Below are 112757 nucleotides of genomic sequence, written 5' to 3' on the forward strand. Positions count from 1 at the left end.
CAAATAAATGGAGGAGAAGTATGTTTTATGCAGTAACAGGGGTCATGAAGAAATGCACGAGAAACACAAATATCAGACAAGAAACAGTGTTTTATTATTATTATTTTGGGGTAAGAGTGTTCAAAAACAATTTATCAATCCTGGGATTGGGGTATGGCTTCATATGTATATTATGAAGTTTCAAAGGAATAGAATAGATACACAGTTTCTCTTCAAAGTTGAAAGTAAGAAACCGAAGAGAATAAATTTGAGGTAAGAGTAGAACCATAATAAACCGAGTTAAGTCCAGCATCACCAGAAGAGGAAGAATGGGTTGAAGGAACAAGTGCCATAGACAAATTATTCCTTTCCTTTTTGAATCGATTGTTCTTCTATAACAGTTTTTGGCAACAAAGGAACCCGTAGTTGTCATCACCACTGAAGGTTCAATTCAATTGTGTCATTCCTCATCCTATGTGCAGGGATTGATGTCCACCCATGACCCACCCAAAAAGAAGAAACACTTGAATCCTCTTTTTTTTTTTTTTTTTTTAAAACAGCCAAATCAATTCATTCAATTAAGTCATTCCTCATCCTCCTTTATATGTTGGAGGATGTAATATGTTTATTTCAAGCAAGCAATAAAATAAATTAATTAAATTCTGTAGGAAGATACCCCTTGAAGTGGATCAAACTTTTCCATAGGATCTAAACATTTGGTATCAAAGCCATGGTTACAGCCAAGGAGGTCAGTGATTGTGTTGATTCCGTCATTCCTCAACTAGAACGAATTAACAAGTTGGGCGAGGAAATGCATGAACTTCGAGGGCAATCCGATCATTGCAAGCATCAATGGATGGATGCGCTTCTTCCTCTCAGTCAATTGCACCACCACCTCAAGATCAACCAACAGAGATGTTTCCAGAGGTGGCAGTTCGGTCAGTTATTCAAAGATGCCCTCTTCGTATGGACATTCTGAAGTTCGAGGGCGAGGATCCTGAAGGATGGATTTTTCGGGCTGAACAATATCAACAATTGAATGGCATGGTTTCCTTGGCTTCAGTTCATGTCACAGGTGATGCCATCTCTTGGTATTGTTGGACAAACTGATCCGTGGGACTCATTAATTGGCCTCAATTTACACGCGCTATTGTAACGCATTTTGGTTCACGTGAATATGTTGATCCAGGAGGGGCTCTTTCCAAGCTTCGACAAATTGGCACAGTTCGTGAATTTCAAACACAGTTTGAACGCTTGGCAAATCGTGCAACAAGCCTTCTTGAAGATCATCTGATTAGTTGTTTTATTTCGGGTCTTAGGGATGAGATGCGATGATGGCCCAAGCCAAACAGAGTAGATTAGCACGAGTTAATTAGTTCAAGCAGCATATGCTATGCAATACACAGGTGTACATCAGATTCAATAATATATTTTTAAGAGCATGGTTCCCTCCACTTATGGTCATATATGAAGGTATTAATGTGCAAAAAGTAATTCTGGGTTTTAGAAGAGGTATCAATCTACCCACGCAAGAATGTCATTTAGAATTACATACCTGATCTATAGCCTGGTACGTCATTGAGATGTACCTCTCTAAATAAGTTTATGTCAATCATAAAAGATGGAAAGCAAAAAAGGTTGAAAATTTCAGGAACCTAATTAACGGATGCAGCAGAGCATGAGTTCTGAAAATAGCAGACTTTTTTTCTTGATAAGTAAATAGCAAACTTTAATTTAGGAAGTTTGTGAGAGAAAACAATTCCACAAAAATAATGAAATACTTGTTAAACGACCAAATAAAACATAGATGATGAGGGTGATGATATTTCTTTCGTTAACTAATTTTGAATGTTTCTTAGCTCCCGACCCCAATTCTTTTGGATAAGGATGATGATGAATATTTCTTGGCTGCAATACCGGTACATATCTGGCTTCAACACATTCTGTGTTTGATGAATTAACTACAATACACATCCAAGGTTTAAAATATCGTCTCAATAAACAAGATTGCATATATGCACATAGACAAAAAGACACACATAGATCTGTATGTATATTACACTCATGGAAATACATATACGAGCATAAAAATGAAGAGTTGCATCTACATACGTTGAGAGAACAAGAAAACAAATAACAAAGACAGAGTTCAAACCTGCACTTTACTTAGAGCAAGGAAATGATTTACAATAAACAGCCTGATGGTTGCCATTATATGTTTATAAATATTCATATAATTGCTCATATATAAAACTATGCATCTGCATATACGTGCATGGTGGTATTTGTATATAAAGTAATCAAATTAGAGCCATTTGTTGAACATTGATTGGGTAGCAATCAGAAGGTGGACCGGTAAAAGCTCTCTGTGCAACGATTGCATTGACAGATTGAGTTGGATGGAAGGCATCCCAGAAGACGTATTGATTCCTGTTTGGGCATGGGTATAAGAAGGGAAGGCAAGTTATCCGCCCTTGGTTCCTTCCAATACCGCAGCACCCTCGATCTGTAACGCTGAACCCTGCCACATCAGTTCGTCTATGAGATCCCAGCCCTATTTAACTTAACCAAACAAAGTTCTAGAATCTAGCCTATGTACGCAATAATGTAGGGCTTACCATAAGTTGCGGGGTTATTGAGTATGTCACCGAGTGCTCCATAGGTATTTCCGTACACAAAGATTGCCCCAGGGTGATTGGCATTCAGCTGATCCACAAGTGATCTTAGGCCCACATTGAACGTTCCCAGTATCTCATTTACATAGGAGACACATCTTCCGGGTGGAGCCTGACCCGTTGCCAACTGGTTGGGAATGCATCCTAGTGGACCCACCCCTGCTAGAAAGAACTTCCTCAGTCCAACACTGTACAGTGCCTACGACATCACGAGATCAATAATTAGATGGGAACAACTTATATACATATATATATAGCTATCTAAAAAAGTGGGGGAGAATGCATATGTGGTACCAGAATCTGCCTGGCATAGTGGTTGAGAAGGAGGTTGGCAAAGTCAGGAGGGCTGTAGTTGAAGCTGGAAGGGTACATGGAAGGCATAAGGTAGTTATTAATATAGTCGTTGCTGCCCAACACCACAACAGCAATGGACTTTGCCAAATATTGACTCATGTTCCTCCCTCCCATCACATTCCTTATCTGATTCAATGTGTTTTCGAAATTCAGCACCTGTTGGCTCAAGCTATAACGTTCGCCCTGTGTCCTCAACATTGTGTTTGAAACCAAGTCCAAGCATACATGTTAGCTAGAAAGCCACATAATTTCATTTAAATACATAATAATCAAAGCCTGCCATTGTAGAGTGTTTTTTTTTTTTGTAATATTTTTTGAATGGTCTCCTTACTCTGGTCCTCCTGGTTGCTTTGAAATGAAACTAAGCATTTCATTAATATATAATGTATATGTAACAGTTGATGAGGGAGGGAGGTTTATAAAATAAAAGAAGAAAAATACATAGTGTTGGCCGGACTCCTCTAGAATGCCTGCAGCTGCTGAAGCATAATTGACTCCACCAAGTGTCCTTGCTCCAACTGTGTTAGGATCTGCATAGGCTGGAACATATGGGAGACCCAACTTCTCTCCTGCATATGTAAAAACAATGTAACATTAATAAATTTTCAAAATATGGGTTAGAAGTTTCGGATTGAGCTAATTTTTTGTGAGGATGATCTCTATGATGGGAAGATCATCTGAAAAAAAAATCAGTTCAATCTGAAACTTCTAACCCCATTAAAAGTGATTTAGAATGTGGACTGTCAATTTGTTGTCAATTTTTGTCAATAATTTGTAAATCACTTTTGATGGATTTAGAAGTTTCAGATTGAGTTGATTTTCTGTGAGGATGATCTTCTCATCATAGTGACCATCCTCGCAAAAAATCAGCTCAATCCAAAACCTCTAACCCATATTTTGAAAAACCATTGTTTTTACATATGTCCCTTGAACCGCCCCCATATATATATATATATGTGTGTGTGTGTGTGTGTGTGTGTGTGTGTGATATGATATGATTGGCCAAAATTCTTATTGATCGACAAAATGGCAAACTAATCCAGATTTGGTCAATGGCTGGGACCAAATTCTGGCTCCTTGGATTCCTGTCCTATAATATTTATAATCATTTTTTTATGGATTTCTTTTTTCTTTTTTCTTTCAAATGCAAATTCTATACTCCATGGAGTTGAGTTGCTACCCAGTCTCCTTTGCAAGCCACATGGCAATCATTGGAGCCCACTGACCCATAAATACTTGGTAAACGACTACACATAAGAATCAGTCTGATTGAAAATTTTGATCCACTGGATTCAAGCATAAAACGTTTGTTAATAAGCAAGAGCCCCAACCCAACCTAAGGAAGCAACAGCAACGGAAACAAGTAGCAGTAGTGTGGTTAAGGGCTTAAATTTGACATGTTCCAACAGTTCTAGGCCTTTTGGCGTATTGGTTTAGATACCAAATCTCAGGTTTGACTCACGGAAAAGGCCACCTGGGAGTGGCAATGGGCTATGGAAAAAGACCTTGAGAAAAACCTTGAGGTGTGCTGCCCCACCAAGAGTGAAAGCTGCCCATGAACGTTGATTGTTGAGTGTGGTTAAGGAATTAAATTTGGCATGTTCCAACAGGTCTAAACCTTTTGGCATATTGGTTTAGGTACCAACATAGTAGTATTAGTAGAATTATAAATAAAACAACAGCAGCAGCATCATGAGTGACAAGATAAGATACCTAACAAATCCACAAAGGTCCTTCCATTAGAGAATCTGCCAGAAGGCCATCCATTGAAATCAATCCCGTAAGGCAAGTAATTAGCTTTTGCAATGGAGTCGAGGAAGTTGTTGTTTCCAACATCAACCAATGAATCTCCAAACACAAACATGGCTGGCACCTGTGCTGATCCATTAGCCCCACTACTTGAGCACTGGACAACAATAAGTATCACCAAAATGGCTACATACCACTTGAACCTTCCATTAATTATAATCATGATGATTGTTTTCTCCAAAAAAATTAAAGCCAACAGCTAGTGCCTCGTCTCAATTGGAATGCAAGGACATGTAATGTGGACTAGTGGATATATATATGTAGCTAGGAAAAGAAGGTGGTGATGGGTGAACTTGGAAGGAGACGTACAATTATACATATGAAACGTCTATACTGATATCATGTGAGCAAGGATTTGAATTTTTTTTTTTGGTTTTCCTTATTTCCTTCCTGCTTTTGGGAGTTATTGTTACACCTTTTCTGCCTTTTAGTGCGTATTCTTATCTTGGTTCATAAAGATACAAGCTTAGCAACACACATGAAAATGAATGTATGATGAAAGATGACAAAATTTGGATCAATGAAATCCTAAGGATGTCTACTTTTCAGGTAGACAATTAAACCTAATTTCCTAGGGATTTGTCATTTATCATAACGGTGGGAGTGTACTGATAATAAGAAATAAGCAAGGGCATGTCCAAGACCTGCAATTGGGGGTTTGGAAAATGGAACGCATAGAGAAGACCATCAATGATAATCATAAATAGTGATCAAGAATGTAGAAGAAGAGGAGGTGGAGGAAGGGGCTTCAGTGCTCCACCATCGATCTTTGCTCAATTAGTTGTGTGAATGATTGGACGATGTAAGTAAGTTTGATGGCATACTTCCTTGAAAATGTCCGTCAAATCATCAGAATTCACATCAATCATGCATACATACGTCCTTGAATTTATCAATGCCCACTCACTACTCATTGACCGACAATAGATTCAGTACTGGTGCATCCATTGAAGAAGAAATAAACTCTTTTAACACTACATCTTAGGTCATTTGGAAAATAAGGTAACACTGAGCTATGCAATAATAATATGACTTTATATGATGGGATTATACAGATGAGGCAATTGGCACTCCGGTCCTATCTACTCACTCACTCACTCACTCTAATTTTTTTTTTTTTTATTTAAACATTTAATTCTTGCCATTTCCAATCTATTATACCAAAATTAAAGAATAATAAAGAAGTAAGCCGCTTTACTGACCAAGAGGCCCAATTGTTTGATATGTCGCCATCTGGCATACACTACTAGTCATGATGCAGAAAGCCTATTCATACATTCATTTAATTAAGTAAAATGAGCTCCGCTGGAGGTTAATTAATTAAGAGACATAAAATTAAGCTCTCTCTCTCTCTCTCTCTATATATATATATATATATATGACTACAATAAAATTTGATTTTTTTTTTCATGTTGTGTGGTTCATGTCCATAACTTAAGCAGTGGATGAATGGTTCTAGTAACATACACAAGTATTGGGTGCTTAATTTACACGGCACATACGTCAATTTGCACCAAGGCATGCTATCAACAAGCACACAAGTAGGAATACATCATATCACTTGGGAGATCGATATTTTCTCCAAATTAACAATCAAATTATGGTTGACTTTCACCATTAGCATATGCCATTCCATGTTTTGTGAGATTAAACAGAGGTGGATTTAGGGAGGAAATTGGACAGCCCCACGAGGATAGATAGGAAAAGGCAAGTATTCTCTCTCTCTCTCTCTCTTACTTAGTGAGTAGGAAAACCACTGTAAAACAAACACAAGTCCCTATTGGCCCATTATTCAAAAAGTAAACCCCCCTCTTCAAATAGTCCCAATTGGCAACTGATGAAGATTCTGTTAGAGTCTACATCAAGAGTTGTACCAATTGGGACATTGGACCATATACAATGAATGTATCCCCCCCTCCCCCTCTACACGCGCGCACACACACACACACAAAAAGAAAAAAAAAACCCCACCCACCTACACACGCACGAGTGCACGTATAGTGGTGATCAAAGCAATAATAACATTTGACATCTTAATTGCAGTTCCTCACTTTCTACCCCGCCTACTAAGTAGGATGGAGAGGAAAGAGTTTTGGTACTATTGTTACTTAATTCTGGATACAAATAGAGTGAATTCTTATTAATTATACTAATTTTATTTACGTGTTAATCTAAGAGTTACAATGTACATGTGCACGCACATAACCTCCTCATATTGATAGTGCACACCTTATTACAATGCATCATAAAACTAACATTCTAAGAATATATATATATATATATATATTATATATATATATATCTATATATATATATATATATATATATATATATATATAGAGGGTCCCGTTCGGCACCCAACATTTTGCCCAATATGTTTTGTCCTACATGGGTTTGAAGTTTTGGAATAGGCTGATTTTTTGTGGGGATGATCTCTATGGTGAGGAGATCATCCTCACCAAAAATCAGACCATTCCAAAACTTCTAACCCCATCACAAATGATTTACAAAAAATGGACAGTCCACGATTTTTCAACTTGTAAACATGGGGTTAGAAGTTTTGAAATAGGCTGATTTTTGGTGAGGATGATCTCCTCCCAATAGAGATCATCCTCACCAAAAATCAGCCCATTCCAAAACTTCTAACCCATGTAGAACAAAACATGTTGGGCAAAATATTGGGTGCTGAACATTTCCCATATATATATATATATATATATATGTTGATCATGTGTCTCTGCTGTGGCTCATGGTGGTTTGTTTGATCAAATTGCATTAATAAAATTAAAAGGGAGAAATGTTGGATTATTTTGTAATTACAAAAAAGTTGAACTTTAGTTAGATGATCATTTGAATATCTTCCCCTTGTGTCGACTTTTTCTAGATATTAATTAGATGGTCCTAAGGAATTTCATCTTATGTGTGTGTATTTGTTGTTGAAAATCATATATATATATATATATATATCTATATATATATATATATATATATATATATATATATATATATATATATATATATATAAATTGTGCCACGTGGTAGTACCAATTGCCAGTAGGGGACGGGGGCAGAAAAGCAAACAAAACTGGTCCACTGACACAATAATTAAATAGTAAGACGACATGTGTTAGACACATAAGTTGTGTTTCTCCTGTTATTTAAGTGGTGGTGAGCACTACTGCCCCTGCCATGATATCCTCCACACCCACATGACTCAATTTCACTGAACCTAGCTCCCCCCACCTCCACTCTCCCCCCAAATTCCACTTGGGCCCAATTAGCCGAAACATCTGGGGTCCACTCATTCACCTAAAGTCCTATCTATCTATACGTATAAGTTATTTATTCTGACCATTGAATTTGAGTAATTTTTTTTTTCTTTGTGGTCAAAACTGAAAATTAACTCCTAGCTTTGCCTTGTGTGTAAGGATAATGGGAAAATTTTATGATAATGTGTAGCACACTTAATTATCATGTTACATAATGTGGAATTTGTACTCACTTAGCTAGACTTCAGTGGAGTTAGGTCACCGAGATGATTCGATTAGTTTTTTTAATTTTTTTTGTAGGGGAGGGGGGATGATAGTACAAGAAGGCAAATGAAATTCGAGTGGGTGGAGTTAACTTAGCCGAATGAGTTTTATAAACGCTGCTTAGTTTTCTAATAAAAAAAACTGTCAAGTCTTAGTTAGGATAGATGTTCAATTCAACTAGAAATCCAATAATTAGTGTTATTGAAAAATTGGATTCTGTATTAAATACACGTATTAAAACGATGGAGTGTAACAAGTGCACTCGTCAAGACATATAAAATTGCAAATTAAGGCTGATGTGTGGGATGGGTTGTAGCGCTAGCTCAGCTCACAGTCACACAGCAAGAATGGATGAAAGCAGCAGACAAGAAAAATTGAAGGGACGAAGATTCCACTCACATCACATATGGTCTTAGATTATGACACGTGATGAGACAAGAAGCAGAGGATTTTTAACTTATTTAATTTGAGCACATGATGATGCATAGTGATAGAGAAATAATCCAAAGGTCCTCCCTGCTGCTTTTGGTGGAAGAAATTTAATGGGAATGTCGTCGTCGTCGTCGTCGTCGTCTACTACTACTACTTACTACTTACAAGTTATAGATAGAACCAAATAAAACTAAATAAATGAATGCCGCAAACATTGGTGAAGTGGAGTGGAGTGGAGTGGAGTGAAGTGAAGTGGGGATGTGCCCAACCACCAACTAATCTAATCCTTCCTCTTTTGACCCATTTTTTATTTTTTATTTTTTTATTATCAAGGAATTAAAAAAAAAGGGGTTGGGAAAAAGCTTTGGTCGGTCGGTTGAATGTATTTAATCCTTCTTAAGATTTGCTTTTCCAATATGGGTGGGGTTATGATTCTCCTCAGTGGACTTGTTTACTTGTAATCTTCAATGTGTCTGTGTGTATATGCGCTCCTGTGGTCGCCTAATTGAACTAGAGTTGACTTAGACTGATTACACAAGTAATCAATCGTATATAAAGTTCCCTTGGCTTGGCTTGGCTTGGCTTGACGGCAAGCACGCATTCCCATTATGATTCAAAATCTAAACCCAAATCCTAATCCTAAATCTCCTTTGTTTCAATTCCATTTCCATGCCAGGAGGACTTGTTCTGACAGACCCAACACTCTAGTATTGCTAACATTTTACAAATTCATTTGTAGTCATAAATTATCGTCTTTTGCATTTTTATTTTTTTCAGCTTCAAACATTTGCAAGGTGCCAATTAAGTGGGTTCATGTATTTCCATTTTCCAAACAATTGCAACTTCATTGGTTGGGCTTCGTATATATATATTGCATGGACTGATACCAATCTGTTTCATCTTTCCTCATTCCTTGCTATTAGCTAAAATTAACTCTTCATATGATTAGAAATAAACCTCAAAATGACTCTTAATTCATCTCTTCTTCTCAAATGAATTTGAACATAAATTAATGTCCATCCCAATTGGACCAATTTATTCACAACTGCTAACATACTAAATTAGCTTTCATATGAGCTATTTTTTCGTATTTATTTTACAAGCATTTATAAATGACAGTCTTCTTTAATAGAACATCTTAATTAGCAGAATATAAAGTTTTATAAATACCAAATCTAGAGTCTTTCTAGTCATTTTGAGAATCTACAGGATCTACTTCTATGTCTAGATTTTTTACTGGTAACATCTTGATAACCGAAAAGAAAATCCCAATTCACACTCCTCAACCCAATGAATTAATTAATGCCGGTGATTCTGTAAAAATCCCTACTCACCGCAAATGTACGTGCGTGACTACAACTGCCACTTATGGACAACACAGTGATCATATCACCATTGTACATTTTTTTTAGGTGGTTCTATTTCTCTTTCTTTTTGAAAGATTATTAATGTGTATGAATTCCTAATATACAATAAGTATGGGTCTCATTTCTAACATGTATACACCATGTCAATCAAGTGGTCTATAAGATTTGGTCTATCAAGGTCCCTAGAGAATCTTCTTGGAGTTGGAGAAAAATCCTCAAGGCAAGAAAGATTGCCTTGGACAATACCTTGCATTTGATTGGGGATGGCAGATCGTGTCATACTCTAAAATTTTTGACCCTTGATCCGATTCATGACCCGATTCAAAATCCTAATTTAAGGGTATGAGAAGAATCATTGAAGCATATCAACTAAATATCTAAAAGAAAAATTAAAATAAATAGAAATTAATGCTTATCAAAATGGAGAGCGTCATCTTAGAATCCAATCAAAATGTCAAGGGTACTAATCTTTGTTAGGTACTTATTACATTCAAACCAAATATAAAAAAATAAAATAAAATTGTTCTAAATTTAAATCTTAAAAAGACTAAACAACTAACAAAAAAAAAATTAAACTATTTCCGTTGATGATTTTACATCGTCCAACTCCAATCTCAAAGCTCATTATTTGAAAAAAAAAAATATTTGACTGAGTCGGTAAACTTGCAGGAAAGTCAATACTATGTTAACATCTATGCATACATACATACAAATAAATAAATAAATAAAAAATACATATATATATATATTATATATATATATATCATGTTATTATCAAATAACCAAGTATTTCAAAATAATTAATACATGCAATGATGACCAATTTTTTCATCGACTTGACTATCACTATCATCATCGATTTTTCTAACAACTCGGTCAAACTCTCTATTCTAAAATAATCAATGTATACAATGATAACCAATTTTCCCATCAGCTGAGCCATTACCATCATCATCGATTTTTTCAATAGTTCGATCAAACTCTCTATTCTAAAATAAATGCATGTAATGATGACCACTTTTCCTACTGATTTGGCTATAACCATCACCACTGATTTTTTCAACAGCTCAGTCAAATTCTCTATTCCAAAATGTGGAACCTTCCTTAAGAGCCTTTAGGATTTTTTATCTAAGGATTTAAGTCTTGACTTACTTAATTCATCATTCCAAAATGTGTCCATGATTATGCAATTTCATATTCATCTTGTAAAAGAACTTACTATGCAATTTCAACACAAACATTATCATGACAACCTAAGATTTATCAACAAAATCTACCAAACATTCATATATCACATTATTCATAAATAAACACATAAGAAATACATAATTATGCTATATTCTTAATTTTTTATTTACTATATATATATATATATATATATATATATATATGTGTCGTGAGAACCTACATTAATCAATATTGGAATCCGCTAATGAAATCCAATTCGTTCTTCTTCGTTTTATGCTTTCTTGATTTTCTTAAATTTAGGTCGATAAATATTCAAAGAGCGCAGAAAATTGAGTTGGGTCAGAGGTTCCGTATTGTATATTATCAAAAATCCAAATTTTTTATTTCACTTCGAAGGTTACGATGGTCCGATCATTTTTCTCTTCTGCATCGACGTCCAACAGAGGCTCAAAATAGATGGAAACCTAGGTTGAAAATGAAGGGAGACTAGGATTTCTCTAAGATTTTGTTTTAAAAGAAGAGAACGTGAGAAATAGAGAATTAATTCTGAAATTTTTGAGAATTTTAATATTTATAGTTTAAAAATAGTGTAACGATTATTATTTAATTTGTTTTGTTTTGATCAAAAAGTCTATGTCCCGAACTTCAATTTTCATGATTTTATAGTCTATTTCGATTAATTTTTCAATGTAGATCTAATGGTGTAATAGATTTTGAAAAATTTCCAACTTTAAAAAAATTCTTCTATTTGTTGACTTAGGATTTTCTCGAGATACATGTTTAAAAATATGGGGCGTTACAGATCGACCTCGCTATGGGATAATCCTTAGCACCCATCAGGTATTTTGAATTATGTTTTCCCTAAGGATCCTCTCTCATGATGCCAGACTTGGCCTGTATGCCAAGGTTTTAGCCATTATTAGAGAGCATAGATTGTTAATTTTTGCGGGGAGGGAAGACTCCTTGCTCAGTATCTCTGTGCTCTATAGCCAAATCCCCATTCTCCTTAATGCCTCAGATCGTGTGGTGTGGAAGGGCAATGTTGATGGCCTCTTCTTGGTTAGATCTATTGAGAAGGTTTCAACTACTCAGGTTGGTTCTCCTTCTTGGGTTTACCTTGTTTGGAATAGAAAATGCATTCCTAGGCAAAGTTTCATTACTTGGCTTACTCTAAAAGGTAGATTGAAGACGCTCAAGAAACTTAAGGATTGGGGCATTATAGTGGTTGTTACGTGTTTTATATGTAGAGCTTAGCATGAGGATTTGAGCCATTTTCTTAATGATTGTCCCTATGCAAAATGGGTGTGGTATGAGATCCTGAATAGATGCCTTGTGAAAAGAGTAGTTTGGGAGTGGGCTGACGAAATTGACTAAATTGCTATCAATTTCAAGGGAGACACCCTTATTCAAAGAATGAAGAATGTGGTCTTTTGTGCCTTTGTCTACCACATGTGGAGGGAAAGGTGCACTAGAATCTATCAAGGCAAGTTCAGTTGCCCGGATATGGTCATTCAGAGAATAGTTGAGGATGCATGGATCAAATTCGAATATGATATTTATGGGGTAGAGGACTTCTACTACAATAGAGCCTTCATGCATGCATGGGGGGCCTAAGTCTTCCTTTGTCCATAAGTTGGGACTCTATTACTCTTGGTTGAAACGTACACTTGGTGTTTGTGCGCTCAACATTGATGGGTCATTTTTTTCCACCAATGGTGGGTTTGGTGCCGTTATTAGGGACCATGAGAGAAAAGTCTTGGTTGCTCTAGCGGGGTGTGAGGAACCGACATCAGTGGTTTTCCATGAGTTCCAAGGTACTTTTCAAGGTCTTAGACTTGATCACTCCAAAGGTATATCCAAAATCTTGGTTCAATCAGATTCCATTTTGGTTGTCAAGGTGTTGATGACAAGTAGATTGCCCCTTGATATGTTCTTCACTTGGTTTTGGATATTCAAAACCTCATGGCTAGTTGCTTCTTCGAAGTTAAGTTCTTTCATGTTTATAGGGAAGCCAACAAGGTGGTTGACTTCCTTGCTTCTTCTCTTTCATTTTTGAGCTGTTTAGAGATTGATTGCGACTCCTTTCCTCCCATTGTTTCTCTGTTTTCCCAAGATAAAATAGGCATGCTCTTCTTGTGTTTTTAGTTGGTATGGGTTTGCCTTAACCTTGTTGACCTTTAAAAAAAAAAAAGATTTGAATTGTAATGATTGTTAAAACAACATGCACTTATCCAAACAAATCATCAGTGCATTTATATCATTATGAAACACTAGAAGGTAGCATGTGCAAATGCACATATATTAAAAGGGCTTATTTGTTATTTAAAATATTGATTAAAGGATTTTTGTAAGATAATTAATGTAGTAAAGAGAATATTTTTGTAATTTTCAAAATTGACCAATGTAACTATAAGGTCATGGGTTGCAATTTTCTTAGTTTTTAACCTAATTGACCTTGATTATATTAAGTTTAAAAGTAAAGGTGGGGGCATTTGTGAGATCCAAGTGTCGAATCACTTCTACTCCACCTTCTCTCATTAAAATAGTAAAGATATTTTCAGTCAAAACGTGTTCGATGTTGTTATTTCCATTTGCACCTTTTGAAACTATCTCAAATGACTCCCTCTATTTTGCTTCTTAGAAGAGTGATTTCTAAATTGCCCATGTTAATTTAACTCATGCATTATTAAAAGTGACTTTGGGATTGACCCCAATTACACTTGGCCTAATTTTTGGTTGATCTAGACATTAAAAATTAATTTAATTGATGGGATATGGGGCTGATCTTTAACCATTAGATCCAACTACAAAAGGAAAACATGAATCCAAAAAAGGGAATATTAACCATGTAAGTGTTGGAAATATTGAAGCTCAAAAGTTCTAGCTAGGGATTGTTGGCACCCAATGTTAGGTTTTTAAATTTTTATTTGTAACCATTTTTGTTTAATTGGTGGTAACCCAATTTAAAATTGGAAAAGGTTTTTTAATTTTTTATAAAGGTCGCATATTGTCTTTGACCTTTCGTCCTCAATGGTTCCCTAAGCTCCTTGTCCCATTGGCTGCTAATCCATGGACCATTCATTGATTGAATCGTTTAAACTTTAATGATTGTGCATTTTGGAAATGTGTCTTAACCTCTACGCATTTGTTTAAACGGTCTTGTTAACGTGTGCCATACCTGGGAAATATACTGAAAATATTCTTCTTTTTTTTTTTTCTTTCAAAAATAGTATTTTACCAAAATACCCCTAGATGATACTTAAAGGTGTACTTATTGCACTTTAACAAGTGCCCTAACGGCATACGTTAACAATACCCCTGCCTTCACGCACATTGAATTGGACAATTATTTGCATATTTTATCTTCCCATAAATTATATTATTTAATTTTTTATCGACACTATTGATGTTTGGATTTCAACAACTCTGTCACAAGAATAAATGGTTGAATCGTATGTTATAGGATCGACTTAATTGTTAGTACTGGTTTATGTGATGTTGATGAAAATCAATTTAAAGTCAATAATATTTTTTTGTCTTAAGAATGGTTTTTATTTTTTTCTTCTCTTTTGGATTTTCACGACTTTTCATCTTCTTCAAAGAAATTAGCCTACAAATCACATATTTAACTAATTCTTGGGCACGGATCCATTGAGAGATGACTTAAAATATTCATAAATCAAAGGGCATCTGTCACTCCTTCTTTCAGGGTTGAAAATTAAAAAGGGAAAGTTCCTTAAAGGACCTTGGTAGAGGGATTTCTTTCTAAATAGTCCCCTATGTTTTTGGCGGCCTCTTCATAGTCTATTTAGTAAATGTTTCTTTTCTTAATAGTCCCTGGTCTCATCTCACGTTGTAATGTTTTTGAAATACCCTTACTACCTTTTTTTCCATCTTTTCACATAATTTTATTTTTCAACGGCGATGAAAACTATTTCAACAATTTTTTATTGTGGATTACAAATGGAGAATGATATGCCCCTAATTTTGAATATTTAAATGTATTTTTTTTTTTAATTTTTTGACAATTTATATATAAAAAATTGAAGAACAAAGTTGAAATTCTAAAAAATTTACGATTACGTAGTAACATTTGTTTTGTGTGTCTATTTTGCAACTATGATAAATGCGTTAAGGCATTTCCAGAAGATTTACCCAATAAAGAAGTCAAAAAATCAAAAAATCAAAAAAAAAAATTGATCACATTTATAGTGTTGAGTTCACCACTTTTTATTTCTAGTTCAAGATTTTTATTCTTGGGCACACCACTTAGTGTCGAGCTCACCACTTTTAATTGTTGAGTGCAACACTTTTATTTGTCTAGTTCGATGGTAATTAAACATGATTTAAAAGCTTCGAGTTCATCAATAATTGATATTAATATTTTGAGTTTGATGATAATTATTGATGAACTCAATGTTATTAACTCGTGTTCGATAAAAATGTTGAACTCAATAATAAAAAGTGGTGAACTCGCACTACAAATGTGATCCAGATTTTTAATTTGTTTCATTTTCTCAAAATATCTAAAATGCATATAGCATACTTTCGAAACATACGCTTGAATCTAAAATTTTAGAATTTTAACTTCTTCGTTAATTTGTGGGAGAGAAAATCGATAAGTACTTGCCCTTTCAGGGGAAGGGGTAATTTCCCCAAGGTGGAGGAAGGTGAACCATCTTGTGCCACAAGAGCTCCTTTTCTACTATAAAAATGTCTTCATTTTTTTTTATAAATCATCAAAATAAAATATAAAAAATACATCTAAATGTTCAAAATTAAGAATATATCACTTACCATTCATCATTCACAATAAAAAATCGTTGAAAGTGCTCATGATCAACATTAGAAAATTTAATTATGTGAAGAAGATGAGAAAAATGGTAGGTCGGGTATTTCAAAACTGTTACAACATGAGATGAGGTCCAGGGACTATTAAGAAAAGGAAAGTTTACTAAATGGACTATTAAGAGATCTTCCAAAACTTAAGGACTATTTAGAACCAAGTCCCTCCACTAGAGTCCCTTAAATAATTTTTTCAAAAAAAAAATTAAGTGGGTTTTTGTTAACATGTGCCCTAAGGGCACACATTAAGATGCATTAAATACACCTCCAAACTTTATTTTCCTATTAAAAAATGTCCTAAAAAAATTTCTACCAAAATTACCTTCAAATGCTTATTTCAAGAGGTATTTAATTCATGGGTCCCTTGGGAAACAAAACCCATTTAAGTGAGGGGAATGAGTCATCAAATTGGCATTTCGTTTAGAGTTTAAGAATCTCATGTGAAGTGCGAAAGGTTTTTTTAGGGCTGTCAACGGATAGGTATCCGATCGGATAGTGGTATATCCGAATCCGAATTCGATTTTTTTTAATGATATCCGAATTCGAATCCGAATCCGAATCCGATCGGATATCACTAACTAATATTCGAATTCGTATCCGAATAACTTATCGGATATCCGATATTATCCGATTCGAAAATTATTCGAAACTCGAAACTTGAAAACTATCCGAAACTTTTTTACTATTAAAAAATTATCCGAAACTTATTCGAAAATTATTTACTATCCGAAAATTATCAACAGAATGTAAATTCAAGAGAGAGTACTGGAAGAACCACATACAAGGTTTTCAAAAATCCGTCATAAATTTTGGGAGATTTTTAATCTTTTCATTTATTTCTCTTTGAAGTATTTTCACAAACACTTGCAGAGCAAAGTTAGATATACTCAAACAATAAATTAAAATCACCATTCAAACCTTTCAAAACCCCAATTTTCGTCAAGATTACTATGCTATTAAAAGAACCTAGCTTCAATTAAATCAAAAAATATATATATAAATAATTTTACTAAAAATCTAAAATTAGGAAAACAATGGGCTTATTTACCTTTCTGATTAAACCTTGATATAAATTTAAATAAAAGTGTTACTAAAAACCTGGGCTTAAACCCTCTCTTTCGATCTCCTTTTTTACTTTCACCTCCATTTGTTTGCACACCAAATCTTATTTATAAAAGACTAATCCTTTGTGTAAAGGGGTTGAGATCATGACAGCTGTGGGTTGAGGTCGTGAGGCGATGCCGCGATGAAGAGGAAGAGTTGAGCCGCTGCTTGAGATCGTTGAAGAAGAACAATGGGGCGAGGATTTTCGACTTCGAAGAGCTTCTCTAAGTTCTAAGTTAGAACTTCTAACTTTGAAAGAGAGAGAGTAATAAAGAAGAGAGACGGTAGGAAGAGAGATATGTCTCGTCTTCCAAGTTCTAAGTTAGAATTTCTAACTTTGAGAGGGAGTTTAATAAAGAAGAGATAGAGTAAGAAGAGAGATAAGTCTGTCTCGTCTTACAGAGAGAGAGGGAGGTCTGAGTGCAAATGAGAAGAGAGATAAGTCTGTCTCGTCTTACACAGAGAGAGAGAGAGAGGTCTGAGTGCAAATGAGTTGTCTTGTTGGTCTTAATTGAAGAGAGAGAGAGTGCATTTATTGAAAAGAGAGAGAATGCAAATGAATTATATTGTTTGTCTTTTTTATTAAAGAGAGTACAGATGCATTGTCTTGTCTTTATTTAAAAGTGAGAGAGAGAGAGAGACAGTTGTCTAATCTTTAATATAAAGAAATAGAAATTATCTTTTTATATATAAATAATAAAAATAGATCTGTCTTATCGTAATTAATGTATATATATAAGTAAAAAGAAAAACATTCGAATCGGATATTAACGAATCGGATGTAGCGATATCCGAATTCGTATCCGAAATCTATTCGAATATTAAAAGTACATCCGAATTCGAATTCGATATCCGAAAATTTCGGATAATATCCGATTTTTCGAATTCGAATTCGAATTCGGATTCGGATTTCGACTATCCATTGACAGGCCTAGGTTTTTTAGACCCCATTCCTCGAGATGTGTGATGCTCTTGATCAAGCTTGATTGGCCTTTATCTGTGGATTATTCCGTTCTAGTGAATGTCTCCTCAATCTTTCTCCTCTACTCCAAGATAAAAGGTCGAATCCAAACTTCTAATGATGAAGATAGAGAAGGATGAGGACACAGTGTGGTGTTTGCTAATGATTCTCCGAAGATTAAGTTAGATTGAAATAATACTGAAAGATAAAACTAAATTCAGATAGATTAGAGAAAATGATGAATAATGAATTTGGAATGACGAATGTGTTAAGCTTGATTTGCTCTCTCAAATTTAAATCCTCTGTCTTACTTCGAGTGGGAGTTTTATAGCCCCATGATTGGACAGGAGCCACTATATAACTTACCCAAGTGTACAAGCCAAGTAGGTCTTGAGATGGCTCACGTAGTTGGATGTGCTCTTAGGTTATGTTCTCACTCTTCATTAATTTTTGTATTTGAGTTTGATTAAAAAATATCCAAATGTTTTAATTGCTAAATTGAATCGATTACATGGTTTTGGGTTGGTGAGTCAGAGGATGTCGTTGTCAATTTTGTTTCAATAAGTGTTAGTGGATATTACATTAAATGTGAAGATTTCTTTTCTAGTTTTCAATTTAAACCATCTTGAATTCTTTGTCGTATTGACTCCGAGGTAAAAACTTGACTGTTATAATATTCCCTTTCTATCGGTGAATACTTCTTTGGATTCTTAGGTCGGGTCTTATAATACCCCCAGACCCTTTGAGACGCGTGTCATTACTCTGTGTTGTGACTAAAATGGGCTCCACATTAAGTATGCTAAGAAATTAAAGATCCACCAATTGATAGGGGTTTAAATGGGTTGGGTCCTGGTCGGATATGAGTATATCTATATCCAAAAAAATTATTTAGATCAAGATCTAAATCTAACTCAAATCCTATTACCTAAAATCATGTCCAAACCATTTTGCTTTCACTAAACTCATATCTAAATTCGATCCAGCCGAATTAATTAATTCAGATCAATAATTATCGTTCAACTTTCCTTCCCCTCACAAGTATGGCTTGAATTCAAGACCTTTTCCTTTTTAGAGAGGGATTTTAATCATTACACCCAATACTTGTTTGTCAAAAAAAGATATATTGATAAATAGAAAAATATAATTTTCATAGTAATATATCATTTGGATCTAGGTAGATATAGGGATGGATTTGCATCTAACCCAGATGTCAATCCATGTCTGTAGTATCTTATGGTCTAACAATTGAGCACTACATATCACGTGCTGAGTGTCTTTTTAGTGTAAAGGAGTGGCGATCAAAATATCAATTTTTACGGCAAAGAAAGCCAATTTTGTTTGGCAATTAAAGCGTGTAGGCCATTAGAGGGGAAACTTGACATCGTAGTGTCGGGCACCACAAGAACCTACTCATACTTTGGCTTTACTCAGTATAAGTAAGACAAACTATCGAAGGTAACGAGTAAGGTGGTACAAACAATGTTGAAACCGACACGGAAATATATGTACACATGAAACCATCGTGTCGTTGTATTATTTGTGAGGGGTTCGGGGCGGCGATTCAATTGTTGATTTTTTCGATGGTAATCAAAGCCAATTTTTTCGCCACCCATTCTAGTGTCGGCCATTACTTATATTTCTATTTCGATATTTTTTATAATAAAAAAGGCCAAAAGCTAAACGCATGTCATTGGAGCTTTCAAATAATGATCATTTTATTTTGCTCCTCCTCTCTTTGTATTTGCAATACCTATCTAATTCTATCATACATCCATCCCCCAGTCCAAATATGGTGATTACCTTTTAGACATCCTTCTTATCCCAATTTGATGCTAAGATTAAATTTTGATTAGAAAAATTCAGGGTTTCGTAGAAGATGAATGCACGCGGTCTGTACGCGACTGACGTGGCAAGGGCACAAAATGTCATATCTTTTTCCTTGTGTATCCCGAAGAGAAAGATCTATAGTTATGTGCCCTGTCCACATCAACTATGTACAGACCGTGTATGATTTACCGAGTGCATTCATCACGACTCTTTGTAGAAAGGGTTAAGATTCGATCTAGACCATGGACCAATAGATGATTTAGACATCCTTCCTTCATTTTGGTCAATATTAAAGATATTCCTCTGTGTTTTACTATGAATGAAAAATGAAAAACGATACACTCCTAAAAGAAAATCGGGACTTCTTCTAATGCCTCAGATAAGAAATCGCAAATTGTGAGAGGGGGCAGCTTGAGAGATTGAGATTTCAAATAGAAGAAAAAGTATCGTTTGAGTGTTTGAGTTAGGGTTTCGTTCAAGAGGGAGAGCTTCGTTCATCTTTGTTTGAAAAATCGAGAAGGTCGAGAGAGAGAGAGAGAGAAGGGCAGGGGGGTGAGAGGTGAGAAGTGAATTAGGGTTAGGTGTTACTCGTCTAAAAGAGATGGTCGTTTCGTTCGTATGTTTTGAGGGAGGTAATTGTAAATGACTAAACACTATTGGAAGGACTATGTTATAATAATAAAAAATTAAGCTCTAAAAATCGAAAGAAACACATAGTTTCTATTGGCACTCCAATGTTTACTTATTCTACCCCAACATTAGACAACGAATTCGTCAAAACCGGTGTCTAAAGTCCAGCAAAATCTTATCACCTGCGAAGATTAGACGTTAGATGTCATTTCAAGCGTGTTGTCTAAAGTGTTTTTGTAGTAGTGAAAGTTGTGATTCAATTTTTTTTTATATGATTACATAACTTTTGATTCTAGTGCCCATTTCACAACTATGATATATGCAATTTGAATATTTCAAGAAGATCTATCTATTATCAGTTGTGTGCTCCTGTGAAATCATTTCTTCTGAAAAATGAAAAACAAAAAAATTGAATCATATTTACAGTGTCTACTTCACCACTTTTTATTATTGAGTTCAATATTTTTATTGTCAAGCTGATCACTTTTTATTGTCGAGCTCGGCAACGTTTAAAACTTTTGAATTCAAGATATTGAGACGGATGTATTCGCCGTTGGAGTTGATATATCCACTGCAGCAACTCTTACTAATTGTCCCCGTCAACCGTTTTTGAAAATGAAGAATTCAACTATAAGAACTATTGTGGTGGATATATACGTCCCAATGGTTTGAATTCAAATTTGACAATAAAAAGTGGTGAACTCAACATTGTAAATGCAATCCAGATTTGTTTTTTTTTTTCCTTTTTTTCAACAATTAAAATGTTGAAAACCTAAGTATGTGAAGAAGATGAGTAAAGGTTTCATTTCCAAGTTAACTCGGAGAGTTAGTTAAACCAGTTTTAGGGACGATTCACCTAGAAATATAGATCGGGTTTCTAATGGACTCTGACGAGGTTTAAGACTATGGTTTCAACTTTAAAAATGAACTTTATATAAAACCCACAGTAGACTCTGACCCTCTAACAGTGAGTTACACTCTCCACACCTACAACTGTTCAAATCACATCATTCATTTTCAACAAGTGCAAAGTGCCACCTACACCAACTCTCCTCTCTCTCTCTCTCTCTCTCTCTCTCTCTCTCTCACACACACACACACACAAATACCTTTTTTCTTTTTTCTCTTACAAATACTCTTGGCCGTAGGCAAGCATATATAACGGCCATCAAAAAAGTCATGATTCAATCAGGGATATACAGTAAGTTGTAAGAGAACAAAACAATAAAAGGAGGTAAGTATTTCAAATGGTAACGAAATTTATATGATTATAACCACTAACACATGCATATTCATCTTAATTATCTTAGCAGCAATATTGTCAGATTTCAATTAAATGAAAAGATTTGGGTGTAAGTTTACATATTATTTTCTTTTTTGTACATATTATATCTAGAGCATCTAGATAAAACTATAGCATTATATAACAAAGGAAAGAGAGTGAGAATTGGATTATCAATGTGTATCAATAATATATGTTGTCTATGTATATATGTAATTATGTAGAAGTGGGTGGGTGGATCATGGGTCATAAGTAAAAACAATGGTTTTTCAAAATATGGGTTGGAAGTTTTGGATTGAGATGAGGATCATCTCTATGATGAAAAGATCATCCTCACAAAAAATCAGTCCAATTTGAAACTTCTAAATCCATCAAAAGTGGTTTACAATTTATTGATAAAAAAATCGATAGTCCACATTCTAAATCACTTTTTATGGGATTAGAAGTTTTAGATTAGGCTGATTTTTTTTAGGATGATCTTCTCATCATAGAAATCACCCTTACAAAAAATCTGCTCAATCCAAAACTTCTAACCAATATTTTGAAAAATGAGTATCATTACATTGTTTTTACATATGTTTTTTTTTTACTTATGTCCCATAATCCGCCCCCTATATATATATATAGGGTCGAGTTCTGCTGCTAACCATTTGGCCAACATGTTTTGACCTACATGGGTTAGAAGTTTCATAATGGTCTAGCTGATTTTTGGTGTGGATAATCTCTATGGTGAGGAGATCATCCTCACCAAAAATCATCTCATTTTGGAACTTTTAACCCATCAAAAGTGGTTTACAAAACAAAACAAAACAAAAACCAACAACTCACGATTCTTCAACTTGTAAACATGGGATTAGAAGTTGAAGAATGGGTTGATTTTTGTGAGGAAGATCTCCTCACCATAAATATCGTCCTTACAAAAAATCAATCCATTCCGAAACTTTTAACCCATGTAGGACCAAACACGTTAGCCAAATAGTTGGCTCTTGAACATTGCTCATAGTCATATATATATAACGTCAAAGACCCCATGGGGATGCTAGTATTTTTCAACATATTTTTTGTAATAATACTCCTACTTATATTTGTCTTTTAGTGATATGTTGGACTTTGACATAAAAAATACTAATTTGCATTGATTGCTAAAATATTTATTGCAAATAAGATATTTAGAGTATCTCCAACAAAATTTTTTAAAATGTGTTGGCTCTTTATTTTAAAGAGTGAAAGGCAAAAAAATCGACTCCAAGAATTTCTTTAAAATTAAATGTTAAATTAAAGAGGGGATTTTCACTCTTTACATGTATAGAAACCTTCAAAACTAGTTATTTTAATGTTAAAAATGAAAAACACTTTCCTTACTAACTCAAGAAAATTTCAGATCTTACTAAAGATCATTAGACCCAATGGATTATCACATTAGCAATCTAACACAACAATCTAGATTTCATGAAAAAACCTATATCCAAAAAATAATAAATAAAATTTTCATTTTCTACAAGCCTGTGGTATCAAATCATGTTTTTGGATGTCAAGATGTGAGCTCACAACCCTTAGCAGAATTTAAGTAGATTTTAACAATATCTATTTGTAAAGTAAAATAATATTAAATATTAAGAATAAAAAAAGAAGTGTTGAGTCTATTGGAGTTGTGATCAAATTTTACACTAGTTAAAAATAACTTTTGTTACTTTTTTACAAAAGATGTTATTTATCTTGAATAACATTGTTGGAGATGCTCTTATATCTAAAGATTAAATGTTCTTAATATTTATTATGTAAAAAAAATAAGTATTTATTAGATAAAAAGACTAATATACCTTAATCTTTTTCATTAAAAGACAAAATGGATATAGATATTAAAAAAAAATAATGGAGAATGTTAATGTCCCCATGAAGTCTTAGACATTAGCATTCCATTATATATATAGGGTAATATTAGGTAACCAATGTTAGGGAGCCAACACTTATGTCCTATATAGTTTAAAAGTTTTGGATTGGGAAGATTTTTTGAGAGGACATTCTCTATATCCTCATCAAAAATGAACCCAATTTGAAATAAAACTCATAAAAAGTGGTTTAGAATTGTAGACCATCAATTTTTTACCATTAATTTGTAAATCATTTTTTATGAGATTAAAAGTTTTGGATTTGGCTTATTTTTTATGAGGATAATCTCATCACCACAGTGATCATCCTCAAAAAAATTCAGTCCAATTCGAAAATTTTAAACTATATTGGACAAGCTTTTAAACCATACATCTCAACCCTACATCTACATATATTATATATATATATTAAACTATCTCTCCTCACCGTAGAGATCATCATCACAAAATCAGCCCATTCCAAAACTTCTAACCCATATTTTGAAAATGTGTTTGCCAAATGTTTGCCATTGAACGCTACCCTATATATATATATATATATATTTTTGGTGAAGATGATCTCTATGATTAGAAGACCATCCTCCCCAAAAATCAGCCCATTCCGAAATGTTTAGCCCCATGTTTACAAGTTGAAAAATCGTGGACCGTCCATTTTTTGTAAACCATTTTTGAGGGGGTTAGAAGTTTTGGAATGAGCTGATTTTTGGTGAGGATGATCTCCTCACCATAGAGATCATCCTCACCAAAAACCAGTCCATTCCAAAATTTCTAACCCATGTAGGACAAAACACGTTTGTTAAAGTGTGTGGTAAAGCTTAGGGTGCTGAACGGGACCCTATATATATATATATATATATATATATATATATTATATAAAATACCCAGGCTATTTGACAACTGTTCATGAGATAAGAACCGGACAGTCCACATTTTCTATCATATATTAAATGAATACGGTTTTGTATTTTAAATGGATAGAGAGAGTGTGAGCAGCTAACTTTGACTTGCTTAGTCACCAGTCAAAGGGATGGTGTATACCTCTTACTTTTAAAAATCAAAAGTGTGGAACTGTGGGGGAACAGGTTGATCCATTTAGGATCTCTCAACTCTCAAGTCACTACTCACTGCTCTGAAAAGAAAAGAATAGAAAGGGAAAAAAGGTTCAAATTAAAAAATAACTGATCAATGACCATCTGCATGCATCTAAAATAATATTGTCATTTTTTTTAAAATATATGTATACATATATACATACATACAATACATACATAAAGAATGATGGGCCCACCCTGCAAGAAATATCATATTAGCTTTTAGGGTACTTGGAAAGAAACCTCTATTTTGTAGTATGTGGAGTGGGAAGCTATCATGCAGTATTGTATATGGGGGGAGAATTTTTTGCTGGAGATGTGCCCTCTACATTAACACTTGGAACAATTACAGTTCTGAGATATCCATGTAATGGATTTTTCTAATATCAAATGCAATATAATGGACAAAAATCAACAAGGAGACTTGATTATTGATATTGGGGTCTACTGCACAAAGTGGTGCTGGTGAAAAATATATGTTTTGATTGGATGATAGAGTGGGCCATAACATAACAGACATCTTGGATGTTTGTATCCAACTTTTCATAGACATCTCTCTATGTTAGTGGGGGCGACTTTCTAACTCTAACCACGGAGAGGGAGAGGGAGAGGGAGAGGATTGGAATTAATCGGCAAAATATGAAGGCCGAGGAAATGGGGTTGAGGTTATAAATATGAGCACACCCACTTGTCTTAAATTCATCACCATTCACCACCCCTGAAGAGAGGGAAAGAGAGAAAGAGATGGTTTTTTGAGTTTGTCGAGGGATTCTTTTGTCCAGAACAGACCCAAAGACTGCGTTTTGTTTGATACTTCTTCTCTCACTGATATCAAATAGAAAGACAGATAAAGGAAAGGGGAAGAGAGAAGGGTTGGGGTGGGGTGGGAGAAGTAAAAGAACAAAAAAAAATGGATATTGAGAGGAGCAGACAGAATTTCAAAGAAGAATCTATGTCTGTTGAGGACGTCTCTGTTGATTGGAGAGGTCGACCCTGCAAGCCTAACAAACACGGTGGAATGAAAGCTGCAACCTTGGTTCTTGGTCTCTCTCTCTCTCTCTCTCTCCCAACGTACACACACAACCATGCAACTTCTTGCTTTCTGTCTCTCCATCCATGTTTTTCTCACGTTTCAGATCGACAAAATAAGACAACATCTAACAGACCAAGGACACATATCGTGTCCAACTTTCAAATTTATCACATCTTAGTTCCTTCTTTTTTTTTCTTTTTCTTGTATGCAGTTTTGGTTGCTTTCCCATAATATGGCCTTAAGGTGAATGGGTACTTAATTTAGTTGGCTCAAGAGATATATTTTATTTTTACTGAGTTTGAGTTTTGATTACAACCAAATATGTTGGTGGATATTCGGTAGAATGCACTCTACTCATAACATGTTTGCTACTAAATTTTGGTTGGAAGTTTAGTGCTACTGAGTTTGTTCGAATTATTTCTTGTCTGTGTGTGGGTGTTCATTATTATTATTATTATTATTATTTTGGGGAAATGATTGTGGGTAGGTTTATGAATGGGTGGTGTTGCAGGACTTCAAGCATTTGAGATAATGGCAATTGCTGCTGTAGGGAACAACCTCATAACCTATGTCTTCAATGAGATGCACTTCCCTTTGGCTAAATCTGCAAACATAGTGACCAACTTTATAGGGACTGTCTTCCTTCTGTCTCTCCTTGGTGGGTTCCTCTCTGATTCTTATCTTGGGAGCTTCTGGACCATGTTGATATTTGGGTTTGTAGAACTCTCAGTAAGTCTCTCTCTCTCGCTCTCTCTCTCTCTCTCTCTCTCTCTCTCTCTCTCTCTCTCTCTCTCTCTCTCTCTCTCTCTCTCTCTCTCTCTCTCATTCAAAATCTTAACCACTAAATTAAGGTTTATCTCAATTTTTACATTCTAGATATACTGTTTCTCTCAAAGTCATTCATCCAACTGGAAAAAGTTGGCAGAAAGTATTTTATTTCATTTTTCAAAAGAATTGAACTGATAAAGGTAGATTAAAACAACCAATTAACCTTACAAACTAAAATTAAAACAATTAAAAACACTGATTACGTAATAAAAGAAGAAGAAGAAATCTTACACTTAGGGGTGTTTTTGGTGAGTTTACAGGGTTTCATATTGTTATCAGTCCAAGCCCATCTCCCTCAACTAAGGCCACCCCAGTGCAACATGGCAGCTGAAGGAGCCGAATGCTTAGAAGCCAAAGGCTTCAAGGCTTTAATATTTTTTGTGGCACTTTACTTGGTGGCCTTGGGGAGTGGTTGTGTAAAGCCCAACATTATCTCTCATGGAGCTGATCAGTTCAGGAAGGAGGACCCCAAGCAATCAAAGAAGCTCTCCACCTACTTCAATGCTGCCTACTTTGCTTTCTGTGTTGGGGAACTCGTGGCCCTTACTGTCCTTGTGTGGGTCCAAACGCGTTCGGGCATGGATGTTGGTTTCGGTGTCTCAGCAGCCGCCATGGCAATGGGTTTGATCAGCCTTGTTTCTGGTACACTTGTTTACAGGAACAAGACCCCTCGTGGAAGTATCTTCACCCCAATTGCCCAAGTAATTAATATTCCTAATTTTATTTCTTTTCGCCTCCTAAATATAAGCTGATGGATTCAAATTGTTGTTTGGTTCGAATAAATACTTTACTTTTAGATAATTAATATTTATTTGGTTTTTTTGGGGGTGGGTGGGCATGTCTATGCTGATCAGGAATGGGTCATTAGCTTTTGCTTTGCAAGGTTAATTAATTAATGGAAAATGCTGGAATGACACAAACGGAGACACAAAGGTGACAAAAATGATGTGGTGGCTCGCGGAAAAGCATCTACATTGTGTCTCCGTTTGTGTCACTCCAGCATGACTCTTAATTAATTAATAGTAAATATATGGATGTTTCCTTACTTATATAAGCTTGGATGGATATGAGGATATGCATAGGAACAATTTCTTTAACATCAGCTTCTGTAATAATTCAAATTTTTATTTTTATTTTTTTTCTTTCTTTCTTTCAGGTGTTTGTAGCTGCAATTATAAATAGAAACGAAGTTTGTCCATCCAATTCCGATATCAATTCCACATCTAATGCTAACCATCTCTTCCACACCAAAAAGTTCAGGTGTGCTCATATTTCAAAGTGTTACATTATTTAGTTTATTTCATTTTCTTATTTTAATATAATTCAAATAGGTTTATGACTTAATTAACTTTGTAGCCTAGTCAAGAATCAAGATCATGGGGTCTTAATCTAATTTGAATTTTGAAATGCTAAATATAAGATGGTCAGTTAGTTCATGAAATGTAGTAAAATATTTAATTGACTAGACTAGACGACCTGCGATCCTAGTAGAGTCATTAATATCCCATAGTCAATCTTTTGATGGGTTTAAGCCCACTGCTGGCTTAATTGGCTTATATTAAAAGTATATATAAATATATAAGGATATATAGTTATGTTGGTACTGAGATTAATTTCCAATTTGATCAAAATATATAATATTGTTGGCGTTCATGTATGTCTAGTAGTTTTTGTGTAGCCAGTTAGTGTCTATCATGATATATCAATCAGACCACCTTTCTTTCTTAATTATTAGAAATTTGTAAAAAAGTTTAATTATTTGGATCATTAGGTTCTTGGACAAGGCCTGCATAAAAGCACAGGATGGAAATACAAAGGAGAGCCCATGGAGACTATGCACTGTGGCCCAAGTGGAGCAAATCAAGATAATCTTCTCAGTTTTTCCAATCTTTGCCTGCACCATTATCTTCAATACCATTCTGGCTCAGCTCCAGACATTTTCAGTACAACAAGGAAGTGTTATGAATGCTTGGCTCACTAATAGCTTCCAGATCCCTCCCGCCTCGCTTCAGTCTATCCCATACATCATGCTCATTTTTGTGGTTCCCCTATACGAGACGGCCTTTGTGCCACTAGCACGCAAGATCACTCGCAAGGACTCTGGAATCTCCCCTCTACAACGAGTGGGTGTCGGCCTCTTTGTTGCCACTTTCTCCATGGTATCAGCTGCTTTAGTGGAGAACAAAAGAAGAAATTACTCTAACATTAATAAGACTTTGTCCATCTTTTGGATCGCACCGCAGTTTCTGATTTTTGGACTCTCAGAGATGTTCACAGCTGTGGGTCTCATTGAGTTCTTCTACAAACAGTCCTTGGAAGGGATGCAATCCTTTCTAACAGCTATCACCTACTGCTCATATTCATTTGGATTCTACTTGAGCTCCCTCCTTGTCTCTCTTATCAACAAAATCACCTCAAATTCATCATCTACTGGCCGGGGGTGGCTCAGTGACAATGACCTCAACAAGGATAGACTAGACCTTTTCTATTGGTTGCTTGCTGCCCTTAGCCTCATTAATTTTCTCAACTATCTATTTTGGTCTAAGTGGTATTCTTACAACCCATCTTTATCACCTACTACTACTCCACCACACGATTCCTATGGGGAAGACTTAGACCACCAAAGCTTCATCAGCTCTTCAAAGCATATTGGACCTCAAAATATTTTACCTTAAAAAACATTATCTTCCTGATCATATTTTCCTTCCCTTTTCTCTTGACTTTTGTTTAATAATAATAATACGTTGTTGGTTTTAGTCCCACTTAGTGCACTTGCTAGGTTGATAAGCTTTGTGCCTTCCTTTTCTTTCTTTAATAATTGACTGTGTAAGGTGGACTTTTAAGGGTCCCAAGGTCGTTGATTTCATCCCAAGGCCTGTAAGAAGGTTAGGTCTAATCCCATCTACAAGATTCAATGTATTCTTCTATTTTTTCTCCTTTTCTTCACCTAGTGTCATTCTATGGTCATGGGTGAGGAGGATTTACATCACATGTTGAAGGGAGGAAAAAAAAAGAAAGATGATAGTGGTGGGATAGTGCTTTTAGCTTTAGTTAGTTAAAAGATGGATCTTTATAAAGCAGATCCACCAATCGTGATGTGATACATGTATATTGAAGATTATGAAGCATCTTATCGATATAAAGTTCAATTATCTTTTTTTATTTTTTTATAAAGAAAATGTGTTTCTAGCCCTCCCATGGAAATTGTTACGATATTGTTATTCCTTTCTCAATCATTTACCTTTCCCCAAGAAACATGTCTCAAACATGTTTCCTGTTGGAGAGGTAGGCCCTTCAGCATTGGCTGGGAATGTTTGCTAAAAGCCTATCGTGGTCCCACCAGCAATTATCTTTGTTCAATGACATGGCGAAGTGTAGACACACAAGGATATATAGGATGGACTACTTGTGATACTGAAAATTAACCTGATTAGATTAGAAGATACATAGTTTCTAGTAACGGACAGACCCATGAATATGTATAATGTCTCATACACACAAGGATTGTACTTACTCTTGGATTTATGGATACCCCAAGTGATCATGATTAGATCTTAAAACTCAAACGTATAAATCCACTCATTAGAAAGGCAACTAGAAGGCTTATCTCACTATGGTCACACTCTCTGGTACTTAAAGTTATACGACATCAATAGTAAGCTTCTTTGTAAATCATGTAGGAAATAAAAATAGAGGGAACAAAAACAAAACAAAACAAAAAAAAATTGAACCATTGATAGATAGGAATAATTGTGTTCACTTGAAAGCATCACGGAGTCTCCTACCTTTGACCTAACCAGTAAAGTTAATTCTATTCCAGACCTTGAACAAAGAAAATAATTATTCACCAAGTATAATTTTATGATTCGTGTTGGAGTGACCTCAAGATTGGACCTCATATCGCACATCTTGACGTGAAAGTGAATAAGAATCATAGATGCTTTTTCACTCGTATCTTAGGGAAAAGAATCTATGGTTCTCATACAATTTCACGTCAGGGTGTGCGATGTGAGGTCCAATCTTGAGGTCGCTTCAAAATTATTCTGAGATAATCTGACTACCCCACGTGACACACTCAATTGACTCTCCTGATGTGACAAGTTTGGGAACCATATATCTGTGTGCCTCGGGATACACATTTTTATGGGAAAGTGCAGTTTTGTATCTCGAGGAGCACATATCTACTGTTCCCAGACTTGTTATGTCAGGAGAGTCGATTGAGTGTGCCACGTGAGGTAGTCAGATTATCACGATGCTATTCTAATTTTATATAGAGACATTTACCGGACAGAGCTATTTGTTGCAATTTTATTACAAAAACTACTTTACTTTGTCGTTACTTGAACAAACCTTAGTTTAAGAATCATGCTACTTGATAAGATTTCAAACCTTACTAAGTGTCGGTGGGCCCACATGGATAATCAAATTAGCAATCCAACAATACAGACTTCTTGAGTTTCATGGAAAATTTCAGATTCAAAATAAAAATATTCAAAAAAGAAACTCTTTTTGACCTTGATCGTAGGTGCTGAAAATGGATGGCTACTGAACTCCCAAATTTAAAACTAAAGTTATTGGTGAAAATAATATTTTTTTTTCAAAGTTCTTAGAATTTTGTCCATCGTAACCCAGTGACATCAGATCACGTTTTTGTTTGCCTCAAATTGGTGCAGATAGAATCCACTCCAAAGGTATGTTAAGTAACAAATTAACATCATAATTTTGAATTTTATGACGTGGATCCCCACTCCACGGTTTGCTCCGTAACACATACACTTGATAAAGTGAGGTTTGGTGGGTAACAAACTTGATGAAGTGAGCTTCCCTTGGAGTTGTCAGAATTCAAGGGAGTATTTGTAATAAAAATGCAACAGTTGGGTCTGCTGGGTAAATCACTCTTTTATATATGTGGTAAGAGGACAAGAGAAAGATTAAAAATTAAATTTAGACTAAGTGAGATAGGAAAGAGATGCAAAACGAAAATACTCACGGCTCATCCCATTTTCCTTGCTTAGGAGAAATGGAATGGAAGCAATGTAGTTGGTGTAGTTGAAGGGGACGGAGCAGAGCAGGTCTCTCTTCTCTAATTGCATTTGGTTTGTTAATTATACAACAATTGAAAGAAGAAAAAAAAACACTAATCTAACCACCCCGTTTTAAACCTCTAGAATAATATTTTGTTTGAAGAGTTACAATAAACTGATGCTCTTGACGTGGCAGTACACAAAATCATAGATCTTTTTCATTTTTCTTCAGGATACATAATGAAAAAGATATATGGTTCTGAGCATATACGACGTCAAAAGCATCAGTTTTGCAAATCGATTTATCATTAGTCTTTTTTAAAACTTATTGAAGCCCATTAAGCTTGTCTTCAAACCTCTTGTTGGCAGAAGTCCCTTATTTTTTTCAGAAAATCTTATTGTCTTCAACCTCCCCTAAAACCATATCCTGTTCTTGAGATTTTTTTGCCAAAGGAGAGAGAATCTCTTGTTTCAAGAGGAGTAATGCAGTGCAATCAGCCCAAGTGGGATCACAAATCTAAACGAACGATGGATTCAAAATAATCCAAGAAAACCTATTCTTGAATGGAAACGTCAAGATCTTCAAAATCCATAGAAATCTATTATCTTTCCATTTTTATTCATGATTCCTTCATTTACCTTATTTTTTAGACATTTTTGTTATTTTAGGAAAGTTATGTTTTGTTAATAACTTTAGTTATAGAAGTCAGAATCACACACTGTCGATTCCCTCTTATTTATAACGTTGAGTGGTATACATTTCCACCCTTAGGTCGTTTTTACTATTTTTTTCTATTTTAACTATTTTTCATATTTTTCTAGGAATAACTCGTTTATATAAATAGTATTATAACTCTACTATGAGAAAACATATTTGATTAATAAACTTTATGTTTTAGAGAATTTTCTTTTAATTCTTCAATTATTTGGTATTATGTATGAATCAACAAATTTTTTATGTCCAATTGTTCGGTATTCTTTTGAAAATAAACAAAGTGATTAGAAGACAATTTCCCCCCTGCACCAGTTGATATCAAAGCTTGCGTCGATCACGTAGCTTGTTATTCTCATCGAAATGTCTCTGAGAAGACAATCGATTCAACATGATGCTACAGTAAAAGATATATACAAATTAAAAAAAGTCTATTGATTTGCTCTTTACGATCAAAATTAAATTCAAATATAGTAAATCATGTAATGTGGAATGTATTTTTCACTCCAATCTTATGTATGATAAATACAATGATGAAATTAAAGAAGAGGAAGTTGTTTAGGAATACGTAAAGGAGGCTTTAGCACCACGACAATCTTCTTTACATCCAAATGTTAATCTAATGATGGTTCGCTTTACAATAATGTTTTTCACAACATGCACGATGAGCAGAGAATTAGTTTGCAGTATAGTAATCGACAATGAAAACTTGAGGAACGTTCTTTTAAATAAATTATTTTCCAATTTACAAATAGGTGTTCAAATTCATCCACACTCTCTCGGTTCGAGAAGGTAATGGTGACTTTTGGTTTAAATTCAGCAAAGGTTTCAATCTTCCTACACTTGCAAAATTCATCAATCGTCTCGTTACATTGTGTTTTGGTTTGGCATTATACATCAAGAGGAGATAGATTTTGATTATGTGATATAATCAAAATCCTACTAGATGAGTTCATTGATGTATATCTCAAAAAACAATCATCTGGATGGCATTCAGATTATTATCCAATTGTTGAGTACAACAAGTTGATCATGAAAGCAATTGGACCATATGATTCAAACAACAACGCCTTGAACTCAAGGACGAGTTCCTTTCAACTCAAGAAGACTAATGCAATGAAACAAGCACAAATGGGACCACGGCTTCGAACGAGTGACGGATTCAAAATAATCCAAGAAGACCTATTCTTAAATGAAAATGTCAAGATCTTCAAGATCCATAGAAAGCAATGGACTTTCCATTTTTAAGCTTGATTCATTTGTTTATCCTATTTTTTAGATGTTTTTGTTATTTTAGGAAAGTTTTATTTTGTTAATAACTTTAGTTATAGAAGTCAGAATCACGCACCGTCGATTCCCTCTTATTTCTAAGGTTAAATAATATTTATTTTCATCTTTAAGTCATTTTTACTATTTTTAATATTTTTTTCTATTTTAACTATTTTTGTCTTTTTCAATGAATAAAACTTTTTTGTATAAATAGTATTGTAACTTCAATATGGGGGAACATCTTTGATTAATAAAATTTCGTTTTAAGAGTTTCCTCTTTATTTTATCAATTGCTTGGTATTCTGTCTAAATCAATAAGTTTTTTCTGCCCGATTGTTTGGTATTCTTTTAATAATCATTGAACTAATTGGAAGACAGTTCTTCACCCTGCATCACAATGAGGGTAAGCAAAATTTACCTTAGCAATTTAAGATTATTTAAGGGTTTTCTGGAAAAAAAAAATCGAGGATCTTGGCAAAGGTTGAAGATGTGGGCATTTCATTCATTATACATTAGTTTCTTGTGAAGACTAAAATCAAACCATATGTCATCAATCTGGAAAAACGAGATATCTCCAATTCTCACCAAAGCCTGGAGAGGTTCTTCAAAATTACCCATCCATTGGATCAAGTTACTCATGAACATAGTAACAAAAAACCTCTGATTTTTTTTAAGTCTTGTTTAAAACACATTTTGCCCCTCTAATAAGAAAAACAATAAATTTTAAAAGAATAATGCTGAAGTGACCTCAAGCTAGAACCTCATATCGCACTTCTTGACGTGAAAGTGTATGGGAACCACTGATGCTTTTCATCAAGATACGAGTGAAAAAGCATCTATGGTTCCTATCCACTTTCACATCAAGAAGTGCGATATGAGGTTCCAGCTTGAGGTCACTCCAACACGACTCAATTTAAAAAGACATGTTTTATGTTTAAACGTTTTTTTTTTTTTACATTTAAACACACTTTTTCAAAAAGTAAAATAATAAGAATCTTTTTTATTTAGTTCATAAATGTTGTTTAATATAAGGGTGTCAATGGGTACCATTGAATTGAATTGTAAATCTTGATTCCGATTTCATTTTTATTGGAACCGATTAGAGCCAGATCTAAAATGGAACTGAACCGATAGGAACCATAACCGTTAAGTTCTATCTGACGAGTGCCTGTGAGAAATTGGAACTAATTTATTTTTTCATTTCTTTTTACGCTATAGATGGTTTAAGGTATTCTTTTTTTTTTTCAAAATTAACGCTCTTCTAAAAATTTATTACATTTAAAGAAGATAATTTTTATATTTGAAAAAAAAAATCATTAACTTACGTCCTTAATATAAAAAATTTATAATTAAATTAATGATTTTGTTGATAAAATGTTAATTTTTTTTAAAGGAAAAAAGTTATAATTGATTTGAATTACTTTTTTTTCTCATTCGATTCTTAAGAAACCGAACTGATAGGTACCCGTGCTTTTTAGCAGTTTAGTTCCTATTTTATTTATTTTAGAATTAAAACTAACAAGAACCATAACTCAAAAAAATATATAATGATTATGATTCTAAGTGCCTTAAGAACCAAACCAGAACCATCTCATTGACACCCCAAGTTTAACGTAGAAATTTATAATAATGTCTTGATGATATAATTTTATTTTTTTTAATTTTCAATATTGTGCTATTTTTCTCAGAAGATACATGCTGGCTATGACTTGTTTTTATCATAAGATATATAATTGTGTGAAACCATGTTGTCATGCATAGAAATATTAAATAGTATTTTTTCTCAAAAATATATTAAAATCTTAAAATAAATTTCTAATATATATTATTCTCATATTTTTTTTAATATATATTTTTATTTTATATTTATCAATTTTTTGAATTTTAAACCTGTGTTCCAATTATCAAAATTACCCTTGAGATAAGTGTCCTTGGATATGTGTTATTATGATACATATTAATTCATCCTTTCGATTTTGTGTTTACAGTTAGGAACCATCCTCGAGAGAAATATTCCCAGGATGCTTTCTCTGGGACACATAAGTGTCAACCATTTGGACTTTATATTTATATAGTCGGGATCACATGTTTTTTCTTGATGGGTCCGTGTCTATGATCTTACCACTTTTTTTTTTCTTTTTTTCTTTTTTTTTTTTTTTTTAAAAGTCAACAGGATTATCACAGACCAGACCAGACCAACTACAACCTCAGGAAGAGCAACCCTTTTTTATAGTAGGAAAGAAGAGAAAATTGGGAGGAAAAGGGCCCACAAGTGTATCAATCAATCTCCATTCGATCCACACTAGTAACTAATATATTTGAGTCATGATTTTCTGACTTGAAAAACTGTATTTGATCTATACTCGATTGATGTGGCAAGTGCACAGAACCATAGATCTTTTTCTTTGAGATACACGAGGAAAAAGTCTACGATTCTATACACTTGCCACGTCAATTGAGTACAAATACTCGACTCATTTTATCATTAGTCAATATTATTTTCCTTCACAATTTCTAAGATGTGGAAAACGGAAAATATGAAGCGATTAATTTGGAGAGCTGCTATTGGCACTCCAACTTTTACTTATTGCACCCCCAATTTCTTAATTTATTTAAGGCGCCCTAATTAAAGATAAAGACACACCATTGGGACATTACAAAAGTTTAGTTTACATAGAAGTATAATACATTCAAACAACTTTAACAGTTATTTATCATTAGGATTAGGCTCATATAAAATCCTAAATCTAACAAAATAGAAATCTAAACAAAGAGGGATTATTTTAATTGGAGTGTAATAAGTAAAAGCTGGGGTTGCCAATAGCAGCTCTCTTAATTTGTTGCTTCATGTATTCTTCGAAAATAAACAAAGCAGTAAATTCATTGCTCTGCCCTCAGTTCCTCACCACTTGACAATAAAATACGGCGAGTTTTTAATCTTTAAACAGGCATAGCATTCACCTCGTCTTTTAAAGGAAGTCAACAATTTCATCATTTTTGTCGAATTTAAAATGAAAAAGTAGAGAAACCACCATTTGTGGTTGACAGTTAAAATGAGACGTTTTTTTTTCTTTTTTCTTTTTTCTTTTTTTCAAATATGGGGTGCATCATATTAACACCCACCATCTGTGCACCTACTTACTCTTTGCACCTCCCTAAAATCCCGCCACCCCAACCCAACCTTCTTTTAATTTACTCCATGCAAAACTACCCCTACCTCTATCTTTCTCTCTCTCTCCTTATTTGCGAAAGGTTTCATTTTGTGATACAAGAAACAATATCTTAAGATGTTACATAGTAAGCAATAAATGATGATGAAAAACTTCAACCACTGAACTAGAGAGTAGTAGGAAATTTTTTCCGAAAAAAAAAAAAACGAAATTCCATTCGTTACCAAATAATACAATTCCGGTAGAATCCTACAAATCAAAATGGAAAACTTACGTTGCGTCCTACCGTATCCCGAGGCAGAAGCTCGATCGTTCTGTGATAGTTAAGTACCGGGGGGGAGGGGAGTCAGAAAACCATTATTCTTCTAAAATTAGTGTGAAAGGTTTTTGTTAAGGCTAATTTGGTCATTGCATCATTTTTAATTCTTTAAAAAAAAAAATTGGACAAAAAATCGGATGCTATATTATCATCTCAATGACATCTACACAATAACTGATACTAATGCAATAATAATAAATACTAAAGTGCTTGAATTACAGCAAGTGTTACCGTGGAACCAATTTTACGAATCAACTCCCCCAAGCCCCCAACACCCCAATCCCCATCCCCATCCTCACTTTGTATATTGATTTGGTCCAGTTTTACGATCCGTATATTAATGGGCGAGGAATTGCAGACAGGGTTTGGAACCTGCTTAGCTGCAATAATGAAACCAAAGAAGAATCACTTCTTTAGGCGATGGTACTTATTTAAGCTCAGTGATGTGATTTGAATTCTAAGCCAGTATGTTGGGTAATCATAACCAACACCACCAGTTCATTGACCTCTCTCTCTCTCTCTCTCTTTTTGACTTTCGACCTTGAAGCTCTGTTTAGCATCTAGATGCAAATATTAATTGACAGATGAGAAGAAAAAAAAAAAAAGCATCTCACGCAAAATAGAAGTAAGTTACAATAAAGGCCACTTTGAAGAGATAAAATGGATGGCCAGACCCAACCGCTTACAGGTAAAATCATAGCTGCAACTACTATAAGAAAACATCATCAATTGGTTCTCCCCTTTTACTTCTTGCTATTGACGCTGGCTTTTCAATATTTTGTTCCCACTATAGATTGTGAGGTGTAAAGCTGCAAATCAAAACTCGGTATAAAAAAAAAAGATTGAAATTACAAAACCTTTGCACCAGAGAACACTCCAGTGCACAAGTTACTTCGATGATAATGGTGGCATACTCTTTTTCTTCTTTGATTTTTGTTGCACAGGTCATCGAAGATGGTTAGACTCTGCCGGGCATATATATCACTCATTGCGGATGGAATTATACTTTTCCCCAAGTGTTGGGGATTTCATTATTTCACCCATGAGGCTCTTGAATTTAAGGCTGCAATCTCCTCCACTGCAACAAATAAATACCCGTGAAACGCAAGAAGACAAAACAAAATGGCTAAATTACAGTATAATCATTTTTTTTTATCAATTACAACAGTTATCATTGAACTACCGTTAGAAGTCTTGAGATGTAAAGCACAAACTATAGTAACAATCAGTAGCCCTTTCTCACCAACCATTCAATATGACTAAACAGACAAAATCTCTGATATCAACAATCAATGCAATCAGATAATTAGTCTTCTGCTCTCTAGATATTTTTTTTAGATCCTCCTCTATACCTTTCCAGTTATTCTGGTGTTGGATAAGATGCATACTGGAACAAAGCTTTGAAATAATCACATGCTAAATTTTGAACTTTAGTTACAACAGTCGAGTGGCTATCCACGTCATCAAATCGTGTTTCACAAGTAACCAGCCATAGCACAAAGAAGCTATGATACCTGGGTACTTCAATATTCCCAACGTACCCATAGCAACACGATACTGATTCCATGATTGCATTGGCACTTCTATATTAAAAGAAGCATATAAATATAAACAAGTAATACTGAAGGAAAAACAAAGTAATATTAGATGATTCACTGCATTTTTCATGATGAAGATTGTAGATCATGGTGTAAGATGAGATACACGTATCTGTATTTGTATTCCCAGATTTGGGGAAACAGGGAGTCATATCCTTGTTTCATTATCGTAGGTTTATTATACATAAGAACAGAAAGACTGAAAAAGACGTTACTCATGGAATCATAGTTGTTGGATAGTTGAAGTGGAGGTGTCCTTGAGTGCTATGTGAGACACATTAATCAAATTAAAAGGAATATTTTATATGACAACGGTAAAACTAACTATGCTTTATGAGGCTGGATGGTGGATGGCCAAGAAGTATGATGTTAATAAATTGATTTTGGCATTAGATGAGGATGTTGATATGGATGAGTGGAAACTTAGGAAACATAAAATTAGATGTGACGGTGTTCAAGAAAATGCGAAGCACTCCAAGAGGCAATAACCCAAGAGAAGGTCAACTGAGATGGTTCGGGCATGTTCAACAAAGGTTGATTACAACCTGAGGTAGAAAAAATATTCAAGTTGAAGGTCCTAAAAGAATGGATAAGACCCAAAAGAACTTGAATAGAGACGGTGAAAGCAAATATGAAATCTCTTTCAATAACAGAAGACCTAAGTCTGGGTAGAATGGAATGGAAGAATAAGATTTGTTTAGACAACCGAAAATCTTTGGTGGAAGCCTTCGTGGTCAATATCATTGTTTTATCGACCATAAGACTTTGAGCTGAATAGCATAAAAAAAACTTGAGGCTTTTCAACAAAGATTGCAGTAAATCAAATTCCAAACAGTGCCTCTATTCTGTATTCCACTCTTTGAAAAGGCTCATATTTGTCGTAAATGCCCAAGTATAACAAAAAAAATCTGGGAAAAAGGCCACAACTCACATGGAAATGGCTGACCAATTCCTCTGCTATTTGGCATGAATGATGCAAATTTTATGATTCATGTTGTTAACCAACCATTTACCCCAAAAGACTGATCTAATGGGGAAGGTGCATGAATATAAGAGGGTCACGGGTCGAACTGAGGCACGATATGTGAGCATGTGACACCCGAGAGCAGAGGCGGATTACACAACACTTTACTCTCCGTCACCCATGAGGGTGGAAAATTCTTTGGAGGAGACTCAACCCCGTGACCTTTACAAACCAAACCTAGCACTCCAATACCATGTTAACCAACCATTTACTCCAAAAGACCAATCTGATGGGGAAGGCACAACTATAAATATAAGAGGGTCACGGGTCGAACTGGGGCATGATACATGAGCACGTGACATCCAAGAGTGGAGACGGATAACACAACACTTAACACATGTTCCATCTACACTGATCCCATAATTTTATCATCAAGTTGTTTCATCCTCTCAAAATTCTATGATTCATATATGCACTATCATACATGGGGTGGGGGGATGGGAAAATGTTCTCATAACCTATTGGAACTTGTGAGCTTGCACCCAACTAATACTCGGGGCACGTGTAGTCCACTCTCCACTTTCTGAGGTGTGGTCTTGGCCATCTCACCAATCCTTATATGGCTACTTTCAATTTTCTTACTGATTCATAGTTCCAGATATGTCTACGACTCTACAGTGCTCATGTGACTCGAGAAACAATTAACATGAGAAAGTAAATCTAAAGTTTTAGGTCCAAACCTTATGCGGTTCAAGGAGGCAATGGCTCGAAGAGCACTCCGGATCATGTCCTCATTACGGTCCACTTCTTGCTTGACAGCATCTGGCTTTGGCTTGTGATTGATGGTCTTTTGAAGAGGATCAACCAATGAGTCCAAAACTAGAAGTTGGAAAAAAAATCAGCACGATATATAAAATTAATGATATACACCGATCCTACAAAAGAAAATAAACCACAGAAGGATGATACTAACCTGCAAGTACAGCAGCAGGACACTTGTCAGCAAGTTTTGAGAGGATAAGATGGCAGGGCATTTTAACATCATAATGATCTGGAAAGAGCACAAACTCCAAATTACAAGGGAAATTGATAAATAGGATAACTGCAACATGGGTCTATTTTTCAATTTTATTCTGATGAAGTGAAACGAAGATTTTTCCAATAGAGAAAATAAACATAGATAAAGAAAATTTTCCGCCGTAAAAATCATGAACTAGAATTAAATTATTCACATATAATCCGCCAAAAGGGCTGAGTAGTTGACATAAATGGTTGAACCAATACAACACTGGTGAGTTCTTTAAATGGGAAAATAAAAAACCATTTTAAGAGCTGATTCTACTTGTCTACAGAGATCATCATTGAAACCTTATTCCAAATATATTTTTCATTAATTAGATAGAGAACTACATGTCCATCACCGATCCCTCATCTAGTATCATAATTTTTCTTGTGTACAGTTAGCGCCATCCAGAAATAGACTGTGATAAGAAGTTGACGGATTCACCACATTTAACACAAATGCCAACATCCAACAAAAAAAAAAATTAAACAAACGATGAAGGGTGAGATAGGGTGAATACTAACCATCTAAACCAGATTTAAGGTAAGGAACAATGAAAGATGAAGGGTTCATTTGATCAAGACAAGTGTCCAGCAGTGTGTCTACACATTCAAAAGCTGCTTTTCTTAACTCAAGGCCATCATCCACAATGTGCTTGAAAGGACCAAGATCAACAGTCCTTATCAATTCTTGCTGCACCAAAAACAGTAGCTACTAAGAATATGACCAGAAACTAAATTAAAACAGGGAAAAAGAAGAAGAAGAATTAAACAAGCTACTTTATGCAATAGAGATAAGAAGTTCTTGAGTACCCCCATAAATGTAATGAACAAAATTAACAATCTCATGCAACAAGAATAGCGAATGACAGTATTTATATATATTTCTTTTAGGTTTCGAGAATTCTAAGTAAGATGTTATTTTCTTGTTGGTTCTACTTCAAAATAATGATATTTTGAGGACTTTTTATTTCTTTTAACTTTGTAAGTACACTCCCAAAGCATAGACCTCAATACCATAAAAATAGAACTGATCAAAGAAATAATTATGGTTGATTGGCATTAATCATTAAATCTATTTGGTTCGGGGGGGAAGGGAAAGTAAATAGTAGGTCTAGCTTAGATGGATTCGGGCCGCAATGTCCAAGGAAATGCCTAAGTACAAGCACAACTATAATTACTAACACAAATTGCTAAAATCATTATATTCATATAAGTAATAGCACAAACATCTGCATTCTGCAGTTTTACTAATACGCTCAAACTATTATCCACAATTTGACAACCCATGCGGCCACTCGTATTTACCATATAATGCATCTGCATCAAAAATTGCCAAGTCAAGTTCTTGTTTTTTTATGGGTAAGCTGAACTTGAACCCACGACCTCAAAGTTGTTTTGCAAAGAGTCAAAACCAACTGAGCTATGGGTCCAAGCCCACCACGTCAAGTTCTTGTTGATAGATGCTGATATCATAGAACAATAATTTATAACTATATTTTACCTTAACAACAGTCTGGTCATAAAGAAGCGGTAATAATTCCGGAAGAAGGGCCTTGACAAGGTTTGGTTTATTGTGAGCAGCTGTACTCAAAGCCAAGACAGCTGCGCGTCTCACATGCTGAGCAAGCATTTAAAGATTCAAACAAAATCATTAATAAGCAAATACCCAAGGGGAAAATGGAATAAGAAGACATGAACACAAAAACTCGACAAAATAATGCCAAGCCATTGGTAGCTGAAAATATATTGTTTTCATTAAAATATTAAGAATACCCGATCATGGTCCTTAATAAGCATAAGGAATGATGAAATCTCAGGGTATATAATCTCATCTATCCTTTCTGGCCGCTCAACGATCGAATATTTTACTGCAATGACAACAGTAGCTCTGGTGAAAGCAGCTGGACTGGTGGTTCGCACCTATAGAAATTTAGCAATAGGTATAAAACAAAGAGTTACGCTAATCACATGGTACCAGCTAAAATTCAGAAACAATAACCTAAGTATAGAGAACATAAAATCATTCAATTTATGATGAAAATACCTTAAGTGCTGGAACAAGCTTGCTAGGCTCTATAAGCGCGATTTTACCAAGACACTCAGCTACAACATTGCGAACACCCTCTTCATCACTTTCGCAGTGGTTAAAGAGTAACTTTAGTATCTTCTCAACACTAGTGTCCTGAAACTCACCCTGCCCAGATTTACCTACTGATTGCCTAGCTATAACCTGCATGATGAAAATCGTTTACACAATCAAATGTTGTGTTGAAACAAGTACATCAAGTTCTTACTAGAATCACAAGTCGAGAGTGAACCTCTTTCAAAGAATGGAGCAATAGGTACTGCTGCTTCTGTTGATTATCAATTTGATCCAAAATAAAAGGCAGGTACTTCAATAGATTTCCGACAGCTATATTTCCCAGAGCATAAGAGGCAGCAGACTTTATCTCTTCAAAAGGAGATTGGAAGGACTCAATAACAATACTCTCAATGTGAGCATGTGAGCTAAGATCTTTTCTTCTTCCAATTTCTCCCAGACATAGCAATGCCAAGTGTTGTTTAGCCTATAAAAGTAATGACATGTCTTAAATAAGAATGGGTAGCACAGAAGGTAACTTGAACCCAAAACCACTCAAAAAAAGTGGGTAAATGAAAATGCTAAAATTACTTAAAATATCTTATCACTACTCAAAGAGAGTTCCATATGCAAGGATGAAACAATGGACATGATACCATAGAACAAAACATATGAGCTAGCATGTTGATTCTTTAGTTAGTGGAAATCCCTAAAGTATTTGACTTCCCTATGTATGTAAGGGACCTGGCATCATTTGAAAGAAGATTTATATCTTGCCCAGTTTATATGGAGCCACCAACCCCTTCAATAAATGTTTAGATAATGGATTTAACTTGAACTTGAATAGCACTCCCCCTGATTATAAAAGCTGGCTGGGAAATGTGTCAGAGGTACCACCTTACCTGACTATTGAATGAAATGCATTACCAACCAGGCACCAAAAATAATTTCCAGTGAAGATAGTCCAGAACGCAAATTGTATTTTCTGTAGAAAATCGGAGAAAACAATGCCACCTATTCAAGGGGATTATGGTCTGTATCCTTGCAAGAAGTCTCATCAGTAAAAGGTTAAGTAACTGCATCAAACAAGTCTCCTTTTTTTCGATAGGTAAATGCTTGATTAATGGTTACTGACAGGTATTAGTGGTTAGCATAAGAAGAATGGGTTCAAGGGGGTTTGAACCTAGGACGTGGGAACAACTCTCAACACATCTTACCACTTAGCTAAGTGGCACTTCTTCAAACAAGTCTCCTTTTGTGCATTGATTCATCAAGTCTGGATGGAAAGGTGCGCCAGATTACCCAGGAATGAGTTTAATCCTTCTGAAACAGTGCTGCTGAAGAGTGCGAGGGATATGGTTCTTAAATTCTTGGACTTTTTGGAATAAATTAAAGATTGATCTCAACAGGGATTTTTTCCATTCTTGGGACCTGAGAGGTGGATATGGAGCTATTCTATGAGATCATAGAGGGGAGGTGCTGGGCTGCCTCGCTGGCTGTGCTCAACCGAAGAGTGTTCTCCACCATGAGTTGCAGGGCATTTTGGAAGGCCTCCAACTCGCTATTAGGAAAGGTTACTTGAAGGTGTCAATAGCTTCAGACTCCTTGCTTGTTATTTGGTGCCTCAAAAGCAGCTGGGAGGTTCCTTGGGCAGCTAGCCATTTAGTGGGCCTGCTTAAATTGTTGGTAGTTTGAGGATATTGTTTTCACCCATGTATACAGCAAACGAACACGGCAGCAGACTTGTTAGCTTCCTTGGTTAGTTCTTTTGGTAGTGTGGAATCGTCTAGAGAAGAGTAAGTCAAGATATGTGTAAGATCCTCCTAAAGGACAAAGCAGGTAGATTGTACCTTAGATTGTCTGGTTTGGAGCTTGCCTTAATCCCGATAATTATTCAAAAAAATAATATTAAAAAAATAAGGTTACAGTAGTTTACTATATCAACTCCATAGTTTACCGAAAATCAAATTCTAGGCTACTAATGAATTGATGATATAAGATAACAGAGACTTTTCTGGTCATTTCAAGTGCATACCATATTATCATAGACTTTTCTTGTCATTTCAAAAGTATACTAAATTATTTACTGATTAAGTGAAAGTGAGCAGTGTGCATATGCTCAGAGCCTCATGATGCGTAGGTCCAAGCATATACCACATTATGAATTCTTCAGGCTTCACTACCTTCAGTTTGCTACCAAATAATGTATGGCCAAGCTTCCATGACAGGGTTCAGATTCTAACTTTAAATGTCTTTCGGGATTGAGTTCGAGGCTTTGATGTTTCCAAAAGTATTGACCAACAAATGTGGTTTCTCCAAATAGATTTCAAATACTGGACATAAACCTAATCTATTAACTTCGACCTCTTGAAAAGTTGGACACCTAAAATTCTACAGATATTACCACCTAGGCAAACTTGGCTGAATAATTTCATGCTTGGCCAAATCCTTGATATAAGAATTTGATTTTTGATAAGTTCTATTGAAAAAAGATACAAAAGGCGGTTGAGGTGACCAACTAAGGAAACTAACACACACACCACATAGAGTCCCATCTAAATACAAAATCCTCAAAGAAAACCCCTCTAAAATCTGGGCATATCTTGCACCAAAAGAATAACAACCCTAGTATGTTAAGCACAATCTCTTGGGTCGAAGCATTCTCCCCTTTGAAAATTCTCCTATTCCTCTCCAACCATAGCCCTCGAGTAGTGCTAAGGGTAAAAGCTTCTAAAAGACTTTCTTTCTCCTTGAGAACAATGTAGTATCCCAACTTCGAAAGAGAGACGATAACGTGAAGACCATAATATAGTCCTGTTGAGAAGACCATCTAATAAGACTGCTCTTGTAGCATGACCATAATATTCCTATAACTGCAATCAAGCTTGTAACTCATTGTGGTTTCCCAACTAATATTCAGTGGGATAACCTCATTTAATCTCTTAGATACGTATAGTTATGTGCCTATGCATATATACTTACTCCCTGTTTCTACTCCACTTGTGGGGCCCATAAGGATAACATTTAGAGGATCCAACCATTTATTGGGTCATTCTCAACATGATGATCATAGTCCCCAAATATCAGGCAATTCTAGCATTACTAACTACAAGAGAAATCTGAAATGATGGCGGTTTAAATTATCAGTCCAGGTTTTTCAAATTCCAGTCAGCTTTCAATGAGGTGAAGTATGTCAGAATCAATTGAGATTTTGTGAGGATTGCCTCTACGGTGTAGACAGTTCGATGTCCAAGCGGACTTACAAGTAGGGAGTATGTAAAGATTAACCCTCTCTCTATATGTGGTTGGGATAAAGACATTGTTTAGAAACATAAATGGCACATAACCCGGGGAGGGGGGTGAGTCGAGGACTGATTTTTGGTGAGGATGATCTTTTTACCATGGAGGTCGTTCTCACTAAGAATGAACATTTTCCTACATTTCTAAACCTGTCAAAAGTGGATTGCAAAATGACAAAAAATTGTACCTGTCCTTTGCACATTTAAGAATATCTCCACACTTGATGCCACCAAGGTGAGGAGATCATCAACAGAAAACCTTATCATAAATGTGGGGTCCACTTAACCATCTAAGGGTCGGTGAGATGGTCAAGACCATGCCTTAGGAAGCAGGGATCTTGAGTTGGAATCCCCACTTAGGAGCCACCTCAGGGATTCGTCCTAGAAATTACCTGGTGCGAGTGGGGGAAGGGGGCTGCCGTGCCTCGAGGTTAGTCGGGTGCTCTAAGAGGCCTGGATACCTCAATTGAAATAAACAAAAAAAGTTTCTTCCATTTAATTCTATCTTAAGCCATGTCAAATGTTTAATTCCAACAAGTTCATATTTGTTCTCACTTCTCACTACCTCCATCCACGTCTTTTTCCATTTAATTCTTTCTAAAGACATGTCATCTGTTAATTCAAATGAGTTCATATGTCCTCTCACTACCTCAATCCACATGCTTTTTAATCATCCTCTAAGGTCTTTCATAACATGCAATTTGCATTGTTCTTCTAACTAAGCTTGTTATTGGTCTTTGTTGCACATGACCAAATTATCTCAATCAACTTCCCATTAGTTTATCGCCTAACAGAGCTATTAGTGCATTTTCATGAATGCATTCATTTATAAGCTCATGTTTCTTAATCTTTCCACTCATCCATCTCAACATCATGGTCATTACCACACTCGATCCATGGACATGTTTCTTGACTGCCCAACATTCAACTCCACAGCCTTATAAAGTTCTTTTTTTTATATAAGCAAAGTTTTCATTAATAGAAAGCAAGGTCGGCCAAGATGACCGACCAAACGCAAAACAGATACACAAGGATTAGTCTCGTGGAATATAACACACCCCTCCCATCTCACTACAAAAACTTTGAATCTAATCCCCCTAAGTTCCTTATACACCTTCGACCAAAGAAACAAGAAACCTAAGATTGACATAGTGAGAGACTGAGAGTCCAAAACTTTATCCTCAAAGATGCACCTATTACGCTCATGGGGACATCTTCACCAAAAATCAGTCGTTGATGCATCTCTAGTGGGCTCCATGAACACACCATTTTGTTTCATATCAGTATTAATCACCATTAACATACACCAAGTAAATTTGGATCTGCAATTATAGTTTGATTCTATTGATTCTGAAGATTATTTCAGTTGTTGATTATGTTTCATCTGCTTCTGTTGATTCTACCTAGGTCCAACATTTTGGGCCTTCCTCTAGCCCTTTTTAGAACATTCCCCATTAGTTGGTCATTGGTCTGTTGTGCATGTCCAAACCACTTAAATCAACTTTTCAATATTTCATTTGCTAATTTTCTATTGAGGCTATTTCGAGATTCCCCCAAGGGTATGTTTGATTATGTTTGGAAAATGCACTTTCCATGAAAATTTGTATTAAAAAAAAGATTGATATGAAAAATTGCCATTTCCATTGTTTGATTACTAATTTTTCATGGAAAATGATTTTCCACCCTAAACCAAAAATCCACACTTGTCTGGATTTCATTTTCCCACCTAAACACTAGGAAAAATGAAATATCTCCCTTCTTCCCTAGTTACCCCAACAGTCCCCCTCCCTCCCTTCTTCTCCTCATCCCCACCATCGTCTTTTTTCTTCCCTGGCTCCCCCCTCCACCAAGGGGCCTGCCCCCTCCCCTTCTCTCTCTCCTCCTCTACCTCCTCTTCTTCTTCTTGCTCTGTTTTGTAGCACTCAACCCTACAAAACCCTTTTTTTATATGTATAGGGGTTAGCAAATGAAGTTGGGTTCAAGGGGCTTTGAACCTAGGACGTGGGAACAACACTCCACACGTCTTACCACCTAGCTAAGTGGGCACTTCACAAAACCCATTTTGAAGTTTACATGTTCATGCTTTTATACTTACCAAAACAAACAAAAAAAGTTTACATGTTCATGCTTAGTAATGAAAACCCATTTGTAGCTCTGTATTTTCCACATCGTCTGCAGATCAACAGAAAACCTAATTTTGGTTCAGACTTTTACCACTTAAACCATCAAATTTCTTCTCTACAACTGGAGCTTGTGGGTACATCAACCTCTTCAGCCAACACTATGGCGTGATCACAGCCTTATAGAGCATAGATCTGTTAAACAACAACGGCTCCCTCCTTTTATGTCAGGTGCAATCAAACAGTGGAAATCATTTTTCCACAGGATATATTTTTCCACAATCATTTCACTAAGGAAATTGAATTCCAATTTAAATCGCTTTCCTTGCAATCAAACATACCCTAAGTGGGCTCAACTCTGACATTGAGTGCACTTGGAGGAATCAAGAGATAGATCCAATTTACAAGAGCACATTCATCGCCAACTGTTTCAAACATCCACCATCGTCATCATACTAATAATGTGTTATCTAGTTCATCATTGATGGAGCAAAAGAGAAAAACATCCATAGTTTTATCTATAACAATTTTCCTAAGTGTCCTACCTAACTTGACATTATATTTCCCAAATTTCTTTCAATGAACATTGTTTTCCTCAATAAAGATTGGAAGAAATAAAACGATTGCCAAGTCCAGTGTGTTAATTTTTTTGTGATCCAGGAGTTATTAAACCTTGTCGTTAACAATTGAATGGGACAAAAAAAAAAAAAATTAATAATTGGAGACCATCTTTTGTAGGCCACTTTATTATGGCATCAATTACATGAGGACAGAGAAGGGAAAAGCCCATCATGCCAGTTGCCATAGTGCACAATTTTCTGAACGTATGCCATTTACCGTTATTGTCAAAAGATCATCTTGATCCAATCCATAAAAGAAGACCAAACATCAGGAACTCAAGAAAGCTCTACAGTCACAGGTAATGTTTTCAAAGATGTTGAGGCTCGCATCTACTCTCACACCTAAGGCGCAAATGCCTTACTTTAAGAGGTATGAGGGTTCTTGGAACAGATCCACATCGTATGAACTACCGCATCCCTTAATGATTTACCAACTTTTTCATTGCTCAGATTTGGGAGATGGTATTGGATTCAACACAATAGACCTTAGAGGAAGTTAAGACAACGGATGATGAGGGAGGTTTGTTTCCCAAGGATGAGAATACAAGAGAAAGAGATCAGCAACTTCCGATAGTCGCTCCGAAAGGCATTGCTTCTGGTTCAAACAATACTTCTTCCCAGCCTACTGCTCCCCTTAGAATGGATTGGATCCGCTTGAAAAAGTGTATGCCTCGGGTGAGACGCATGCCTTTTGACTAAGGCCTAAACCTTTTTTTTTCACTTCTTTTTTTTACGTTTCTACCCCTTTTCTATTTCTCTCTACGTCAAACCTACTCTTCTACTTCTAGCATTATAGTGGTAGTATGATTTTTCAGTTGAAGTGATTGTTACACTCATTGTTGTTTTTAGTTCAAGGGCATGAAACTTAGAAGGTTGGAGGTAGGAAGCTGTGGATATGGTTCAATTTCAATTTGATTTTAACGGGTTTGGAATATAAATTTTGATATTAAACTTTAGAATGTGGACTTGTGAATCGTTGGTGTTGTTGTGTTTTTATTTTTTTTCCTGTGAGTTCTCACTGATTTTCTCTTTATTAGACTTTCTATTTAACCCCCAAGTCTTGAGACAAAGCCCCAATGATGATATATTTAATTATTTATATATTTAAAAAATGCATGCTCATGACGCATTCGCCTCAAAGCTTTGGCTAGTGAAACGACTTGCCTTATGTCTTAAAAACACTTATCATAGGAAATATCTGCCTGGTCAACCAGAGATCCAAACTCCATCAGAGAAATAGGGTTTGCTTCAGACATTACCATGCACCTATAAGAGATTATTATTGATTACCTAATAAGGGCCAGCAGCTCAGGCACTAAGCTCTATTGCGAACTTAATTCTGAATGTAGCATCAGGGGAAAAGAAAGGGCTATCAATAAATGGACTCTGAAAAGTGAACAACTACTTACAGAATTAGTGGTGCTATCATCTCTAAGTATGTTTGTAAGCATTTCTACTGTAGATGCGCATTTTTTATCACCCGCAGCAAGGCAGAGAACAGCCACGCATTGAGCTACTGAATAGAGAGCCTGTTTTGCAAGGCCACCAGACTGGGGAGACGGTTTAGCACTTGAAAGAAGAGAATCTAGCAAAGCATCAAAGCTTGTGTTTTCTGAATGGACCAAGGCAGCAAAAAAGTTTTGCAGAGCCTACAATATTTAAATAAAATAGTATCAATAACTTCAAAATTTTAGATGCAGACAAAACACCCAGCACAAAGTTCAAAACACCCAGCACAAAGTTCAGGGAAATACCAGAAGGGCCTGGCCTTGCAACAGCGAGCTTCTGATTAATGTCAGTGCCTGAGGAAGAACTTTGTATCTAACAGTCAAACCAACCTTTGGGCTGGATTTCATGTCAACCATCAATGTGTAGCAAAGAACCAATGCAAGGGCTGTCATATGCAAGTCTGAATCACTGCAATATGAAATTAAGGCAACAAAGTGACATGTTACAGTACCAATGTCAATCATGCTCAAGAACAAGTAGGAAAATATTTCTTTTAAAGGCCCGTATAAGTAGAAAATGAACCTTATAAGATTTGAAAGCTCCACAATTATAACTTCATATGCGGAAGAACCTATTCTATCACCATATGCAGCAACTAGAGAATTCAGTGTCCCAAGTGTTGCCTGCCTTAACGCCCGATTAGCCTATTTTCCAACAGAAGCAAACCATATTAGAATTTCCATAGATCTCGATGACTAAAATAACTATGATTAAAGGGCTATAAAAGAAGATAGCCGCACATTCACGCCCACATAAACAGATCTCTTGCATACCTTCCTCAGGAATGCTGTTAACTCGGCAATAACATGATCCAAAACACATGATAAATCTACCTTGAGTGGAGAAGCAGCAATAACAGCGAATGCCTGAATGAACAAGTTTTAAAAAAACATATATAAAAGAAAACAAATTAGCATATTGAATGTTCAAACAAGAACCTCAAGTAGCAGGCAGTGCCATGTCTGTGCAAGAGCCAGCCATATTGGTCATTTATCCAGACTTAAGAACTCAATTCCAGTAGGCAGATATATATATATATTTTTTTGATAAATAAAAATATATTCATAGAAAGAAGAAAAGGAGGCTGAGATAGCCCCCATACATCAGAAACAGAAAAACAGCAAACAAAGAGAAAGGGAGCAAATAAACACTCCCGTCGGGGAGCTAATAGTCACAAATTGTATCCCAGTTGAAAACAAAATCTTAGAAACTCACTCCTCAAATTCTTTGCTCATCTTAGACCACAAGTAAAGAAAACCCAAGATCTCCAAGATCACTGAATGCGATGAGCTCTCCTTGCTATGGAATACCCTGTTGTTGCGCTCTCTCCATAAACCCCAAGCAATGGCGAACGGAAGGATAGCCCATAGAAGCCTCTTTCTAGAAAAAAATATATTGAACCTCCAACCCTCTAGTAGCTCAAAAAAAAAATAAAGGAAGTACCCAATCTACCTTGAAACGAGATAAGAAAAACATCCAAATAACTCGGGAAAAGGGACAATGAATCAGAATGTGGTTGACAGACTCCCCCATCCCTAGAACAAAGAAAGCAAAAATTTGGAGTAATCCACCCCCGATAGATCAAATTATCCAAGGTGAGAATTCTTCCCAAAGAGGCAAGCCAAATAAAGAAAGATACCTTGGCAGGAACAATAGTAGACCAAACGATAGAGGGAGTAAAAGATACCTCACCCATCAGCGACAAACAATAATAGAAAGACTTAACAGAGAACTTCTTATCCTTTGCCTTGACCCATTCCCATCTGTCATGCTCATTCTCTCTTACTTGGATCGAGTTAAGAAGATGTAGGAGAGATGCAACCTCCGTCAACTCCCAGTCATTGAAATTCCTTCTAAAACCCACGTCCCAAGAGTCCGTGATCCCATCCCGAATCAGACAATGCCTTATTGAATTATTTTTTTTCAAGGAACAAGCGTACAAGGATGGAAATTGAGTAGACAGAGATGAAGTTCCGCACCATAAATCCTCCCAAAATCTAACCTTGTCCCCCATGCCAACTTTGAATCTAATCACCCTCTCAAACTTATCAACACCCTTCAAAATACCTTTCCACACACTACACCCATAACTCCCTCTAGCCTCTCCACTATACCATCCTAATCTACGCTCTCCATATTTAGCCTTAACTACTCTCCTCCACAAGTTGTCTCTTTCTTCCCCGAATCTCCATAGCCACTTACCTAGGAGTGCTTTATTAGTTAATCTTAGCCCTCGAATCCCCAAACCTCCATTCTTCTTTGGAGTGCAAACCATCTTCCAATTCCCCAAATGATACTTTCTACCACCATTCTTGTCGTTCCACAGAAAAATTTTCATAAGCCTTTCAATCTTAACTTCCACCGAATTAGGCAATGTAAACAGGGATAAGAAATAAATCGGAATACTCGTTAAAGTACTTTTAATCAATGTCACATTCCCTCCTTTTGAGAGATATTTAGCCTTCCAAGTACTCAATTTCTTTTCCATTTTCTCGATAACACCCTGTCACATGTTTTTACTGCAATACAAAGCCCCTAACGGTAAACCTAAATATGAAGAGGGAAGCGTATCACTCATACAACCCAAGGTAGCTGCTAAAACTGGAAGATTAGGCATCTCACCAACACCAAACAACTTACTTTTCGACAGATTGACGTGTAAACCTGAAATTGCTTCGAAACAACATAATAAAACTCGAAGAGCTCTCACTTGTTCTCTAGACGGATCTAGGAACACTAAGGTGTCATCTGCGAATTGCAAGTGCGAAATCAAAGGACCCTCAGCAGATACTCTAAACCCGGATAACCTCCCTATCTCAACCCCCCTACTGAACATCTTACCCAAAGCCTCTGTCACTATAAGAAATAAAAATGGAGATAACGGATCTCCCTGTCTCAGCCCCCTAGAGCTCCGAAAATATCTTGCCGGACTCCCATTGACTAGGATAGAAAAAGAAACCGACGTTATACACTTCATAACCCACCCAACCCACCTAGAGCCAAATCCCATTCTCCCCATCATATACTCCAAAAAATCCCAACTCACATGGTCATAAGCCTTTTGCATATCGATTTTTCCTATTAGCCCTGCCTTCCCATCTTTGATTCTAGAATCTAAACATTCATTAGCCATTAACACACCATCCAAAATTTGTCTTCCCTTAATGAACGCACCTTGTTCAGGCCCAATTAATTTTTTCATAACTTCTTTCAATCTGTTAGCCAACACCTTAGAAATAATCTTGTACACCGATCCTACTAAACTAATAGGCCTAAAGTCCCTCAACTCAACCGCCCCCACTCTTTTAGGAATCAAAGCCACAAAAGTACTGTTAAGTGCATAATTCAGACAATCTTTTTCCTGTAACTCCCAAACCACTTTCATAAAATCTTCGGATATCATTTCCCAACAGTGCTTGTAGAATTCCATTGTAAAACCATCTGGCCCCGGCGCTTTGTTCCCACCCATGGAAGCAACAGCTGACCTCACTTCATCTTCCCCAATCTGCCTTTCCAGTAGGCAGATATATGCTTAGCCTTCAATAGAAGGTCACAATTAACAAAATTTGATAAATATATTTTCAAGATGAAGCCAAAAAAAAAAAAACACACATCTTGTTTACAGATGGGATGTGCTCTACGAAGCATATGGGGTTTTTCTTTGTTTTTGCCTGCTTCATTTTTTGGTTTGTTTGGTTTTCTCTGTATAAGAGGCTATCTCAGCCTCGTCTTTCGCCTTTTCCAATAAATTTAAACTTATCAAAAAAAAAAACATTTCTTCTCTTGTTAAAACTGGACAACACTTTTACTGCATAGCTTGCGCTTTTACCCCATTGTGAGATAGTGGGAAGTAAAACCTAAATATGCCCATAAGGAGGAAATCTAAAACAAGATCCTCCCCTTTGTAATAGTGGTCTTCTTTGCCATTTCCTCAAAAGTCCTTGTAAATTACAACTAATATACATTATCTATTTCTGAACTCAATTCCAGTAGAATGAAATTAGTTTAACCATTGCCCTTACCTGACCATCATGTGCCCTCCCTAGTGGTTTTGTGGATATCTGGATATTTTGACATAGATTTTGACAATGCTCATGGATCCTGATGTAGATGGGCAAAGGGCTGATTTTAATGAAGATAATCTTTGCTCCAAGAGGGGGAGGGAGAGGGGGAGTGGGAGGGGGGGGGGGGTTACGAATTTCTTATCCCATCAAATGTGGACTTTAAAGTTAATGGTGAAACCAACGTCTAAAAAACGATTGCTTGGGTTCAGAAAATAAGAGAAATTAGATGAAATATGGGAAAAAACGCTGTCCACTTCACATGGGAGGAAGATAAATATTTTGTTGATGTTGTTAAATCCAAAATAAACTTTTTCATAGGTTTGAGTGTGAAGTCAGGGTTTTAATCACAGGTCTGTGGTGTATTACCACACAGGATTTAACACCTAACCAAGTTGGCACCTTCTAGAATAGCTTACCATTATTATGTTAAGTGTCAAGTGGGAAAATAAAGACCACCAAAAAAAAAAAAAAAAACATTAAGTTTGGAACACCAGATAAAATTGAACAATCCAAGGACTACACCACCAGCATTTGAACATTGTTACACCCTCTGATGCAGGGCTTCAAAAAGGAGTATAAGTTGCATGATTTGCCATTTTCAAATCCTCAGTGGATGATTCATATGCCCTTTGTGCTTCTACGCTATTCTAATAAGACACAAGACAGTTTGTGGAAGCCCCACCAGAGGCGGCAAGCCTTGTGGTATAAGCTTCAAATGCCTTTCCAAACAATGCATGAACCCAAAAACACACATGCAGACAAGGGAATGTCCAAGGAATAAAAGAATTTTAAAATTACTAGTTTTATATGAATTTTAAAATTAATAACAAGGTTTGATTCAAACTTCCCGAGAACGACATGTGTCACCATATTGCTGATCACTGACCCTATGAATGTTAAGCTCAACTCCAGGTTGACCTAAACTACCAAAATCAGCCTGTTGGTTGCTTCTAGCAGTTAGAATCAGGCATCTTTCACAGGCCATTCCTAGCAATTAGATTTGAGCTTTTTTATTCGGGTTTGTCGGATGAACATTAACAAATCACTATTACATCTGATTTTTAGTGTAGATCCACCAAGGGGTGGGATAAATACTATAAGATCAGTGAGCCTGAACTCTTGCGCCACATAATATTTGGGATGCCAGTAGTATCAAAATTCTAATACTAATATTTGCCTCAAAATCAGAATCAGAGAAAGCGAGATCTATTGTCATTGTAAGTTAGAGCCAACAACTCCATATAAAACAACGTTTATGGCAACCCTCACAAGCAACGTTGATACACAAGGGATTCAGGTGTGTATATGAAAGCGGGACATATCTTAGGACATCAGTATAGCTCGGGAAAAAAAATCAGAGTTAAGGAATTCCTTTCACGTTGAGAGAGGTATTTCCTAAGAACTATATTGGACACCAACATGAGCACACATAAGTATGTGATCACAAATATAACAAAATACACATGCACGCATGCAACAAATAAGTATTCAGAGAAAGCTCATCAAATTGGAGTTCATAAGAAATCTTATTTAATATGAAAGCAATACAATGCTGCAATAGTTAACAGCATAATTAAGACGAATCAAAACGGAAATTGCAACCAGCTATCATCTGAAGATGAATTTTATGAAGACATTCTGCTTCAAACCTACCTTTACAGCTGTAAAACGGGTTATCTCATTACCCATCCGATCAACAAGTACAGGCAGGCAGGCAGGTAACTCCGCTTGAAGGTTATCACCAAAAGTTGAAATGACAAGGCCCATGCAAGAAATGGCACACTCTTTAACCTCCTGATATAGAAATTCCATAAAGATAAAGCACTGAAGTTGGTCAGGTACTTATCACCCCACCCACACACAAAATGGATAAAAGAAAGAAAGAGTAGGATTTGGAGCAAAAACTTGGGTTTTAAGTTTTACCAACCTGATCTTGATCTTGGTTAGCTAGGCGTGTCAAGATGGCATTATATATTGGACGAACATAAGGTTTGAAATCAAAATCACAAGCCTGCAAAAAAAAATCATATTAAAAAAATCGTCTCCTAAGGATTCCAATGTTATTGTGAAACTAAACTATTAAACTTTATCACCTTAAAATTTGGCCGAATAACTCGAACAAGCTCTCCACATACTCTTAATGCCTCAGCAGTGACTTTGTAGTAACGTTCACTAACAGCAAGCAATACAGGACTAGACAGGACCTGAAGCAACATCAGTTGTTAATCTTTATGGAAGAATCAAGCAGTAATCCCACACCATCATTTACCAGTAAACAGCACAAATAGATGTCATCCACATCATCTATTAATTCTGGAAATAAAAAAAGGAGGCTAGGTAGAATAAGTTCTGTGCCACTTCAATAAGGCCACTCAGAGGGATGAAACATCACTTTAAGGTTGATAAGCAAAAAGTAACATCCATTATCTATGCTCAAAGATGTAGAGATTAGGGAGGATATGACCAATAGAACTAGTGTTGAGTGGCTAAAGTGAACTTTTCGAGTATCATGTCAAGGATGTGCATACCAACGAAACTAACAAATTTAAAAATTAAAAATTAAAAAAACAATGATTAGACCAGTTCTGGTTTACGGGGGCTAAATATTGGGTGGATAGTCAAGAAATAATATATCCATCAAATGAACATAATAAAAACGAGGATGCTGAAATATGTATGCGATAAGACTAAGAAAGACCAAATCAGAATTGAGCTCGCACTACTGGGATGAGTTTAAGACTAGCCCTAATAGGATATAAAATAAAGGAAAGTTAATTGAGTTTAAGACTAGCCCAAATAGCAACTTTAGACTATAATCAGATCTAGACCTTGAGTCAACCATTCATTAGAGATCAACACCCTTTCAAGGATTTGTCTCCACTTAACGAAAGCACCTTGACTGCTGTCAGTCCCCAATAGAAGAACCAACTTTAATCCTTGAAGCTAGAATTTCAGATGATTTTGCTCACTTTAGGGTTGTGCAAGTTAGATTCTGACTTTAAAGGAATGTTTTTTTTAGGACTTTGTTTTTAGATGGGAGTCCTAGTGCTCATCCTAAGGTGTTGTTTGTAGTCTCTTGTTCAAAGGATGGTTATCTTGACCATCTATTTGATCTCTTAATAAATATAATTTTATTCATTAAAAAAAAAAACTTGTACATAGACCGCATCAGACTTATGGATGTCATATCCCCGATGTCTTCCACTCCTAGCTTCTTCAGGATTAGAACAATGAAAGTTTTGTTAAAGACATAATCCAAGAATCCGTTCTCCTGAAAAATTTCAAATTAGTATAAAAGTTGGTAATTCTACTTTCTAATAGAGTCGTGAGTGGAGCAGCTCTGGGAGAGAATTCCATAATAAACATTCATTTTTTCGAAATAGAAATCCGCTTTACAAATTGACTAATTCAAATAGAAAGGGCTCCAATCTTACTTGCTTGTTTTGATGCGCACTCAACCCAGTCTATCTCTTTACTTTAAGCAGCCCTGATTCCAAGGACACAGCTACTATGCTAATTGCTAATTCGGAAGCACGGAATGGAGTATAAGTCGTTATGAGCTCTCTCCACTCCCCTTTCTATCACTTGACTGGTCGGGAAAACTGCCATGAGGTCCTTCCTTAACTATGTAACAAAGATTTGAGAAAAGACAGAGCGAACCTGTCTGGGCCAAGGCCTTTATCTCCACTCATCCTCCTAATAGTCTAGAAAACTTCACCATTGAGGAGTTTCAAACCAAGCTTGCTGCTTTAATGCTATGGTGTAAGTTATTTAAAGTGTTTTAAGGGTGCCTTCTTTGAGGATCTTTTTTTTTTTTTTTTTTTTTTTATCGATAAAGATAATTTATTGATAAGAAAATAGGGGGTCGAGGTGACCAACCCAAAACAAAGAGGACCAACCAAACAAAAGAAGTTAACAAAACTTTGTTAACTTCAAAGAAGACCCCCTTGAACTCCTTGTAAAGTTTACTCCAAGAGAACATAATCTCCAAAACAGAAAGAATTAATCCTTCCATCGTAGAAACCTTCCCCTCAAAGATACAACGATTGCGTTCTTTCCAGATACCCCAACAAATTGCAAACGGAGTTAGGACCCATAGAATCCGTTTAGGAAGCGAGAATGAAGCTCCCCAAGTTAACCAAGATTCCAAAACCAACTTGACTGATCGAGGAAAACAGCCCTCTACCCCGAATAGAGAAAAAAAATGCGACCAAATGTGATGAGCCACCCGACAATGGATGAATAAGTGATCCACCGTTTCCGCCTGGGATCTACACATACAGCACTGATTTGGCGAGATGAAACCCCTTCTGATCAGTTGGTCTAGAGTTGCGAGTTTCTCTAAAGCTGCCAACCAAAGGAAAACCGAAATCTTCGGAAGTATCTTGCCACCCCAGACAATAGAGTGAGAAAAAGACATTGTACTACTTGGCGCAATGCTAACATACAACGATTTGACAGTGACCTTCCCATCCCGGGTACCTACCCACAGTCTCTGATCTATCGAGGAACTTTGCACATAATTATTCTCCACCGTAGCAATAAACCTCCCAAGCATATCCACCTCCCAATCATTGAAAGTTCTTCTAAACCCAAAGTTCCAGTTAATCTCTCCATTTTCCACTTTCTTGAAAACAGAAAGAACTTGCTTCTTCTTCAAAGATAAATTAAAAAGCATCGGAAACGAGTCCTTAAGGGGACCATTCCCACACCACCAATCCTCCCAGAACCTCACCTTAGTCCCAGTCCCAACCTTGCATCTCACTTTGCTCTTAACTGCCGGAAGTCTCCTAAGGATTCCTTTTCAAACACCACACCCCAACGCACCTTTCGCGGGGCCACTCTCCCACCCATTCCCACTTACACCATATTTGTCCACGATTACTTTCCTCCAAAGACTATCCCCTTCCTCGCCGAACCTCCAAAGTCACTTCCCCAACAGAGCAGAGTTCATAGTTCCGAATTTGCGAATACCCAGCCCCCCATTTTTCTTGGGCAAACATAACTTACTCCAACGCACCCAATGATGCTTTCTAATACCATCATTGCCATGCCATAAAAAATCACAACAAATTCTTTCCAACTGAACTTCCACATATTTGGGCAATGAGAAAAGAGACAGAATATAGATGGGAATACTAGCCAACACACTTTTAATGAGGGTGATCTTCCCACCTTTCGTTAGAAACTTCGTTTTCCAAGCACTAAGTCTCTTTCTCATCCTTTCTAACACCGGCTCCCAAATATCCTTACTAGTGTAGCCCATCCCCAAAGGAAGCCCCAAGTAAGTGGATAGAAGCTCCCCTGTCTGAAAATCGATCGATGCCGCCGCTACTTCCAATCCTTCCTCTTCACCAACCGCAAACAGCTTACTTTTGCGAAGGTTCACTAGGATACCAAAAATGGCCTCAAAACACCCAAGAATGCCACTTAAGAAACTCAACTGACTTGGGGAGTAATCCAGAAAGATTAAGGTGTCATCTGCAAACTGGAGATGAGACACCACATGACCACCCTCCCTAGTGGAAAAACCGGAAAAATCCCCCATATCCACCGCCTTGGAAAGCATCCTTCCCAAGGCCTCCATGACTATCACAAAAAGAAAAGGCGACAACGAATCTCCTTGGCGGAGACCCCTTGAACTTCTAAAAAATACCCTATCGAAAATCCGTTGACCAAAATCGAGAACGTGGAAGTTGAAATGCATTTCATGACCCATCTAACCCACCTATCGCCACACCCCATCCTCCTTAACAGATACTTCACCAAATTCCAGTTCACATGGTCATAAACTTTCTCTAAATCAACTTTGCATACTAAACCTGGAATCTTAGCTTTACGGCGCGAGTCGATACATTCATTAGCTATCAGAAACCCGTCCAAAATCTGTCTCCCTGAAACAAAAGCTCCTTGAGCCGGACCAATGATATCCCTCAACACAGTCTTAAACCTGAAAGATAAGATTTTCGAGATGATTTTATAAACTAAACTCACCAGACTAATCGGTCTAAGATCCCTGATGTCCTCAGTTCTCGACACCTTAGGAATCAACGCAAGAAAGGTACAGTTAGAACCCAGATCTAGAAAACCTTCCCTATAAAAGTCCTCGATCGTCACCATCACGTCTTCCTTCACTGTCTCCCAACAAGCTTTGAAAAAACCAAGAGAGAAACCATCTGGCCCCGGGGCCTTGTCGCTCGCCAAACTACTCACCACTCCCCACACTTCTTCGACTTCGAACGGCCTTTCAAGCCACCTCTGTTGCTCTAAGGAAATGGCATCAAAGTGAAGAGAATCTAATAAAGGCCTATCCACGTAATCCTCCGTATACAAGTTACTGTAGAAATTCACCACCCCCTCACACCCCTCCTCTTCCCCAATCTTCCACATATCATTTACTTTAAGTTTCGAGATGAAATTCACCCGGTTGTTAAAATTCGCTATACGATGGAAAAAAAGTAGTATTTTTGTCCCCCTCCTTGAGCCACCGAACTCTCGACTTTTGCTTCCAACTAATTTCCTCCATAGCCGCTAATTTTTGAAACTCAACGTTAAGATTCGCTCACTTTAGCCTCTCCTCAACACCCAAACCCCCTCTCTCCTCTCTACTTTCCATTTCTTGTAATTCCACTCACACAGCACTTTTCCTATCATGCACAGACCCAAAAGTATCATTATTCCAGATTTTCAACCTCTCTTTGATAACCTTCAATTTTAGCCTCGGTGCTTTCCCCGGCCTACCATCAAACGATAGCTCATTCCACCAAGCATCAATCATCTCTCCAAAGCCTTGGTGCTCTAACCACATATTCTCAAATCTAAAGGGCGTAGGCCTATTCCTCTGCATCCCGACCACCAAAGAAATAGGACAATGATCTGACACCGGATTAGGCCATTTTTCCTGACTCAGCCTACCGAAGTGTTCTTCCCAATCTAACGAGACTAAAAAACGATCCAATCTGCTAAGCTTCGGGTTTTCCTGGTTATTGGACCACGTAAACCTACCCCCACAAAGCGGAAGATCTATCATCCCATTTCGATCTCAAACTCCGAAAACTCACGCATCTTCGGAGTGACACTTGACCCCCCACTCTTCTCGAACGAGAACCGAATGGCATTGAAATCTCCCCCCATAACCCACGGTCTGTTCCAACACTCCTTTATATCATCTAACTCTTCCCAAAATTGCTTCCACTCCCTTGCTAAAGTTGGTCCGTACACCCTTGAAAAAACCCAGATAAAATCCTCTCCAATCAACCTGCATAAAATTGACACCGAAAAGCCCCCGAGAAGACTGTCCTCCACCACCACTGACTTCTTATTCCACATTAAAATGATTCCACCCGTCGCCCCCCAAGACGGAAAAGCAGACCACCCAACTAATTTAATTCCCCAAATCTCCTTGATCACCCTATCGTCCACCTTATCTAACTTCGATTCTTGAAGAACCACTATATGAGATTTAAGATCATGGAGAATGACTTTGATTGCTGCTCTTTTTGAGGCTGCATTCAAACCCCTTACATTCCAGGACACGATTTTAATCGACATTAGGCCTACTAAGCGCCTTCCGGCTCTCTTCCCTTTTGTGGCTGTGAGTGGAAAGTCCTCCACGACCTTTTGAGCTGTATAATCTCCTTTTTCAGTCTTTTATTCCTCTCCTTAGTCAAATTATCACAGTTTGATAAATGTCTCGTAATCTTTAACCTGGAGAACTCATACTGAAAACGAACCCTCGATGACATCTCCGCTTTCCCGCTGACAGGGGGAACAGTCCCTGTAAGAGGCCACTGTCCCACCACCTTCTGCATACAAACCTCTACACCCTTGCTGGTTTTCATAGCCACATTAACTAGTAACTAAGACACCTTGCCTTCATTTCTGACGGACATCCCTACTTTCAATCCAACTTCCAGCAGAGTGGCCAATATCTGCTCTGTTAGGTTACTAAGATTGCTTTGCTGCTCTTTACTGTCAATCCCACACCTAACAACCTCCGCTGATCTTGCTAGTGAGCACACTTATCCTCTAATAAACCTTGAGTTTCTCCTCTCCTTATCAGACTCAAATACAAGGCATGTTTCTCCTCTCAAACTAAACTTCCGCCACTGTTCTTGCTGATGTTCTGATAATTTTGCATTCCTGAAGGATCGGCTCTCAGAATTGCGTCCTACTCCACTGAAACCCCCCAGCGAAGTTAAAAAAAAGAAAGCCCATGATACCCAAAAGCCTCCTGACCCTGTCGTCAAAACGTATAGACGACTCCCCTCTTACTCTAAGCCCAAGCCCTACCTCCCAGAAATCGATCTTACCTTGAGTTGGCTGTCTATGGCAAAACAACAAAACTCCTGATTTTCCAGGTCCCGGATACCACCGTTAATACGATTCCGGCCAACCACACTGACCTCCTTACCAGAAGATCCATGCTCCTTATCCACTTGACTTGAGCTCCCTTCATTATTGAAACCCTTCCAACTCTCAGATACCACAGCCCTAACTCGAAAACTATCGTTCGATTCACCTGTCATACTTGCCAATGCAGACTTATCGGGCGCACCCTCAGACGGAATTGCCTCCTCCACTCGCCTGTTACGAACTTTCCTCCTATTAACTTTGCAACGAAGAGACCTAAAACGAGCCCTCTTATATCTCAGTCCAAAAGCCTTAAATAACCCGGCCTGTTTACCTACTGTAACAGAATGGCCCTTGGACTTGCGGCTCTTAATCGACAAAGGATCTAAATCCGTCGCGCTATCAAAGCCCAGCCCAAAATCCACATCATGGGCCCCAATGTCCAATCCAATAACAGCCTGGTCCTGTGTTTCCTGAACTGAAGTTCCCTCAGCGAGTTGAAACCCACTACCCAATCCAACATTGACCTGTTGGGCCTCACTACCCAACCCAATCGAGACATGATCCTGAAGTTCCGAGACAAAGGGCCCTACAGCACCCGATTGGACCGCACAACCCAGCCCGACTTCCTCCATGACTTGGGCTGCGGGAGTGTTGGACCCCTCAATGCCATCTTGGGCCCCTGTGTCCTTAACCCCCAAATCTACTACTTCGGCGGAGTTATCTAAAGCCCTAGATTTGCGTAACCATTTTCTGTAATTAACAATACAAGCTGCCTTGCCCAGCAACTCTATCGTCCGTATTTGTCCTTCCTCCCAACGACGTGATTTCTGGCATTTATTACCCTTGCCACGTGTTCCACTATCGAGGCGAGGCTTGTCCGTCAAGCAATTGCGAAACGTATCACTTACGCTTCCTTCTCCTAAAAATGATAAACTACGGCCCAAGTCGATAGTTCCAGGTTCGTTTCTCTGGCTCGCCTCCTCTTCCGCCTGAAACCATGATTCCTCCACCTGGATACCTCTGTCGACTGAGATCCTGCCCTCCTTATCTCCATCATTCTTCATCCTCTCTGAGACTGTTGTCGTCGTTTCAGCTGATTCCGCGGCTTCTACAACTAACACCTCAATCCCTACTGAGTATTTGCAGCCATCAACCCAGAGGTTGAGCCCACGTGGCATCCTCCATGGAGAATACCCAACCTTCAGCTTCGCACTATCCAACATCACACGGCGGAGTGTAGTCGAGTCTACTTCCAAAAGCCCACCCAACTGAGCACCGATCTTTTTAAAGGCAAAACTGCCCCATAAATGAAATGGAAGTCCACTGATTCGAACCCAGTCCCCCCAGTCTTCCATTCTGGGTTTAAAGTATTACAATCCGCAAACCAGGGTCGTAAGTGAAAAGAGGTGTCCCCCACCTTGATCAATCTTCTAGGATTTACCTTCAAAAACTCTGCTCTGTTCCCCAACATTAAAATCGATGTAAGGGATTCCCAATGCAGCAATTTTATCCCCAACGAATGATTTAGACCACATTTAATGTCTGATAAAAAAGCTTCCCAATCTACCTCCCAGGAGCTTGCCTTGCAAATGAAGGCCCACCTCCAATTACCAAAAGCTTTTCCAGTAGGTTTTATTAGCTTGCCCCCAAATCTAGGGCTTCCCTCCTTGTCTAAATCCCCATTAGATTCCAAGTTGGAGACCTGTGGGTTAGAAACAGCCTGTGGCTTGCGAACAACCTCAACCCAAGACTTGTCTACCCCTACCCCCTGTTTCGGATCCACCATCCTCTCTTCAGATTGTAACAGCATTTTGATGGCGAGACCAACTTCTCCCCACCCATTACCTCCCAACCCTTCCGGGAACACAATTGGTCGCCGACGAACCTTCTCTGAAAGTTGTTGAAGCTTCAAGAATTTTCCATAACCATTACGCTCCCCCTGGATGAAGAAAATCCTCCCATCCTTATAGTACTTTGCCTTAACAGGCTTCTCAACACCTCTTGCTAAATCTAACTGGGCAGATACCCAAATAGCTTCGTCTTCCCTGAGTTGGATAAACGGTTGGAATCTTTTCCCTTTCTCTGTAATCTGTACTCCTCTCCTATATTCTTTAACCATACCTCCCTGATCTCGAATAGCTTGCGCTCCACCTTCACCTTGACACTTCTCTCCTTCATTCTATTCGCAGGTGACTAGTGCAAACCCACTCTTCTTTGAGGATCTTATTGGTAGATCGGAGCAGATCTGTTGAATCGAGTAATTCATAATCCTTGTTTGTTACCTCGACCAGCTTTTTATAAAATAAAAATATTCCCTTATCGAACCAAAAAAGGGATGGTCGAACCCCATGGTCCTACAGCTTATTGTACAAAATTACTTTTGAACATCAATGGATATCATCTTCTAAAACACAAGAAAACTAATCATAGACCAAAACCCAACATATTATAAGGCCTACTACAGTCACTCCTGCTAGTAACAACCTTAGCAAGGCATTGCTTTACTTGTAAATAAATATATTTGGTGAACTCTTTCAAGAAAAAAACATTTCTCCAGGAAGTACTTAAAAACAAAGAAAAGCAAATTCCCACACAAAGAAAAAGAAAAGAAAATTCCCACACAAAAATGATCTCAATCAGGTATTTGAGTTTCAGTGAAAAAACACCATAAAAGGGAAACCTTCCAGGCAGGATGGAATGAAGCTTGCCTTGTTACCTTGATGTAAGGGTGGAAAACAGAAGGTGAATGTGAAGCCATGACTAATCTTGTAAAGGTGAGGGCCTCAATCTTCAAGTTCGAGGTAGAGGATTTGTCCTGTAAAAGACAAAGGTAGAGGCACAGCAGGGAGCATTAAATGATCAAATGTAGATAAGAACATAAGTAAATCAGCAACTTGCAGACTGGACAGGTCTCACTTACATTTAATGCTTTTTCAATCCCAGAAACAAGGGATCCAATATGGTCAGCGAGGCAATCTGGTAAGACAACCACAAGTTCTTTCAGAACTGAAAATGCACCAACCTGCACAATGATAAGATGTTAAAAAGTGAATGAAAGTGATTCCATGGACATAAGAAATGCAATCAATCTTCTTCCACCTTCGTCTTGATAGATTTCTCACGCAGTTGCTTATTTATAGATTTAACAATTTTTGGTACTTCTTGATTCAACAACCATCGTGGGCTGCAAAGAACATAAAACTTAACATCAGCTTCTACTTAATAAATAACTTATACGAAGCACATAAATGTATCAAACAAAATTGAATGTGAGGTGCAATTTGATTGAAAAATGCCATTCCACCATTAGTATAAAAGAACTCCACTAAGTATCTAGGTGGTGCATTAGAAGTGTTACATAAAATCAACATTCTCAATGTATCCTTCACTCTATACCAATGTTTTCTAAAAGTGAAGGCAATAGACAAGATGCTTCAATGGGCCAAAGCATGATGCATAAGCATCATCAGCAAGCCTTTTTAGATGAACACTAAAATAAAACTGATCCATTTTATTTTTGTTTTTTAAGATAAAAAAAAATTTATTGAAGGGAGGATGAGAAGACCACCCAAGAAAGAAAACAAGCCTAAAAGCGGCCTTTACAATCTAAGTCACATCTGAAAAGGAGTTCCTCGAAAAAGACACCTCCAAAATCTCTATACAGCTTACACCAAAGAAAACAAAACCTAAGTCATCCTACATCAAACATCTTATTTATGGTTTCAAAACAAAAGTTCAAACTATTAAATTCCTACTACAACTAAGCAACTACCAAACCTAATCCTGCCACACTAAAACTAGTAGTGTATGAAAGGAAATCCTTAACAAATACACTTATTTTGGAATTCCCTTTATGCTATACAGTTTTAGACATTGGGGTCCTCTTAGGTGTATCTATGATTCCTTGGACCCATGGGCCTTTGTGATTCTATGATAAACTGGCTGCCAATGCAAAGGAGTCTAAAAGAACAATCACAAAAGAAAAACCAAAAGGTGCATTTCATCAGCAATGTGGCAGTGAATGTAACTCTGTACTGTAATCATTCACCCGTGAAATGAACTTAGCACGTTAGTAGGAATAACTTTTACAGCAGATGTCAAGTAACCTTACTCCTTTATCCGGGATTGGGACAAGCAACCTGAACTTAATTCTTGAATTGGCAGCATTACTTTCTGAAGGTCCCCTTAGCATATATATATATATATATATATATATATATATATATATATATAACTAATATGAAATAAAGAAAAAAATGCAACATTACAAAGATAGTGAGCTTATATACAAAATAAAGATCCACTTGCCTTGACTCATTTATATCAATCTGTCCTTTTGTAACATTTCCAGTTTGGCGTAGTAGCTCAATGAATGTGTTAAATACATCCATCTGCAATAAAACAAAATCAAACAATCTAAAAGGTGGAGAAGAAAGAATATTAAGAAAAGCATGATGTATCCTTACCTTGACATTTTCTTCCCTCTCCTTGAACCTGTCTATCAACTTGGCACATGCCTGCAATATATCACATACTTCAGATGTATCACGACACAAACTTAAGAAACCCATAACACGAAATAAAAGAAACAGGAGTCTGTTGGAAAATATAGTAATTGTAACAGTTGTCGAAAAATGAGTAATACTGAGTTAATTGATTCTAACGCCATTATTCATTACAACTGAGATCCATGTTTAACATCAAAGTAGGTTTGTACTCCAGCTGATATTATTGAACATATTACGATCTGAAGGAAAACTAGTTATCAAAAAAAAAAAAAAAATTCTGAAGGAAAACTCCCGTGTAGTGTTTTCTTCACACTACACTGCTGGTCCAGGGCACAGGTAAAGGAGGAGGATTACGCCAGGTTCACTGCCAGTAAAAAAAAAAAATTCATCTCCTAATGTGAATCATGATCCTTTATTTCATTCAGGTCATGCTAGGGTGTTAACCGAGGCCATCCCTGCAAAAGAACCTGGTTGGGCAGGAGTCTGCTAGGGTATCCTTTAGAAACAAAGTGCCACAACAGCAGCCAGTTGTTGAAAGTAGGCAAAGGGTTCTCACAAATCACAGCAAACTAGACGGGTGCAAATGGAGTTGTCCAGGATTGTAAGATATATCGCATCACTTAGAATGTGGGAACTATAAGATGGATGGGCTCAGAATTGGTCAACACAATTTTTTTTTTAAAAAGTAACAAAGTTTGTTTACAAGAGACAAAGTATTAGAGAGAGAATGGAAATCGATGGTTATAAACTCCAGGAAACAAGAAAAGTTAGGTACAAATAGTAAATAGGCATTTAAAAAAAATAGGGTCGTAGCATTGTAGTTATTAGGAGAATAGGTGATCAACTATTAGCTATAAAACTAGAAATATGGAAAGAGATAATTAACAGAATTAGTGCTTATGCACCCCAAGTTGTATTGAAAGAAAACATTAAGGTGATGACATGGATGAACTCATTCAAAGAATTTCTAATGGTTTTACTAAATGGTCGCACGGAAAGTAGTGGATGTGAGTGGATACATGGAATACTTGGATTTAGAAAAAAGAATGCAATGTAAACATTGTCCATGAAATCTTCATGGTGTATGAATTCGCGGTAGCAAACACAGATTTCAAAAAAGAGGAATGAACATTTAGTTACTTTAAAGAATTGAACCAATAAAATCGTAATAAAGTCTTTTATACATAGGAGAAACGATTATTGCATAAGAAAATCTGAGCACACAAAATGGGCCAGTGGTTTTAGATATTTACATTTAATGATGAAGAAAGGGGTGAAAATAAAGGATACCAAAGAATGAGGCGATGGAATCTAAAATGAGGAAAAAATTGCATTTTGTAGATAAACTGATAAAGAAATATATGTTAAGCTAAGAGGTAGAGACTATGGCACTGTGGGATGAAGTAGCTACAAGCCTACACCTATATGTATCTAATAAGTAGCCCTAGAAAAACAGCATATAAGAAAAATAGGTAGGGGCTGAAAAGATCACTAGAGAAATATATATATATATATATATATATATATATTTATTACAAGTCTTAGCAAATGAATTCAAAAAAAAACTTTTATAAGTATAAAATACTGAAAAATAAAAAATACAAAGCTGGGAAGTCAAGTTGGACGAATAGATAAAAAGCAACGTAGTACTTATACAATAATAAAAAACGGGATACAAAATTGCACTAACCATCCGACTATGATTTAATGTCAAGAAGATCAATCATTGAGGCAGTCTTTCCACTAAGACGAATTGTGGAAAAGTTGACAGAAAATAGGAAGAATCTTCACATGGTTTTATGGACTTAGAAAAAATATATGACAAAGTACCGAGAGAGTCAATTTGGTAGGTATTGCAAAATAAAGGACTCTTAATTGGACACATTAACCTAATTAAAAATGTATATGAGGGTTTTGTGACTAGCATGAGAATAAACGGTGAAGAGACAAATGAATTCCCAGTAATAACTGGTTTACATTAGGAATCCTCTCTGAGTCCGTATCTATGTGCTCCATTTATGGATGAAGTAACTGTATACATTGAAAAGCATATATGAAAAAGAGAGGAAGACCGAAAAGAACATGCATTGAGATACAGGGAGCAAATATGAACACACTTAAGTTAATAGAAAACGCGGGTTTTTTAAAGAATTGCATGTAGGAATAGGTTTCATTCATCCAACCCAAAATTTTGAATGATTACAATATGGAGAAGGCAATAGTAATGAAGGACAGTGCAAACCATAGGTCACGAGGTAAAAAGTGAATCAAACATTTTCTGTTAATGTGTACCTCCCCATATAGCTTTGAAAGCATCTCTGGACGTGAAACAATAATTGCTGCTAAGCATTTTGCTGCTGCTCTCCTAACCTTCCAACTGATATCCTCATCATCTGTATATTCTGTTGCACTTTCACTACAATATAAACACACACACACACACACACACACACACACACAGACCAAAGAAATCAGTAGAATTTATCATAAACACATCATCAAAGCATTAATTCCCTATTAAAATAAGCCAGCAACATACTCATCTTCCTCCTCCTCGTGACTCTCATTATCGGTATCTTCCTCCATGTTATCAGTGAAATTTGGATCATAACTTAAAAATTCAAGAGTAAGATTTAGAATTGCATCACAGTAGGAAGATATATCTTTGGGGCATCTAAGTAGAAAACTCTCTAGTGCCTGCAAGTGAAGTGAGATATTGGGACAGTTATGAGGAAATTAACTTGGCCATAATAAAAGAAAAACAATAATGCTAAAGGAAAGAAAATATTGAAAATGCATAAACCATACCTGCAAACTGTACTCACGAAGTTCTTCGTCATTTTCCGATGCACTAGTGCAGTAACTAATTAACACTGGAACAGTGTCTCCAAGATGTGGTCCAAAACGATATCCAACAGAACGGCTGAATCACCAATTGTTTAAGCATTTTTCCAGTAACCAGTAATTTTCAGCATAACGAAAAGCAAATTATATATCAAGACTAAATTTGAACAAATTGAAATAGCAGAAAATATATATATATATATATATATATATGTCTAAAAATGTAGTATAAATAAGCAAAACTGGAAATCATTACTCACACAGAATGTTGCGATTGTGACATAGTATACAAGATATCATCGGTATAAAAAAAATTTAAAAAATTTAAAAAAAACTGAGTATAGTAGGTATGTGTGTAGAGTATACATAAACCAACTGACCAGCTTAAAATTTTTCCATCTAAAATCATCAAAGATATAAAGAATGGTAATCAAAGAATCATACCCAAGTACTTGAGATGAGGCATAAGATGATGATGCTGGCATGGAAATGTATGCTTTAATTTATCAAGAAAGAAAATGCATGTTTAAGAATTAACCTTAGAGCACCAATCATCTGAATGTTTGTTCGAGTCATTTCAGGTTTGGGGCCTTTATTTTTCAAGAGCTGAACAATATCTGATGTTGCCTTTGCCAATAGATCATCTGACAAGCTTGACGCAAGAGATGCTAAAAGGGAAAGAAAAAAAGAAAGAAACTTCATTAAATTGTCTGTTGCCATGGTGGTACAGAATATTTATTACAAATTAAATCAAAGGAATATAGTTCAAGGGAGAACTTCAACCATCCACAGAATTAGTCTTATTATGTTACATTAAATCTTCTTTTTTTCTTTTGAATAGATAAATTGCATCAATTTCAGCTTACCAATGCATGAAATAGACTTCTTCCTGACACTGGCCTGATTGGAACTCAATTGGGGCACCAGTGCAAGTAACAGCACATCATGGTCTGCCGTCATCAGATTCCCAAATCTATGAATAACATCACATAATATATCAAGGCACTCACACTTGATCTCTGTGCTCATTCCCTGGAAAAAAAAAAGTAGCAGTAAAGTCAAAGGAACTCATAAATTCCGATTGAGAATAGCAGAGCCTTTAGAGAATTTTGTGAAAGACAAAGTTGTGATCCACCTTAAAACATGAACAGCCAAATGTAATTTACAAATGTGAAATGAACAAAGCAAAACAATTTCAACATCTCAACATGTTTTCATCATCATCCTCAAAGCCTTATCTAAAAAAATGAGGGGGAGCCTCAACGGAACTCGTTCCTCCAATCAATACCGTCTAAAGCCATGTTTGCTGTTAATTCCAGTGTGCTTGTGTCCACTCTTGCTGCCTTTATCCACATTTGGTCGTCCTCTCATTCTTTCATAGCCTTCAATTTGCAGGTTCCTTCTAACAGGGGTTTTTACTTGTTAGTGGTGTTTGTTGTACTTGACAAAACCATCTCACTTTGCGTCTCCTTAATTTATCACATAACGGACTGCTCCTAAGTTTTCAAAAATGCATTCATTTATAATTTTTTTCTTTCTTCCACTTATCTATCTCAACAATCTCACATCTGCTATACTTTATCTATGAAACTTTAATTGTACATTAGAATAAATTCACAGCCCGTGAGAAAATAATGTAACAATGCATGTCCTCAAGAAATATACAGTCGGTTAGATGAAATGCCAAGGGAAACATGTCCCTCAAACATAATAAGCCGAATCTTCGAAGATCTCAATTATATTTCACCAGAAATTCAAAAGATGAAAAAGAACATCTATTTAAAGGTATACAATGATAATAAGTTCCAAGACTTTGTTTGTATTGTAATTCGTTGATTGTAATTATTGGAGAGCAGGCCAAGACCAATCACTTCTGTTACTATCATTAGTGGTCAAAAAAAAAAAAGGGGGGGGGGGGGGGTGAGGAATAAAGGAAGACATTAACTTTCAAAACATCAACCGCATTAACCAACAAGGGGTTGGTGAAATGGTCAGGACCATGCCTCAGGAAGCGGAGGTCCAGAGTTCAATCCCCCCCTCTTGGTGGCCACCCCCTGGGATTTATCCCAATACATCTGGTACGTGTGGAAGGGGTGACATGTGTGACCATGGGAATAGTCTGGTGCTCTAAGAGGCTAGAATACCAAAGGTATAAAAAACATCAACACCATTTTAACAAGTCCTTAACAGTAAGTTGTGATGGTCCAGTGCAATCAGCAGATCCTAATTGCAATTTATTGAAGAATTGTTTCCCTGTTGGTATTATTTGTCTCATTACATGTAGCACTGATAAGTTAAGATTTTTAAATTTGACTTAATCTATGACAGTCCATATAAATTTATTTTGGATTTCAAATGCCTCGAAAAACAATGACAGTACAATAAAATGAAAAGTTAAAACATAAAAAACAAAAACAAAAAAAATTAACCATACAGTTCAACATTTAATTTGAAAAATGTCAATTCAAACTTGTTTTTACTGCAAACATAATTTTAGTTCTTTTCCCCAAGTCCTTCTTTCCCAAATTCTTTAATTTTTTTGTTTCTAATCACAAGCAGTCCAACCAAACCTCCTCTTTCCTGCCCATATCATTGCTAGACAGCCCAATTGTTTTCTTTTGCTATTGCAGAAATTTCAGATCTGCAAAACCCCATTGCAGTCCAAATTTTCAGGCATTAAAACACCCCAACTGACCCTATTTCCATATCCTAGACCTTCCTGATCCAACTGCAGTCCCTATACACCTCCTTTAACTACTATGTCAACCCTTAAAAACCTAATCGCAAATCCCCAATCTTCTTTGCATCCAAACCTAACCTTCATCTCCTAAATCCTTCACACTACGCCAACCAATACCCTTTGTGCATAATCACTTCTATTACTGCTGGAATTTTATTTTTATTTTTTTGGTTGATTATTCACAACATATCCTTAATTTCAAAACTGTGTGTTTAACGTTTCAACATATATAGCCAATTGGGATTGTTGAAGCCTTCACAATTGCCAATAAAAACCCCTTTGAGCCTATTTAATCCTTCAACTCCTTGAAAGGACCAATAGAATCCAAATTGGCAATTGAATAAAAACCCTTGGCTTGTGGAATTACACAATATTCTTTCAAACATTTCTTTCTACATTTTAGGGATTAGCCTTGTAGAACTATATTTATCCTAGAACCCCTTCTTAATCACTTATTAGATTTTCTCTTAAATTTATAGTCAAATGGGTTTATTTTATGGTTTTCCTTGTTCTTGTTAATTTTATCTAATCCCAGAGTCATCATTTTAGGTTAGTTGCATTGTCGTGCATCAATTCCATACTCTCCTGAAAATTCCGAACTAAGACATCCAAAACCCAGCCCTCTACACTTTATTGTAGTTCCATGAGTGCGAAGAAAATTGATGGCTTTTCAATAGCGAAAGAGAGAGAGAGAAATGTTCAAATCTAACGTTAGCCATAAATCATCCAACAAAACTTCTTTGGTACAGTTGAATGCTTCCCACTGTAATGCGATATTTTCTTTTGCCTTTGTCCTAGTGCCATGAAAGTATGATTTTGGCAGCTTCTATATAGAGCTCATTGCTTGGATTTTGCAATTTGGCTATCAGACTAAGAAAAGGTTGAGCGGCAATGTCCGCAGGAGTGACCCTATTAGCAAGGCTTTGTGCTAGGTTCAGCCAGGAGTGTGGTTCAGGAATCAAAAACCTATTATAAGTACATCTTTTATTGTGTTCAAATGAATCAAAAACCTATATATATATCATGTTCGAAAACACGGTGCATGTCTTAAAAACAACAAAAAAAGCGTACATGGACAGATGTACATATGTATATAAGTGTAATCAAAACTTTAATTCTATAAATACACAAATCTTTGAACAACAGACATGCTGACATAATGAAGGATGTTTCCCTTATATTATCAGCATGTGACAAAATAGGCATCGTGGTGAAAACTGCTTGTATGTGAGCATGCATATCCCAAGAAATGAATGCCAAGCATACAAAAGTATCCATGTCCACTCATGCACATACAAGGGGGATCACTTGCTCATACAAAGTACAAAATCTGCTTAGCCTTCATGAAAATGATCCCTTCCCCCATTTTTCAACCGTATATTTTAAGTGAAAAAAGGTAGACAAAAAGAACTTACAGCAACAGTTATTCCCTTTACTAATTGAGGAGAAAGAGATATAAGAACACTTTGTGCAACTGTTGTGGAGTTGATTTCCGCAACAATTGTCTTCATGGCTATACTAGCAATGTCACGGTGCTGATCCTTCCCATTGAGCAATTTATCACAAAGCTTGCCCACCATTTCCAAAACCCTTGCCTCACTGACTTTCTTCACCAGTGGTGCCAGGCTGAAGGACCATAAAAAACAGGGAGACAAGAGTGAAGTAAAGATCCCCAAACAAAAGCAAACATGAATTTATATAGAAACACAAAACAACCAGCTAAAAGCTTCCCCATCCCATAACTCAAGACCATCCAAACAAGTGCACGAATTTTTTTTTAGGATGGCTGCCCAAACAAATAAGTACACTGATATAAATAGATTTAGCTTCCAAATAAGTATTACTTTGGTCAAAGAACATGTGTATTAAATATTAAGATCAATAAACCAAGCAAAAGAACAACTATAGTCAATATTGAAAAGTGCATGACTCCAGTTATATAACCAACTCTAGTGACCTGATTTGTGTATGCAAGAGAGAAGATTGAAAAGAAGAATTATAACCTAAAGTACTTGATGTTTGCAAGCCAGTTACCTTTACAAAGCCCTAATATTAATAAAATATCCAAATCATAAAAATCTACGCTGGTAAAAATGTGATATGATCTAGAATTTAGAATTCATAAGAATTGCAAGGTTCTAAAACAAAAGCACATTCCGACAAACAACATTATAGTAACTAGGTACAACTCAAAGGTTTTTACATCACTCGGCAGATTTAGACCATACTTACTCTTATTTGTACTTTGGTTGGTACAGATAAAATGTATATCAGGTTTGGGCAATCCAACCACAGAGTGAGTTGACTTCACCCTGATGATCAGCGTTGCCAAAAGCTAATTTGTTGTGATTCTACTAACCACAAGAGAAGTTGACGTGAAGGAACTATTCAATTATTAAAAATTGTTCAACTTTTGTTAATGTTTTGAATTCTTATTGTGAGGATTTTCTCCACTGTATAAAGAAATTACAATATGATAGGATTAAGCCAACATGATATCTCCCTATATAGGTCCAAGATACATAAACATCTAGAAAGTTGACATCAATACACATATGGCCTATTGGGCTGACATGGAGATGAGTCAACAGCTATTTTTGGTGAGGTTCATCTCTTCACCATGGAGCTCATCGTCAATGGGCAAAAAAACAAAACAGCCCATTTAAAAAACCTATCAAATGTTGCATTCAAATTAATGGTAAAAATGGATGTCTATATTGTTCAATTTGTAAACAACTTTTCACTAGGCCAAAAATATTGGAATGTGGTGAGTTGTCATATGGATGACCCCCCATGATGAGAAAACCATCCTCACTGAGATCAATCACTGACTCATCTCTATGTGGGACCAATGGCCATGTGTGAACGTAGGGGTCAAATTTACAGGCATCTACAAATCATGACCCATATGTAAAGATAAAAATCTAGGGCACAAATCAAGATGATTCAAGGGCATAATTCTTGTGCAGATTATCTTCCCACATAAATGGAGTCAAAGTGTCCCATAATGAGATAACTTTTCATCTAGTTTTGATAGTTAAGGCTGATTTTTTGGGGAGATCTTCCTTGCTAAAAAACGGTCTAGGCACATCTTCATGTGGTCCCTACACACATACGTACAAAGTTGTAAGAATATATCACTATCCCCAAATTTTACAGATGAGGCTTGACGATGATAATATATGCCTTTGAATATATGAGTTCGTGTGGATGACCATATAAATAACCACTATATATAGGGAAAACGTTGCATGGACCAAGGGACCACGTAGAGCATAGACCAAGGGGCTATGTAGAGCATGGACCCAGATCCACATTTGGGCCACGTGGACTGCCACATTGGTCCAAATGACAACTCAGCCTCTTGTTTGTCATCTAGATTGCTCTTGGAAAAAAAAAATCCTCCCACAAAAAGTATTTTTTAGCGTTGGATCTTGAGTTTAAAAATGGACGGTCATTAAAATCCTAGATTAAAATTTAAATCCAACTGTGAAAAATCTCCTTTTTCAATTCTGTTTTTTTTAGAGTTCATAAAATTTTATGCTCTACATCCATGTGGCACCCGATGGTGTATTTGGGCGCCACGTTGACATGAGATCCATAGAGATGGATGGTCCTTCGGTCCATATAACCGCATCTCATATGTATATATATATATTTGATAAGATTTGAGAGGGAAGTCAACGCAAAACTAGAAAAAGAGGTGTTAAGAGTCCAATGGCTTTAAAATAAGTAGAATCAAGATCGAGTATGTAGAGTGTAAATTTAGTACCAACATGCAAGAATAGGCATGTCTAGTAAAAATTAATGGTCAAAAAATAGCCCAAAGTAAATATTTTCGTTATCCAGAATTTATCATGCATAAGGATGGAGTGATTAAGGAAGATGATGCCTTTACAGGGAAAAAAAAATTAAGGAAGATGATGCTCATAGAATCGAAGTTAAATGGTTAAAGTGGGGGTGTGTTATGAAGTGCTATGTGATAGACACATACCAATCAAATTAAAAGAGAACATGTATAAGATGGTAGTAAACCAGCTATGCTTTATAGATTTGAATGTTGGGCGATCAAGAAGCATCGTGTTAATAAATTGAGCATAGCACATATGAGGACGTAGACACATATAAGTAGGAGTGGAAAGATACAATGCAAAATGAATGTATTGGAAAAAAAAAGTGGGAAAATCTCCAATAAGAGATAAATTACGAGAAAGTGAACTGAGATGTTTTGTGCATGTTCAACAAAGGCCGATTACAACCCTAGTTGGAATAAATATTCAAGTTCAAGGTTCTAAATGAGCGAGAGGAAGACCCAGACATACATGGAGTAAGATAGTGGAAATGGGTATGAATACACGCACCCAGCACACACACAAACAGAGAGTATAATGGATGCAGATATGCAATGGCCAACAAAGAGGAAGAACATCATTTTTTGGTGGTAATAAAGTAATGATGACGAACCATTTCACAGCCAATCCTGAAACATCACCAGATGCATCATCAAGCTGGTGCAAGACTATATTTGAAACTTTCATCTCCAGATCGGCATCAGCTTTAAATCCATCTTTGGACAACTCAATCAGCAAATCAGAAGTAGCCATATATCTGTAATCTTTATCTTTACCAGTCATCTGCAATAAAGCCAATGAGCAATACAAATTTATTAGCAAGAGATTAAATTAAAAGGAAAAAAATTGAGAATAGAAAGAGAGCTGAATTTCCCAGTGCACAGTTTGTTACCTTTTCCAATATACTGTTGATAGTTAGATTTGCCATTTTCAGTGTGAATTTTCAAAAGTGGATTGGTTTCTACTCGATAAACTGAATGGAAATCGTCTTGTTGTATCAGCAAGTCTGAAGAGAAACAAAAATAAATTTACAATCGTCAAGAAATGATGAATCACTGAACACTTAAGTTAACACACAGTTTGAAAACGCGGAAACTGTAAAACAGTTAGTGACTCATAATAAGCTTTTCATACCCTACCAAACATGGAACAAATATATTGTTTCATGCAATAAAATAAGACAAATAGTTGTATTGAATGTTTGGAAAGTAGACAACAGTTCAATGACCCAAGAAAAATTAAACAGGATGTACATATATGATGATTCTACTTCTAGCCCCTAATGACAGTGCCCATGTGTCATGGTCATGTACATAGAATCCCGAGTCCCATGCATAAGGTCATGTGCCAATGTAAATATGTGTGTCAAGAGTCCATGGAAATATGATTTGTGGGAGTCCTTGGTAAATGAGCCACGTTGTTGGGCAATTGACAATGGGCCTCAATTGACAATTGACAATGTTTCCTAATGATGATGGGGCAAAAGACTTAGCACACACTTTGAAGGAAGGGTGATTCAGTGCCGAAGCCCAACCTTCACCAAGCATGTCGAGAGCATACATCCAAGCCCACGTGCCAACAACATGGGACTAACTTACGAGTCTCCTGTATCAAGTCCATGTATTCCATGTTGCCTTGTAAGTTGCCATCATATTAATAAAATTGCTTACAGGTATCAATATATTGCTATTCCTTTGCTTTGCACGTGTGAGTGTGTTTGGGTATTTCCAGGCTAGCTTTCAGGTTGAAGCCTTTCAAGCGTCACACGGTTGGCTATCTCAAAGAGCGACACTATGGCGCCTATTGATGCATCAACATTAATGGGGAAATCTTAACCATCCGAGCAGGAATACAAGCTCATCAACTATCCAGATGATAAATTCTAAATTAAAAGTGAAGACAGAAAGTCGTGACGACCGATTAAGAGTTTAAAACCCTAAAAGGGAGAGAGCACACTGAGGTGTCACGACAGACTTCGTTCCATGGGAAAACGAGGATTTTGCAGCAAGACTAACTCACTTACGAATAAAAATCAAAAACCACAAACCCTGCTCCTATCACACTGCATTGCGAGCATAAATCGCCACATGAGAGATAGAGCATCAAAGCGAATTAAGAACGATGAAAAAGTAACTTACAATGCTTTCGAGCTCTCCAATCCAATCCTCCAATGGGCAGAACAGAACAAAACCTAAACTTTCCCCCTTTCGATTTCCCACGAACTCGAGGAGTGACAGAGCGGAGTGTTCGTCGCTGATCGATGTGCTTCGAGCGGGCGTGAGAGATGAGAGGGGAAATTGCAAGGAACCCTCGTAATAAAGTGGGATGCTTTACAGAAATTGATTTACTGTCTCGCGGTCTATTGTATTAATTAGCTCACGAAACCGTTGCTAGTCTCCTATCCGATGCATTCGATTCGTTTCACGTGTGATTCATCCAACGGTCGTCGATCTTGGGCCTTTTATGTTAAAACACCTAGTAGGGTTGCAACTTGAGCGGGCCAAACCCGAACTCAATGGGTTAAACCCGAATTTGGGCCAGGCTTAAATCCAATTAGCTAGGGTTCGTGCTGAGTTTTTTTTTTGTTATTTTTATAACCGGGTATCCATCTAGACAGCGGACCGAGCCCATATCCGGGTTTTCCCCAGTCCACATAACATGGTTCGGTTTGAGTTTGGGAAGAAAAAAGTTGACCGAATCAAATCAAGTTGGGTTCAGGCATAGACATCGAATTGCCCAAACCCAAACTTGCTTGAACCGGAACTTAATATGGAGTTATAATTTAGACTCATGTTTCAAACTTCAGTTACGCTTGATCATTTTTTTAGGACAAGTAACTGTAAATTAATATATCTTTTTTATGCAAGTATCTTTATATAAGTCATTATTATTATTAATTTATCTAGTATTAATAAAGAATGAGCCAACCCAACTTGGGTTTGGCTAGGGTTGAGCATTTTATACCCAAGGTCGGGTTGGGCACAGGCATGGGTTGGTGTTTGCTAAGCGTGGGATTGGACACAGGTTGATCCACAACACAGTAATTAACTTGTGCACAACCTGCCGAGTTACAACCCTAACACCAAGCTTCCTTAAAGACGTAGATGATAAAGATTTCATTTTACATTTCTCTTTCATATACGACGATGTATCCCCGCCCCATTTGATAGGGTGGACCTCGGTCAGATCTAAGTATATTTGTCACGCCTCAAAATTTAACAACACGTCAACTCGAGAACATGACTAGGAGATGCTCAACTTCACCCCAAAACTTGAAACTTGAGCATAAACCTCAAAAATATGCAAGGGGGAGATCTGTCAACACCTAAAACCTATCGATTTAGATACCATGGTGTGGGACTTCCATGATTCCCAAGATATGGATTGTAAGTCGATGTAACTCAAAGACATTACTACTTATAGAAATTCCATTTACTTAACAAAAGAAATAATTAACCATTCTACATGCTAACAAATCATAACACAATAATGTTATCCGAAGCGTAAGTGATACTATCATATATAGATGTTCAGTGTCATATCATATCATAATGGTAACAATAAGATCATAAGTAGAGTGTGGGCAGAAATAAGAAACCAAGTACACCCTGAAAGATAACATACATATAATCAAAATAAATCCTAACATCTAACAAAAGACATAATGTTAGGGAAAAAAGATTGTAGCAACAGCAGATAGGTAGCTCATCGGGGCACGACCTTTAAATTTGTTTCTGGCTCGTAGTACAACCCTGGCTCCTAGTACAACTCCTCCTCAACATACTCCACCTATAAGGTGCCCTCTACAGGAAAACTTGAAAGGTGAAAAAAATGGTGTGAGTGATAAAGTAGCCCCAACATGTATCGACGAACCCTAAACAGGGTCACCCAGGGTGAGAAAATAACCTAGCTTCTAAGTTTTGTGTTTTTTAAATTACTATATATGAAATATATTTTATTTATAAAATAACCATAAATCGAGAAATATATCTAATTATATTTAAATGCAATTATCTATTATATATCATTTACTAATGGGGAAAATAAATCTCATGATAACCAAATATTTAAAACATTGTAATAATAATCAATTGATTATAGTTCACTAATATTTATATAATGACATAATAAATATGCATGCAACATTACATAATAATACATGAGGTAAGGTGTATTTTTAGTGGGTCTAAGTTTGCAGTTAATATCCCTATTAAAATCGACATACCTAGCCATGTAGAGTTTCTACCATGTAACGGTGTAGAATGATATTAGGGTCCCATTAATTTATCGACGAGAAATCCTAACATCATTGGCCTTTTAACGTAGGCCAAGCGTCTTCGTTTGTGATAATTTTTTTATTCTAGCATGCTTATTGTAGACACTCCAATTTGAACAGGTCACCACTCAAAAAAAGGTCTACGAAAGTGTATTTTTGAGCCAAAATTTGTCAAAAGAGCCTAAGGGTATGTTTGATTGCAGATGGAAAATAGGGTGGAAAATCAATTTCCGTGGAAAATCAAATTTTCAAGTGTTTGATTGCACATGGAAATGGAAATTCATTTTCCACCCCATTCAAAAAGTCCACTAAATCATGGATTTCACTTTCCCACCTATATGGGTGGGAAAATGAAATCCACCCATATTTTCCATCCTCAATTCTTCTCTACCACCATCACTACCACCACCACCATTACACTAACCTCGCCGTCGTCACCATCGCCGTCGCTGTCGGCTCCGTCTCCGACCACCTTCTCTCTCTCTCTCTTCTTCTTTTTCTTCTTCTCCTTCTTATTCATCCCTCACCTCCTTCGCCACCACTACCACCACGTTCTCACCCCATCTTCCTCACTTACCTCCGTCCTCGTCATCATCGCCACCGTCGTCGTCGTTGCCGCCATCGTCGTCGCCACCGTCGTCGTCTCCACCGTCACCACATCCTCCCCCCTCCCTCTTCCTCGTCATCTTTTTCTTCCTCTCCCCTTCCTCTCATCTTCTTCCTCCTTCTCCTCTTCTTTTTTCTCATATTTTTCCATGATTTTATCTAAATGAAATCAAACAATGGAATTTGATTTTCCAACCCTACCTATTTTCCACAACTAATTTTCCATGAATTTCAAATTCCATGGAAAGTGACTTTCCATGCAATCAAACATACCCTAAAGGTCTTATTTGGCCCATAGACTCTCAAATACTTTTCATTTTAGTTTTCCAATGCACCATGGCATCCTAATTGCATCCACCTTAATTGCATTCATTTCCAAATCCATCACTTCTAAAGCCCAAACCTTATTCAAATCCTATCATAAATCAATTCCTAACCTAAGTCTAATCATTAGTTAATCCCTAATCCTTGGCCATTTCTCAACCTAAACCTAGCCACCGTCCTATTATTTTATAGCTAATTCCAACCTAATCTCAATCTAATTCTTAAAATTACCCTAATCTAACTTAATCTACTCAAAATCCTGAACCCCAATTCTAAGCTTACCTCCAACATCAAAGCCCTCTTCATTCCAACCAACCTCATTTCATTCGACAAGTCCTTAAAAATCCATGCTCACAAAAATGGACATATATCACCACCATAATTAACCACCTAAATCCAACTTACCCAACCTCATCATTACCTTTAAAAGTTACACAACATATACATCAATCCACATCACATCATTTTCTCCAAATTTTCATCAAGTCATGCCGTTACCCATTCTCCTTAATCAACTCATCTCACCCACCAAAAGTAAACATATACCCCCACTTTTACCGCATGTCATCATCACAATCTAACTCCCAAAAATCTCATCACCTGCTCATTTACATAAACCATTTTTTTAACCAAACACCATACATCTAACTTCACTTCCACTCAACTTAAGGTAGGGGTTGCCCACCCAATTGGATTTTATCTATGGGTTTGGATAAAAAACAACCTCACTTACTCCCTTTGTCATATTTACCCCTCCTTAATATCAAAATGCCAAACATTTAATGTCATTTTCCTTCACCTTCAAATGTTGACCATTTTAACCTTAAAAGTAGCCCTCAACACCTATAATACCCCTCTCTCTCTCTCTCTCTCTCTCTCTCTCTCTCTCCTCTCTCTCTCTCTCAAAAAGTTCATGTTTGAACCCTCCCCCTCAAGTCTTATCTCTTTAAATCTCACATACTATCAATCCCCCTTCCTTACTTTAAAAATCCTATAATTACCACTAATCTCCACTCTTTCTCACTCATTCTCATATATTTAAAAAGGGATTCAACATAATTCTTCTACTAAGAACCTATGAAGAAAAAGGAAAGAAGAAGTAAAAGCTTCACAGTAGGTTTTAGAGTATGAGTTTTATTTTGTGTCCTCATATCTCCTTTCTCTATTTTCCTCTTCTATCTTTCCCCCTCCTTTTTTTATTTGGTTTAAAAGGCCATATGATGTAATGAATACCCTCCCTTACTTCTAGTAGATCGGGCTACGACTCGATCAAAATATAGGAGTTGTAGTCATTTTCAAAAGAAAACCATTTTAAACATTCAAACACTTTATGCACTTATCACAAAACTTATTTTTGAGGTTAAAGGTAATTGGACTCTCCTCATTCTATGAAAACGAGCTCATAACTAAAAAGCCAACATTTTACAAAACTTGTGCTTTTAAGGCAAAACATCTGTAAGGTCCCCTCTTTATGAGGTGTTCCTCATGCTCTATAAGCCGATATTAAAGTCCTTCACAATTGAAGGCACAAAACCTTCATTTATTTGAACCTTTTACTTTCTTTATTTCTCTAAAAAATTACCATGTTTCTAAGGTTATCACCTTTTTGGTGGAGAGAGATATGTACCTTACACCTTCCCCGATCTCTAATCAAGACCTTATCTGGATCTTAGGTAGATCAATGTCTGAATCCATATGAGAGTCGCTACAACATAAAAATCACTTTTCAAAACTAATTTTCGGATGATCATTCACACAATTTTCTAAAAAAGAAGGGTGGCGACTTCAAATCCACATAATGTTGATCTTCGAACTCGAAAAACACATAACTACAATAATCATTGACTCAATCAATGATGAAGATAATAACCTGTTGCAGTGCAGATAAACAATAATCCAGGAATCAAGATGGTGTGCAAGAGATTCACTGCTACTTAATCAATTGTAACCATCAACTTCAACAAATCCAATATAATTTGGTCATCCATTCATGGGTCAGCAGTTAATTATAGGGAAAATTAATTAGTGACCCGACCATTTTGAAATATTCAAACTAGCCATTTTCTTATCTTCTTCACATACTAAGGTTTTCCATGGCGCGATCATTTTCTGTTACTATGAACGACAAATGCAGAATGATATATCCATTATCGAAGTCAAAAAAAAAAAAAACCAATCTGAATGACATTTACAATGTTGAGTACAACATTTTTATTGTCGAGCTCACAACTTTTTATTGTCGAGTTAGACAATTTAAAAAAAAATTTGAATTCAAGCTATTGATGGATATATCTGCCACTATAGTAGATATATATGCACTGTAATAACTCTTGTTATCAAATTCGTCAATTTTTAAAAACTGTGTAAGAGCTCTTATTCCAACTTTTTTTTCTTCTTCTTGATATTGATACATAAACCTGTTTGGGTGAAATTTTGATTTCAGCGTATGACAACTCACAGACCTTGCCAATTCACCAAGTTGGCCCCTTCAAGGGCGAACTAATGGTAAACAACTCAACACTAAATCTGACGCATTATAGGGAAACACAGGAACTCTCAAAGACTAGACAGCTACTTCTACTCATTTTTGGATAGCTTACTTCTAAGAACTTTGAGAGCATCTACTACTTCAGGATCAAGGTTGTGCTTTAGTAGTTTCCCTTGTACAGAGGTTGACCTGCCAAATTCAGGAACAAACCAGTCACATCCAATAATAACTTGTACCCTAGGTTGACAAAAATCACTTCCAATGAGGTTCAAATATTGTGCCCAGACCTCATGTAGTATTGAGAATGCTCTATGCATGAAATGCCAGATAGCCAAACATCCTACCAGGGGTGATAACAATGATTGAGAAGAAAACAAGTCATTATGTACATGGGGCAAGTAAATGCATTTGTGCCTTTTATAGTCATGCCATAATGGCCAAAAAAAAATTTATTTTGTTTCTTTTCAATTTTTTTTTTTTTGACAAAAGTCTTGGGTAAACCAAAACATCAACCTTGGGTTGGTACATGGAAAAGTAATGCGACATGAGCCAATCAAGACCCAGATCCAAATGAAGGGCTTAATTAACCATATCATACAATCCTCCTAAAGCAGTCAATAATGATGGATTTATACTTTAAATTTTCAAACCTCTTCAAAAATTTCATTTTGTTAAAAGCCTCATGATGTAAAGACACAAGATATGCACCCACAGTTCTCACCTACACATCTTCACTTGCAGAATGTGAGCTGAAAGCCAGAAACATCAATAATTCACCATAAATGAAGCTCACCTCTGTTCTTGAAGCATCTTCTCAAACTCCTTTTGTGAAGCTTTTATCTACAAATACCAAAATACGCCAAACTTGGCAATGAGACCAAGATTATATAGTTTGTTCATAATGATTGTGTAATAACAAAAGAAGAAAAAACATGAATACTTGGCCCATATGGTTCATTTCAACAATCTGGCAAAGCAATCATGAACAAAGAGCTCTGTTACAGAATTCTTAGTTAAATTGTAGACTTTGATCAGCAAATAATGTTGGATAGAGCTTTATATTAAAAAAAGCCTCTATACCTAGCCATAAATAAATAAATAATGCTAAGTAAATGAAGGATCAGGATTCAGGTCAGGATATTGTAACGTTTCTTTCCACTAGCTGCCAACCAGCTGTAACCCTTCTTTATCTGGCTTGGGAATGGCAATGCAGTGCAAAAAGCACGACACTGGCATTGCAGAGATGAGGATGCTGAAATTGTTAGGGGAAGGATAAAAAATATAAATTAGAGTTGAGTATACTCATGAAAATGTAGTAGTACCCCCAATAGGTGATAAACTAAAGGTAAGTCGATTAAGATGGTTTGGTTATGTGTAACAAGGACCAGGTAGCACTAATGAGTAGGAACATACAAGTTGAAGGACCTAATAGCCGAAAAGGATGTGGATTGAAGTAATGAGAGTAGATGATGGAAATTATGCCTTTAGATAAAGTTGAATGAAATAACAAGATTGATTAACGTTGTGTTTGGATTGAGAGAAATGGAGAAAAGAGGAGAGAAAATAAACGAGGTTCTCTCCATTTCTCTTGTTTGGATTGTTAAGTGGGGAGAGAAGAGAAAAAAAAAAAGTGAGTTTTCTTTCTCTCCAAAAGTGGAGAGAAACCCTTTCAAAATAATTTATACTTCCAACTCTGCCCCTAGATCTCTTTTAAGATATTTTAAAATTCCAAAGTTGTCCCAAGTTCTCTCCTGTCAATCCAAACATGGTAGAGAGAAATCGAGTTTCTCTTCTCTTCTCGTCTCTTATTGAGTTTCTCTTAGAAGAATTGTGGAATTGTAATGTCAAGTCTCATAATGAGAGCTTGGCAGATATGTATATTAACAAAAGAGTGAATGGACATAAACACCCTTACATAGAAATAATAAAATATAAAAAAAACATTAAAACATTATTTCCAATACTCCCCCTCAAGCTGAGGTAAATATATCGACAAAGCCCAACTTGACAAGATGGGAGTTAGAAACAGAAGGATTAATAGACTTCGTAAGCATATCGACAAGCTGATTTGAAAAAGTTAAAAAGATTGTCTAAAGAGCACTAGATCGAACTTTCTCTCTAAAAAAGTGAACATCAACTTCTATATGTTTAGTTCTTTCATGGAGAATTGAGTCAGACGCAAACATTATGGCAGACTTGTTATCACAAAATAAAGTGGAAGAACTAGAGACAAGAAATCCCAACTCCGTCAGCAAAGACCTAAGTCAAATAAGCTCATAAGTGCTAAAGGCCATAGCATGGTACTTAGCTTCAGCAGAAGAATGGGAAATCACACTTTGTTTCTTACTTTTCCATGAGATTAGATTACCACTATAGAAAGTACAGAAACCAGAGGTAGGTCTCCTATCTGTAAGAGAACTAGCATAATAAGCATCAATGAAGCAGGACAAATGTGGTTAAGTAGTGGACGAGTAAATAAGCCCAAGACCGGAACGTGACTTCAAGTAGTGAAGAATATGATAAACGACATCAAAATGAAAGGTGCGCGGAGCATGCATGAATTGACTGACCACACAACCGCAAAGATCAAATCCGATCTAATATTAATCAGATAAATCAAATGACCTATGAGTCTCTGATAAAAAGAGGGATTAGATAAAAGATCACTAGATTCGGTATGAAAACGATGATTCTGATCCATAAGAGAGGAAGCAGAACAACAATCAAGAATCCCAGTGTCCTGAAGAAGATTCAATGTGTATTTATACTGAGATAGCGAAATAACACAACGAGAACGGACCACTTCTATCCCCAAGAAATACTTGAGAAGAGATTTCAAGGTCCAAAAAACAAAAGAGGGGAACCCAAGGGGGGGATGGGTCCTCTAGGCTTTGATACCAAGAAGAATTGTAGAATTGTAATGTCAAGTCTCATAATGGAAGTTTGGCAGGTATATATATTAACAAAAGAGTCAATGGACGTAAACGCATTTAAATAGAAATAATAGAATAAAAAAAACATTATTTCCAATACTCTTCTCTTCGCTTCTCTCAATCCAAACATAACCTAAGTTAGCGTAAATAGTTCGGATGAGGCTTTGATGATGACAAGCACAGTTCATCTTTTCCTTTTACATTGTTTACTTAGGGTTTACCATCCCACGTCTACACAAATAAATCACAGTTACATTTAACCATGTTTACTAAAGAGCGTCTTCCACATACTATTCTTCTAGACACAGATGGATAGGTGAAATACAATGTTTGAAGTTTAGGGGGAATTGTCTGCAATTCTAGTGCTCCCCTCTTCATGCTATTGTGGATGGCTTCATCCATATAGATATAATTTTTCATGAGATGCAAGCAGTCAAGATAGGACTAGAAGTCGCTTTTGATCACAACACTAGACGACTTTCATTTGTGAAGAAAGCATTTTCAAATTGATAAAACCTTTTAAGTCAAAAAGCTAACAAGCTTTCCTTAAACTAATGTATGAAGACAAGAAAAACTAAAAGCATGTCTATACAGGTGTTTTGCTAAGTAGCATGGAGAAAATGTGATAAAAATGTCTTACCTCTGTAACCAATGCCTTGCTACTCCAAACAAATGCACCCTGGAAATTATCATAAATACCCATAAAATAAAAAAAGTGTCACAAAGCATAATGCAAACTAGTATTTCGTAGACAAATTATAAGCCACTTGATTCTCTACATATGTTTGGTAGGAAGAATTAGCAATCTACATCTATCAGCTCTAAACCCTAGAAATTTATCATATCTCATAATAACCACATCATCATTATTCTATGCCACATCGCACGAGAACAGATTGAGCTTCTATGGAAAGCAAATATCAACCTTGAAAAAAAATTGTTTGAAGACAAGGTGTTAGGCAGTGAGATGTGAAAAAGTGAGTTACTTCCCACAGAAAACCTTCTTTGTGGAAAATAAGATTGGGCATGAAGAAAAGAAGAATGTGGTGGCAATGGATCAAACAATTACAATAGCGTAGTAGGAACATGTGTGGTGTAAACCAACTTGATAGAAGGTTTATTTTGAAAAAGATGAGAACCACTGATATCTAGAAACTACTTTCTACCTCACCATGTGCTCTCTTGTAGCTAAGCTGGGGCTATGAAGGTCCGATAGTGAGTCAAATTCTGAGCTGGCCTCTGTTCATAGATGGTATGTGCTTGCAGAGGTGAGGATTGTTATCAATGATAGTTTTATTTTTTATTAGTCTTATTTATGTTCATGTCATTTTCTATCCTTTCCTATTTATTGTGTAACTATATATACAAATTACAAGGAGAAATAAAGAATGATTTTTCTTGAATTTCTTTTCTCTTCTTTCCTTATTTATCTTCTCTAAACCCTAGGTCAGATTTCTATATGGTATCAGAGCTTTGGTGACCGCCGAGAAGATTGAAGAGAGTTTTGAAACCCTTTCTCCTGTAGTCCTAGGAATGTCGCCCCACATTCTAGACCTATAGCCCACCATTCTAGGCTTGTAGCAAACCAGTAGATACCATCCTAGGTCTGTCTCAAGACAACAAACACCACCTAGGGGTGCCAAAAGTCAGTAGTAGCCACCTCAGGGGTGCCGCAAGTCAGCAACAACCTCCTAGGGGTGCCGCAAGTAAGTAGTAACCCACCAAAGGCTACTACACATCAACAACCACCTCCTAAGACTGTCTCCACTCCCTAGGGGGAGCCACAAGTCACCAACAGTCTCCTAGGGCCTCCTTCAGTCCCTTAGGCTTGCCTCCAATCACATAAAGGGCCTTCATTTCATCAGGAATGTGACGATAGGTTCCTATCTTAGGTCCTACATGATTTGTTAGTGATTCTGAGTATTTGTGGTGTGATATGGATCCTTTGTGAAGTACCCTATCTCTCTGAAGTCATGTCAGAAGAAACCTCAATGCGGTCTACCAATAATGGTTTTGAATCCTCACAAGTTAGAGATGAAAATCCAAACCTCCAAATCACCACAGTCAAACTCGATGGCACAAACTACCTGGAGTGGGCTCAGTCTACAAAACTCGTCATCCATGGAAAACCAAAGGCGTGATATTTGAATGAGAAAGAGAAACAACATAAAATCTCAAATCCTAAATATGACCAATGGGATACTGAGAAGGCTTTGGTTATGTCATAGTAGTTGCATTCCATGCAACCTCTTATTAGTAGATGACACCTTTTCTTGAAGACTGCACAACAGATTTGGGAATTGGTGACTCAAACTTACTATCAGGCTCATAATAGTGCGAGAACCTATCAATTGGAACAAAATATAACGCATCTCAAATAAGGAGAAAAGCCATTGTTAGGCTATTTTGGGAATTGCGCAGGAAAGCCCTAAAGATTGTGTACAGTTCAACAAACATGTTGAGACACGTCGTATCTTCCAGTTCCTCGCCAATCTGAATACCGAGTTTGAGATGGTTAGAGTTCAGATTATGAACAGAGATCCACTACCTCCTTTGAACATTGTGTACTCTCATGTTCAAAGTGAGGGAAGTCAACGCTTGGCTATGGGACATCTAAATATTTCTGTGAGTGATAGATCTTTCATGGAAACTAGAAGGCAGGGAAACGAACAAGCTTTAAGAGTGAAGAAGTTTGATAAATCCACTCGAACACCCAATAACAGAGAAAGACCGAAGTGTGACAACTGTGGCAGATTTGGACATATTCGATTTGGGCATATTCAAACAAAGTGCTGGGACTTGATAGGGCATCCTGAGTCATTTCAGGCTAAGGGCTGGTCTTCCTCAGTTCATCATGCTTCCAATGCTGACATACCAAATGATTCCCTAAGTTCTGAGGTACCGTCTTCAGCAATACATACACTATTCTCTGCGAAGGATATTAATTGTTTGAGGGCTTTATTAGATGGTTCCACGACGACCTCTTCCTTTGCATGCACAGGTACTTCTACCACCACTTCTCATCATGTTTCCTCATCTCACTCCAACTTCTGGATTTTTGATTTACGAGCATCAGATAATATGACAGGTATGTCTTCTTTTTTTCAGTCCTATAACTCTTGTTCAGGGAAGGACAAGGTCCGTCTAGCTGATGGTTCTTTATCATGCATAGTCGGTAAAGGAACCATCCAAGTTCCTCATAGTTTTCTTTTGTCCAATTTTTTACATGTTCCTAATCTCACTACTAATCTTGTGTCTATTAGTAATATTACAAAAAATCTAAATTGCAATGTTATCTTTTTTTCCTCTCATTGTGTCTTTCAGGATTTAGCAACAAAGAAGGTGATTGACAATAGTCGTGAAGCAGATGACTTGTACCTTCTCAATATCCCAATGTCTGAACACATTCCTCATGCTCATGCTCATGCTTCAGAAAGTAGTAATAGGGTTGTCAATAAATCTCGTATAATGCGGTGGCATATTCGATTGAGTCATGTTTCTTTCCAGTATTTACAACTTCTAATTCCTTATTTGTTTAAGTCTATGTCAGTGTCTACATTACAATGTGAAGTTTGTCAGTTGTCAAAACATTGTCGTTCCTCTTATCACACAAGTTAAAATAAAGTTCATCTTTATTGTCTATTGTGCATTTTGATGTTTAGGGTCCATCCCCCGTTACTTCTTTGTTGGGTTTTTGTAATTTTGTTACCTTTGTGAGTGACTATAGCAGATGTGCGTGGGTGTACTTAACGAAAACAAAAGATGATGTCTATTCCATATTCCAAGGTTTTCATGCAATGGTTCTCACTCAATTTGGAGTAAAGATCAAAATCTTTCGTTCAGATAAGGGAGAAGGGTATTCTTATGGGGGGCTTGAAACAATTTGGGGCTACTCAAGGGATTGAACACCAAACTTCATGTGCTTCTACATCCCAACAAAATGGTACCGTCGAAAGAAAAATTTGTCATCTGTTGGAATTAGGAAGGGCTTTGTTTGTTGGGGTGAACGTTGCTAAGCGTTTCTGATCTGAAGATGTTCTTACTGCATGTTACATTATCAATTGTACTCTCTCTAGTGTCTTGAACTTCTAACCCCCTCTATTGCTCCTTTCTCTTGATCGTCATTTATTTCCTGTGGTTCCACGAGTCTTTGGGTGTGTATGTTTTGCTCATGTATTCAATCATGCTCATACTAAACTTGACCCCAAGGCGTTGAAGTGTGTGTTTATTGGTTATTCTAATTCTCAAAAGGGTTACAAATGTTATCATCCACCTAATCGTTGTCGATTTGTTACAATGGACATAACATTCTTTGAAGATCAATGTTAAATCATCTTTCCTAGTTTCACTTCCTTTGCCAATTATTCCATAATCTATTGAGGAAGCCGAGCAACCACTCATAGTAGTGCCTAATCGTTTTAGACGCACTTACACCAGAAAGGGAAAACAAGTCATCGTTGATCCACCATACCATACCACTAAGGAGCCAAATCCAGTGTCTTTAATTTCCACTATTCCCATTGTTCTTTGGAAAGGTAAACGCATTTGCACTTCGCATCCCATTTCTCAGTTTGTTTCTTACCATGATGTGTCTCCTTCCTATCGCTCCTTTGTAGCCACTATGTTTTTTGTTTCCATCCCATCCAGTGTGAAAGAAGCTCTCTCCAATCCCAAGTGGAAACAAGTAATAGATGAGGAAATGAGAGCTTTAGCAAAGAATGATACCTAGGAATTAATGTCCTTACTTACCACAGGGGAAGAAACATGTTGGCTGCAAGTGGGTGTTTATAATGAAATACAAGTCAGATGGATCGATTGACATGTATAAGGCTTGGTTGGTTATCAAGGGTTATGCTCAGACTTACAGTATTGATCATCAAGAATTTTTGCCCAGGTAGCAAAACTGAATTCTATTCTTGTTCTTCTCTCCTTGGCAACAAACTTCTCTTGGGAACTTCACCAACTAGATATGAAAAATGCTTTCTTGCATAGTGATTTGCATGAAAAAGTATACATAGATACTCCTCCAGGAGTTCTTTTTTCCAATGCTGATGGGAAAGTGTGCCGTCTCAAGAAGTCCTTCTATGGTCTCAAACAATTCCCACGCACGTGATTTGAGCAGTTCCACTCTGTTATGCATGATGTGGGTTACAAACAATGTCAAGTTGATCATACACTGCTTGTCAAACATAGTGGACCTCAAACTACAGTTCTTATTGTGTATGTTGACGATATTGTCATTACAGGCAATTGCCCTACTGAGATCCAAACTTTGAAGCATCTTCTTGGGACTCACTTTGAAATGAAAAACCTTGGATTTTTGAGATATTTTTTGGGTATTGAGGTAACTTAGTCCAAGACAAGCATTTTTATCTCACAACGCAAGTATGTGTTAAATCTGCTTCAGGAGGTTGGCAAACTTGGGGCTAAACCAGTTAATACTCCAATTGAGCCAAATCATCGATTGAGTGATAGTGATGGTGAGGAACTTGAAGATATCAGTCGTTATCAACGTTTGGTTGGTAAACTCATCTACCCATCTCTTACACAACCCGACGTTGCCTATGCCGAAAGCGGGTTAGTCAATTTATGCATGCCCCTTGTATGACACATCTTGATGTTGCTCTACGCATCCTTCGATATCTAAAAGGATGTCCGAGGAAAAGCTTACTATTTCGTTCACATGGTCACATGCATGTGGAAACATGGACAGATGCTGATTGGGTAGGTTTTATTACTGATCGTCATTTGATTTTTGGGTATTGCACTATGGTGGGTGGTAATTTGGTAACTTGGCGCAGCAAGAAACAGTCTGTAGTTGCTCGCTCAAGTGCTGAAGTTGAGTTTAGAGTCATGACTCTTAGCATATGTGAGTTATTTTGGTTACGTCTATTACTTCATGAGCAGGTTGTTCACCTCCTATGCCTTTTTAGTTGTACTATAATAACAAGGCTGCCATTAACATCGCTTATAATCTAGTTCAACATGATTGCACCAGGCACATTGGGGTTGACCGTCACTTTATCACGGAGAAAGTTACTTCCAGTGACATCTGCACCATCTTCGTTCCTACCACACAACAGTTAGCTGATGTCCTCACTAAAGCCTTGGGTCATGCCAATTTTGATAGTCTTATGAGCAAGCTGGGCAAGTGTGATATCTTTGCGCCAACTTGAGGGGGAGTATTATCAGTGATAGTTTTATTTTTTATTAGTCTTATTTATGTTCATGTCATTTTCAATCTTTTCCTATTTATTGTGTAACTATATATACAAGTTACAAGGAGAAATAAATAATGATTTTTCTGGAATTTCTTTTCTTTTCTTTCTCTCTTTATCTTCTCCAAACCCTAGGTCAGATTTCTACAAGGATTTCATATGGAACTGTTGGGCTTTGAAAAGCCTTTACAAGGAATAGGGGGATATTGCGCTTGTAATTTTTGGAAGAAAAAACAATTGGTCCTTACAAGGCCAATATACCACTGGAGGAATGGTGTCCCGAAGATGCTAGAAGGGAAAATCTATAACGGAGTTCAGCAAATCTGCCTCGGAGATATTAGAGGACCCCTAAAAATTTCAAGAGACATAAGAAGACTTGAAAAGTAGGGGTATTATCTATTTCTTGGGCTTCAAAAACGAAGAATGATGGTAAGGAAGAGAAAAGTGGAGCTGAATTTGAAGATAGTTCCAAGAAAGCGAAATTTAAGGCAAAATGTTTTTTTGATGGGTAAGCTGGAGTTGAACCTAGGACCTCAAAGTTGCTTTGCAAAGTGTCAAACCAACTTTAAGGAAAAATGTACTGGTACAAAGAGAATGAGAATTTCTGATTAGATGACAAAGGAGATAAAGGCAATCTACCACTTTCTTCCGTTCGTTGACGATTTGTAAAAATCCTCAGCTTCAGGAGTCTGAGATTTAGACAGAAATAATTCCATCAGAAGACAACCGTGGGGAAATCACCCAATGGAGGAAATTTTTTATGAAGGGTCTACTGTGGATGTTGAGTCCTTGGTGAGCGTGTATTCAATGAAATCAAATGCTGGAGAGGAGAAAATTGGAGCATTTATCAAGGAAGAAATAAGGAGTTCGATGCTGACAACTTAAATGAAGACCTTGAATCAGATATGCAGAAGTTACTCGTCATAGATTAAAATCTGATAATGAGTTATTTACAGGATAGTTTGGATGCAGAAGATATGGGGCTAACACAAGTAAGTTAGGAGAAGGTGAAGTTGCTATAGGGGTTGGAAAGGAGCATTTCACTTTCTGAAGGGCATCATTGCAGGACATAATCATTAAATCCTTTAAAATATGATACTGAGATGAAAAATATGAAGTATACCTTGTTCAAAAACAGGAGCAGTCTCATAGGAGGTGACGTGAGAAGGAGAAGGGGAAACAGGAAACAGGGTACTTGGATTCAATGAAAAAGCATGGAAGTCTTAGTGGCATTTTCTTGTTCCTTCTCTTCTTCGTTTTTAGGCACTTTGGGAAATACCTGACCTTATCTTCATGATTAAATTAATAATTGACACATATTTTCAGTGTCAAAAAAGAGGGGGGAAGAGGATGACACTTTTAAAGGGTTTATGAAAAGTATGTGGAGTGTCAGATAGGATGGGTGACATATTCATATATGATATTTTGAATCTAAGTGTAAATGTCATATTCATGTCGTGCCTGGGCTGTATCCTTGGTGTGTATGGGTATAATGGGGTGAAACCCAGAAATTAAATAATCTATTATGGCAGCTGATAAACAATTATCAATGAAAGAAATGGTCGACAAAAGTTAAAAGATAATCCAGGTAATTTATCTTGTAGAAATTAGAAGTAGTAACTTAACAATGAGAAAATACATACTGCTCCATGTGCCGCTTGCTGCTGACAACAATCAGAAGTCACGACCCAAACTTTTGGGCAGCCATCCGCCTTCAAGGCTACAACCTGTAAACAAAATACCACATGATCTGCTACCCATCAATAATAAGTAGAGTTCGACTAGACATGGAACCATTTAAGAGACAAATGAAATGAATGAGTATATTAACAAATGGCCCTGAAAAGACTGTAATTTAATGGATATTTTATTTGTTAAAGTGAGGCCAGGTTTCTTCCAGTTTAGTTTCTGAAAGGCAAATACCAATAATTATAATCCCAGAACTGCACTAACTATTGGGGTGCTAAACTATGGAGTCACACTTGAAATTATGGGAAAGAATGACGAAACATGCCAAGGAGATCAATCATTGAGGCAATCTTTTCACTTAGACAAATGATTGAGAAGTTTAAGGAAAAGAGGAAGAACATCAACATGGTAAATGATTTTTATTGACTTAAGAAAAAAATATATGACACAATACCAAAAATATATATATGAGACAGTACCAATAAAGTTAATTTGGGGGATATTGGGGAAGAAATGAGTCACAAGAGGAGATATTTACATGATTAAAGATATGTATGAAAAATAAGTGACTAGTTTGAAAGCAAATAGGTCGGAGTCAAGTGAGAACCCAATTACAAATACCAGTGAGATTGTATCTGTTCAGTCTGATTGTAGATGAAGTAATTGCTCCTATTAAAGAGTTGGTCCATTGGTGTGTGTTATTTTCAGACGATGACATGATAGTTGAGGTTCATTGAGGAAGTCAATGCAAAACTAGGACTCTGGAGAGCCATTTTGTTGTCCAAGGGCCTTTACATAAGTAGAATCAAGACATAATATACAGAGTGTAACTTTAGCGATAACACCCATAGAGAGGAAAATCTAATAAAAATTGATGGGCAAGCGACCAATTTTGTTACCATAGAGCTGGACAGTTATGGAGGTGTGCATCTAGAGTGCTATGTGACAAACACATCCCAATCAAAAGGGAATTTTTTTTTAAGATAACAGTAGTAAGATTGGATATGGATAATGAAGCTAAACATTGTGCAATCAACAAACAACATGTGCATAAATTAAGGATTGTGGGGATGAGGATGCTCAGATAGATGAACGGAAAAAAACTAGGAAAGATAAATTAGAGATGAGCGCATTCAAGAAAAATGCAGAAGTCCCAATAGATGATAAACTACAAGCAAATCAATTGAGATGGCTTGGTCCTGTGAAACGAAGGCTGGTTATAGACCCAATTAGAAGGAATGTTCAAGTCGAAGGATTTAAAACAACGAGAGAAAGACCAAAAAGAATGTAGATTGATGTGAAAAGAATGGATACAAACACACTAGAATTGACATACCACACGACTTTAGTCAAAAATGAATAAAGGAACAAGATTTGTTCAACCGACCCCAAAAATTTGGATAAGGCTTTGATGATGATGAAGATGAAGATGAAGTTGGTCCAATAAATTACCTCTTTTTCAATCCATGCATCGGCACAAGATTCACTTGAGAATACTACATCAATGCTGCAACATTAGAAAATACGAAGGAACAAAATGTCAAATCATTCCACTAGTAGGGATTTTTTTTTATATGTGAAAAAAAAACATCAAAAATAATATGAAAATAAAATGTCAATCGAATTTGAATAAAACTTGTTAAATAGGGTTGATTAGTATCACACTAGTGAAATACAAATCATCTTACCTCTAATAAGCATGGAAACACATCATACACAATATTCAAGAGACACTTCCTAAACGAAGAATTACTTATCCAAGAAAAACAACTCAATGCAGTATCAAAACCTCGTTAGGTATCATCAACCCTCTCCCCATATTTACAAAAAAAAAAAAAAAATCACTTTGTGAGCCTTGCCTTCTAGGATCAAATTTATAGCTTGTACATCGTGGTATGATAATGGGAGTCCACACCACCAGAAATAAATCACCTTTTATCCCAACATATTCTAGGGAGTTGCTAGGATGGAAATACTTTTTCCACGACGTATGGAGCTTACTATTCAAGCTTAAATTAATCCCCCACATGTCATGTTATAATGATGGAGTTTTTCCAGGATAAATAAATCTTTATTGAAGGACCATGATATGCCTTTAACTCAACCAAAACAAATCTTTGTATTTTTTTCCTCAATGAGGGATCTTGTCATTGGACCTATAATGAAGGAATTTGAACTTCCAAAGGGAGCATGGCCTCACAACCAAATACAATTAGGGAGTTGCTTGAGTCGGTGTTTGAAGCATCGTATGATAGGCCCACAAAGCTTCATGCCAATCATATTTCTTCTTCGGTACCATCGTCTTCATCGTTTTGACGGCTATTGTTAAAGGTCTCAACCAATACTTATGGAAACGCATAGTAGTGAGTGGAATGATTTTCCTTGATATAATATTTGACACATAATTTGTATACCATTTGTGATTATTCTGCCTAGAACTCCATACCTATAAATTACATTTGTGCGAACAAGATTTGCCACTATAGTAAGTGTTCCACCTATAAATTACATTTGTGCAAACAAGATTTGCTACTATTGTAAGTGTAACTTCATTTAACCATTTTTGAGAAGTAAATGACCACAAACATGATTTCGTGTGCCATGTTTGCAGTGATTGATGAATGAAATTCCCCATGGAAATGCAAGCTGATAATGAAGGAGACATACATAAAGCAACACCTGAAATACATTGATCAACCCTAAATCCTTACAATCAGTTTGTAGGCTCTAGAAGGGCGCCTTTGTTTGCATTAGTGATATTGAGGATTCACCTTGGACTAGATTAAAAAGGGCGATTACAGGAATCGTGTCTTCAACCATGAGATTTTTCCTCACTCTAGTGTCTACGGATTTTCTTTGTCAATGAACCCTATGCAAGCTTGTTCGTCGATGATTTGGGTTGCTTGTTGATTGGGATATCAAGATTAAAAGGTAGTGATCGAAGTTTGGAAGTTGGAACAACAAATGTATAACAATAATGGTGGCCAACATGGGTCAAAATTTGTGAAGGTTGGTGTAGGGAAGAATCAAAGCTCTTAAAAATAGTCTTATGTGTGAAGCAGGACACACATCTCGTATTCGACTAAGAGGATTTCCAATTGGACCTTGAATGGATCCTACTATTTTTTTGGATAAGTGCAAAAGATTATTAAATGAAAGAAAATGAGGCTGAGGAGGCCCACATACAAGAAAAAGAGAAGAAAGAAAAAACAAACAATATAATAAGCAGAATAACCCCCCACAAATACTAAGTATCACACAAGGAATCTCATCTGAAAACAAAGTCCTGGAATGAAACTCCCACAAAGTCCTAGCTCAACTTCAACCAAAATCTTCATAATTACCAATTGGGACATACTTTCATTGCTCTGGAACACCCTATTGTTTCTCTCTTCTCCAAAGACCCCAAGCAATGACTAAAGGAAGGATAGCCCATAGATGTCTATTTTTAAGAGAAAAGATATTAAAACTCCACCCTTCCAAGAGCAAAATGAAAGAATGAGGGAAGACCCACTCAACCTTAAAATGAGTCAGAAAGAACAACCAAATTCCCCGAGCAAAAGAACAATGAATTAAAATGTGGTTAGCAGATTCCCCATTCCTCGAATACAAGAAGCAGAAATTTGGGATAGTCCATCCTCGGATTATCAAGTTATCCAAAGTGAGGATCCTCCTTCTTAAGGAAGCAAGTCACACAATGAATGACACCTTGGAAGGAACAAGGGTTGACCAAATGATCGAAGCCGAGAAAGAGACTTCAAACGATGGGAGCAAGCATTTATAAAAAGAACGAACTAAAAATCTCTTATCTTTAGCCTTGAACCATTACCACCTATCATGTTTGTTCTCCGAGAATTGGATTGAATTTAAGAAGTCAAGAAGAGATGTTACCTCAGTTATTTCCCAATAATTAAAATTCCTCCTAAATCTCAGATTCCAAGAGTGAGTGCTATTATTTCAAACCAGACAATGCTTTACTGAGCAATTCTTATACAGTGAACAAGCGTACAAAGAAAGATATTGAGTTGACAAAGACAAAATACCGCACTATCTATCCTCTAAAAATCTAACCTTATCCCCTCGCCACTATACTAACCAAACCTCTTCTCCCCATATTTCACTTGAACCACCCTCCTCCACAAACCACCTTTTTGCACCCCCTCCAGCATTTTCCCTATCCTTTGTGCCCTCTTTTGTCATTAACACAATGATTCTTTCACTGAAGAAAAACAATGTAGTATATGTTGGCCTTAAACAAAAGTAAAGCATATGATCTCTGGAAACTCCAAATTAACTAAAAACCAATGACTTTGAAGAATGAGCATTATTTTAGAATCCAATATTGTAGTAGATGCATATCATCACATGATTCAATATTAGATGATTGAACACCAAATACCAATAAAACCAAGATACGGAAATAAATTAAGTGCACAAAGATAGTACCTAGCAAAATTTTCCTTGTGAGTAGGCAGTCCAGACATCATAGCATCAAAAACCACCACCACTTTTACCTCTGTAAAATTTTCATAAGTGATGTGAGGAGGTTACATCAACATGTGGAATAATTACACACTTATTGATTCCACTTTGAGTTATCGCATAAATCATTTATTTCAAATTACAAAACAAGTCTAGAAAATAAAAAATTATATAAATTAGAAAAATGTGAATTTATATTCAAAATTTACACACATGCCACATTTGTGAATATGCAACATTTGTGAAAGTTGTTTAAATAAAGTGGAAGCATATATATGATAAGTGCATAGCACATATACTAGGATTTCTTGGGTATTTGCTATTTCTGTTTTCGTTATTGAGTAATTTCTAATTTGGGAAGAGTTAGGTGTTATTTTATTTAAGTAAAGTTAGGTTAGTTTGTTACTGTTTTGGGCAGATTTAGATGTTATTTTTATTTAATTAATTTAGAAGGTTGTTGGACAGGCTAAGTAATAAAAGGAGGAGAAGAAAGAAAGGAAGGGGTGAAAAAAATTCTCTTTTGAGAACAAAAGGCCATCCCCCTCGAAGGGGACTCATCTTCTATTAATAAATCTAGAATTTTTTATATAGTTCTGTTAAGTTCTTATCAATATATGTAGATTCATCAAACTAAATGAATATGCAACATTTGCAAGCCACTCTACCCATAAAGTACCATGTGTACATTCTACATCCTTAAGAAGTGTTTTCATACAAGCATTGAAACTAAGAGAGCAGAACTGGATGGTCTGGAGATACAAATTTGCAAGAAGCCTTGTACCCAAATCTTCATTATACTAGTATATCACTTATTGTTGGACCCAATGCCAAGTGTGAGAGCGCCCATAATGATCAGAGCCAAGACGATAGAGGCAATGCCCCTGAAACCAAAACTAAGGTTTTTTGGTGGACAATGGACACAAGTTAACAATGATATGGATGGTTCATATTATTTCTTCTTGAAACCACTTTTTATGGGGTTAACATTTTCAAAATCAGGTCATTTTTTTTATAAGCAAAATAATTTTATTAAAATAAACTAACCAGTTGAGATAACCGGCCACACTACAAGAAAGAACAAACTAACAAAACAAGGCCGTTGAACAATCGATACAATATTTAGGGCTGAGATCGGATTCGAGAAAGGACGTTTTCTTGGTCAGACTGTGGGTGGGGAACTTTCACAAAAGACTGGTCCTATTCCTTTTCCAGGGTGCATTGAATTGAAACAAAATCCTTTTTCTTGAAGTTCCAGTAGCAATAGCTTCTTTAACAACTTATCCAATAGCTGGTGAGACAATACTTTTCAAAGTTGTTTGTGTTGTTCAAATAGCTATAAGTTTTTGTGTTGCAGGTGAAAATCAGTTCGTTTATCCATTTTCTTTCTCAGGATCGAATGGATGCAGAGGAGATGGAAGCTTAAAAGGATTAGGTACTTGAATCACAATAGTGTTGGGATAGGAAGTAGGACCCAACTACTGCTTTTGCTAGTTGCTTGAACTGAAGACAGGTTAAATTTTCCAATGTGGTTTCTGCTTTAACTGATTCAATGGATGGATGAACCAAACCTCATGGAATCATGTTCATGTTGTAGCTTTCGAGCATTCTCAATCTCCCTTTGTCGATAACGGGTAGGTAGTGGATGAATCTTTTCTTCCCCGACCTCGACAACCATTGAAGCGGGATATGCCGACAACTCAAACAATCATTTCTGTTTTTATAATATAAGGCCAAAAATTCGGATCATTGGGTGATTGCAAATATAAGAGCATCGAATCCTATTCAAGTCGATCATAAGAAAAAACAGACAGGATGTAGGTGGATAGAGAGACTGAACCAACAGAAATTGGAGCTTCCTTCATTACTTCGGCAAGGGACTATCCGATTACTCATTGAGTTCCGAAGTCGGGTTATCAATTACATCGACCATCATTTCTTCAGATGTTTTGAATAGTGGTTCACGACGGCAGCTATCATCGTCGAAAGAGATTTACAGTGCTAATAGGAGCATAAAACATCCCGACGAAACACAAAAATCCTCAAAGAACACTCCTTTGAAATCATTGTCTAATTTGCTCTAAAAGAATAATAAACCTAACACTTCCAGAATTATGTCTTGAATCTGCAATGCATCGATAAATGATCAACCAATTCATCATTGGACTTGTTGAGAACAAACCTACCCTCCTTATATTAATAGATGGTCTTCATGAGAGTTTTATTTAACGAAGCAAGCAAGACCCAAAATCTTTACCTTAAATCGGGCAAGCAACTTTTTTTCAAGGTATAAGTATAACTTATAAAAATTAAAATGTAGCATAATGGTGGTCAAGATGACCAACCAAAACACAAAAACCTTGAACACTACGCCAACAAACGTAATCCCACCTAAACAAAAACTTCAAAAAAGAAACTCCTGAACTTTTGATATGATTTACACCAAAAGAAAAAAGGAAAAAAAAAAAAAATCAAACCCATAACTAAAACAACAACTTCTTGGAAAGATTGCTCATTCCTTCCAAAATTTTGGTTGTTCCTCTCGTTTCAAAGACACCAACACACAACACAAGGCTTTATAAACTATAGTATCATTTCCTTCCCCAAGAAGGTTTGTGATTGCTAACTTTCAAACAATGATAGAACCTAGCTAGAAAAGCATCCTACCATGTGGAAAAAGAGACATAAAATGAAACCACATATTTGAAGCTAAGGAACAATGAAAAATGACGTGATTGACAGAATCACCACAGTTCTCATTGCAAAACATTAACGTAGGTAAAACCACGTGCCACAACACATTCTATTCTCCAATAATTATTTCTCCTCAAGCCCATACTCCTTGCCCAACAATTTGAGAATAAGAGTTGATTTCAAGCCAGACATCGTAAGAATATCAACGTTCAAGAGATTGATTCCATAGCACATATATTCTCAAAGTTTTACCCTATCCCCTATCCCAATCTCGTAGGGAACGCCTTTGATAAATGTATCATATACCTCGGAGATGTCTTTCTAAACACCACAAAAGCAAGATGTATAAATTTAGTTGCTATCCCAACAAAAATATTTAATAACAATTATAGAGATCCATGAGACATCACTCTTCGCCTCAAATGCCCACACCATGCCAAACAAAGGCAAATTCATCCCCTAAAAATGTCCAAACCCAGATTTACCTCATTCGTGGAGTGGCAAAGAATAATAATTATAGAAGCTTATTTATTGGGTAGAAAACCATACGATCTTTGAGCCACATCTACAAAATGACAGCCAAGAATGGATAGTTTGGGTAAATGACTAGTTCTTGCATATTCAAGATCTTGCACATCTCGATAAAAGTAAATGTAGGATTTGTGGATGCATCAAATTATGTTAAATCTAAACCGGGCACACGGTGCCAAAGGTTTTGCTTATCTCAATGTCAAATTTCGAGGCTAACTCAAGGAAAACTCTGAGGTTGGATCAACACATATTTCCCCACGTGCATCATGCAGGTTGGGATCTGCACAATCCAATCCAATAGGCACACATGGCATGGTTGACAAAGAAAATTAAATCATATCCTAAATGGGAAGAAGCCTTAATTGGAATAAAGACTTATCCATCCCCTTGATGGATGGGGAGTTATTATCTTTTCTTGATTAATAAGGGTTACCTATTTTGTAGCCAAGGTATTAAAAATCGAATTCAATACCTAATCTAGTCAAACTGAAAATGGAAATTCTTTGTAAGAATATTTGATTAGCTAGGAAATGAATACAATTTTAATGAAAATTATAAAAAAAATTTAGAAAATATTCAATGAAACTCTGGGAAATGATAAAATGGACATACAAAATATTTCACAAAATGAGTAGTGAATTCCACCCATATAAATACAAAAAATAATCTATCGGTTAAATTTTAAGTCGAGCCTTGTGGAAGTGGAAATAATTCATAGAAACATGTCAAAATTTAATACTATGTTTAATAGCTAATGACCTTTTCTATTTAGAAGGACCTTCTCATATGGGAGATGGAGGAGTAAAAGAGACTTAAGGGCCATGTTTTTGGAACAGTTAGCCTTGTAACACTTTTGTGAGATAGTGGATCAACTTTTCGGAGGGCGGAGATACAGAATCACAGGATTTGGCAATGAACCTGTCAACTAACAAATATTGAGTGTGATACTCTATCATCTTTCCTGTGTATCTGAGCAAGTGTGTGATTGATTGCATCCACTCGAGAATAGTGTTTTTTAGGCAGAAGAAACAAGTGTAGGTGTAAGACAGTATTTAGGTTTTTAAATAAAGTTAAGTCTTTTCAAAGAAAAATTATCGACAGACAAACCTCTCAGCGTACTAAATGTTATCAATTCGTCAATAAGCTTTTGGCGAGCAATATCAAGTCTGCCATTCATAAAATGCTTCTTCAGTTTCCTCCAATAGCCACATACATTATACCCATCAACAAGCAAGACTGGGACCGCAGTTTCCACTCCCATTCCCATTTCCTGGTTTGTACTGTAAAATGAAAGTGAGCAAAAAACACACACACACACATACCCCTTAACTAAGAAATTTTCCAAGCAACACCGTAGAGAAGATGAGAGCAGTTACTAACTAGTAAAGGATCGTGCTAGGATCTTGATACAACTCTATATCTTCTGGAAGTTCCTCCTTCTGCACCACCTTCTTTCGGCGATAACTAGTCGTAGGTTTAGGTGTTTTCTTTTGAAACTCCTGCAAGATTTTTGGATGACTTAAATCGAATGAATGAAGATCAGCAACACAATTAAGTATATATATATATATATATATATAATATATATATATATATATATATATATATATTTAAAAAAAATTTAACGAGATACTGACCCTCCATAACCTTAAAAACTGCAAATTCTGCTTCACGTTTGATGTAATCCTTGGAGGACTTGGATCGGAACCCTAGGCATCACAAAGCACATAGCAATAATTCCAGTAATTTATTTATTTATTTATTGAAATAGAAAATAATGCCTAAATCAACCAACGCTCGTCGACATGAATCTATTATTAAATATAATATGGGAATGTAAGAGAATAGATAAAATTAACCTTAAAGGACGGGTCGGGTTTCTTGCTCCTGGCCATGGCCATGACTTTCGAATAATGAAGAGGACATGGCGAAGGAAAGACGAAGGCCGTTTTCATGGGCTCCACTTCTTCTCCAACTCCATCGGCATTCACTTCAGCTTCCCCTTCCCCTTTCTCTTCTTCGCTTTGAATATTTGAACTGTATGTCACATGTGTATTTCCATATATGATACTTACCAGTTACCACACAACACACTACACTTACAATATTGAAAGGATAAACAAGCCACCGCCATGTGCAGCAAACGTATCACGTACATATATGTATATAATACAAAAATGGGTCTTGGGTCAATAAATACACTTTGAAAATTGGCATCTAAGGGTATTTTGATAAAAATAATTTTTCTTTGGAAAGTACAAAAAAATTGGAATCTAACTTCACGAAGAAGTATCTAGTTGTTTGCCATTTTTGAGAAGAAAGATTAACTTGTTAAAAAAATATTTATTCTTAGGAAACGTAAGTATTTTCAATATGAACGGTGGGTGTAGATTACGATTAAATTCCACAGACGGGTGATGAGAGATGACCATTTGAATACATCAATAGCCTGCCTCAGATAAAGGATACCTTCATAGAAATCACGTTTTTCAGGAAATACGTTGGTCTCCAAGAGAAAATCTAGAAATATAGAGGTGTAGCAAATTTCCATAAGGACGAGTGGGTATAAGTTACGAATCCGTAGGATGAATGGACAATGAGATAAGAGTGCTTAAAAAAACATACAAAATTTTGAGTTTTCAACTATAATAGGTGCTCGAGTGGAATATCTCGTTGTTTGCCATTTTCAGGGAAGAAGATGAATCTGTTAAAAAAAAAATCTTTCTTACAGGGATACATAGGTATTTTCGATACGGACGAGTGGGAATAAGTTACGATTAAATCTGGCAAGCGGGTTATGAGATATGATCATTTAAATGCATTGGTATCCTACCTCAGAAAATGGATACCTTCACGAAAATCACGTTTGTAAGGAAGGATGCCAATCTTCAAAGGAAAATACGATAACATCAAAATGTAGTTACCTTCTATACGGACGAGTGGGTATAAGCTACGAATCCACAAGATAAACAGACAATGAGATACGAGCGTTAAAAAAAAATATTAAAATTTTGAGTTTTCGACGATAATGGGTGCTTAGGTAGAGTATCCTGTTGTGTGTCATTTTCGGAAAAGAAGATGAATTCGTTAACAAAATCTTTCCTATCAGGAAACGTAGGTATGTTTGATTCATATGAGTGTTTGTAGGTTACGATTAAATCGATGTCCTACCTTAGAAAATGGATACCTTCACGAAAATCACGTTTGTAAGGCAGGATGCCAATTTCTGGGAAAAAATACGAGAACATAAAAATGTAGTTACACAACAAATTGTATTTTGCAATTTTCCTTGGTTGAGGGGTATTTTTAAGTGGATTTATTATGTTTTTATATGTTTTGATTACATTATTAAACATGCACTTTACTACTTGTATTTCCTCGAGAATTGTAAGTGAGATAGATGTTGAGCTTGTAAATTTTTTGATAAATTGTACTCAACAATGTTGTGTTCGGACTCATATATGGCAGGCACATGCCAATGTTCCCATGTCATTGCTCCATTAATCTTCTATGTTATGGTTGATGCTTATAGTACTGTTTTAACTTTCGTAGCCACTTTACGCATGGTTCAAGACCCCGTGAAATCAATCCTTGATGTTATTGGAGTGGTCATTCAACCAAAGGTTGCATTAACACGAATTGTAGAGTTTTTAGAGGCACCAAAATTGGTGAGTAAAACTGTAAGGCGGAAGTGCAATATGGAGGAATTCAAGCTTGCCATTTGTATCAACTCGGCGAATATTTCATGGGAAGAGAATCTATCGAAACCCACCCTAAGAAAAATAAACCTATATGTTAAACCTGGTGAAAATGTGGGCCAAGTACGTGGTTATCTGTAGAGAGGTTGGCTTAGGTAAATCAACCCTTTTAGCGGCAATCCTTGGCGAGGTTCCAACCATCGAGGGCACAGATACTTGTTACCCACCCCATTTTTTTTTTCTCTCTTTCATAGTTGATAATTGAAAATATATCAATTTTAAAATGAAGTAAAACATGCTAGTTTTATCATGCAATTTTATATTACCATAGTTGTATGTTAATCTAGTATCCTATATTCAAATAATGTACATATGGTACTCAATTCCCCTCTAAGTAAAGAATCTGAATAATCATAGATGAGTAACATGGCTCTGTTTCTTGATTTTACAGATTAATGTTTACTGAGAGATTGCATATGTTTCTCAAATGGCATGGATACAGACAGAAACAATACCAGAAAATATTTTATTTGGGTTTGCATTTGATAAACGAAGGTATCAAGAAACACTAGAAGGGTACTCACTGATAAAAGACCTTTAGATGACACCCTTTGGTGACCTTACTGAGATATGAGAAAGAGGAGTTAATCTTAGTGGTGGTCAAAAGTAGTATATTCAACTGGCCCGTGTACTTTATCAGGACGCAGATACATCTCTCTTGGATAATCCATTTAGTGCAGTTGATGTTCATACTACTACGAGTCTATTTAACGTATTCCATCAATTATCTTCCTAATGGAAATTATTATTATTATTATTTTTTTAAGTATAATATATTGAAAAGAGGGAGAACAACTTATAGGGGGGCTGAGGAAGCCTCACAACAATCAACAAAGAAAAGGAAAACTATAGCATTATGATTACATAAAGAGTTCTATCTAAAAACAAAATCATCAAAAGTTATCCTTGCAAACTTTATGTTTTATTTTGACCAAAGGTATAAGAAGTCAAATATCTCCAAGAAACCTGCACGAAAGGTACTAATCTTACTGTTGAACACCCTGTTATTTCTCTCGTTCAAGACCCCCCATGCAATAGCTGAGAGAAGTATATCCCACATGAGCTGTTTTCTGGTATGAAAATCATTATTGGTCCACTCTACTAATCTTACTGTTAAACACCCTGTTATTTCTCTCATTTTAACCCCCCCCTTCTGCAATAGCCGAGGGAAGCATATCTCACAAGTGCCATTTTCTGGTGTGGAAATTATTTATTCTATGCCTATTTTATTCCAATGAGAGCTAATTTGGGTTGTGGCAGGAATATGTAATGGTAGTTCTGGCAGGGAAGACCATCTTACTTGTGACCCATCAAGTCGATTTCCTTCCTACATTTGATTCTGTTGTGGTAAGTTTACAATTCAGATCTTGCAACCTTGAAGTGTCGGAATTTACTCTTAATATTTTCCCATTAATATCATGATGCAATCTCTTATTCTAAACCGACATATTGAAATATGTTTTATTTTGTTGACAGTTAATGTTGGACGGGAAAATCCTAAGTTCTATGACTTATCATCGGTTATTGGCTACTAGTCAAGTATTTCAAGTCCTTGTTAATGCACACACAGATACCGCTGGTCCCGAAAAGGCTCACTAAGGTTATTTCTCCCAAGAAACCTAAAATCTCTAACAGGGAGATCAAGACTCATATTGATAAACGGTTCAAAACATCGATAGGAGATCAATTGCTTAAATAAGAAGAGAGAGAAATAGAAGATATGAGTCTGAAGCCTTACAAGTTGTACCTAAATCAGAGAATTTACATCTTTTACCTTTTCTTTGGACGTATCTCTCACTTCGTATTTGTCATTCAATTCTCCAATATTAATCGTATTGATAGAATGTTTCGATTGATGAATCTTGTATTTTAGTTCCTTTCTTGTACCAAATTTTTGAACCACTATTTGTGTTGAATGTAATGATCCTTTTTTTAAATTATAAATCCAGAAAAATAATTTTTTTTAAATTATAAATCCAGAAAAACAATTTTCTAGTATTTTATATTCAAATAATTTCAATTTGACTTCCAAATGCTTTTCGATCAAGAGAGTTTCACAATACTTTACCAAATACTACTTTACTAGATGTTGTGTCTGACATGTAGATTGGGTAGTTTTGATTTGGATTCAAGCTTGGTGAAAGGGGAAAAAAAATCTGATAAACTTGTGGATGATATGGTTTAGGTTTTAGGGTTTAGGGTTTTAGGGTTTTAGGGTTTAGGGTTTAGGGTTTAGGTCTGTGCTTTTACCTTTGTATGTTCCTGACTCATCACCACGCTCAAACTGCGGGGTACTCTGTCTGCTGGGGACGAATTGATCAAAGAACTGCTCTGTCTGGTTATGAGATTTTCCTATGGATTCGCCTTTGCGAAATCCAAACGTTACACCTTCTGTGTCTTGATGCACGTAAGCGATTTGAGCAGTATGTAGGACTTTGGGGGTCTTATATGGGAAATGCCATTGATGCATTTCTTGACTAAATTTGTCAATTGCATTATTATAGGCAAATGTATAATCAGGGATCCCACTGGGATTCATACTTCTGACTATAAGTTGTTGTCCAAGTTTTCCAGTAGGGATTTCTTGTAATAATCCCGTCTGGGGTTCAGTGTGGAACATGACTAATGTCTGGAATTGGACTGCTAATTGATTCCTTTGCGGATGCAGAAGGTTTTCATATCCTGATGTGTCTATAACTAATTTAAATTGATCTAAACAATCTATACTTGTTGTGTATCCAGGAATTGTTTGGAAATAGGCTACATTATCTTGGAGCCTAAGTTCTCCCATTCCTATAACATTGTCTTTGAACTTTTCGTACCTTTCATCTATTAAGACTACACATACTTTAAATCTAGAATTGGGTAAATGTAACCCTTGGATACGACATTGAAATAAACCAAATGCCATGTATTTGTATCCATGTAGTCTATACTTATTTATCCATTTTTCATTAAATAATGGAATGACTTGCTGCTCACTAGAAATATTTAGGGTATTTTCCCATCTTGTTATGTCATAATTTTCTCCTAAAGGATTTCTTCCTTGGATAAATATGTCTTTATACCTTGCTTCTGGAAGTTTGTCTCTTTGGAGATTTTCTAAAATATAGTCTTCCAGAGATTTATTACTATGATGCCAAACTATGTTTGGTAGTCTTTGTTATTAATACTAGTAGATAATTGTCTACTTATTCTTTTTGCAGAAAACATATTGGCTTCAATGTCTATTATATCTCTTTTTCCAGATAATGGTTTCCTATTAATCTGGAGAGTGGTTTTGTCTTTTCCATCATTTATTATTCTTTATGAGGTAGGATCATTCTGTCTAATAATGGGATTAATTCTAATAGTATTATCTTTAATGGTCTTTTTCACTTCGTCTTTTAACGCTTTTATTTCTCTTCTTTTTGAAATTAATTCTAACTGATCTAGTATTTCTCCCAATTCTTTAGAGATTTCCGCTCTAATTATCTTTCTAAAGTTGTCTAATTCTTGTTTGCAGATATTCTGCAAATTTCTTTCTATATTAATAATGGTTTTCTTGAGATCATCTATGCTCCCTGAGATTATATGATGGACTTCACTAATTATTTTGTCTGTATTAACTTTATATTCTTCTTTCATTTCGTAATTTGATTTATTTATATTCCCAGGACTAGCTCTATTGTGTTCAAAACATAGAAACATGTCTGATTTAAGGTCTTCGCTAAGATTTTGCTTTTGATTATATAATATGTTTACTAATTTATCAAGGGCTTCTGCTAATTTTTGTGTAAACTCTACAAATTGTCTATGTGATTCTGTCATTCCACTAACTATTCCATTAGTATTTCTTTGGTCAGTTTCAAAGCTAAGATTAATATCTTTATGTGACTGGACTATTCCTGCACACAAAAAATTAAGTCTTTCTATGATTAAGGTTTCTAATTCTTTGCTATTTTTCTTTCTAATTTCTTCAGTGCTAACTATATAATCAGCAGCGTGTCTCATGTCTAGATTTATTCTTCTGAGATATCCTTCTATAGTGTCTATTCTTTGTTCATTTTTATTGGTCTGAATAATAGGTTCGTATTCAGAGATATCCATCAAATGTTCAGACATTAATTAACATGGGGTTTGCTGTCTATAGAATACTCAGGATTATCTCGGGCTCCTACGACTTCTTTGATGGCTTCCAACCTAAACAGGATTAAGTCTAATTTTTTATCTAGAAACATGAGGTCTATTCCTTGTTTTGCTTCAACAGTTTCAATCCTATTGATGATTATTTTCTCTAGTTTAGGGAGTTCTGGTTGAAAACTTAGCATATGATGTATTGACTCTGTCAGATTGTCTGGAATACCTTGTTCTAATTTAGTATTTATCTCGATTAGTCCTTTTTCTATATTATTTCCAACACTTTCTATTCTAGAATTAGTGGCGTAGTGTTGGGCTTCTAGTGTCTTTTCTTGCTGATAAGCTAGAGAACTAATTTCTTTGAATGATTTTATTATCATTTCGAAGATCCATCTTAGTCTATTGGAAATGTGATTCCCTTGTTGACTTAACATTTTGATGTTTACTAATTCATTCTTCTTTATAAACTCAATTTCTGAACATGACTCTGGATCATACCATACTCCTGCATCAGGAAGTAGGTATTCTTCTATGGTCTCAAGTTTTCCTGTCCCTAAAAATCATTGATAGATTCTTGGGATAGGTCCTAATTTTTGGTTGTGAGACATATCTATCTTAAGTTTTTACTGGCTATTGAGTTTATAGCTTGGATATGCATGTCTAGCATTTTTTCTAAATGCAACATTGCTTTATCATATTCTTCATCCATATCTGCTTCAAACAGATAAGAATATCTAACATTATTATAATCATAATACTGATATCTATAGGCCTTTTCGTTCAAGATAGCCATTCTGAAGTGGAAAATGGCAGAGCTATGTAAGCTCGGATTGACTAATTTTCTTTCTTCGTCTTTGAATAATTGTCGTTGGGCATATTTAACTATGTCCTTAACTCTACTACGAGTTTCATGTCTAGGGACTGTATCCATATTTTCTAAAAAGTTTTTATATACATTTAACTGGTCTGAATACTCTTGGGTACTAGGTACTTTTATACCGAGAGTAAATTCGGTACCATGGACTGGTATACGAGTTCCTTCGAGAGGTAACTCAGGGACTGGGTTTTCAAGAGCAGGAGTTTCTTGAGGTGGTCTATTTGAAGATTCTCCTACTTCAGATCTAACTGGAGTTACAGTATTTGGTCTGGTTTGGTCTGTAGGATAAGGATAAAAGTCTATAATACTCCAAGGAGGTTCTGGAATATTATCTAAATGTGGGTCTGTCATAGAGTCGTAACAAGGTTCTGATACCAAAATTATCTAATCTTTGTATCTATATCCAATTAACTAAGAATCTGATATACCTCTTATCCAGGGATGGTATTCTTCGTATTTAAGTCTAGATATACGAAAGAATTCTTCTCTGACTTCTAGAAGTAGGAAATGATTATCCCAATATCTTTGTACTAACAAAATGTGACTATGATTTGTTAAAGGTCTTTGTTCTCTTCTACGGATGAACTCAGGAAAAGCTCTCTCTATTCCTTGTAAGTCTGCAAGATATCTTCTGAGAAGTTGATATCTTTCTTCTAGATCGAGTGTATATCTAGTTCTATGAATGCGAGGCATAAGCAGAACAGAATACAGTAGAGTAGAATAGTAAAAATAGAATATTAAAAACAGAATAACTCTAAGGTTAGTACATAATAAGTAAATATAGGTAATCTCTGTAAGATGCATGAATACTTTGATGGTAATGGTCC

The 112757-nt window shown here is 36.3% G+C and overlaps 4 protein-coding genes across 5 annotated transcripts; 1 reads left to right on the plus strand and 3 right to left on the minus strand.

Moving 5' to 3' along the window:
• Window positions 1–2124: 2124 nt before the first annotated feature.
• On the minus strand, window positions 2125–5128 carry LOC147381473 (GDSL esterase/lipase At1g71250-like). The gene is made up of 5 exons (XM_086430370.1): window positions 4722–5128; window positions 3450–3577; window positions 2949–3191; window positions 2598–2853; window positions 2125–2500 (listed from the first exon to the last, which is right to left on the minus strand). Exons 1-5 carry the CDS (start codon window positions 4978–4980, stop codon window positions 2280–2282), a joined length of 1107 nt encoding a protein of 368 aa, XP_086286496.1. The 5' UTR covers window positions 4981–5128; the 3' UTR covers window positions 2125–2279.
• Window positions 5129–25656: 20528 nt separating this feature from the next.
• Window positions 25657–30025, plus strand: LOC147381474 (protein NRT1/ PTR FAMILY 4.3-like). Its single transcript, XM_086430371.1, has 5 exons — window positions 25657–26009; window positions 26511–26728; window positions 27088–27528; window positions 27984–28087; window positions 28599–30025. The coding sequence occupies exons 1-5, from the start codon at window positions 25877–25879 to the stop codon at window positions 29500–29502; spliced, it is 1800 nt and encodes a 599-aa protein (XP_086286497.1). The 5' UTR covers window positions 25657–25876; the 3' UTR covers window positions 29503–30025.
• Window positions 30026–37911: 7886 nt separating this feature from the next.
• LOC147381475 (cullin-associated and neddylation dissociated) lies at window positions 37912–79247 on the minus strand. 2 transcript variants are annotated; one of them, XR_015174553.1, is made up of 30 exons: window positions 79077–79247; window positions 77831–77944; window positions 77552–77721; window positions 74503–74713; window positions 71214–71379; window positions 70886–71015; window positions 70312–70426; window positions 70043–70200; window positions 69796–69919; window positions 67462–67512; window positions 67304–67386; window positions 66095–66179; window positions 65916–66017; window positions 65712–65810; window positions 56734–56844; window positions 56568–56651; window positions 56294–56434; window positions 51350–51442; window positions 51099–51220; window positions 50822–50984; window positions 50477–50716; window positions 43267–43515; window positions 42993–43178; window positions 42722–42868; window positions 42450–42566; window positions 41471–41639; window positions 40857–40934; window positions 40624–40762; window positions 38236–38399; window positions 37912–38130 (listed from the first exon to the last, which is right to left on the minus strand). XR_015174553.1 is itself a non-coding variant. In XM_086430369.1 (29 exons), exons 2-29 carry the CDS (start codon window positions 77864–77866, stop codon window positions 38303–38305), a joined length of 3666 nt encoding a protein of 1221 aa, XP_086286495.1. In that variant the 5' UTR covers window positions 77867–77944; window positions 79077–79247; the 3' UTR covers window positions 37912–38302. The 2 variants fall into 2 exon arrangements, 1 of the variants encoding a protein (XP_086286495.1); XM_086430369.1 differs by having other exon boundaries at window positions 37912–38399.
• A 5038-nt stretch (window positions 79248–84285) lies between these two features.
• Window positions 84286–105252, minus strand: LOC147381476 (yacP-like NYN domain protein). The gene is made up of 10 exons (XM_086430368.1): window positions 105036–105252; window positions 104814–104885; window positions 104557–104675; window positions 104284–104456; window positions 99919–99988; window positions 96925–96979; window positions 95427–95510; window positions 88206–88244; window positions 85426–85472; window positions 84286–84821 (listed from the first exon to the last, which is right to left on the minus strand). The coding sequence occupies exons 1-10, from the start codon at window positions 105129–105131 to the stop codon at window positions 84722–84724; spliced, it is 855 nt and encodes a 284-aa protein (XP_086286494.1). The 5' UTR covers window positions 105132–105252; the 3' UTR covers window positions 84286–84721.
• Between the last annotated feature and the right edge of the window lie 7505 nt (window positions 105253–112757).

Source organism: Akebia trifoliata, unplaced genomic scaffold, assembly GCF_017979445.1.
Source record: "Akebia trifoliata isolate Shusen 1 unplaced genomic scaffold, ASM1797944v1 Contig00418_ERROPOS7397492+, whole genome shotgun sequence".
Classification (NCBI taxonomy): Eukaryota; Viridiplantae; Streptophyta; class Magnoliopsida; order Ranunculales; family Lardizabalaceae; genus Akebia; species Akebia trifoliata.

Excerpts from the sequence above, each read along its gene's own strand:
- LOC147381473 (XM_086430370.1), bottom strand. The coding sequence starts at position 4,980 with ATGATTATAATTAATGGAAGGTTCAAGTGGTATGTAGCCATTTTGGTG. Across the intron at positions 3,578-4,721 it reads GACCTTTGTGGATTTGTTAG|GAGAGAAGTTGGGTCTCCCA; the intron begins GTATCTTATCTT and ends TTACATATGCAG. Across the intron at positions 2,501-2,597 it reads CAATAACCCCGCAACTTATG|GGTTCAGCGTTACAGATCGA; the intron begins GTAAGCCCTACA and ends CTGATGTGGCAG.
- LOC147381474 (XM_086430371.1), top strand. The coding sequence starts at position 25,877 with ATGGATATTGAGAGGAGCAGACAGAATTTCAAAGAAGAATCTATGTCT. Across the intron at positions 26,010-26,510 it reads AGCTGCAACCTTGGTTCTTG|GACTTCAAGCATTTGAGATA; the intron begins GTCTCTCTCTCT and ends GTGGTGTTGCAG. Across the intron at positions 28,088-28,598 it reads TTCCACACCAAAAAGTTCAG|GTTCTTGGACAAGGCCTGCA; the intron begins GTGTGCTCATAT and ends TTGGATCATTAG.
- LOC147381475 (XM_086430369.1), bottom strand. The coding sequence starts at position 77,866 with ATGGCAAATCTAACTATCAACAGTATATTGGAAAAG. Across the intron at positions 70,201-70,311 it reads TTCGTGAGTACAGTTTGCAG|GCACTAGAGAGTTTTCTACT; the intron begins GTATGGTTTATG and ends CTTCACTTGCAG. Across the intron at positions 50,985-51,098 it reads GAGCTTTCAAATCTTATAAG|TGATTCAGACTTGCATATGA; the intron begins GTTCATTTTCTA and ends TTCATATTGCAG.
- LOC147381476 (XM_086430368.1), bottom strand. The coding sequence starts at position 105,131 with ATGAAAACGGCCTTCGTCTTTCCTTCGCCATGTCCTCTTCATTATTCG. Across the intron at positions 104,886-105,035 it reads AACCCGACCCGTCCTTTAAG|GGTTCCGATCCAAGTCCTCC; the intron begins GTTAATTTTATC and ends TGTGATGCCTAG. Across the intron at positions 104,676-104,813 it reads AGTTTTTAAGGTTATGGAGG|GAGTTTCAAAAGAAAACACC; the intron begins GTCAGTATCTCG and ends AAAATCTTGCAG.